This window comes from Mytilus californianus, unplaced genomic scaffold (genome assembly GCF_021869535.1).
Source record: "Mytilus californianus isolate M0D057914Y unplaced genomic scaffold, xbMytCali1.0.p SCAF_7, whole genome shotgun sequence".
Taxonomy (NCBI): Eukaryota; Metazoa; Mollusca; class Bivalvia; order Mytilida; family Mytilidae; genus Mytilus; species Mytilus californianus.
The window spans coordinates 66,084,838-66,229,016 of NW_026262723.1; the positions used below are offsets into that span (position 1 = coordinate 66,084,838).

The 144,179-nt window shown below is 31.8% G+C and overlaps 3 protein-coding genes and 1 long non-coding RNA gene across 6 annotated transcripts; 1 reads left to right on the plus strand and 3 right to left on the minus strand.

Annotated features, from left to right (window-relative positions):
* The first annotated feature begins 8,028 nt into the window (after window positions 1-8,028).
* LOC127708049 (uncharacterized) lies at window positions 8,029-19,540 on the plus strand. The gene is made up of 2 exons (XM_052212846.1): window positions 8,029-8,102; window positions 18,374-19,540. The coding sequence occupies exon 2, from the start codon at window positions 18,380-18,382 to the stop codon at window positions 18,974-18,976; it is 597 nt and encodes a 198-aa protein (XP_052068806.1). The 5' UTR covers window positions 8,029-8,102; window positions 18,374-18,379; the 3' UTR covers window positions 18,977-19,540.
* A 21,041-nt stretch (window positions 19,541-40,581) lies between these two features.
* On the minus strand, window positions 40,582-108,879 carry LOC127708048 (uncharacterized). 3 transcript variants are annotated; one of them, XM_052212843.1, is made up of 10 exons: window positions 108,559-108,846; window positions 107,982-108,014; window positions 106,703-106,747; window positions 106,011-106,093; window positions 105,597-105,668; window positions 104,393-104,513; window positions 43,366-43,457; window positions 42,933-43,001; window positions 41,829-41,976; window positions 40,582-40,658 (listed from the first exon to the last, which is right to left on the minus strand). In XM_052212843.1, the coding sequence occupies exons 1-10, from the start codon at window positions 108,584-108,586 to the stop codon at window positions 40,624-40,626; spliced, it is 726 nt and encodes a 241-aa protein (XP_052068803.1). In that variant the 5' UTR covers window positions 108,587-108,846; the 3' UTR covers window positions 40,582-40,623. The 3 variants fall into 3 exon arrangements, with proteins under 3 accessions (XP_052068803.1, XP_052068805.1, XP_052068802.1); XM_052212845.1 differs by lacking the exons at window positions 40,582-40,658; window positions 41,829-41,976; window positions 42,933-43,001; window positions 43,366-43,457; window positions 108,559-108,846 and adding exons at window positions 99,825-99,936; window positions 101,070-101,217; window positions 102,181-102,249; window positions 102,657-102,748; window positions 108,862-108,879; XM_052212842.1 differs by lacking the exons at window positions 40,582-40,658; window positions 41,829-41,976; window positions 42,933-43,001; window positions 43,366-43,457 and adding exons at window positions 99,825-99,936; window positions 101,070-101,217; window positions 102,181-102,249; window positions 102,657-102,748 and having other exon boundaries at window positions 108,559-108,805.
* On the minus strand, window positions 67,039-71,813 carry LOC127708050 (uncharacterized). Its single transcript, XR_007985134.1, has 5 exons — window positions 71,706-71,813; window positions 69,701-69,792; window positions 69,209-69,277; window positions 68,171-68,318; window positions 67,039-67,125 (listed from the first exon to the last, which is right to left on the minus strand). It is a non-coding gene; the product is annotated as an uncharacterized LOC127708050 (long non-coding RNA).
* A 17,867-nt stretch (window positions 108,880-126,746) lies between the features above and the next one.
* LOC127709083 (uncharacterized) lies at window positions 126,747-140,776 on the minus strand. Its single transcript, XM_052214433.1, has 9 exons — window positions 140,732-140,776; window positions 138,456-138,500; window positions 137,513-137,595; window positions 135,758-135,829; window positions 135,110-135,251; window positions 131,295-131,386; window positions 130,157-130,225; window positions 128,881-129,034; window positions 126,747-127,028 (listed from the first exon to the last, which is right to left on the minus strand). Exons 1-9 carry the CDS (start codon window positions 140,748-140,750, stop codon window positions 126,994-126,996), a joined length of 711 nt encoding a protein of 236 aa, XP_052070393.1. The 5' UTR covers window positions 140,751-140,776; the 3' UTR covers window positions 126,747-126,993.
* Window positions 140,777-144,179: the final 3,403 nt, after the last annotated feature.

Here is a 144,179-nt window from a genome sequence, read left to right on the forward strand (position 1 = left end):
TTTTATATTTATCTATTTTTAACTCTGATAATAACCTATTGATATTTTTATAAAAATAAGATGTGATTGCCAATGAGACAACTATCCACCAATTTGAAAGTTCAAATAAAGTGGATGTAAGCAATTATAGGCAACCGTACGACCTTCAACACTGAGAAAAACCCATACCGTATAGTCGGCTATAAAAGGACACGACATGAAAAATATGAAACAATTCAATTGAGGAAACTAACGGCCTAATTTATAAGAAAACAGTTTACGAAAAACAAATATGACAGACATGAACTAACGACAACAACTGAACTACTGGCTCCTGACTTGGGACAAGCATTTAAAAGAATGTTGCGGGGTTAAACATGTTTGTGAGCGCTCAACCCTCCCCTAACCTTGGACAGTGGTGAAACAGCACAACATAAGAACAAAAATCAGTTGAAAAAGACCGTTGGTTTTCCCGTTTGAATGGTTTTACACAAGTAACTTTTGGGGCGCTTTATAGTTTGCTGTTTGGTGTGAGCCAAGAACACTGTTCGGGACAAATTTGCCATTCCAGAATTGGCAAATCTGACTTTGTCGGTTCACAAGATATCAAAATTATTTTTGGCCCAAGTGATAGATAATCAAAAAAATTAAATTTCCCCATATGTCCCAACATGTCACCGTTGTCACTGTTGTCACCACAGCTGATTAAAAGTACATTTCCCATGGGAAATTTAAAAATTCCCATGGGAATATTCGAAGTTCCCATGGGAAAAGTTAAAGTTCCCATCGGAAAAAGTACCATGGGAACATTAGAAGATAGTTTCTTCCCATAGGAAATTCTAAATTTCCCAAGGGAATTTTTTGTTCCCAAGGGAACTAATTTTTCTTCCCATGGGAACACCTTTTTCCCTTGGGAACATTTATTCTTCCCATGGGAACTAAAATTCTTCCCATGGGAACTAAAATTCTTCCCATGGGAAGATATATTTTTCACATGGGAACATTATTTTTTATTTTTTATTTTTTTTCCAGACTTTGTAAAAGGGCTATGAAATATCGCAATGGACTGACAGTTACTATTAACCATGACTGGAACAGTTTAACAAGCATTCCATTTGATAAAAAAAATGTAATTTCAATAAATTAAAAGTATTTCTATCATACTTTTACACTCACAAGTCTTTTATTACCGTTGCATGATTGATAGAAATTCTACCGTCCAGCGGCTGATTTTACAGTTTGAATCTCTCACCTTTATTTTCGATCAATAGCATCGTGCATTTCATGTAATAGTGTTCGCTGAACTGTCAAGTATCAGAGCCATGCCTTTGTATTTCAGAATTTAATTTAAGAAAAAAAATTATAAATCTGTTTTAATCTATATACATGGGGAATCACGAATCGTGTTTAAGATTGTTTTCTAATTATAATCCTATAATTTCATGAAATTGACTTCATAATTATTATTAATGTACCCCGGTACTTATTCTTTTTCGTCGACGTAACTCGATATGCGTGGTTTTTGCCACTAGAAAGATGTGCACTTACTTTTTTAAAGTTTATTTCATTCATTTGGTCAAATTTCCTAATCATACTAATGCAATATTGTTACTCGTCTACACAAAAATCTGTTATTTCAATTCATTTTTGGCAAACATCTTTGAAAGTCTTGTTAGATTTGTCTTTTATGATCTCTCAGGTAAATAACAAAGAGAATCTAGAGTTTTGCGTTTACAAGGACGGATGAGGATTTAATATATCCACTTGTACTTTACCGGTAGGCTGTCTTCGTGTAATTTATGGTTTAAAGGAATACGAATACTTTATTTCTCATAAAACTTCAATTACTAGTTATCGAGAACATACATAAACATAACTATAAGGCAAAATTATTACATGCATGTGTAAACGATACAATTAAATTAACTTGGAGGACTAACTTTCACATTTATAACTTTTACATAGTTTTTCTAATATTACAATATTTGAGGAGTTAAACTGTTGATCAACTTTAAAGATATTAGTAGTTCCGTAAAAATTTCCTTCTTTCTATAGTTTAAATGTTCTACAATTCATAATGTAATGGTACTCGTCACCAATGTTGTTTGTGTCACAGAGACGGCAGATTATGTTTTCTCTCTATAAATCCTGCCACCTTCCAGACTCAATCGGCAAGTGGTGACTACCACATCTATATTTGCATAATATATAAATGAATTTAGTAAGGTAAAAATGAAAAGTATTTTTTCAAATTGTTAATTCTTTTTAAAAATACGATAACATTAAGTTTTATGCGATTCTGCAATAAAAGCAAAGCATTCTTGTTGAAACTGGTCTTTGGGTTTTTGTTTAATACATTTTGACACCCATTTATCACAAACTGTGCATTATAATATTGGACATAATCATATCGCAGATCATACCGTAATTATCAAAAATATTTTTCATATATGATATCCACTTAGTTTCTATTCCGTTATTAGCATAATAAAAAAACACAAGTTTGTATAATTCAACACAAATTTTACTTTCTTTTCCATTAAGAAGTATACTCTAGAAATGTATCATTCGCAACTTTAGTTTAAACATATTTTATTTGCTAAATATCAGCAAAATGGATGAGACACAAGTAAATCATACTTATGAAGTCTTCTCCATATTACATTACAAGTATGTATACAATAATAACATTATGAGCATGCATGTAAAGCTAACAAATTCATTAAATATTATACGAACTATAAATAAAAAGAAAAAGAGAACAAAAAGAATGGAAAAGGAGGAAAAGAAAAAGAAAGCAAATTATATTTTCTGTGATGATGACTTAGGTTTGATGGTAATGATCATCCGTGCCGGTAGCAATAATATTTTATGAAGGTACTAGAAATCTGTTAGACCTTTTAATAAAATCTTGGACATGTTTGAAAATTAGGAGATTTTGTTCATTCGAAAGTTCAAGATCTCCGCAAGTTAATAGTTTAGTATCAATAATAAAGTTTTCAGTAAGCCAATTAAGATTGTTAAGTAAAATTTCTCTACATGTAGTGTATTTTGGGCAAACTAAAAGAAAATGATGAACATCCTCAATATCAGACCCACACTGACACGAAGGATCCAGTATAATGTTAGCTTTGAAAAGGTCAGAGTTCAAAAATGAAGCGGAACATCGCAATTGAGTTAAACTTAGTTTGGTCTTGCAATATGCATGAGATACTTGTCACTGAACGTTGAACAAACAGTAACTATCCACCAATCCATCTACAATTGCGATACCTCTGTTACATACCCGTCATTTTGTCACATGCTTGGTACTATTCTTTGAACAAATTCGTGTTGTAAGCCGATTTTGTCCTACATTTAAATTGTTCTTGTCAAGTTATACATTCCTTGAACAGGTTAAAATGTTAAACTAAATCCTATAAAATCAATTTGGTGCATTGGTTCTTTGAAACACAATTTTGTTAATTTGAGCGTGTCAACCCCTCGTCTAGTAGTGATTTCGGTTTGTATAATCATACAACAAAAGTCTATATTGGTATTAACCCGAATAATTCAGTCCCTCCCCGTGATCGACTCTCCCACTCGCGAGTTAATGTAGCCATCGTAGAGCAGTGGAATATAACGACTGAATTATTAAGGTTATATTGGTATACTAGTAGTAAGTTATTGTTTCATTTTATATGTTTACTATTGGTGACATCAAATAAAATGTTTTGCAGGTTGTACTAAGCCATACGAAATTTAAATATCATATTTATATGCAAACTGAAGGATCTAAAATTTAAATGATTTATGTAAAAACTATAATGAATACGGAGCGGGGGTATTGCACGAAGTCATCCAGACTAGCCGAATTATAAATCCTAGCCTCCGTACTTGTATGATCACTTGATCCAAAATTAAGCTTGTCAGATGGAAAAAAAACAACGCTTTTGGTTAAGGACTACAGTTGAAAAGTAACATTTGCTACCAATCCATGCAAAATAGTAAGATGTATGTTCCTGAGCGTATAATGCACAAAGAAAGGGTACGTTGTTATGTACTTTTGAACTTAGTAAGGTAGTATGATTACCATACGCCTTCCTGTTACAAATACGATCGACGTGCACTTCAGCAAAATTACGGTTTCAGTTGTTATAGTACACACACAAATTAATTGGGCTAATTTGAAATCTCCTGCATAGTTTATTTCATTGGCAATCATATTCAAGAAAAGTTGTAAATCTTGAATATTCTGTAATAATTATTATCTTTATGAAGCTTGATTGAGACGTAGATTCACTCAGATACCGATCAATGTTATCTTTTCTTCATTTACACAAATGAATGTCCGGGATTCGAAATATGGCAGTTATACATATATTCTCAGTTTATATTTAGTTTGAAGTATATCGAACTAATATTTAATACGACTTTCATCTTTAAAATTTACTTTGCATTAAATATCTAAATGAGATTACATAGGAATAACTTGTGACGTATTCATGTATATGTAATAAAAAAAAAGAAAAGAAACCAACAGCAATATTTGACGAAGACGAAATTAATGATGGAATTTTAACGTCCAGTGACATATATTACAATGCATGTCGAAACAGAACTTGAAATTGACAATATGTATTAATAGAACCGTCGCTTTTCCAAAGAATTCACGCTTAGTTGGGATTTCACGTGCTATTTCACAAGGTTCGCATTATAGTTATACATGTACAAAATAACTAACAACTGTAATGATTTCTTTAACTGTTCTAGAACGTTCTAGTTGAAATATAAATCTGTGATTTTTCTATATTCGTACTTTCGACGAAGCAAAGTAAGTTCTATATAGATCTGGACATTTATGCATAAAACAATATCCAATCATAGCATACATTTATTGGAGACTGACATGTAGAAAAATCCGTCCGTTCGGGTCAAATCTTAACTTAAGTACCATTATGCATATACGGACCCTGGATTTATATCAGATCTGTTCTGACGGTTTTTGTCTTTTTTTCAAAATACATATTTTTAATTGTGACTATCTTTAGTTCCGAATCTTTCTATCTTTCTAAACCAACGATCGGCAAGTGCGTTCATTTTTGTGAATTAATATTTAAATGTTTTGAAATATCCATTATTATTGACAAGTAGTACAAACTTACATTTTTCAAATTTAACCGATGGAAAATATCTCAATAAATTGTTAATTCCTCAAATCTTTGGTTGGAATTAAATATCATTCATTGCACGAGAACTGTATTTCATAAACAACTGGTAGTAAAATTGACTACACGTATGAGTTTAGTAACTTCAAATATATAGTATATCAATGTACACATGATGTATATTATATCAGATGATTTTTTAAAATAAAGTTCCAAATTACCGTCCGCGCGTACACTGCTCAGCAGGCGGTGCGGTGCGTAAACCTGTATTACGTGTAATAAGAGTTTTTAAGCCCGACAGGAAATCGCTTGATCGAATACCTGGAAGTGTCACCTCACAGTACCTCTGGCAATAATTTCTTTAGCCATGCTGATGGTCAAGTTAAGGAATTAAATAAAGGTATTATATAAATACTGGGACATAAACAGATTTCATAAATGTATATTAGTCCCAGATAAAAAAAATATTGGAAACAATTTTACACGGAACACCGCTAGTTAATTAGGGTTTCTAACTATATATGAGAGAATCCATAAAAGAAATTGCTCTCAATTAATTCCCCTATATTTACTTGAAAACTTGAGATATGCATTATAAAGAAATGAACTTGATCGTATAAACTTAACCTTTATGGCATGTAGAAAGGTGATACATGTACAATTCAGGATATACCTGTTTTCTTTGAAGTTAAACTTAAGGTAAAATATTTAGAAAGCTGTGAAAATTGAAAAATTTGGTTGAACAAATGGGATTTTTAATTGGTGGTCTGACACCTCGAAATAGGCCGGAAATTGCTAGCAGACAGAAGAAAGTCAAGAAAGCTCATTGTGTTATATTCTTTACATAAAGAGACTGCCCTTGATTATCTCTGCGATTTAATGCTCCCAATCAGTATTGGTCAAATTCAAATTATGATTTACGAATTAGTAACAACTATGTAGTACCCCGCGTCATAGACTAGAAATAACCAAAACATCTTTTTTTCCCATCTACTTCTATTGAATGGAATTTTAAACCCCGACATATGTACTTTCTTAAAACAAAAAACAGCCACCCTTCTTCTTTAGTTGTGGTGTTAGATAACTTAATATCATTCATGGTTCAGAAGTATGTGACGCTCCTTAAATGCAGATCTGTGTTAATATTAAACTAAATCCCGCATGCAGCTGTAGCCATGCTGTTGAGGATTGTATTTACAATTTTTTCGAGTGCCCATTTCACAATAAAGCAAGAGAAATATTGTTTTTGATTTTAAAACGATATGTTATACCAATTGAGCTTATATTGGCTGTTCACGGTGAACTTTATACATTTCAGCAAAGTAAAGCAATTTTTGAATCTGTGCAATCTTATATCAGAATTACACAAAGATTCAGAACTTCGCATACAATTAAAATTCTGAATTCCTACTTTTCACGCCAGTTCATATTACAAAAATATTATATTGCATTTTCGTTTTTGTTTATAGTTTGTATTACATGTATTTCTATTTTGTTTTTCGTTATTATCTTATGTATTTTGTGTTCAATCCCATATGCTACTTTTGAAAATAAAATGTGTTTAAACTATTGATCGTCATCTGTGTGTAATCGATCGAAATTCATGTTCATTCAACCAGAACCCGTTTATTACGCACGTGTATACAGATTGTAAATGAATATATTATCTCAGCATGTTATCATGGTTATAGTGTTTTTGTTTTATGGGTCTTGTATTTTGCAAAATAAAAAATTTTAAATGGGGTATTTCTAAGCACCGGAAAAAAGTTGTTTAACATTTATTATCTATTTTCCAATAAGTTCAATAATAGGAATTTGTATTCACAACACACACGCACAACTTATTAAAAAACTTACTTGCCATTGCTTCATATTTAAGTAGATAATCAGAGTTTTTATGGAAGTTGCATGTTGAGAGCAGCTTTAGATATGAAACCATATTGACATTTTGTAGAAAACCTGCATACTGCAATAATTTAACATAAATCCTGCATTTTCAACAAATTTTTATTTTTCTAGGAGAAAAATAATCAAACGGAAAACATGTTCCATACATAAAATATCTGTTTCAATGAGAAGAAAAATTGTTCCCATAGGTAGACAAATTTTCCGATGGAAAGAAAAATTGTTCCCATGGGAAGGAAAATTGTTCCCATGGGAAGAAAAATTGTTCCCATTAGAAGATAAACTGTTCCCATCGGAAAAGTTAAATTCCCATGGGAACTCTCTGTATTCTTCTTTTCCCATGGGAACTTTTAAGTTCCGATGGGAACTTTAAAATTCCCATGGGAAAAGTACTTTTTCCGATGGGAACTTCGAATATTCCCTTGGGAATTTTTAAATTTCCCATGGGAAATGTACTTTTAATCAGCTGTGGTGACAACAGTGACAACGGTGACATGTTGGGACATATGGGAAAATTTAATTTATTTGATTATCTATCACTTGGGCAAAAAATATTTTTGATATCTTGTAAACCGACAAAGTCAGATTTGCCAATTCTGGAATTGCAAATTTGTCCCGCACAGTGTTCAAGGCTCCGTGTTGAAGACCGTACTTTGACCTATAATGGTTTACTTTTATAAATTTTGACTTGGATGGAGAGTTGTCTCATTGGCACTCATACCACATCTTCTTATATCTTATTCTATTAACTCGTCAGATCGATACAAAGCAGAAAAACATCAAACTAAAACATAGACCGGACGTGGCAGGGTATTTATCAATCCCTCATCCCTAACAACAAAAATGTGCCCTGTAAGATAGACACAAAAGTAAGAGAAGTGAATTTATTTCCGTAGAAATGATCTTATTATTGTACAGCTGTGTATAAAATATCGAACTATCCAAAGTGGTGCGTTTCTTGTGATGGTTAGTATAATTATAACGTACTAAACTGAGTTACATAATGGTTTTTACCGATATAATCCCTTGTTTCAGCTTGTGTACACGCAGAGTGTGCGAGACTAAAGAAAGGTAGGTACATGTTAAAAATAATTATGGTTTTGAAAGTAAACTAAACAGCCAGGTCAGAAGGTAATCAACTTTTCATGTTTAAAAAAAATGTTTGGGTATTTGAGTTTTAGATTGTATAACCACATAATTTTAAACATCTAAAACTTATTCAAAGAAAGGTATGCGATTTAATTCATTGAAGGTTAAATTGCAGATTATAGGTGTGTAATAAAGTATTGTGTAAAGCAAGACGTGATGTTTCAAAGTATAATGTATTTAAATATAATTTGTGTATAAGAAGATCAGTATTTGATATTCGAATTTTCGCTGATAACAACAGATCACAATGTATGAAGATGACAGTTGTTTACAGTCGTGCCGTTGGTTGATATAGTCGGAGGTTTGAATGTGTCATGTTTTATTGACTTCCCCTTTTTGAATTTACCTTGGAGTACGGTATTTTTGTTAATAAATTTGTGTCTCTCTTCAGAGCAACGGTTGCAGTCCTATGAAAACCATGTTAGACAAAATGATCCATCTGGGGAAAAAATGTTAGTCCAGAAGGGGCTGAAGACATTATGTCCCTTGTAAAAATTCTTTCAAGACTTGAAACAAAATTTTAATATAGGACATTATAATTGCTATTTTAAAGAAACTTGAAATAAAATGAAAATGAGGTTAAAAAATTGTAACATAAATTAGAGACTATACTTAAAATTGGCGAAATGCAACAAAGCTAAATGAGATTGAAAATATAAAATAATATATATAATTCATGTTTAAATATTACGAACGAAAAGCATATGCTACACACATGCGATCACAAATTAATTGATATGAAAAAGGTGAAATCCACAAACATTTATTTTAAGTTTTGAACAAAGAGAAAAAGTGGCGAGAAAAACTATAATGGTATAAAATAAAAGCCGAAAATGGCATATAGAATATAAACGAAATCTGAGGCGAAGCAATTTATTATTATGAGAACATTTGTACCTCAGGGGATTTGAACCTAGAGGCTGGGGGGGGGGGGGGAGCGGGATTACGCAAGAAGTACACTCTACTGTAATACAAGCAATCGTTTTAAGTCAGCAGCTTTCTTTTTTCTTTCTGTCCTATTTGCTTTTTTTGTTGCCATGCCAATGTGTGACTCCTTCCTTTATTTTCTATAACTGTCGCTATATTATGTTTGTGTTTGCTGTCATCATATATGTGTATTGTATATGTAAGGAGAGGACTTAATATAAGTTGTAATAACTTGTGTCCAATCCTATTGCTTGGTTAATGCAATAAAATATTACTAAATTAAAAATTAAAAACAAGCAATCTTGATGTAGATGCATATAAACTGTATATCCGTAAAGCTGATATGCATATACAATATACATAGTATTATGTGAAAATGTATGCATATAAACTGTATATCCGTAAAGCTGATATGCATATACAATATACATAGTATTATGTGAAAATGTATGCATATAAACTGTATATCCGTAAAGCTGATATGCATATACAATATACATAGTATTATGTGAAAATGTATGCATATAAACTGTATATCCGTAAAGCTGATATGCATATACAATATACATAGTATTAATATGTGAAAATGTATATAAACTGTATATCCGTAAAGCTGATATGCATATACAATATACATAGTATTATGTGAAAATGTATATGAACTGTACATATGCATAGATAATATACATGTTTATCTTTACAAATGTACAGGCAATATGGACCTTGAAAAATCTACATCTACATATTAACCGATGAACAGTCACTTTATATGCACCAAAGCAGATGTACATCAAGATTGCTAGTACTAAAGTAGCTGTGTATTATATGGTTTACATGTTTATTAGACGATAATGGGCGTCTGAGACGGTGTTCTGATATGTTGAAAATGAATATCAGACTGAGTATTATCCCATATTTTCATGATTTTGTGACGGAAACGAGAAGGGCTATATATAGTCTTGGTTTATGTTTTTTTTATTGTTTTGTTTGTTGTGTTTGTCGTTACTTTCTATTGAGCGACTTACTGGTACTTTGGGCAGATTGCGGTGTTGTTCAATACTTGCAGTGATTTAAAAGATATATATCTGTCAGAAAAAGAAAAAATGAACCAACATCGTTTTGACGGAGTTCCAAATAGAAGTCTTATCCGTTTTATATTGCGTCAATGGTTATGTTTATACGTGTATTATAACGCTTAATGAGTGATTAAAGATGAACTGGTTTAAACTATCTTTACCATATATGGTTACGTTTATAATAAAGGAATCACAGTAGCACTCTTTATTTCATCACGATACATATCTTTTAAGGAGACTAATTAAGAAAACAATATAAAGCTAACTGAACTAAAGAAGTAAAAGCGAATGGAAACACAATAAAATCGATTCTTTTTTTTAAATAGAATTGCCAATTATAAAATGTAAAAATACCACAAAATATCTTCTTTACATTGTTATAAAATGTCTACTTATTTTTATTGACAAACCTTGTACAATGAAGGTAACTGAAGGTATGAGTATCAATCGTTTCCCCATGTTTAATTCACTGGGAGACGTTAAAGGATAGAAGTGATTGAGTAAACCTGACAGAGATTTATTGATTGAGTAGGTAAACGAGAGAGAGACATGGACTAAACTATACGAATGCGAGCCATGAGCGAAAGTGAGTGAAAGTGAATAGGTGAGAGTGTAACTGTGAGTGTGAGTGAACGAGAGAGAGTGAATGAGTAAACGAGGAAAAGAGTGTGTGTGTGAGTTAGTGAACGAGATGAAGTGTGTGTGTGAGTGACTCAACAGACTAAGCTAACAAGTGAGTGGGCGAGGGAGTTAGCAAAGAAGTAAGTGTCTGTGAATAAACTAGAGAAAGTACGGGAAAGAGAGAGTGAGTGAGTGAGTGAGTGAGTGTACGAAAGAGTGAGCGTACGAGCTAGTGATGGGACGAGAGAATGAGTAAAACAAAGTGTGTGCGAGTGAATTAGAGAATTTACACAAGAGTGATCAAACGAGTAAGCGAGTATACGAGAGAGTGAGCGAACGAGTGCGCGAGTGTACAAGAGAGTGCGCAAACGAGTGTGTGGGCGGTCGAGAGAGTGAGCGAACAAGTGAGTTTACGGACGAGAGAGTGATCGAAGAAAAAAAAGTATTGTGAGTGAACTAGAGAATGTACGAGAGGGTGTGTGAGTGAGTGATTAAGAGAGTGAGCAAAAGAGTTGGTGAGCGTGCGAGAGAGTGAGCGAATGGGCGAAAAAGGAAAGTGTGTGAGTAAACTTAATAAAATTGAGTATGGAAATAGGGAATGTGTCAAAGAGACAACAACCCGACCAAATAGCAGAAAACAGCCGAAGGCCACCAATGGGTCTTCAACACAGCGAGAAAGTATGGCACACGGAGGCGGGCTTCAGCTGGCCCCCAAACAAAAATGTGTACTAGTTCAATGAAAATGGACGAGAGAGAGACATGGACTAAACTATACGAATGCGAGCCATGAACGAAAGTGAGTGAAAGTGAATAGGTGAGAGTGTAACTGTGAGTGTGAGTGAACGAGAGAGAGTGAATGAGTAAACGAGTAAAGGGTGTGTGTGAGTGAGTGAAGGAGAGGAAGTGTGTGTGAGTGACTCAACAGACTAAGCTAACAAGTGAGTGGGCGAGGGAGTGAGCGAAGAAGTAAGTGTCTGTGAATAAACTAGAGAAAGTACGGGAAAGAGAGAGAGTGAGTGAGTGAGTGTACGAGAGAGTGAGCGTACGAGTTAGTGATGGGACGAGAGAATGAGCGAAACAAAGTGTGTGCGAGTGAACTAGAGAATTTACACAAGAGTGATCAAACGAGTAAGCGAGTATACGAGAGAGTGAGCGAACGAGTAAGCGAATGTACTAGAGAGTGCGCAAACGAGTGTGTGGGCGGTCGAGAGAGTGAGCGAACAAGTGAGTTTACGGACGAGAGAGTGATCGAAGAAAACAAAGTATTGTGAGTGAACTAAATAATGTACGAGAGGGTGTGTCAGTGAGTGATTAAGAGAGTGAGCAAAAGAGTTGGTGAGCGTGCGAGAGAGTGAGCGAATGGGCTAAAAGAAAAGTGTGTGAGTAAACTTAATAAAATTGAGAATGGAAATGGGGAATGTGTCAAAGAGACAACAACCCGGCCAAATAGCAGAAAACAGCCGAAGGCCACCAATGGGTCTTCAACACAGCGAGAAAGTATGGCACACGGAGGCGGGCTTCAGCTGGCCCCCAAAACAAAAATGTGTACTAGTTCAATGAAAATGGACGTCACACTAAACTCCAAAACATATAAATGAACTAAAATTAAAAACAAAAAAGACTAACAAAGGCCAGAGGCTCTTTACTTGGGACAGGAATGTATGTGAGTGAACGAGAGAGATGAACGCCCACAACGCCAGTCCAGTAGGGGTCAAATTCGTGATATTTATTCTTCATCCTCATGTTGTTATAATATATATACTACATGGCTTGCATAGTAAAGTTTCATTATTTCGAGTAAAGATACAGTATTTTCGGCCTAAATTGACGTATGTTTTTACATAATCACTCATTTATTTAATCATTATCATATTGTAATGTTAGCTCTTTTTGAAAAAGGGAAATTATGTAGATTATAATATTTGATTCCGATTGTAGGCTTCACCACAAAATCCAGTAATATTCTAAGACAAAAACATTCATAAGCCATTTAAACCATGCAAAACCATTCATAAGGAGCCCCAACGATCGTCTCATGTTGCCTGTAAATAAATACATTACAATAATTCTATCCATGCCCGCACAACACATAGTATAGGCATAATAACGAGCTAGTTATGTCGTATATATTTCTAACCATATCTTCACAACACATACTGTATGCTTTACGGTAACGAGTTGTTGTTGTTGTTCGCTTTCGCCCACATGGAATATAATGATCCCGTATCACTACCACACTGTGTAACGAATATATCTAACCGATTATCGATATATGGGAATTTGAGATATAGTGGTAAACAGAAATATTTGTATTTGTTATAGAGATCAATATGAGTCATTTATGAAATATTTGGTGGTTGATTGACTATACCAATACTCAGGTCTTCAATATTTTATTTAAAAGAACTACTGGAACTGGTGTATACACAAACAAACGCCAACAATAACAATTTGATATCACAATTTTAAAACAACATAAACCAGAACTTTCAATTATTAACAATGAGAAAGTTAGCGTCAGTAACACATATTTTTGTCTAAAAAGACTTGAAAAAATTATAATTATGTATGCTTACAATGCATGTTCGGCCGTGTTCATATTGAGCTAAACTCGGTGTGGTGTAAGTGTACTCAACACTTAATGTTTAGGTTAAGTTTACATAAAACTAGATATTAAAAACAAAGATTCTATTATGAATATTTAAAGTAGTTACATAAATTGAATAAAAATGATTATAATGATTTTATTATGAATTAAGTTGTTTACCTATTTTTATGACAAAAACTAAAAAAAAAATTGTTTAGTTAAAAACATGATTAAATTTGTCTTGGACCATTTGATTTTCAGTGGGAAGGGGATTTTTTGATAATGGAATATTCATTTTACACCTTTTGATAGTATGGCTCTTTAAGCGCGAAAATTATTTTCACCTTTTGTTCCTAACTATTTCTTGCAAAGTCCTGCATTTTGTAGGCCAAAATATTCATTTTCACCCTCAGGCTGTCTTGGACAAGGTTATTTTATACAGTTATTACCAGTCCAGGATATTTATCTCTTGAATAAGCCCACTAGTGACTGTGGAATAGAAATATCCCGATAGGCAGTAAAGCCCTTGCCATAGTGGGCGTCCGTTTGGTTGTGCGGGAAATACAAGTACTCAGCCACGTCTGGTCAGAATGGGAACATTAGATCCGATTCCTCGTGTAGAAAAAGCGTCACCTTCTCTGCACGTTAAGAACCCTTACAACAACTCTTTGAGGGCCCGTATGTACCCAATTGCAAGGCAAAATGTCTATCCATATTTAATTTACTCTCGTTTTCTAATTGCGGTCCAAATTCCCCTATCGTCATCCCGGACGTCCTCTATTACAGGACCTACATAGTGTATTTATTTTGAATTTGTTCTCGTCCTGAACGTGCAAGAAATATTCGCACTGGACGTTAAGCAACCAACAATAAATAAATCAATTATTTTCAAAATCTTTTTTTCGCCTATTGTTATGCTATTTTAGCCTACGTAATTGTGACATCTTTAGAACTCTCGAAGTACTCCAGATCAGTAAAACGATCTAATTTCTGAAGGCATCGACCATTCGTCGAACAAACCATTTTTTTTTTATTAATTTAATAAAAAACTAATTTTTTTTTTTCAATAACATACAGGAACATTTTCAAAACTCCATGTTGAATCCCCTCGACCTTCATTTTTAATGGAATCACTTCCCGCCTGAAATAAATATTGTCTTCTTAAAAAAAATTGGAATTTAAACATATATATGCATCTCAACAAATGTATACTAGAAGTGTATATCCATTTTACAAATGTACAGTTTATATTATGCATTTTAAAATTTGTACATCAAGATTGCTTGAACTAAGGTAGCATTGTAAATAAAACTCTCTATCAAGCGGATCAAAACGTATATGTGATAGTGAATATTCGAAAGATGAAATCTGTAAAACTATTAAAATGATTAAAAAGGGATAAACTACCAGGAGGGAGAGAAAACTTTTCACAGGACCCCTGGTGTTTGTACAAAGTATATTATATTAAGGTGTTTATCCGCACTACATAAGTTTTACAGTCTTCACCACCGATACGATATGTCTGTGCCTCAACTCATTAGTCCAAATTCCCCTATCGTCATCCCGGACGTCCTCTATTAAAGGACCTACATAGTGTATTTATTTTGAATTTGTTCTCGTCCTGAACGTGCATGAAATATTCGCACTGGACGTTAAGCAACCAACAATAAATAAATCAATTATTTTCAAAATCTTTTTTTCGCCTATTGTTACGATATTTTAGCCTACGTAATTGTGACATCTTTAGAACTCTCAAAGTACTCCAGATCAGTAAAACGATTTAATTTCTGAAGGCATCGACCATTCGTCGAACAAACCATTTTTTTTTTATTAATTTAATAAAAAACTAAAATTTTTTTTCAATAACATACAGGAACATTTTCAAAACTCCATGTTGAATCCCCTCGACCTTCATTTTTAATGGAATCACTTCCCGCCTGAAATAAATATTGTCTTCTTAAAAAAATTGGAATTTAAACATATATATGCATCTCAACAAATGTATACTAGAAGTGTATATCCATTTTACAAATGTACAGTTTATATTATGCATTTTAAAATTTGTACATCAAGATTGCTTGAACTGAGGTAGCATTGTAAATAAAACTCTCTATCAAGCGGATCAAAACGTATATGTGATAGTGAATATTCGAAAGATGAAATCTGTAAAACTGTTAAAATGATTAAAAAGGGTTAAACTACCAGGAGGAAGAGAAAACTTTTCACAGGACCCCTGGTGTTTGTACAAAGTATATTATATTAAGGTGTTTATCCGCACTACATAAGTTTTACAGTCTTCACCACCGATACGATATGTCTGTGCCTCAACTCATTAGTCCAAATTCCCCTATCGTCATCCCGGACGTCCTCTATTAAAGGAACTACATAGTGTATTTATTTTGAATTTGTTCTCGTCCTGAACGTGCATGAAATATTCGCACTGGACGTTAAGCAACCAACAATAAATAAATCAATTATTTTCAAAATCTTTTTTTCGCCTATTGTTACGATATTTTAGCCTACGTAATTGTGACATCTTTAGAACTCTCAAAGTACTCCAGATCAGTAAAACGATTTAATTTCTGAAGGCATCGACTATTCGTCGAACAAACCAATTTTTTTTTTATTAATTTAATAAAAAACTAAATTTTTTTTTCAATAACATACAGGAATATTTTCAAAACTCCATGTTGAATCCCCTCGACCTTCATTTTTAATGGAATCACTTCCCGCCTGAAATAAATATTGTCTTCTTAAAAAAAATTGAAATTTAGACAAATAAGGGTGAATGAAACAATGAGGGAATCGCATACACTCTCGAAGGAGCGAGATCGGATACGACCACAAGGTAAGTATCCTGCTTTACATGCGTTACCTGCCATTAAAATCCACACTTGGTCTTATATATATGCATCTCAACAAATGTATACTAGAAGTGCATATCCATTTTACAAATGTTCAGTTTATATTATGCATTTTAAAATTTGTACATCAAGATTGCTTGAACTAAGGTAGCATTGTAAATAAAACTCTCTATCAAGCGGATCAAAAACGTATATGTGATAGTGAATATTCGAAAGATGAAATCTGTAAAACTATTAAAATGATTAAAAAGGGATAAAATACCAGGAGGAAGAGAAAACTTTTCACAGGACCACTTGTGTTTGTACAAAGTATATTATATTAAGGTGTTTTTCCGCACTACATAAGTTTTACAGTCTTCACCACCGATACGATATGTCTGTGCCTCAACTCATTAGCCACATGTTTTCGCAGTCTTAGATCTTTAGATCACAGAATAGTCGTCTAACCTGTAATTTTACCGATTGTGTCATATTCCCGATTTTGAAGTTTTGACCAAGTGTGGATTTTAATGGCAGGTAACGCATGTAAAGCAGGATACTTACCTTGTGGTCGTATCCGATCTCGCTCCTTCGAGAGTGTATGCGATTCCCTCATTGTTTCATTCACCCTTATTTGTCTTCTTAATCGATTGATGAGATTTGAACATCGGTAAACTACTGCTGTCTTCATGAAGCAGTGTAAAGATTATGTTCTCTCACCAGATAATTCAAAATGTGGTGACTATTGAACGCATCTATCCCATCGAACTTGAGATAAATGATACAACAGATACAGTAAGTCTCACTGTCTTATATCCTGACTGACATCTAAAAATTGACAATGATTGTCGGTTGAAAACAAAAATAAACTTTACAACAAAAGAGATGATATCAGCTTCCCAATTGTGCACTTTCTATTTCTATGTAGTAATATTCCAGCAGCGCCTGCATACAGAATATATCTCTCAGATGATACGATATTCCAGGGTTGTATTTTCTATCAGAATCTGCTTACCCTTCCGGTTGTGTTTTGCGTACTGTTGTTTGTCTTTCGGTCGTTTTCTTTTTTAGCCATGGCGTTGTCAGTTTATTTTTCGACTAATGAGTTTGAATGTCTCTTTGGTATCTTTCGCTTCTCTTAATTGTCACCATAAAAAATGTGTCTGTGCCTCTGGTCACCATGAACATTTTTTCGCGAATTTTTGGATTGTAAATGTTAAAGCTTCAGTATCAAACAAATACATACATGTAGCAACTCTAACAACATCACATCTTAGATCTCAAGACACTAAAATTTTAGGTTTGTCTATTCAAAATGGATAGTGAGTTTTTAACACCTTTAATCTTGGAAGTATCCCTCATATTTATATCATTGCCGTATATTGTTACAAAAATTAAGCCATTCTTGAAATCGAAAAAGAATAGCAAAATGAAGTTAATGAATAGCTATCAGCATGAAAAATCATTAATCAAACTGTATTATTCTATTCCTGTATGGCGACTTTGAATTTTATATAGGCAGCCCCATTTTAATTTTGTTTCAATTTATACTTTAAATGTGGGCAGCAAACATAGTTTTCAAAACACAGAGGTTTAACATGTTGATGTCTTGGTTAAGCGCTTAGTCCAATAATCATTATCTTCAACAAATTAAACTGCTGAATATTTAAAATTTTACAATTTAAAAATTTGGGTCGCCAATTTGCTTCAGGACTTGTAAACAAAACTGTAAACACTATTAGTAAAGGATACTCCATTGTACAGATGAAAGCTTCTTTGAGGCATCACAAGGAATCACACGTACATAGCTTAAAAGGTTAAATGTAATTTTCTATTGGAACGACTAAAAATACAACTTTCAATTGAAAATTTAAATGAACTCCTTTACACATAAAAGTGACTAAAAAAACATTTCTGAAAATGAAGAAAGGATTTTATACAAGCTTAACATGAAAAAAAGATTTTTTAAAGACAATTTTCTTCCTTGTAATTTTGTTATTGCATTTACTTGCATGATATATGATTCAAATGAAGAGATGATTAGCGTTTGCTGCAATTTAATTATCTAACAATCCAAATATAAAACACACATACATATACACTGACAATTGTTATTAAAACATCTCAATTGATTTTTAGGATAAAATGGCGTATGTAATTAAAACCAAGAAATCAGAAGTAGAGCTTCCTTACCTTCCTAAAAATGGTATACTCAAGAACGGAATAGCGGTGACCCTTGACTGGTATAAGGAAGCAGACGAGAGAGAATTATTTGAAATTCTGAGATACATCGTTCATGAAGAAGGCGATAGTTACCCCCAAGATGAGATGTCTACTTTAGAGGATTTCCGGTCATACTACTTATCCCATGATGTTTTTGTATGTAAAATCATAACGACTGGAGAACTCATTGGAGGGTTTTATGTAAAGCCAAACTTTCCTGGACGATGCTCACATATCTGTAACGCTGGATTTATAGTTAAAGCATCATCAAGGGGTTATGGAGCTGGAACATTTATGGCAGAAGCATATTTACAAATAGCACGTGATTTAGGATACCTTGGGTCGTTTTTCAACCTTGTATTTGTTTCTAATGAATCATCGGTTAAGTTATGGCGAAAACTAGGATTTACTGAAATTGGACGAGTCCCGAAGGCTGGAAAATTAAAAGGAAGGGACATGACGGACGCTCTTCAATTTTATTATGACTTAACTACGTTACCGAAATTGATAATGGAATAATCGTGATGAATAACATAAATTACAAAAATTACCATATAAGTTAATTGACATATTGTAAAATAAATGAAGGAGTGTTTGAAAATACACCACAATATTCATGGGAAGGTGCATATATCAGAACAAATATTTGGAATTGCATCACAATATTCACTTGAAGGTGCATGTATCAGAAATGCATTATTATCGATTCCGAAATGCTAATCCATAAATTCTTGGTCTTTCTTATTTAAAACATTACAAAATATTTCAAAATAACCAATCACATTATATTGAACAATAATTAAAGTTCCTCACATGTACATACATGACAGTATACTGTTATAAAAGTTTGTCTTTTATATTGTCAATGAAATTTTGAATATATTTATATGTAATTGGGATTTTCGTGTAATTGCATAACTATATGAACAACCCGTAAAACGCAAATGTCACGTTTGGCCCTACCAAGTTTCTAAAGAGGATCAAGTTCCTGAGTTTCATCATCTCAGTATTAAATGTTTGTAATAAATAATGGAAAACAATAACACGTAAAAACTTTACATTAAACTGTGTATATATTTTAAAGACTTTGTTTTCTCGAAAAACCAATTGCTAAAATGTTTTACAGAATGCAGTTTAAATTCACCTATTCAAACCGATCAACCGGTAAAGCGTTTTATTTCATGACTTAAGTGCCCTTGCTTCATACTAACAATATTGCACTGAAGCAATGAGCTAAACTGCTTACCATTTTAAAATAACAAGGTGTAGAAGTGCAATCAAACTGCAATTGGATAAAACATTATATTAATGGATATTGTGAAAGGACAAATCCTGTTGAAAAAAAGAGGCGAAAGAAACCTAGGATACAATCCCAACTTGTAAGTCAAAGAGAAACTGACAACGCCATGGCAAAAAACGAAAGATAACAAAAACACAAACAAATCCATAAAACACTACATGGAAAACAAACAACTAAACAACACGAACTTAACTATACATTTGGTTGATTACAGGTATTCCGGAAGGGTAAATACATCCTGATCCACTGGCGTTACCCTTCATGAGTGTACAAAGTAATTATCTAAACAATATATGTAGACTATATGTTTATTGTTCATTTGAGAGAAAAAAGTATTTAAAAAAACTCCAAGGTCAATTAAAAAAAGGGGGAATTTATAAAACCTGACAAAATCAAACGCTTGACTAACCAACAAAACGAATGGACAACAACTCATATTTCTTACTTGGTACAACCATATTAATGTGTGTGCCTTTGGGATGTTGGCTCAATGCCACCAGCCAACACCTTCAAAAGGCTTTAATTTATTTCATTCAGTATTAAGGTGATTTGACTTTTATAAAATAACGTTTAAATTTTGTTTTATACATGTTGTATACGTAATCTATTAAAATCATACCCTTTAAAGAAACTGACATACAATTGCTCCTCAGTAGTATAATGATGTGGTATTCTAAAATTATCACTGATGACAATCTCATGAATGTACAAGGCATAATCAATATTCATTTTATGTGTACATATGCCACATGTGGAGCAGGATCTGCTACACTTCCGGCGGTACCTGATATCACTTTCGGTATTTTGTTGGTTTCGTGTTGCTCAGTCTTTAGTTTTCTATGCTGTGTTTTGTAAACTGTTCTTTTTCTTTTGACCTTTTATTTTTTTTTTTATACATGGTGTTGTCAGTTTATTTTCGACTTATGAGTTTGAATGTTCCTTGCATATCTTTTGACTCTCTCTTATGCACTCGAAATAAGAGTTATGATTATGGTTTACATAAATATAAAAAGGAGAATTGCTATCATCCGATATTAAATTCTCACGAATGTCTAATATATTTTTGTTATGGTTAACATCATATTTTTGTAAAAAAAAAAAAAAAAAAAAACAAGAACAGTGTGTGAAACATTGTTACTGTATTTTGTACAAAATAATGCAGGATAAAGATACATGGTCAGGATTTTGAAGAATGGATATTTCTATAACAAGAATGACTTCACTCGTTTCACAATACATAATGGAAAGATACAGTATTCGTGTGATGTTCGTTGCATTTGAAATCTTTGTATTTGCATTTGATACGCTTTTGGCAGTTTGGAACATTAAACATGCAATGACGTCTTTACACTAAATCCATTTGGTGTTGGATATGGACTGATTGATGTTTTATTATTAGATACATGATTTTTTTATTAGTTGTTGTTGGCTTTGAACTAGCTCTCATATCTGTACTTTGTTCCTTTTGTGTTGTGGTGTATGTATAAATACCCTGCCACGTCCGGTCTGTGTTTTTGATAGGTTTTTTTTCTTTGCTTTGATTCGATCTGATGATTTAAACCCTTTTCAACTGATTTTGTATAGTTTGTTCTTATGTTGTACTGTTACACAACTGTCTCAGGGTAGGAGATGTAGTTCAGTGGTTGTCGTTGGTTCATGTCTGTCATATTTGTTTTTTCGTAAATTTTTTTGTTATAAATTAGGCCGTTAGTTTTCTCACTTGAATTGTTTCATATTTTTCATATCGGGGTTATTTATAGCCGACTATACGGTATGGGTTTTTCTCATTGTTGAAGGCCGTTCGGTTGCCTATATTTGCTTATATCCGCTTCATTTAATCTTTGGTTGATCATGTTGACAGTTTTCTCATTTTCAATCATACCACATCTCCCTATTTTTATCAATTACTTTTGCTGTTTGGCAATTCAACTAACATACAAATAAATAGTTTTTATAAGATGTCTTTCCATGAAGAATGAATTAGTATTAATATATATGATATTTCAGATGTGTTAATACAGGTATTTTAATTTTTGTTAGTGTGATCAAAAATTAATAATAAGGATGGGAGTATGTTTTTAATCCCTTTCGTTAGTTACTCTATATAACTCTGCTTGTATTGCTTTCTTCTTCCTCAAATATGCAGTCAGAAGTTGGAGCAAAGAATATTTTAAGATGAATGACAAATTGTCAAAGTTGGTTCTTTGTAAGTTAGCATGACTTGATTCGCCGTTGCCGTTGCACTATATCTCTTACACAAATGATCACGGACATGTTCCCGTTTTTCATTAGATGTTCATGTTAAGTCATTGGTTTTTTTTTACTTGTCATAAGCAACACATTGGGTGGCATCATTTTCAATCACGTAAGATCTTTTAGGTGAAGGCTGTTTTTTTAGGTACGCAAAGGTCATTCTTCTGTGTAACGTTTTGTCAATCATAAAAGTTTGCCTTTAAGATTTTTTCTTCCTCTAACAATAATATTATATGTCCTTTTATTGATATTTGATTACTTTCATAGTATATCCTTTTTTTATTTTGAAATTGTGGTTCCAAATGTTTTAAATACCTACAAAATGTAAGAATGAAATTCAAAACTCTTTTATTATACAGTGTTGAACTGAAGCAGTATGTTTGTGTTATCAATCCTTCCTTGTGTTTCTTAACCACAAATAGTTGAGTTGTGACATGTCTGAGCTATAAAAGAAAACACATCAGATATGATTAAAAAGATATGAAACTTTCCAAAAAAATTGTTAAAAATATTTTTTTCATAAACACGTGCTACACCCCTGGTAATCATTTCATTCGTGTTTGTGCTACCATTGGATTAGGTTTATCAATCTTAGAAGAAGAACCATTTGCCAAGTAGTCAATGCTTCGGTCTTTTCATATTTTGAATGATAGTTTTGTATGTATATTTCAATTTAGAAATATTATTTAATTGTGCATAAGCTAAAATTAAACTTCCTGAAGAAAACTTGGACTTGGACGGTAATGGCTTTTCTATTAAGACCTTTTTGAATTTAACTTCTCAAACAATATATTTAATTCTTAGCTCTCATAAAGGCGTGTTTAAAAATAATAATACAATGAAAACGTAATTGTATACATTTGTTTTCTACAATTTACGTAATGAATATATGTAAGAATCAAATAAGACTTATTTCTTATATGCAAATAAGTCACAAATGTCAAAATGAATTCACAATATGCATTTCGAGAGTAACCGTAAATATCAAGTGCAGCATTGCACATTCGAGGATTGAATCAAATATCTTATTTATTATAGGATTGTTTTTTTTATCTTGCTTTAATCCTCATCAATGCTTTAAACAATTACATTTTGTGGGAATATTGAAACATTATGTTCTGTAATTTTATTTGTTTATATATGTATGTAAAGAATTTAAACATTACATCATCATCTGATAAAATATAAATTTTATAGATACATTAATGTTTAAACGAAGAATGCAATCTAACAAAATATTCTATATCCAAACAAAAAAGTTGTTATTTTGGTGCATCTATACATTTTTAATCCAAGAAATGCCTAAAAGTAGAAACAAAAGAAGAAAAGAAACTGTACTAAATATACTAATTTCGTCATGGTTTGCTTTTATGGTAAGTCATCAAATTTGAAATATGTTTTTATTTCTTGAACACGTATTACCATAGTCATGTAAAGGCTGATTTAATATCATTTATTATAAGTTTAAAATATGCTCTAAATTTGAGTCTTACCAACCATACCCCTTTTAACATATTTGCTTCTCCTGGAGTTATTCCATTTTGTTCAGACCTATCTATTTTTTTTAATAGTTCAAAACTGTTTGCTCTTTTAGTGATTACCATCTAACTTTTAATAACTTCAGAGCCTTTCTTTTTGTTGCAACTTAAAGTATCACAACAGGCAGAGCATAGCGTAAGATCTCCGTGATCAGCTCTTCTACCTGTAGACACTGTAGTATGAGTACTTCTTTATTCTTTCAAATTCTATCACATATCTGCAAAGATATATACTTTCTGATATTGATTTGGAGGGTAAAACATAGTTGCAAAATGCAATAGTTCATGAATATCAACATATATAACGATATATTAAGTATATGCATCCAAACACGAAAAAAACAAGTTCATTTTATTGAATAGTTCACAAAAAATTGACTACACAAGTTTAATTGTCTTTCAATTGGTTGCTGAGGGCCGTCGAAAATTGAATGTTGAACTTAGAATCTTAATTTCAAATTAAGATACAATATATTTAATTTTTTTATCTCAAACCTAAATATTTTACTATAAAATTCGAGATTTAGTATTCAATATTAGAAATCTAAAGCTTACATAATTCAAACTATATTACAATAAACTACCCGAGCCTGAAAATCTTTGAAACGAACAGTAAAATTATATAACGTGTAATTTTGGTCTCTACTTGAAAAAAAACCAGTTAAATACAGGTATAAATACAAGAATCTGATGTTTAGTAGTTGTCGTTTGTTGATGTGGTTCATAAGTGTTTCTCGTTTCTCGTTTTTTTAGAAAGATTAGATCGTTGGATTTCCCGTTTGAATGGTTTTACACTAGTAATTTATGGGGCCCTTTATAGCTTGCTGTATTATGTGAGCCAAGGCTCCGTGTTGAAGACCGTACTTTGACCTATAATGGTTTACTTTTATAAATTGTGACTTGGATGGAGAGTTGTCTCATTGGCACTCATACCACATCTTCTTATATCTATATAAATCTTAGTGCGTGACGTGTGTTTCCGAAATCAGACACTTATCAGTCACCACATGTACACTCGATACCAAATTACTCCTCTTCTTAATATGTATCAAAAAGATTGACGCTGAAGAAGGCAATTGATTTGTTGTGCCTAAATATTGGTTATTACAAAATCGCTTTATCTCACTTAAACATAACAATCTTTAATCAATATCGTTGCACAAATCTATAGACTTATATAATTATTTCCTGTTTTGTGCAATATTGTCAATTTTAAACGATCGCATACCTATTCAATTTGCTGGACGACTGTTTTCCTAAAAATCTAAATACACATTTATTTATTTATTTAAAAGGCATTTATCAGTAACGTATGATGGCCTATATAGTGCGAAGTGTAACATTCTCTAACGTTTTAAAACAAATTTCAGCTTGTCTTCTACCTAAATACAAAAACGTACAGTTTTGAGCTCACATCCAAGTTCATACTTTAAAACACCACCAGTAAAGAGGGTATTGACCTTGCAAACCTATAATATATATATATTACGACAAACAATTTAACTGTATATAAACAAAAAAGATTGGAAATAATATTAATAGATTATATTCTATTTCCTTTAGAAGTATTGCTGTGTACCTTTTTTTAAAATAATTTTATGTTTTAAACTTAATGAAATATCCTGAATTTATCTGACGATTCCATAAAAACTACTTGCTTTAAAAATTTTATTCGATTTTTCAACTTGTAATTACCGATTTTGAAATACTGAATTATATGAAATTGATACATTATTTTTGTTATTTTGTTATCAGTGTGTAATTTTAAAGTGTAAACAATGAATATAACTCATTTAAAAAAATATAGGACAAATGTTTGTCTACGTATACACTGGAATCCATAAATACCTCGTTTGGTTGGCACTGTTGGTCAACAGAGCAATCGTTTGGATCACTGACTCTGTCACACACCCCACAGGTTGCTCCTGCTGGTTTAGGATCTATAAATGTGGTTAAACAATGATGGATTATAAAAATCTAAATTTAATTGTTTAAGTGAGTTCCGTTGAAAAATGATAATATGCCACCATTGAAGGGGCATAGGCTAAGAATTATTTTAAAAAAATTAAGATGCTTTTTCAAAAATAATTTTTATACAGCGAAAACGATGGGGGAGGTTAATCTAGGTATAAATTCAGGTTAAACCCACACCTTTATTCAGCAAATGCCTGTACCAAGTCGGAAGTATGGGAGTTGTTTACCATTCGTTCCGTCAGTTGATACAATCGAGCTTTTGATTGTGGTTTTTTTTTTTTTTTTTTGCTTTTCCTTTTTGAGTTTACCTTGCAGTTCGGTATGTTTGCTAATACTTTTTTACATACAGCAATAACATGAAATCAAACAGACCCAGAAAAATAGTTTGTATACGATTGCTTTTGCTTGTCTGTCTGTCTATTTACGTTTATGTCTATATCTGATTATATGTCATTGGATATTTAGATGGTGGCTGGTATAAATACGTACGAAATGCTGAATCATTATAACGAGTCCACGCACTGATATATATATATATATATTTTTTTTTTTGATGATTTGTAATTTTAATAGGATTTTGTATGTTATAAATCAAATATAAGAATTTAAGTCACATCGATGAAAATGAATTTGACAGCTTTTGTACCTTTAAGTATCCTTAGACGAATTAAATATTCGAGCATTTTATTGAATCACAACTAAAATAATTTGTAATATTTTCTTTTCAAAGCTTCCATTCTGGCGACAGATTTCAAACAAGTTGTTACCTATATTTATGTAAAGCCAGTTTATAGGTAAGGAACTATTTTTAATGTTATATTAATAAGAAATTCGCGAGTACACTCATTACTCTGTATATTTCCTCTAGAGAATAAAAGCCCGACTTTATTGACTATTTGTTGTATGTGTCTATTTGTCTTTGTGTGACTGTTTGTTGTTGTGTGACTATTGTCTCCATGTAATTATTTGTCATAACATTGCTATTTGTCTTAATGTGACTATTTATTTTTATGTTACTATTGTCTTTATTTGACTATTGTCTTTATGTGACTATTGTCTTTATGTGACTATTGTCTTTATGTGACTATTTGTCTTTATTTGACTATTGTCTTTATGTGACTATTTGTCTTTTTTTGACTATTTGTCTTTATGTGACTATTTGTCTTTATGTTACTAATTATCCTTACGTGACTTCTTGTCTTATGTATATACAAATAAGGAGATGTTGTATGATTGTTATTGAGACAACTATCCACCAAAGTTAAGAAGAATTGGATGTAAGCAATTATAGGCAACCATAAGGCCTTCAACAGTGAGAAAATCCCAAACCGTATAGTCGGCTGAAAAATGACCGTTTGTCTCCATGTAATTATTTGTCTTGATTGTGTCTTGACTGTTTGTCTCCATATGACTATTTTTCTTTATGCTATTTTTGTCTTTATGTGACTGTCTGTAAGTAAGTGTTTGTCTTTATGTGTTTATTTGTCTTCCTGTAGATTCTAGTATCTATGTAACTAACTGTCTTTATGTAACCAGTTGTTTTTTATGTAATAATGTTGTTTGTTTTTTATTTTTGTCTTCATGTGGCTATTTGTCGTTATAAGATGAACGGTTCCTAATTTTGCTGCAGAGGATGAACATTTTGACCTTGAATTTCCAAAAATAAGACTTTCTGTGACTGTCTGTGGCTTTTTGTCTTAATGTGAATTTGTCTTTATGTGACTTTTTCTATTCATGTGGCAATTTATCTTTATTTGGACGTTTGCTTTTGTGTGACTTTGTCTTTAATTTATAAGACGACTTACAAAATACATATGTCACATATCAGTACATTTTGAAGTATAAAAGTAAGGAACATTCATTTATCAAAAAATTATAAAACAAAACTCAGAAAAAAGATTTGTCAGATTTTTTTAAGCAGTATTTGTATTTTAAACAATTACAATTTAGATATGAATAAGAAGAGATGTTAGGTAAACCGGAATGGGACAGAAGATCCCCCTTCCTCTAAAAACAATTTAATGTCAACATTCAGGTTTTAACAATACACAGGTACTGTTATATTGACTTATGCTCCATAGTTGTATAAAGTTGAAATAGAATACCTCCCCATTAAAGAAAGAACAAAAGATTATAGAATATGCATGGTCAATCAGGTTAGAAAAATGTTATTATATTTTTCAATTGCTTTAAATGCCCATAAATAATACAAATTACATCTATGGCCACAATAAAACAATAACATAAAAAAAGTAACTGGATGACACCTTGTAAACTTTGTTATCTGTTTAAAATTAACTTAAACGTCAATTTGAATATGTGTACTAAAGCTGCAACGCCCAATTACTTTTCGGATTTCCTGCATGTTTGGAAGTAACATACAAATTTATCTGTGAGACGCACTGTTTCTTTTCATACTTGCATCGTTTTAAATTAATTTTGATTTTCCATGAATCAAAACTAAGGGTTAAAATATGATATCTTATTGCATGCATCTCATTTTACTTGGAAACATCAGAAATAATCACAGCTAACAATTCTTTCTTGATAATTCAAACCTACATGTACATCCTCTAAAACAACAAGGAATCTATTTGGTGTTTTTTAGGCTTTATGTGCTATCTTTCAAAATATGTTTTATAATACTTTCTTGATGGAATATGGTGCTTTTGAAAATTTAACACTTGGACATTACTTTCATTGATTTCTGGGGTTTTCTTGATTTATCATCATCAAGAACCAACAGGAATGATTGAGGATTGAGAGCTTGCGGCCATGTTTAAAACGTAATTTTTTTTATTAGTCTGTACGAAGTCAGGAGTCTGCAATTCAGCTATTGTCTTTGGTTTTTGCCTCCTAAATTTCTTGTTATTGTTCAAGCATAAACTAGGGCGTTGGGTTTCTTGTTTGAATCATTTCTCGTGTTTTCTTTTTGAGGACTTTTATAGCGTAATTGACGGTGTGTGTTTTTTTTCATTTTTTAAGGTTGAATGTTGACCTATAGTTGCTACCTTCAACGAACTTTGGTTTCTAGTGGATAGTTGTCTCGTCGGCAATCAATGTTATCTCCTCGTTTTATTTTTCTTGTAATAAGGAATTCAACAAACGGTTTTCTTAATTAGTTTTACAGATTGTTTTATGTATAGTAGCATAGATAAACAAGCACAATTAGTTATAGCGTCACTGGATGGTCTTGTGTGGACGTGACGCACGTCTGGCGTATTGAATTTTAAGCCTAGTACCTTTTGTTACCTATTATTCGTGTGTTTCTTTGTCCTATATGTTCTCCCATTTATTTGTATTGTGGTACTGTCATGTGATGTTGTCGTTTTGGTGTTGTATTTGACGTTGCCATTAAAGCGGGAGGTTTGGCATGCCACAAAACCAGGTTCAACCCACCATTTTTTTTTTTCTTAAAATGTCCTGTACCAAGTCAGGAAAATGGCCAGTGTTACATTTTTAATGTTGTGTTTTTGTTGTGTCGTTGTTCTCCTGTTATAGTTGATGCGTTTCCCTCAGTTTTAGTTTGTAACCCGGATTTGTGTTTATCTCTATCGATTTATGAGTTTCGAACAGCGGTATACTACTGTTGCCTTTATTTATATAGATATCACAAAAACTTGCTTTCAAGTCAGTGTTTTTAATTTAACTTGTCTGAAATTCAACTATACATCCTATGTATAAATTATTGATTTTTTGCTAGTATTTTAAAAGAATATATTTACTCTGTTCGCATAGGTAACCGTTGCATGGGATTAATGTTGAGTTGTTAATTGTAGTATTACAGCACTGTGCACAAGCCACACTAGATCTTTTTCCAACTGCACCGGCTATCAAATTGCACACCTGTCCAAAAAAACATTCAAACTGAAATTTGTATTTTGTCAATCTTAATATTATCAGTTTCATTAGACATTTGTTTTACGATGGAAAAATGTTAAAGTCTCCTCATAGCTGAAATTTTCAAATCAGCGTTTGCTTTCTATATATTTTCCAGAGAAACACATATTCAAGAGGTAAACCAATTTGGAATTTACATTTGCCAACTGATTACGTTTGATACATGAAATCAGGGAAGCCTTTTGATTAAAATGCAAGATATATCAAAGCTGTGGTGTAATTATTGTCATTTAAATAATAGATGCATAATCCTATCTGAAAGCAGCTAGCCGCCTATATTACGAGGCAAGTGTTTGAAGGGTCTTTTCATTTTACGATCGTCGTCATACAAGATTTTATTGTTATTGATTCAACTTTTTGTATATACAAATCTGACTATATAACTATTTGTATAATGTTTTTGATATTTACAGGGTCAACTTGATGTGTCAATGGAATCTGGCGAATTGTGATGCATATATAGCACTAGTCGGAAAATCTTGCACTAGTTACCCAATTTTGATCTGAAGCGATCATTTTGTTCCTAACAGCTCTTAAAAGACAGAACAATAAATAATAACGTCATTTTCAGTCTTTTGGTCAATTTTCAGACTGAAATTCAGTACTGGTCAGACAATTCAATTGCAGTCAATTAAGATCTGTTCAGTCTATGTTGGGACTGTTCAGTAGTTTCTATTTATCTGTTCACATCAATAACATACAGAATTGTCTGAAATACTACTGAACAGTACTGAATTGACAGCAGTCGAATTGTTTGAACAGTACTGAAATTACTGCAGTCGAATTGTTTGAACAGTACCGAATTTACTGCAGTGGATGATTCTGACAATTTACAAAAAACTGAACCTGATTTAACATTGTTCAGACTCAGGCAATTAAGCTCAAAATGACCGCGCAAAACTAAAAAAGTTGTTCAACTTAAAAACATGCATGCTTTCATAAGTTATGAAATAAAGTTTCGCAAATTTGTACTTGAATACATGATATTATATGCTTTACAATGATAATGGAATCATAAACTGTTTCAAAGTCATTTCGAGATCTAAACTGTTTGATTACCAATAGGATGATACCTACCTGTGTAGATCTGCATCCAGCTGAAAATACAGAGGCTAGATCAGGAAGAATAGTCTTGTCGAGGAAACATTGCTGAAAAAATGCCCGTGTTGTTAATGCGTGTGGTTACTTATGAACCGTGCCTACATAATGTTTATAAAATTAACGAACTTGGTCTTCAATGCTATTAGATATTTTACATACTTCAAACTAATATATTTGACTTCTTGTATAATGCAGCCCAAAACAAACCAAATATATATATATATATTCGTGTTACAAATTTTGTCATGTCAGGGGCTTTGACAGCTGACTTTGTGATATGGGTTTCACTCGATATTGAATGCCGTATGAAATTAGCGGCAATAAAATCATGTCATTATCGTGTACAAAATAATCTCAACCGTAAATATTAAAACTTGTCATAGATGAGACTGTACTGCTTTTATTGTGATTAGTTGAAAAATTGCATATGTTCAGTTAGTAAAAAAAGTACAGTCATTGAGAGAAATTGTTACTTTTCTTTGGCTTAACATGTACAAACACCATTACTGTACATGGCTGTACAGCAAAGCAGTGTTCAAATAAAAAAAAATAATAAATAAATAAAAATAAAAACATCATTTGAAAAATGTCATCGCACTCAAACCAGACAAACATGCAATTAAACAAAAGAACCAACAAAATTTGAATACAAAATCGTAATTGTTCTATATTGTATTATTTTCTGTTTCCATTATATTTCGTAAAATGTATTAATATACGGCGTTCTTTTTTTTTTTTTTTAATTGTCTTCTCAGTCTCATTGTTAACATTGTACAAGTGAAGTATCTTTTTTGTATTGTCTGAAAATGCTTAGATCAATGCATTACCTCCACGTTGTCTTTGCATGAAGCTTTTTGTGTAAGACAGTCTGTGATATAAACAGCTCTATATTCCGGACAGAGAGAACAGGGTTCACTGGGGATGGAATCGGGATTCAGCGGGAGGGAGGATCCCTTCGTACATCTGTATTTGTCAAATAAAAATCATTGTCGGATATAAAACTATGTCACTTTACAACAAATATATTTAGTTGATAATAATGACCACGTTATAAAATGACTCCTTTTGACATCGATGTATTTTCATTAAGCTTTGAAAAGCATTTTGTTCTGAATTCAAACAGTGGGAAATCTAGTGACAAAATATTACCTCCCCTGTAAAGATTGAAAAATTGATGTTCTCAATGTTTGCCCCATTTTAGCAAGGACTCTATCAACTATGGATTCACGGGAAAACGTTCTGGTAAATAGTTAAAATAAAAATAAGTTGAAATAAAAACTTCCATTCAATGTTATCATTTCCCTCCTTAAGTAGCAAACGACGAGTCCAGCAGGCTATAGACGCTTGATGTAAAATTGGTTTAAAATGTTGCTATGCGAATAAATTCCTGGAGTACCAACTTCAATTCATTTTTCTACTGGCTGTATACCTTTCTGGAACGTACTTATTATCCGAATATATATGCAGCTAGATCAGAGAAAGTCAGGACAAAAAATTCCAAAGGAATCGATTGATATGCAGCAAAGATTGGCACTTTTGAAATTAAGTTACTAAGCAAACTCAAACTGACCTTATCTCGATGTAAACATTGAATGTGAATAGATCGAGAAGACCGCAAATACATCATGTACATTAACAAAAATCGAGACGACCTTTTCTTAAAATTGTATAAAAAAAATAATAAAAAAATACCTACTTTATAAAAATAGTTATCTTTAATTTCTTAACCTGCAGAGACAGACTTTTAAATTTTTATATTCACAAAAGGTCAATATTTCTCTATTGAAGTACATGTGACAAGAGCAGACCGGTGTGCTCGATAACTTAGGTGTGAAAAATAAGTATACTTTTGGAACTTGTAACATGCTAAGAAGTTTGTGGAACACTCCGAAATTTGGTGACCTGAAAGATCTTTAGATTTTGTATGTTTATGATTTTTTCCAATTTTTTTATCAATATGCAGCAAAGATTGGCAGTTTTTAGATTTCAGTTTCACAAGCTTCTAATGCAATTATCTCGATAAATACTGAAAATAAAACATCGTGTATTTGCATGTATATTAATAATAACACAGTTTAACAATTAATTTATTTAAAATGAACAATTATTATTTGGAAATATCTTTTGATCAGTATCGTCACCGGCATTGTTTTATGATTGACTTTCTCGACTCTATCGTAAGAAGAGTGAATTTTCTTTTGTTTTCGTTCACTGGATATCCCACTGCAAAGGAATGACTGCAATCTTTCTAACGTTTGTTAGAAATATTCAGTGAGACTGCAACACAAACGTCAAATACATCAAAGACAAAATGAGTCTTCTTGCCGACTTGTTCCTTTATTCATATGAAGCTGACTTCTTAAAAGAACTTCTTAGGAAGAAGAAAAGATGTTAGCAGTTTCTTTTAACTTTACTTTCTGCTATATAGATGATGTTCTCTCACTAGATAATTCAAAATTTGGTGATTATGTTGAACGCATCTATTATATTATTACTTCAGATAAAGCATACAACAGATACATATAAGTCTGCCTCATATCTTGACTTACATCTAGAAATTGACAATGAGGGTCGGTTGAAAAAAAAAACAAAAGAGATTATTTAAGCTTCCCAATTGTGAACCTTTAATGTCTATTTAGCAACATTCCAGCAGGACTGCATACGGAGTATATATTTTCCAGTTGAAAATATCCCAGGGCTTGTATTTCCTATCATGATTTCCGTGATAGAGGGTTGTCGCTTACAAGGAAGCTATTAAACCAAGAGTTCCAAAGGTGAAGTTGAAACCATCCTTTCGTAAATTTTACGGACGCCATCTCGAGTACTTTAACCGTTATGGAATATCCGTTTCACAGATGAAAGCGGATATGTTCCAAATGTCGTAACTACAATCACGTCCCCTTTTCCCCGAATGTGACCTACCGAATAAGACTTATTACCGGGTTTGTACTAACATGAGCATCACGACGGGTGCCACATGTGGAGCAGGATCTGCTTACCCTTCCGGAACACCTGACATATCCCCCAGTTTTTGGTGGGTTTCGTGTTTCTAAGTCTTCAGTTTTCTATGTTGTGTTTTGTATGCTGTTGTTTGTCTGTTTGGCTTTTTATTTTTTGTCCATGGTGTTGTCGGTTTAATTTCGGCTTGTGAGTTTGAAAGTCTCTTTAGTATCTTTCGCCTCTCTTTTATAATATATACGCGTTTGAATTGAAATGGAATTGGAAATACGTAGATAGGATCTGTTAGAAATTTCTTGGCAATTGCTTTCGTTTGTAAATTTTACTGATCTATGAATATATGTTAACAATGAGAGCTGAAATTATCCTTCACAGATTAATCTTTGGAAAAAGTTTGACCATAATTGCTTTATTTTTTGATAGCAATAAAGGATTGGCTATTAGAAATGCACAAATGGTACTCATTTGGAATATCCGTTACTTATCATTTTGTTCGGTAGACATTTAAAAATATGTTTTTATATTCATCAACTGAAATGCTGCTTTTGTTATGACTAATACTAATAATCAATTCAATAAAGTCGAATTCGGAAAAATGAATGTTTACCGGATACACTGTGCAGTGTAAGAAAATCAAATACTTTTGGTGCTCATAAGAAATTAAAACAGGGAGAAAATATCAATCGGGTAAAAAAAACACAATAAGTCGAAAAAAATAGACACCATAGCAAAAACAAAACAAAACCACAAAAAGGCTTACAAAAGTTTACTGACAGTACACAGAAACTAAAGATTGAGTTACATGAACAAGACCAAACCGATGATTAAGTCGGGTATACTCCAGAAGGGTAATCAGATCATGTCCCACTACTGAAACTAGTCATGTTACTCATTGCGAGTAAAATCTAAGTGATAAGCTGCATTCGGTTATTTCGTAAACTAGAAAAACAACGAGATTGTGGCTACTACAAGTGGAAAATATTCAAGGTCATCTGTGACAGAGATATTCTAGAACGAATACGATTGCGTCTGTTAAACATTCAAAGGGATGACTTTAATTTTATCATTTCGAATCCTTCGTTTTATAGCGTCTTGTAACATGTGTAACCATATATAAAGAAATTCATGATAGGAAATGCAAGCCCCGGAATGTCATATCAACAGCAAGATAACACTATATATGCAAGCGGTGCTTGAATGTTGCTTCACAGAAGATACGCAATGGGAAGATTTTAATCATTTCTTCTGTTGTAGTTTTTCGTAGCCTCCTTGTCGATTCCTTGATGTTAGAAATGGTATCAAAAGAAATAACTGTATATGATTTATCTGTTATTTCAAGTTCTATGGAATGAATGCCATCAAAATAGTCACCAAACTTTGATGTGTTCAATTGAATGACATCTGATATATCTCGGAGCGAAAGTCAAAGATGACTGCCAGGTTCTTTTTATTTTCTTGAGAACACGTTGACACGAAGAGGTTCCTCATTGAATGCCAATTGTCTTTTAAAAAAAACACAAAACAAATATGTTAAAATTCAAGCATATTACAAATGTCAGTTACAGAGAACTGTTTTGCTTGATTCAGTGTGGATTTTTTAATAAGCGGGATTTGTCCGTCCTAAAACGCAATATATTTATATCGGCATTTGCAATTCTCTGTTTGAATCTTTTTATTTGAAACAAATGGTACACGCATATATATAACATCATTTTTTTTTCTTCAGAAATATGCATCTTTAAGATCTGTAAGATGCGATGTACTTGAGTTAGTATAACATTAAAGGTAACTCACCATTAACACTTGAAAGATAAACTAAACCAACAATGGCTACTAATCCTGTAAAGCAAAATACTGAGTGTTATGGTCATGCATACGAATATCATCATGAATTACGTTAAGGCACATTTAAGAACTTACATTGTTTTATCATTGAAAACGGGGTTATGGGCAGAACAAGTTTAGAACTTATTATATTTTTCAACAATATCAATATGTTGATGAAACCTATTGTAAACCGTTGGTACCTTTTTACTGATAGTTACGCTTTTGCTAAATCTGGATGTTAGATGACACATTTTAGACTGGAAATTTGGAAGTTTAAAAACCTGCAACTGGAAGAGAGGTATTGTTTTGATTGTTTTAATATTGTTGAAGATAAAAATCATGTTTTTTTTACGTTGTCCTCATTATTAAATCGATGCTCATTTTAGTAATTGTACAGGGTGTCAGAAAATGTTTTTTATATTTGCAAATCGAGATGTTTTAAGATTAAGTGTCAAAACTAGTAATGTTATTCTGGAAAGACGCCGAGATGTTTTATATTATAAATAATAATACAATTATCTTATATATTTTTCATAATTCATGTATAATCTGTAGAGCACAATATATACATGTTGTGTTCGTTTCTATCGTCTCTCAATTATCTGCACAGATTAGATTGACTAATGTACAAGCGAACAAATGTATTTTTTGTGATTGTATTGTATATTTATATGCATACACGAGACATAAATAATATTGAATGGAATTGACAATAATCAAAGATCTGACGACAGCTTTAAATTGATAACCTTTAAGAAAATGTTATATTTGCTGATCTTTATGTGGCTTAACTTAAGGCTTTATTTCATAGATATTTAAATATATCTATATACGTAAATACTTAAATGTGAAGAATTTCATGAAGTTTGTTTTTCTAGCAATGATGTACTTAGCTGTAAATGTGTTTCCCCTTTTCTGATCAACTATTATATAACACGTTGAGCTTAGTCATTATATTATGTTAATTAGTTTCATCACATTGCAATGTACAGTTTTCATTTCAAATATCTAATATTCATAATTATTATTATTATTATTATTATTATTATTATTGGATGCATTTATATCTTATTCTTTAATTTCGATTTGGTTTATTTCTATATACTTAAAGGCCACAGCAATGCGCAGCGGCGAGTACACCCTAGTCGTAGATGCCGGATATTTCCAATACTCATCCCCGGACAATAAATGATAAAATCGTCAGATTAAGATAATCCTAAATTCTCCAACGATATATTTTAATGTATATATCTTCCTGCACTGTTACTGAATAAATCTTTAGTATATAAAATTAGTCCTTTTGTAATTATGGAAATTCAATCATTGTCCAATACATAATTTAGGTTATCTTTCCTCGCATATAACACGCATTTTACAAAAAAGTATCCAAGCCTTAATACAACTATAGCTAAAATCCATCTGAGGTAAACCTTGCCTGAGAGACTTAAAATACTTGTTTCTTAAACAAAAGGAAAGTATCAATGGAAAATTTAACATCGGGTATACTACACAGTGCAGGCGGTGTTGTCTCGATATCCCAATAGCATGAATTCGAATCCCGGCGAGGGGAGAACAAAAATTGGCTTCCGCAAATTTGCAGATTTAACATTGTTGTGCTGATATTTAGAGTAATTATGAATATAATACGTGTTATCAATCGTGTATCACCTTCACTGGTGATCCAATGGATGGATCTGTCCTAGAGTTGTCGCTTGTTTAGACGTACTTATCAAAATAATTATTCCTGTGACTGCATCATACGATCCTTTAGCATGTTTAGTACAGACAACTTAGCTAATCTGCAATCAATTCCATCTTCATGCCAAATATATCATGTACTGTGTTACAACTCTAAATTCTACTGACGAGGAAAGGTAACACTAGGCCACCGAAAGTTGAATTTTTAGTTCAGTCTATGTGACCGAGTGGTCTAGAGCGCTGGACACAGTGCAGGCGGTGTTGTCTCGATATCCAATAGCATGAGTTCGAATCCCGGCGAGGGAAGAACAAAAATTTGCTTCCGCAAATTTGCAGATTTAACATTGTTGTGCCGATATTTAGAGTAATTATGTATATTATATATATATATATATATATATATATATTTATAGCTAGTCATTTGCGATATTTCAATTAACCTCTACTAAATTCACAAAATAATCTTTGACAAGCATTTACAGTGTTACTTTCATCATGAGCATCAGCAGCATCAAATATTACATCTGGACTTTGATTTTATCTAAAAGGATGAAGACATGTAGAATTTACAAACCTTACCAGTAATTAAGGCGTGTCTTCCGGTCATTTTAACTGTAAAAAAGAAAGTAAACATAACACAGGGTTGAATTTGTGTGTATCCTCGCTTACTAATTCATTCCACAAAAAAGGACATATAATCCTTCTTATATATATTTACATTTTTGCTTTTCAGGTTGCTCTCATATTCAATACACAGTAATTGTTTTATTCGTATTATATTCTTGGAAAAAAGGAAATGAAAGGTTACACACTATTTGCGCTTAAACACTGAATGTTATTGTTATTACAAACAATTATATGCAATAAATGACAACGAATGAATTAATTTGATAGTGTCCCTATATTCTAATAAGAATATTTCAAATCATGTTCATGCTGGTAAAAAAATAGAAAAAGTTAATTTATGGACACTTTCGTCTAATTTGAACAACAATAGATGATGCAAATGTAGAGAATGCAAAAAACAAATACATCTCATATTTTTCCAAACCTTGTAATTTATGTGTTAGCATAAGCTGAGTAACATTTGTACAGCAGTATTGAAATGGCTTACAAAATATGAAAAAAACTTTTGTAGATGGTATTTCAACCAATTCTTGTATCGTTTACATGCAACAGAAAAACAAATACGAACATGAATAAGTGTCACTAACCTTAAGGTTGGATCGTGAAATGTAAAGTTCTAAACTTTTAATCATGCTTTGTCTTATATAATAAGCCTTATCTTACTCCAGTTGCGTCATTTATCTTTCTAAATGTATTTCAAAAGGAAACAACCAACTTGACAAAGAAACACGTTCCTATATGCGTTTAGGAAAAGTTAGGTGTTTCATTGTTTCTGTTGTAATTTCAATAATAATAGGGGAGGCTAGATTATTTGATAGATTGTAAGTGTTTAACGCTGCCTCCTGTACTCTTGGGTATATCGTAGCGGCCAGTTTTTTAATTGGTAGAGGAAGCTCCAGTACAGGAGAGAACCACTGTCAAGCTGTCTCAGAGAGGTTGCATTCACATTGTGTTATTTTGGTCAATAGCCCAAAATAATCGTCAAAATCTATATCTCCTACAAAAATTGTCATCTCAAGATCACTCTTAAGTATAGTCAATTAAACATTATGACAGAAAAATCCTGTCATACATGAACATTTTCTGGCGTAGAGTCTTAAAGGAATGAGGAAAGGTTTCCAAAGAGGTTATTGTATTAAGAGTCCGATAACTCCTGAAAATATTATTAAATCAGAATGACGATAAAGTACGGTCATGAAAATATTCTGACAAATAATCCTACACTTTTACTGTGTACCCATCGGCGCGCGCAACGAGGGACAATAAAAAAGAAAAAAAGAAAGAGTAACAGAGGTTGTAGATCGCACAACTTTGTTAACCTCTTGGTATCTTTTGTATTTTTTTTTTAAATTGAACGGAAAATTGTAAATGGAGAGAAAACACTTAGATAACCGCCTCCCCTTTTAAAAGTAAAAAAAGGCTCGACCTAAAAAATCACACGCATGTAAAAAGGTAAGTTGAATATCACGAATTATGAAATGGACTTCCCTATTTTTAATTTGCCTTGGAGTTCGGTAGTTTTTTATACGTTTTTATAACTACGGATCAGCTTAGTATCCGTTGTAATGCATTTTCCAAACATACTTGCAAAACACCTAAGTAAATATTAACTTGTATACTGACACTCTAATATGAGGATATCCTGATACCAAACACAGTTACAGGAGTATAATAGGACATCAGAGATATGTATGCTACGTATGTTACGATTATTTGGAGTATAACCTGTAACATGATCGCTACCTGGATATCTACGCATACCCTTCATGAAAGCACTGCCAACGGCGCTCTTATATGTACTATTGCTTACCGGTCTGTTTTTTTGTTAGTTTTTTTTTTTTTTTTTAGGTTTTTTGGCTTTGTTCCGATCTGATTAGTTAAATCCTTTTCAGCTGATTTTTATAGTTTGTTCATATGTTGTACTGTTACACAAACTGTCTCAGGTTAGGTGATAATTGGCGCCTTCAAACATATTTAACCCCGCAATATTCTTTAAGTGCCTGTCTCAAGTCGAAACATGCAGTTCTGTAGTTGTCATGGGTTCATGTCTTGTCATATTTGTTTTTTCGTAAATTGTTTTGTTATAAATGAGGACGTTAGGTTTCTCAATTGAATGTTTCATATTTTTCATATCGGTGCCTGTTATTGCCGACTATACAGTGTGGGTTTTTCTCATCGTTCGGTTGCCTATATTTGCTTACAACCACTGTATTTGAACTTTGGTGGATAGTTGTCTCATTGGTAATCATACCACATCTCCATATTTTTATAAATAACTTTTGATGGTTGGCTATTCAACTAACATACAAATAAATAATTTTAATAAGATGTCTTTTCAAGGAGGAGGAATTAGTGTTAATAGATATGATATTTCAGATGTGTTAATGCAGGTCTTATAATTTTTTTTAGTGCGATATAGAATTCATGATAATGATGGATGTATGTTTTAATACCTTTCGTCAGTTAGTCTAAATTACTCTGCTTCTACTGATTTTTCTTCTTCATAAAATTATAATATCAGAAGTTCGAGCAAAGAATGTTGGTTCTCTGTAAGTTAGCATGACTTGATTCACCGTTACACTATATCTTTTACACAAATGATCAAAGAGATGTTCCTGTTTTTCATTCTGTGTTCAAGTTTTGTCATTGATTTCTATTACTTATCATAAGCAACACATTTGGTGGCAGCATCTTAAATCACGTAAGATCTTTTAAGTGGAGGCTTGTTTTTTGGGTTACGCATAGGTCATTCTTCTGTGTAACAATTTGTCAATCATAATAGTTTGCATTTGTCTTCCTCCAACGATAGTGGTATCTGTCGTTTTTATTATATTTGATTGCTGTCATAGTATATCCTTTTTTTATTTTGAAATTGTGGTTCCAAATTTTTTAGATGCCTACAAAATGTAAGAACGAAATTCAAAAGTCTTTTATTATACAATGTTGAACTCAAGCAGTATGTTTGTGTAATCAATCCTTCCTTGTGTTTCTTAACCACAAATACTTGAATTGTGACATGTCTGAGCTATAAAAGAAAAAAACATCAGATATGATTAAAAAGATATGTTATTTTCAAACAAACTTTATTAAAAATATGTTTTTCATAAACATGTGCTACACCCACGGTAATCATTTCATACGCGTTTGTGCTACCAAAGGATTATGTTTATCAAACTTAGAACAACCATTTGCCAAGTAGTTAGTGCTTCGTTATTTGAATATTTTGAATGATAGTTTTGAATATATATTTTCATTTTGAAATATAATATAATTGTGCAGAAGCTAAAGTTAAACTCCCTAAAGGAAATTGGACTTGGACGGTAAAGGCTTTTCTATTAAAACCTTTTTGAAATGTAATTCTCTAACAATGTATTATACTTTTGGCTTTCAAAAAGGCGTAGCTAATAATAGTATTACAATAAAAACGTAATTGTATACATTCGTTTTCTACAATTTACGTAATGAATATATGTTAGAAGCCAATTAAGACTTAATTTTCATATGCAAATAAGTCACAATGGTCAGAATGAATTCGAAATATGTTTTTCGAGAGCAACCGTAAATTTTAAGTGCAGCATTGCACATCCGAGGACTGAATCAAATATCTCATTTATTATAGATTTTTTTTATCATGCTTTTATCTTGATCAATGCTTTAAACAATAACATTTTGGGAGAATATTGAAACAATGTGTTCTCTAAGTATATCTGTTTAAATTTTGTATGTAAAGAAGTTAAAAACGACATCATAATATTTTATAGATAATGTTTAAACGAAGAATGCAATCTAACGAAAGATTGCATATCCAAACATTAAAGTTGTTATTTTGGTGTATCTATACATTTTTAATCCAAGATATGCTTAAAAGTCGAAAAAAAAAGAAGAAAAGAACTTGTACAAAATATTATAATTTCGTCATGGCTTACTGTTATGGTAACTCATCAAATTTGAAATATGTTTTTATTTCTTGAACACGTATTATCATAGTCATGTAAAAGATGATTTAAGATCATTTATTATAAGTTTAAAATTTGCTCTAAATTTGGGTCTTAACAACCATACTCTTTAACATGAACATGTTTGCTTCTCCAGGAGTAATTCCATTTTGTTCATTCCTATATTTTTTTTTGATTTTTTTTTTTTTTTTTTTTGAATAGTTTAAAAATGTTTGCACTTTTAGAGATAACCATCTTACTTTTAATAACTTCAGAGCATTGGTCTTTGTTACAACTTAAAGTATCACAACAGGCAGAGCATAGCGTAAGATCTCCGTGGTCAGCTCTTCTACCTATAAACACTGTAGTATGAGTGCTTCTATATTCTTTCAAAATTGTATCACATATCTGCAAAATCATAAAACTTTCTGATATTGATCGAATAGTTCGCAAAACAAATGTATTACAGGAAGTTTTATTGTCTTTTAATTGGTTGCTGAAGGCCGTCAAATGTTGAATGTCGAACTTGGTATCTTAATTTCAAATAAAGATACAATGAATTTGAATTTTAATCTCAAACCTTAATATTTTACGTATAAAATTCGAGTTTTTATATTCAATATTAAAAATCTAAGGCTTACATTATTCAAACTGTATTGCAATAATTTACCCGAGCCTGAATATCTTTGAAACGAACTGTAAAATTACATAACTTGTAAATTTGGTCTTTACTTGAAAAATAGTAAAATACATGTATAAATCTTAGTGCATGACGTGTGTTTCCAAAATAAGACACTAATCAGTCACTCGAGACCAAACGTTTGAAAACGACTTCTTACCAATATTTATCCTCTATTTTCAAAATGTTTCTTCAATGAGATTGACGCCGAAGAGGACAATTAATTTGTTGTGCCTAAATGTTTGTTATTACGAAATCACTTTATCTCACTTAAACATAACTATCTATAATCAATATCGTTACACAAATCATATAGCTCTTCAACTGTTTTGGTTCTTATACATCCTTGGCTTTCAAATATTCGGATTTGAGCGTTCCTGATGAAGGTAAATCCAGAAAAGCGCTTCGGACGCATTTAATATATAGCGTGTTGTTTTCATTTTTCTATAGACTTATATAATTATTTGTTGTTTTGTGCAACTTTAGACGATCTCATACCTATTCAAATTGCTGGATGACTGTTTTCCTAAAAATCTGAATACATATTTATTTATTTATTTAAAAAGTATATATCACAAAACTTATGATGGCCTATATAGTCTGAGGGATTTGATACGAAGTGATACATTCTCTAACGTTTTAAAACAAATTTCAGCTTGTCTTCTACCTAAATACAAAAACTTACAGTTTTAAGCTCACATCCAAGTTCATACTTTAAACCACCACCAGTAAAGAGGGTATTGACCTTGCAAACCTATAATATATATATATTACGACAAACAATTCGACTGTATATAAACATAAGATTGGAAATGATATTAATATACTTATATTCTATTTTCTTTAGAAATAATGCTGCGTACCTTTTTTATTTAATAGTTTTATGTTTTGAACTTAATGTAATATCCTGAATTTATTTGACGATTCCTTAGAAACTACTTGTTTTAAAAATTTTATTTAATTTTTCAAATTGTAATTACCGATTTTGAAAAACTGAATTGACTGAAATTGATACATTATTTTTGTTATTTTGTTATTGTGTAATTTTAAAGGGTAAAAAATGAACAAATGGACAAATGTTTGTGTGCGATTAACTGGAATCAATAAATATTGCTTACCTCATTTGGTTGGCACTGTTGGTCAACAGAGCAATCTTTTGGATTACTGACTCTGTCACACACCCCACAGGTTGATCCTGCTGGTTGAGGATCTATAAATGTGGTAAAACAATGCTAGATTTTTAAAATCAAAATGTAGTTGTTTAAGTGAGTTCCGTTAAAAAAATAATAATATGCCAACATTGAAGGGGCGTTAACTACGAATTAGATAACAAAAATAAGATTTTTCAAAATAATTTTTATACAGCTAAAACGATGTGGAAGGTTAAGCTAGCTATTAATCCAGGTTAAACCCACTCTGATATTTAGCAAATGCCTGTACCAAGTCGGAAATATGGGAGTTGTTTACCATTCGTTCCTTCAGTTGTGTCATTTTTGAATTTAACTTGCAGTTCGGTATTTTTGTTTATACGTTTTTTTACATACATCAATAACATGAATCAATAAGAACTAGACAAATCGTCAGTATACGACTGCACGTGCCTGTCTGTCTGTCTGTCTATTTACATTGATGTTTATATCTGATTATATGTCTTTCGACTGTTTTCGGAGGTCATCTCGATTGATTATTAGATTTATATGGTGTCTGGTATAAAATTAAGGCAACAGTAGTATACCGCTGTTCAAAAGTCATAAATCGATTGAGAGAAAACATATCCGGGTTACAAACTAAAACCGTACGAAATGCTGAATCATTATAACGAGTTCTTGCACTGTTATTTTTTTGTTTTTTCTTGTTGACTTTTTGTAATTCTAATATAGGTTTTTGTATGTTATAAATCAATTATAAGAATTTGAGTCAAATCGATAAACATGGACTTGACAAATTATGCCCCTTTAAGTATCGTTAGACGAATTAAATATTCGAGCATTTTGTTGAACCACAACTAAAATAAATTGGAAATATTTTCTTTTCAAAGCTTTCATCCTGGCGACGGATTTCAAACATGTTGTTACCTATATAAATGTAAAGCCAGTTTACATGTAAGGATCTTACTTTAATTTTATATTAATAAGAGATTCGCGTATACACTCATTATTATGTATATTTCCTCTTGACATGCTAGAGAGTAAAAGCCCGACCAGTGAACTTTATTGACCATTTGTTTTTATGTGACTATTTGTCTTTATGTGACTGTTTGTTGTTATGTGACTATTGTCTCAATGTAATTATTTGTCATAATATTGTGTTATTTGCTTTTATGTGACTATTTGTAGTATATGTGAGTATTGTCTTTATGTGTCTATATGTGACTATTTGTCTTTATGTGACTATTTGTAGTTGTGTGACCATTGTCTTTATGTGACTATTTGTCTGTATGTGACTATTTTTCTTTATGTGTGTATTTGTCTTTATGTGACTATTTGTCTTTATGTTACTAATTATCCTTACGTGACTATTCGTCTTAGGTATATAAAAATAAGGAGATGTGGTATGATTGCCATTGAGACAACTATCCACCAAAATTCAGAAGAAGTATTTGTAAGCAATTATAGGCAACCGTACTGACTTCAACAATGAGAAAAAACCTAAATCGTATAGTCGGCTATAAAATTGATTGTTTGTCTCCATGTGACTATTTGTCTTGATTGTGTCTTGACTGTTTGTCTCCATATGACTATTTGTCTTTATACTATTTTTTGTTATGCCAACATGATTGCTCTATTGACCAACAGTGCCAACCAAATGAGGTAGGCATAACAAAAACACATATTTATGTGACTGTATGTATGCTAGTGTTTGTCTTTATGTGTTTATTGTCTTCTTGTGGATTCTAGTATTTATGTAACTAACTGTCTTTGTGTAACGAGTTGTTTTTAAGTTATAATGTGTCTTTTTATGAATTTTTGTCTTTATGTAGCTATTTGTCTCTTTAAGATGAGCGGTTCCTAATTTTACTGCAAAAGATGATCACTATGACAACTAATTTCCATACATTTGTCTTTTTGTGACTGTCTGTGTCTTTTTGTCTTAATGTGAATTTGTCTTTATGTGGCTATTTCTATTTATGTGGCAATTTGTCTTTATATGGACGTTTGTTTTTGTGTGACTTTGTCTTTAATTTATACGATGCCTTACAAAATACATATATAACATACCAGTACATGTTGAAGTATACAAGTAAGTAAAATTTATTTATCATAAAATAATAAAAAAAAAAACTCAGGAAAAAGATTTTGTCAAATTTCTGTTAAGCAGTATTGGTATTTAAAACAAAACAAATTTAGATATGAATAATAGATGTTAGGTAAACCGGAATGGGACAAAAGACCCCCATCCCCCCAAAACAATCTAGATGTCAACATACAGGCTTCAACAATACACAGGTTACTATTATATTGACTTATGTTTCACAGTTGTAAAAGTTGAATTACAATAAAAGAAAAAAAAACAAAGAACTACAGAATATACATGGTTTTACCCATAAGGTCAAACAAGTTAGAAATGTTATTATATTTTTCAATTACTTTAAAAGCCTACAAATTACATCTATGCCCACAATAAAACAGTAAAATAAAAAAGTAGCTGAATGACACCTAGTAAACTTTGTTATCTTTTTAAAATTATGTCAATGCATCAATTTGATAATGTACTAAAGCTGCAACGCCAAATTACTTTTCGGATTTCCTGCATATTTGGAAGTAACATACAAATTTATCTCTGAGACGCACTGTTTCTTTTCATACTTGCACCGTTTTAAATTAGTTTTGATTAAAACTAAGGGTTGAAATATGATATCTTATTGCATGCATCTCATTTTACTTGGAAAAATCAGAAATAATCACAGCTATTAATTTTTTCTTGATAATTAAAACCTACGTGTACATCCTCTAAAACAACTTAGGAATCTATTTGGTGATTATTTTGCTTTATGTCATATCTTTCAAAATATGTTTATAATACTTTCTTGTATGAATATGGTGTTTTTTGAAAATTTAACACTTGGACATTATTTACATTGATTTCTGGGGTTTTCTTGATTTATCATCATCAAGAACCAACAGGAATGATTGAGGGATGAGAGCTTACAGCCATGTTCAACACGCATTATTCTGTATGTGTCTGTACAAAGTCAGGAGTCTGTAATTCAGCTATTGTCGTTGGTTTCTACCTCCTCAATTTGTTCTTATTGTTCAAGCATAAATTAGGGCGTTGGTTTTCTTGTTTGAATCATTTCTTATATTTTCTTTTTGAGGACTTTTATAGCGTAATTGACGGTATGGGTTTTGTTCATTTTTTAAGACTGGACGTTGACTTATAGTTGCTATCTTCAACGAACTTTGGTTTCTGGTGGATTGTTGTCTCGTCGACAATCAATGCAAATCTCCTCGTTTTATATAGATATCACAAAAACTTGCTTCCAAGTCTGTGTTCTTAATTTATCTTGTCTGAAATTCAACCACTCATCGTATGTATAAATTTTTTTTTTTAAAGAATATATTTACTCTGATTGCATAGGTAACCGTTGCATGGGATTAATGTTGTACTGTTAATTGGATCATCACAGCACTGTGCACAAGCCACATTATCTCTTTTTCCAACTGCACTGGCTATCAAATCGCACACCTGAACAAAAAACAATCAAACTGAAATATGTATTTTGTCAATCTTAATATTATCATTTTCATTAGATATTTGTTCTGCGATGGAAAAATGTTAATCGTCTCCTCATATGTGAAATTGCAGTGTTCACTTTCTTTTTATTTTCCAGAGAAACACATATTCAAGAGGTAAACCAATTTGGAATTTATACTGTGCCAACTGATTACGTTTGATACATGAAATCAAGGGAAGCGTTTCGATTAAAATGCAAGATATGTCAGACCTTGGTGTAACTATTATCATTTCAATAATACATAATCCTATCTGAAAACAGCTAGCCGCCTATATTAAGAGGCAAGTGTTTGAAGGGTCTCTTCATTCTACGATCGTCATCATAAAAGATTCTATTGTCATTGATTCAATATTTTGTTTTTATATAAATCTGACTATATAACCATTTGTATCATGTTCTTGATTTTTACAGGTTCATCTGGATGTGTCAACGGAATCTACGAATGATGATGCATATATAGCACCAGTCGACAAATCTTGCACTAGTACCCCAATTATGATCTGAAACGATCATTTGGATCCTAACAGCTCATAAAAGACGGAACAATAAATTATTATTTCATTTTTAGTTTTAATACCAAAATTTATGATAAAAGAGATGATTTTTCATTTCCTATTGTTAATTATCCATTTTTAAATTGTGACGTTCCCTTGTCACCATCTTATGGTGTTTATATATCTCAACTTGTTCGATTCGCTCGTGTATGTAACAACGTATTTGATTTTAACGAAAGAAATCTCTGTATTACTGAAAAATTATTTCACCAGGGTTTTCGATATCCCAAACAAGTCAAAACATTTACTAAATTTTATCATCGGTACAAGGACATTATTCGTAAATATAAATCAACATACAGACATCTTATACGTTCAGGTATTTCACATCCAATCTTTTATGGTGATTACAAAGCACAAAAATGTCGACATTCACCTAAAAAGCTAACCAAACCTTTAAACAGACTTATTCAGAAGGGATATAATTACGATACTGTTGTCAGGTCATTGAAGATGGCATATTTTGGTATTAATATTGATTCATTCATAGGGTCTTTGCATTGGAAATAAACTTATTTGTTCTAAAACCAGTTGTTGGCATGATACGGGTTATGTTCTTCTCATATATTTTATGATGGTATGATACTAAACCCCTAACGGGAGGGATTGTACTTGATTTTCATATGATGAAGACATAATCTTTCAATCACTTTAATTGAAGTCTGGAGCTGGCATGTCAGTAACTGCTAGTAGTCCTTTGTTAATTTATGTATCATTGTCATTTTGCTTAGTTTCTTTTGTTACCTATTCTGACATCGGACTCGGACTTCTTTTAAACTGAGTTTTACTGTGCGTATTGCTGTGTGTTTGTTTATTCTACATTGGCTAGAGGTAAAGGGGAGGGTTGAGATCTCACAAAACATGTTTAACCCCGCCGCATTTTTGCGCCTGTCCCAAGTCAGGAGCCTCTCGCCTCTGTTAGTCTTGTATGTTTTTATAATTTTAGTTCATTTTTATGTTTTGGAGTTTAGTATGACGTCCATTTTCACTGAAATAGTACACATTTTTATTTAGGGGCCAGCTGAAGCTCGCCACCGGGTGCGGAATTATCTCGCTGTGTTGAAGACCTATTGGTGACCTTCGGCTGTCTTCTGTTTTTTGGCTGGATTGTTGTCTCTTTGACATATTCCTTATTTCCGTTCTCAATTTTATTTAGGTCAATTTTCAGACTTAAATTCAGTACTGTTCAGACAATTTAATTGCAGTCAATTAAGATCTGTTCAGTAGTTGCTATTTACCTGTACACATCAATAACATACTCAATTGTCTGAAAAACTACTGAACATTACTGAATTGACAGCAGTCGAATTGTCTGAACAGTACTGAAATTACTGCAGTGGATGATTCTGACAATTGACAAAAAATGAACCTGATTTAGTATTGTTCAGACTTTGCAGAGGCAATTAAGCTCAAAATGACTGATTAAGACTAAAATTCATCTACTAGTGTTTTCTTACTCCGTTTTGGAGATCATCATTTTTTGTAAAATAAGTTGTTTAACTTAAAAACATGCATGCTTCCTTCATAAGTTATGAAATCCAAACTGTTTAAAGTCATTTCGAGATCTACCAACAGGATAATTCCTACCTGTTTAGATCTGCATCCAGCTGAAAATACAGAGGTTAGATCAGGGAGAATAGTCTTGACGAGGAAACATTGCTGAAAAATGCACTTATTGTTAATTCATGTGGTTACTTATGAACCGTGAATACATAATGTATATAAAATGTAACGAAATTGGTCTTCAATGCTATTAGATATTTTACATACTTCAAATTACTATATTTGAGTTCTTGTATAATGCAGCCTAAAATAAATCAAATATATATATATATATATATATATATGTTACAAATTTTGTCATGTCAGGGGCTTTTACAGCTGACTTTGCGATATGGGTTTCACTGATTATTGAAGGCCGTATGAAAATAGCGGCAGTATAGTCATGTCATTATCGTGTTCAAAATCATTTCAACCGTAAATATAAAAACTTGTCATAGATCAAACAGTTCTGCTTTTGTCGTGTTTAGTTATAAAAGCAAGCGGATATCGAAAATTAATATTTTATGTTCAGTAAGTAAAACAAATATAGTCTTTGTGATAAATCGTTCATTTTCTTTGGTTTAACATGTACAAAAACCATTAAAGTACATCGCTGTACATCTAAGCATTGTTCAAATATGAAATAGAAATAAATAAATAAAAATAAAAACAATCATTTAAAAAGTGTCATCAAACTCAAACCAGACATACATGCAATTAAACCAAAGAACCAATAAAATCTGAATATAAAATCTTAATTGTAGTTTATGATTTTATTTCTTTTTCAATCATATTTCGTAAAATATATTAATATTCGGCGCTTTTTTTTGTATTTTTGTTTAATTGTCTTCTCAGTCTCATTGTTATTATTGTACAAGTGAAGTATCTTTTTTGTATTGTATAAAATGCTTTGATCAATGCATTACCTCAGCGTTGTCTTTGCATGACGCTTTTTGTGTAAGACAGTCTGTGATATTAACAGCTCTATCGCAAAACAAACATGTTAATCCTAAAAAATAAAAATATAATCAGATTTTCAAATTTAGTTATTTCTAATACAAAATTGCATACTTGTATTATTTGTTTTGTTTTTTTTTCCTAAAATACTAAGTAATTAATCAAAACTTCAAGTTACCAATATCTATAACACGTCTGGATCTGCTCAGTAGCTAGAACAAAACATTATTTTTTCAGACTATGTAAGTTTATTGTTTTAAACCGTTCAACATTGACGATTATATGTCAATTTTGTAACCTTCCGAGTCTTTACAGAAATCGACATTGTATAGATGCGACTTGCAAACAGTACACCCAAATGAACTGTGGCTCAAACAGTAACATGAAGGTAATTGTTGACTCACAATAAATGGGGACACCAGGAGACGATATAATTATACGTAAATCCCTTTGGAGTGGTCAGATTGATTCCGGAATATTCTAGTGAGGAAACTGGGATTCGTTTAGGTCCGGAATATTCCGTAAAGAGAGAACGGGGTTCACTGGGGATGGAATCGGGATTCAGCGAGAGGGTAGATCGCTTCGTACATCTGTATTTGTAAAATAAAAATCATTGTAGGATATTGAGTTGTCTTGTACAACAAATATATTTAGTTGATAATAATGATCACGATATAAAATGACTTCATTTTGACATCGATGTATTTTCATTAAGCTTTGCAAAGCATTTTGATCTGAATTCAAAGGAATGACTGCAATCTTTCTAACGTTTGTGAGAATTATTCAGTAAGACTGCAACATAACCGTCAAATACATCAGGGACAAAATGAGTGTTATAATATATACGCGTTTGATTGAAATAGAATTGGAAATTGGATCTGTTAGAGATTTCTTGGGAAATGTTTTCGTTTGTAAATTTTACTGATCTATGAATATATGTTAAAAAGTTAAATCACAAAAATACTGAACTCCGAGGAAAATTCAAAACGGAAAGTCCCTAATCAAATGGCAAAATCAAAAGCACAAACACATCAAACGAATGGACAACAACTGTCATATGCCTGACTTGGTACAGGCATTTTCTTATGTAGAAAATGGTGGATTGAACCTGGTTTAATAGCGCTTAACCTCTCACTTGTGTGACAGTCGCATCAAATTCCATTATATTGACAACGATGCGTGAATAAAACAAACAGACTGAGAGCTGAAATTATCCATCACAGATAGATCTTTATAAAAAGTTTGACCATAGTTTATTTCTTTTTATAGCAATAAAGGATTGGCTATTAGAAATGCACAAATAATACACATTGGAATATCCAGTACTTATCATTTTGTTCGCTATACATTTGACATGATAAAATGGGACCCTGTCAAATCACTCTTTGATCAATCCATAAAGTCGTATTCGGAACAATGAATGTTTACCAGATAAACTGTAGAGTGTAAGGAAATTAGATACTTTGAAACAAAAATAGGGAGACGATAGCAAGCGGGTAAACAAACATAATAAGTCGGAAAAAATAGACACCATAGCAAAAACAAAACAAAACAAAACGTTAAAAAAGGCAAACGATAGTTTACTAAACACTACACAGAAACTAACGATTGAGTTACATAAACAAGACCAAAACCGATGATAAAGTCAGGTATGCTCCAGAAGGGTAATCAGATCATGTCCCACTATTGACATTAATCATGTTAGTAAAAACAGGGAGATATGCCATCAAAATAGTCACCAAACATTGAAGTGTTCAATTGAATGACATCAGATATATCGCGGAGGGTAAAGTCAAGAATGACTGCCAGGTTCTTTTTATTTTCTTTAGAACACGTTGACGCGAAGAGGTTCCTCATTGAATGCCAATTGTCTTTAAAAAAAAAACACAAAACAAGTGTATTAAAATTCAAGCATCTTAAAAGAGGGGCGAAAGATACAAAAGGGACATTCAAACTCATAAGAAGAAAATAAACTGACAACGCCATTACTAAAAAAGAAAAAGACAAACAGGCAAACAAAATTACACAAAACACAACATAGAAAACTAAGGACTGAGCAACAGGAACCCCACCAAAAACTGGGGGTGATCTCAGGTGCTCCGGAAGGGTAAGCAGATCCTGCTCCACATGTGGCACCCGTCATGTTGCTCATGTTAGTACAAACCCGGGAATAAGTCTAATTTGGTGATCACATTCGGGAAAAGGGAACGGGATTGTAGTTACGACATTAGGCACATAACCGCTATCATCTGTGAAACGGATATTCGGTAACGGCCAACCAACTCGTGATGGCGTCCGTAAAATTTACGAAGGGATGATTTCAAAATGTCAGTTTCAGAGAACTGTTTTGCTTGACATGCTTGATCCAGAGTGGGTTTTTTGATGAGCGCGACTTGTCCCTTCCTAAAAGGAAATTTTTATATCGGGTATTTGCAATTCCCTTTTCGAATCTTTTTATTTGACGCAAATGGTACACACATATATATAACATCATTTTTTTTCTCAGAAATGTGTATCTGTAAAATATGTAAGATGCGATGTACTATAGTTAATATAACATTAAAGGTAACTCACCATTAACACTTGAAAGATAAAATAAACTAACAATGGCTACTAATCCTGTAATGCAGAATATTGAGTGTTATGTTCATGCATACGAATATCATCATGAATTACGTTCAGGCACATTTAAGAACTTACAATGTTTTATCATTGAAATCATCACATGAATAAACAGTTAAAAATTATTAATTATAACCACACGCCGTAATACAACTTGCTGTTCTGATTTTACTTTGATTTCACCTTCAAAAATTGTATCTCAACAACTCTAATTATTTGATTTACCTTTAGCCTATTAGAAAGAAGCATGTTTTGACTCTCTTATTTGTAGAATGAGTTGAACTAATATAAATAAATGTAAAGCACTATATAAAAATGTATATATCATGATTGAAAAACAGTTCACTGAACTTAATATGTTTTTTTTTTTAACCAACACTTGTGTAAAGAAAATAATTTGGTTGATACAGTCATGTCACAAATGTTTGATAAAACATATTGATGAATGGAAAAGTATAACTTATGCATCTTCTTCCGCACGGGGTTATGGGCAGAACAAGTTGAGAACTTAGCTGACTATACGGTATGGGTATTACTCATTGTTGAAGGCCATACGGTGACCTATAGTTGTTAATTTCTGTGTCATTTGGTCACTTGTGGAGAGTTGTCTCATTGGAAATGATACCACATCTTCTTATTTTTATATTATAATATTTTTTAAACAATATCAATATGTTGATGAAACCTAATGTAAATCGTTGGAACCCTTTTACGGATTTTTTGCTTTTGCTAAATCTGGATGTGGGATGATACCTTTTAGACTGGAAATTGGGAAGTTTAAAAACTTGCAACTGGAAGAGAGGTGTTGTTTTGATTGTTTTAATATTGTTGAAGATATAAATCATGTTGGTTTTTTTTTACGTTATCCTCATTATTAAATCGATGCACATTTTAGTAGTTGAACAGGCTGTCAAAAAATGTTTTTTTTATTTGTAAATCGAGATATTTTAAGATTAAGTGTCAAAAATAGTAATTTTATTTTGAAAAGACGCCGAGATATAACAATACAATTATGCTATATATTTTCATACTTCATGTATAATCTTTATTGCACAATATATACATGTTGTGTTAGATTCTATCGTCTCTCAATTATCTGTACAGACTAGATTGACAAATGTATAAGCAAGCAAATGTATCTTTTTTGATTGTATTGTATATCTATATGCATAAGTGCGACGTAAATAAAATATTGAATTAAGTTGACAATAATCAAAGATCTTACGACAGCGATAAATTGATAACCTTTAAGAAAAGGTTATATTTGCTGATCTTTATGTATCTTAACTTAAGGCTTTATTTTATAGATATTTAAATATATCTATATATGTAAATACTTAAATGTAAAGGATTTCATGAAGTTTGTTTTTCTAGCAATGATGTACTTAGCTGTAAATGTGTTTCTCCTTTTTCTGATCAACTATTATATAAAACGTTGAGCTTAGTCATTATATTATGTTAATTTTTTTCATCACATGGCAATGCACAGATTTCATTTCAAATATATAATACTCATTATTGTATTATTATTATTATTATTATTATTATTATTATTATTATTATTATTATTATTTGATGCATTTAAATCTTATTGTTTAATTTCGATTTGGTTTATTTTTTCTATATACTTAAAGGCCACGATTTAGCACAGCGGCGAGTACACCTTAGTCGTAGATGCTGGATTTCCGATACTCATCCCCTGACAATTAGTGATAAAATCGTCAGATTAAGAGAATCCTAAGTTCTCCAACAATATATGTTAATGCATATCTTCCTACACTGTTACTGGGCAGATCTTTAGTATAAGAAATTATTCCTTTCCGTGGTTATGGGAATTTAAACATTGTCAAATGATTAATTTAGGCTATCATTCTTCGCATATAACACGCATTTTACAGAAAGTATCCAATAGATAATATAATATAATCCAAGCCTTAACACAACTATATCTGAAATCCACCTGAGGTAAATCTTACCTGAGAGACTTGGAACCCTTGTTTCTTAATAAAAGAAAATAATCAGCGGGAAATTTAACATCGGGTATACTATAAAGTAACTAGAAGTGTTTATTTCCTTGCAGCTGCCATTTGTTACTCTATCTCTTATTTTTGTCTTATTTAGGTTCCACTTAGTAAATACAGCTGTTTCACAAACCACGCCTCTTTTGGGTATATATATAATATTCATAGATAAATTATTTTGTTTACGTACTGGTTCCCAGTTATGATCTCTATGTTTCATCTCATAGAGACATAACTTGGGAATGTTACCTGTATAAATAAAAACAATTAGCGACAGCCTTGAATTCTAAGTTAGACCAAAAGTGGGATAGGGGTAGAACAGAATTTAAGTACAAGTTTAAACTCTTAGAAGTTCGGGGCATATAAATGTTGAAAAAATGCCGCACAGCCCTATATTTTGACCTTTGAAAAAAATAGTACTGCATATGAGCTTTCCATTCTAGGATATTTTTTTTTCGAAACTTCATAGTAAAAGTGGTACAGTTTAAGCCGTAAAAGGAGTTCCTATGGGAAATTTCATTGTCTATATTTACAGAAATGCAACCTTTATTGATTGCCAATTGTTTAACCGCAGTGTTTTGATAGTCTACTTTATTTGATAAATCAGGCGTGTCAATCTTGAGGTCACTCCTCCCCAACATCGTCTATAATTATCAGAAAGTTTGTTTTTATGTAGCAGTTATAATTTTGTATAGGCAATAGATATACATGTTTTTTTTGTAACAATTTTATTTGTTTTTATTGAAATATTTCAACTACATGTTACCATCATTTAGAAATGGACTTATTACACGCAGAGAGATTAACTTTGTTGATTTGGCACGCTTGTTTCAAATGTTTATATTTTTACACAACATTTTAACTGGAACTTATGCAGATGTATACGAGCTGTACATCAATTCTTATTTAAGATTATATTACAATTTTGTTCATTGTAAGATTGCTGAATATGTTGTGGATATGACAGTTGGCGTTAACATTCTCATATATTCACTGCTGGACATGTCTAACAAGTACCTTAATTAATACTTAGTATAGTGAAATGGATAGCTTGTGCGTTGTTATTCATATTAGCTCCAGTTCAATTATAGTCGTTTACAATGTTTTCATTTAATGAATAAACAATGTGTACTAGTATATGTAATATACAAGAACAGTTCGTCATTAAACATAACTTATATGGATAATATGGGATCGATCTTCGGTCATAGTTGATTTATTGGTCGGCTCATCGACTTTTGCTGCGGAACAGGTGGATACGCTTTCGAAGATATGGGTGGAGGCATACAATAGTTTTGGACAGTTCTATGGTTAAACTGTAGAAAATGAAAGGATATGGAGTAAATGTACATGGGACAAAATCGCACACAATACATAGAAAACATAGAAAACTATCAATGAACAGGGCTTTCATTCCTGTTCTTCATCTTGACAGTTGATGTAGGGTCTTCAACAATGAATGAATCATTCATACCCTACAACAAGGTCAAGACGGCCCCAAGCGTCGACTTAAGCGGTACTATTGATGAAAATAAACCACAGTTCTCCTTCTTGCTCCCCACCCGCCTCGGAGTGCCAACTTGTGTGATGTTTGTGTACGATGGTTCTCCAGTCGAAAGCACCAGGGATACAAGAAAAGTGCAGTGGTATACGTTAATTTTTTCAAGACAGGTCGGTTTATTGTACATTTTTAATTTTCTGAGGGCAATCTGAATGTCGTTCATATTACTTGCCTATTTGAATAGTTACTAAATAAATGCTCATCTTCATTAGTTGATTTTCGAAACATACAATTTCATTATTGATTTTACAAGAAACAGTTTATACAGTTTCAATGCTATTGATGAGGGTAACATATTTGGATAATCATATTCAATAATTTCGAAATTTATTATTCTCTCGTTTTATTTTTGTTGGTATGCACCTTAAAAATGATTTACTGTTGACCAATTATATCTTAATCTATTCAGTACTATTCTAGCCTTTATTGTTAGGGACGTACACATATCTACAATTTGAGTAAGAGACTAAACTCACTACAATTACTGAATACATTCGTAATATATCATCTCGGTATATCATACATATACATATTGAAATGTTAATAGGATATTCTGTCTTATCATTTACATGTTTACTGTAATCCCATGGCATAGAAGTGGCATACATTATTTAGATTTTATATACGATGTAAGATATGAAACTATGAAACGGAGAAGTTGCATCAGGTTGTATAATATAGTTTTGTTCCACGTTCCTTAAAATTTCTATACTATATGGGAACTTCTTGACAAAACTTTTTCGGAATAAGTACGTTCTGTAGTCATCCACTGTTGGAGCATTTACATTATTCACGTATTTGCTGGCGTATCTATATCGACGTATCGTATAACACGTATTTGAGGAAAGGATAAATTAAGTCAAGTTGGTCCCGATGAAGATATTTTATAATGCATTTAATTTTAATTGAGGTCGGGGCTAAATTATTATTTTATACAAATCTGCCCGATAGGTATACGTCGATCTGTGCACTTATCCCGATGCGTGAATAATGCAAATGTTCTAATTACATGCATTTACCCTTTACGTTTAATAAGTTCGTAACATGCTATGACTTGGAGTAACACTCCACAACATATGTTTGGATCTTAGCTACTAGTTAATATAAACTCAATTTCACATATACATTTTAATTATGTAAAGCTCATTTTATATATCTTTTTTTATGATTCATGGTTCATATACGCATGCCCATTCACAATTATTTTTTATACTTTCTTTTCCATGTAAACATTCCGTCGCCTGCAGACTTTCTCACACACAACAATATTGACCTCAAAACATCACAACTATAGAGACCGTTATAATACACAGATATAAGTATATAATAATACTTCTGCAATGAGGAGTGATAAAAGATTAACGCAGCTGCAGCATAACCATTTCCAAAGTATACCTCAGTTCATTAAATAATATACCTAGAATGATTTCTCAACACAGTTGACCTTATCCATTTAATATTGTCTTGGACAATTAATAATGTCTTACAGATGAGGAAAGGTTAAGGAGTACAGATCTACGATGAATAAATACGTTGAATAAATTGAGGATATTTCTAGCTTATGAAAATCAACTTTATCGTCTCTCTATGTTGTCTCCAATTAGAACAATGACTATATAGAAAAGAAGGTGTTATGGATAGTATGGTACCACAACGCAAATTGATATGATCGTCCCAGTCATACAATAAATAAATATATAGATCACGTTTTATAGATTTATTGATATATGTAATTTTTACTTTGTTTTGAGCATTATTTTATTTATTTTCATATTTCGAATACGAAGAAAAACATTGAGTGATCACACAACATACCGGATCTGCGATACTAATGACGAGTATACTTGAGTGCAAAGAACCACCACCAATTGAACATGTTTAGACACAAAGATACTATAAAAGAAACAGATCGAATGAAATCGACATATTTCCTGATAATACATTATACATCACAGTTTATTTACACAACATGACAATGTTGAAAGGTTGTTGCTTCACGAAATTGGTAACATAAACAGTTGTACATTGTTTTCTATTACCTTTATCAACACAGTATGACATGCATTATATCCTAGTGAGATCTGTTTATTCATCTAGCAAAATAGTATGACATGCGTTAACCAACTTAAATGTGCTATGATAGATGTATTAACTTTTACAGAGAGGTATTTTCGATCCGCACTTATATTACATTAAACTGCAGTTATAATGGGATTTTTTAGGATACCTGCGTTATTCCGAATATACAGGCAAAACTAACCTAATCATTAAAAAATTCCCGAGGCACATAAGGATAACGGGAATTGATTGTCTTCTTGCGCATGTGTAATACATGTAAGTGTAGGCGTAGGAATTTTTGGCGCCAAAAATTTAGTTTGTAAAGCGACGGTTTTATATAGTTAATTCTAGCCTGTACTTCGTACTGTGAACATCGTATTTTGTGAGTGCCGTTCACCGTCACGATATGGATGACTTTGAAAATAATGTTAAACGTACCGTTAGCGAAGAAGTAAATAGATCGTAGAATGAATTTTTATCAAAGTTGGACAGTTTATTTATTTCTAAATTTCAAGTATATGATCAACAACAGAAAGAACGTTCAGACGCATAGTTCAACCGTATACATAATGATCTTTTATCAACAGACAGTTATAAATTCCAGAGGAATATTTGTGAAGATCAGTATAAGTTTAACCAGAAAGTGTCCGTTGCTTTGAAAGAATCAGAAGCTGTTATAGAGCCAATAGATCCATCTTCCGCGAGGGCTAAACAGAAGATATCTGAAGGTATTGAACTTTTGAATTATCGGCAAAAATTAGTAATGATGGCAGATTCTTCAGAATGTGGGTGGAAATTGGTGCAGGAGTATACTGCAAATCCTTAGGCGGATGGTTCCGAGGACGACAGAAAGATATTTCGGGCACAAAACAGAGCTGAAAGGAAGATCAAAGCAGACAGAGTAAAGAGGACATCCCGCGCTGACCCTTATGTAAAACCAGCGAGTTCCATTGGAAGCAGAGATCGACAGACGGTATCAAGGAAGCCTGGTGTGTGCTACAATTGTTACAAGCCTGTTCATTGGCAGAATGAGTGTCCTGAAAAGAAATGACCAAAGTTAAGTTAAATGTTTAATAACTGTTGTAATTAAGCTTGGGATTTAAGCTACACATCAAATTTTGATTTAGAAGGGGGAAGTCGTTTAATGAATTCTGTTCACAAAGAGGTAAACGAAAAAATGGTCAATTGTGTTAACTGTTCAGTCAGGTATGACGAAGGTAATGAGCAGACGTCTGGTCATTTAAATTTACAGGTGAATGTTTTGACACCAGTAGGTAAATTAAATAAAGCAATTCACAAATGAAAGGAGTCGGGTACAAGTGAGTACATTTTAAAAGTAATCGAGGAAGGTTATGGTATACCATTTAAAACCCTTCCAGATAGCTGTGTTCTCAGAAATAATAAATCATCTTTAGATAATTCTGTTTTTGTAAATGCTGAAATTTCTAAATTTTTAGACAAGAAGTGTATTTCAGAAGTACAAGAAATACCGTATGTGGTAAATTCATTAACGGTGGCATATAACAGATCAGCAAAACCTAGATTGGTTCTTGATTGCAGACACATCAATGAGTGCATACATCAGTTTAAATTTAAGTTTGAGGATGGGTCAGTTGCAAAGCAACTATTTAATAAAGGAAATTATCTGTTTCGTTTTGATTTAAAAAGCGCCTATCATCATATAGAAATATTTCCAGACCACAGAAAGTATTTAGGTTTTAGTTGGCATTTTGAAGGGACAACCAGATATTTTGTATTTAATGTTCTTCCTTTTGGAATTGCTAGTGCTGGTCATATATTCACAAAACTTACAAAAGAAGTTGTTAAGTATTGGAGGAGTCAAGGTTTGAGAATCATAATGTATTTAGATAATGGTTTGGGTGGAGACAGTAATTTCGATTGCGCACAACGTGTTAGCACTTTTATAAGACAAAGTTTGACAGAGTTTGGTTTTTTAATAGCAGAAGAGAAATGTATATGGTTGCCTGTACAGAATATTACTTGGATAGGGTTATTTTGGGAAATGAAATTTGGAAAATTGAGTATTACCGAGGAGAGAGTCGAAAGACGTCTTTCGGTTATTGCCAAAACATTTAAAAATATAGGTAAAGGCAATCTTTTGTACAATGCTAGATTTGTGGCTGGTATTGTTGGGCAAATAATATCAATGATGACTGTAATGGGAAACGTTTGTCGACTTAGAAATAGAGAACTTTACAATTGTCTTATAATGAGAGCAAGTTGGAACTCACTTGTAGTATTGAATTCTGTTGCTATTGAAGAGCTATATTTTTGGTTTGAGAACTTACGAAAGTTCAATAGAAAGGGTTTTAATCTGCATGAGTCAGATTTTTGTGATTTTATGGCGTATACTGACGCTTCAGGTGTCGGCTTTGGGAGATATGTAGTCCCAGCTGATACAGAGTCTGTCTGTGACTCTGATTGTATTATGAAAATGACTGATTGTGGTCTAGAAGTTCCCAATAACAGTTTGATAACTGTGACTAGTAACTGGTCGGTATCTGAAAGTGTTAAAAGCTCTACATGGAGAGAGCTTGAAGCAGTAAGTAGAGTAGTAAAAAGTTCTGTTACGATGCTAAAAAATCACACAGTTCAACTGAATATTGATAATAAAAACGTTACAAGCATAATAAAGAACGGTAGTAGAAAGTCTGAGCTTCAAGAGATTGCTTGCGATTTAAATGAATTGTGCACAGAAAACAATATAAGTACTTAGTATTAAGACACAACAGGTTCCTCGGAAACAAAACAAACAAGCTGATAATTTAAGTAGATATTCAGATTGTGATGATTTGGGAATTCATTTTGAAGTGTTTGCAATGCTTGATGAGCTTTGGGGAAAACATTCTATAGATAGATTTGCTACTGATTATAACAGTAAATGTTTTAGGTTTAATTCAAAATGTTGGTGCAAAGGTACTGAAGCTATTGACGCTTTCACTCAAAATTGGCAAGGGGAAAATAACTGGCTGGTACCACCACCAAATTTGATATCCAAGGTCATTAGAAAAGTATGAGCAGGTAGCGCTGACAGTACTCTTGTTGTTCCATTTTGGAAATCAGCTCCATTCTGGGCATTATAACACAATTCGAATTGTACTTTTGTTGAGAGCAAGAAGGTGCGTTTAACAAATGAACATTTAATTGTAAGAGGGAGAGGCAATAATGGTATTTTCGGAGTATATCCTTTGAATTTTACACTGATTGCTTTTAAAATCAGATTTTGATTGTAGTATTTCTTTTGCACAGGAATAAAGCAAGAACAGTATGTACGTGACGCCGTGGTACACAGTGGAATTGACGAAACTCATCCTTTACACAGTTTGGTTGCCAGCTTATCTACACATTTATTGGAATCAAGAAGTGACAGTACTGTGGAAAAATATTACTATGGTTTTTTAAAGTGGGAAAAAATTGCTACTAAAAATTGCTTAATTTCGATGCCTGCCTCGCCTATACATATTGCTTTGTATTTGTCTAATTTGTTTGATTCCGGATTTACTTACAGTACAGTATCGTCTGCTGTTTAATCAATTAAGTGGGCACATAAAATGTGTGGTCAAATTGACCCTACAAATAATTCTTTTGTTGAAAGTTTAGTTGAATCAGCTAAAAGAATTGCTAAACCTGTTGTAAATAAGAAAGATCCAGTCACTACTGATATCTTAATTCGGTTATGTTCTATGTTTCAATTTTCTACAGATTTACTGGTGGTTAGGGATCTTTTGATGACTGTGCTAGGTTTCAGTGGTTTTTTACGTTTTAACGAGTTAAGTCAACTTAGATGTAACGATATTATTGTAAAAGATGATCATTTAGTTATCAAAATTAGGAGGAGTAAGACTGATCAGTACAGATCAAGTGACGAGATTTTAATTTGCAAAGGGCATACTTTGGCTTGTCCTTATGCTATGTTTTTTAGATATGTTAGTTTAGCCGAATTAGCTTTGGATACTGATATGTTTTTATTTCGATCATTATACAGAAGTAAGAAAAAATATGCTTTAATTAGTATTGACAAACCTATTAGTTACACTACTGCTAGGGAGTGCGTTATTAAGAGATTAAAACTAGTTGCACCTGAATTGAATCTAGGGTTGCATTCGCTTAGGTCTGGTGGTGCCACTATGGCGGCAAATTCAGGTGTAAAAGAAAGGTACTGGAAGCGCCATGGTAGATGGAAGAGCGACTCAAGCAAAGACGGCTATGTAGCCGACTCCGTAGAAAGTAGGTTAGCCGTATCAAAGACTTTAGGCTTGCAGTTTTAGTTTCATATTTATTATCTTTGTTGCTCTATGCAGTACACGAGCTAGTCAACAAACATAAGTTTGTGTTGTGTTTTTCTTTAAATAGTTGAGTATAAATGTATTTAGTGGAAAGAAGACTAAAAAATTCCCGAGGCACTTAAATATAACGGGAATTGATTGTCTTCTTGCGCATGTGCAATACATGTAAGTGTAGGCGTAGGAAATTTTGGCACCAAAAAATTAGGTTGTAAAGCGACGGTTTTATATAGTTAATTCTAGCCTGTACTTAGTACTGTGAATATCGTATTTTTAAGGGTTTTTAAGGAAAAAAGATTTGCATAATTTTGTATTTTGATAAATATATTGATTTTTATGTAGGTGGAATGGCTATACAAACGTAATCGTATTTCGACTTTTGTACCAAATATTTTATAGCCGCTGAGTCCTAACGACTCAATTTCTTTTCTATTTTCAATATTTACAAACAAAATATATATATATATAGCATTTACAGTGTTACTTTCATCATGAGCATCAGCAGCATCAAATATTACATCCTGATTTTGATTCTATCGAAAAGGATGAAGACGTGTAGAAATTACAAAACTTACCAGTAATTAAAACGTGTCTTCCGGCCATTTTAACTGTTAAAAAAGAAATTAAACATAACACAGGGTTGAATATGTGTGTATCCTCTCACGAAATTGTTCCACAAAGAAGAACATATAATCCTTCTTATATATATTTTACATTTTTGTTTTTCAGGTTGCTCTCTGAGACTTAATATTTTTTTTTATCTTTTTAGTCCTTTTTACCATGTGGTTTTCCATAAGACAATTTAGATAAAATTTGTCAGAATATTCCTGCAATCTGGGAAACCACATCAGGTGTTTACTCTCCCTGTTTAATATGTTCCTACAAGTGTGGTGACCACTTATAGGACCAACTACAAAATCTGTGTGAGACCCCCTTTCCAAATTAGCTATATATATGACCAATACTTGTAAAGCATATAATTAATAATTCATGCACAAGGAATCGATTCGACTACGCAACACAAAGTCTCTGATTTGATGAACTTTCTCCCCCACCCTTGATTTTCATTCTGTGGTGAACCCTGTCTCATATTCAATACACAGTAATTGTTTTATTCATATTTCTACTCTTGAAAAAAAAAGAAATAAAAGTTTACCTACTACTTGCGTTTTTATAAGCAATTGTATGCAATAAATGACAACGAATAAATTAATTGTATATTGTCCCTATATTCTTACAAGAATATTTGTTATCATGTTCATCCAGGTAAAAAATAGATAAAGTTAATCTATGGACACTTTTGTCTAATTTTCAAAATTTTAATCCTGGTATCTAGGACAAGTTTATTTACAACCACTGGGTCGATGCCACTGCTGGTGGAGGTTTCGGATTTTCGTCATAATTACAAATTTACTGTTAATAAAACTTTGAAAGTTTCGAAATTATCAGGATTTTTTACCCCAGGAATAAGTCACGAAACGCTCGTCTGGCGTTCAAAATTCTAATCTCGCTAATAATGATGATATAATTTATTTAACCAAAACAAACTTATGGCTATTTATGTTTATGACAACAATAGATAATGCAAATTTAGAGAACGCAAAAAAATACATCTCATATTTTACCAAATCTTGTAATTTATGTATTTGCATAAGCTGAGTTTGTACAGTAGTATTGACTTCGATTCTGTCAAAATGGCTTACAAAATATGAAAAAGACTTGTTTAGATGATATTTCCCCCAATTCTTGATTCTTTTACATTAAACAGAAAAATAATACAAATATGAATAAGTGTAACTAACCTTAAGGTTGGATCGTGAATTGTAAAGTGTTTATCATACTTTGTCTTATATTAGCCTTATCTTACTCAAGTTGCGTCATTTATTTCAGAGAAATTTGCATGAATTTCTGATAGCATATATGAAGAAGAAAAATCAGTAGAAGCAGAGTAATTTAGAGTAACTGACTAAAGGTTTCAAAAACATACACCCATCATTATAATAAATTCTACATCACACTAACAAAAATATAAAACCTGTATTACGTAACACATCTGAAATATCATATCTATTAACACTAATTCCTCCTTCTTGAAAAGACATCTTATTAAAATTATTTATTTGTATGTTAGTAGAATAGCCAACCATCAAACTTATTTATAAAAACAATGAGGTGTGGTATGATTTCCAATGAGACAACTATCCACCAAAGTTCAAATCAAGTGGTTGTAAGAAATATAGGCAACCGAACGATGAGAAAAACCCATACTGTATAGTCGGCAATAACAGACTCGATATGAAAAATATGAAACATTCAATTGAGAAACCTAACGTCCTAATCTATAACAAAACAATTTACGAAACAAAAAATTGACGGACATGAACCAACGACAACCACAGAACTACATACTTCGACTTGGAACAGGCACTTAAATAATGTGGCGGGGTTAAATATGTTTTAAGGCGCCAACTATCCCTTAACCTGAGACAGTTTGTGTAATAGTACAATATAAGAACAAACTATAAAAATCAGTTGAAAAGTGCTTCTTACATCTTCTTATTTATATTAACTCATCACATCGAAACAAAGCAAAGAAAAACAAACTTTTTATTTTACCACAATAGCTTTATTCTGATTTGAAAATCTTATCAAATTTGAAAAATTTATACGGCGTTAGTCCTAAAAGTATTATTGAAGATTTGCTTTCGTGTCACACAAGACAAAATTAATAAGACAAATCAATATTATACGTAATAAGGACAGACAAAATCAAGATGGTAAAGAGACAAATAGACAAAAGAGTTCCCAACATGCAAACATTGAGAAATAAGCATCTCCCAAAACGTTACAGTGGTCCTGAAGGGTATGAGTAGATATCCAGGCAGCGACTATGTTATACGTTATAACCAAATAATCGTAATACGTTGCATACATATCTCTGATGTCATATTATACTCCTGTAACTGTGTTTGGTATCAGGATATCCTCATATTAGAGTGTGAATATACAAATAAATATTTACTTAGGTGTTTTGCAAGTATCTTTGGAAAATGCATAACAACGGATACTAAGCTGATCCGTTGTTATAAAAACGTATAACAAAACTACCGAACTCCAAGGCAAATTCAAAATAGGGACGTCCATATAACCTCGTCCTTTCATAATTCGGTGATATTCACCTTGCCTTTTTATATGTTTTTACATGTATGTGATTTCTTGTGTTTTTTTTACTTTTAAAAGGGTAGGTGGTTATCTAAGTGTTTTCTCTCCATTTACAATTTTCCGTTCAATTTGAAGAAAATACAAAACATGCCAAGAGGTTAACAAAGTTGTGCAATCTACAACCTCTGTTACTCTATCATTCTTTCCCTTTTTTTGTCCCTCGTTGCACGGGCCGACGGATACACAGTAATAGTGTAAGATTATTTGTCAGAATATTTTTCTGACCGTATTTTATCGTCATTTTAATTTAATAATATTTTCAGGAGTTATCGGACTCTTAATACAGTAACCTCTTTGGAAACCTTTCATCACCCCTTTTAGACTCTACGCCTGCAAAATGTTCATATATGATAGGATTTTTTGTCATAATGTTTAACTGACTATACTTGAGTGATCTTGAGATGACAATTATTGTAGGAGATATAAATTTTGACGATATTTTGGACTATTGACCAGAATAGCACATTGCAACCCCTCTGAGACAGCTTGACAGTGGTTCTCTGCTGCACACGAGCTTCCTCTACCAATAAATATTGGCCGCTACAATATACCAAGAGTGCAGGAAGCGGCGTTAAACACTAACAATCAAATAATCTAGCCTCCCCTATTCTTATTGAAACTACAACAGAAGCACTGAAACATCTTAACTTTTCCTAAACGCATATAGGAATGTTTTTCTTTGACAAGTTGGTTGTTTCCTTTTGTAATACATTTAGAAAGATAAATGACGCAACTTGAGTAAGATAAGGCTAATATAAGACAAAGTATGATAAACACTTTACAATTCACGATCCATATATGCTATCAGAAATTCATGCAAAGAATATTTCAAGATTAATGACATATTGTCAAAGTTGGTTTTTTGTAAGTTAGCATGACTTGATTCACCGTTACACTATATCTTTTACCAAATTGACCAAGGACATGTTCCCGTTTTTCATTCTGTGTTCAAGTTTTGTCATTGATTTCTTTTTACTTGTCATAAGCAACACATTTGGTGGCAGCATCTTAAATCGCGTAAGATTTTTTAGGTGGAGGCTTGTTTTTTGGGGTACTCTTCTGTGTAACGTTTTTTCAATCATAATAGTTTGCCTTAAATTTTTATGTTATTTGATTGCTTTCATATTATATGTTTTTTTTATTTTGAAATTGTGGTTCCAAATGTTTTAGATGCCTAGAAAATGTAAGAATGAAATTCAAAAACATTTTATTATACAGTGTTAAACTATTGCAGTATGTTTGTGTAATCAATCCTTCCTTGTGTTTCTTAACCACAAATAGTTGAGTTGTGACATGTCTGAGCTATAAAAAAAAAACACATCAGATATGATTAAAAAGATATGTTACTTTCAAATAACTTTACATAAAATCTGTTTTTCATAAACACGTGCTGCACAAACGGCATTCATTTCATACGGGTTTGTGCTAATACTTGATTACGTTGATCAAACTTAGAAGAACCATTTGCCAAGTAGTTAGTGCTTCGTTGTTTAAATATTTTGAATGATAGTTTTGTTTGTATATTTCAAATTTTAAAATATTATATAATTGTGCATAAGCTAAAGTTCAACTCCATGAAGGAAAATTGAACTTGGACGGTAATGGGTTTTCTATTAGAACTTTTTTGAATTTAACTTCTCAAACAAAGTATTATACTTTTGGCTTTCAAAAACGCGTACCTAATTATAGTAATACAATAAAAACGTAATTGTATATATTTATTTTCTACACTTTTCGTAATGACTATATGTCAGAATCTAAAGAATACTTAATTCTATATGCAAAAACGTCACAATGGTCAGAATGAATTCAAAATATGCATTTCGAGAGTTACAGTAAATCTTAAGTGCAGCATTGCACTTTCGAGGACCTCATTTACTATAAGATTTTTTTATATTGCTTTAATCTTGATCAATGCTTTAAACAATTGCATTTTTTGGGGAATATTGAAATATTATGTTCTGTAATTATATCCGTTTAAATTTTGTATGTAAAGAAGTTAAAATCGACATCATCATCTGATGAAATGTAAATGTTATAGATAAACGAAGAATGCAATTTAATAATATATTGTATATCCATACATTAAAAATGTTATTTTGGTGCATCTATACATTTTCAATTATAGTTATGCTAAAAAGTTGAAACATAAGACGAAAAGAAATTCTACAAAATATAATGCTGATTAAAGATCATTTATTTTATTTTTGAAATTTGCTGTAAATTTGGGTCTTGCATGTACAAACCCTACCCCTTTAACATGTTTACTTCTCCCGAGTTATTCCATTTTGTTCAGCTTTTTTTAATGGTTTAAAACTGTTTGCCCTTTTGGAAATTACCATCTTACTTTTAATAACGTCAGAGCATTGCTCTTTGTTACAACTTAAAGTATCACAGCAGGCAGAGCATAGCGTAAGATCTCCGTGGTCGGCTCTTCTACCTGTAGCCACTGTAGTATGAGTGCTTCTATATTCTTTTAAAATTTTATCACATATCTGCAAAATCATAAAACATTCTTGTATTGATTTTGAGGATAACATATAATTGTAAAAAGCAATAGTTCATGCATATATATATATATATATATAATGATATTATTAAGTATATGCAAGTCAGCACAAAATAATGTATATATAATTTGAATGAAGCTAATTTTATCGAATAGCTCACAAAAATAAAACTGACTACAGAAAGTTTTATTGTCTTTCAATTGGTTGCTGAAGCCCGTCAAATATTGAATTTCGAACTATGTATCTTAATTTCAAATTAAGACACAATATATTTAAATTGAATCTCAAACCTAAACATTTTACCTATAAAATGCGAGAATTAATATTCAATATTAGAAATTAAAGGCTTACATTATCAAAACTATATTACAATAAACTACCCGAGCTTTAAATCTTTGAAACAAACTGTAAAATTATTTAATTTGTAAATTTGGTCATTACTTGAAAAAAAGTGAAATACATGTATGATTTTTAGTGCACATGTACACTCAAGACCAAACGTTTGAAAAGTACTCCTCTTTCAAATAATTATCTTCTATTTTTTAAAATGTTTCTTCAATTGTGTCTAAATATAATCACTTTATCTCACTCAAACATAAATATCTTTTATCAATATCGTTGCACAAATATATAGACTTATATGATTGTTTCCTGTTTTGTGCTATATCGTCAATTTGAGACGACCCAATACCTATTCAATTTCCTTGTTTTCCTAAACATCTAAACATCTTAATACATATTCATTTATTTATTTAAAACGCATAAATCACAAAAATTATGATGGCCTATATCCGAGATAATCGATACAAAGTGATACATTTTCTGACGTTTTAAAACAGATCTCAGCTTGTCTTCTACCTAAATACAAAACTTACAGTTTTAAGCTCACACCCAAGTTCATACTTTAAAGCACCACCAGTAAAGAGGGTATTGACCTTGCAAACCTATAAATTATATTTATTATGAAAACTAGTTAATTGTATATAAACATAAGATTGGAAATAATATTAATATATATATTTAAATTCTATTTCCTTTAGAAATATTGCTGTGTTTCTTTTTTATTAAATGATGTTATGTTTTAAAATCAATGTTATATCCCGAACTTATTTGACGATCCCTTTTAAGAAACTTATGGTTTTTAAAACTTTTATTCAATTTTTAAATTGTAATTACCGATTTTGGTAATATTGAATTGACTAAAATTAATACATTATTATTTTTATTTTGTTGTTGTGTAATTTTAAAGGGTAAAACAATGAACAGAACATCCTTTGAAAAAATATAGTAGGAATGGTCTGATAGTTTCTTTGAAAATGGACATATGTTTATGTACGTATACACTTGAATCCATAAATATTGCCTACCTCATTTGGTTGGCATTGTTGGTCAACAGAGCAATCTTTTGGATCACTGACCCTGTCACACACCCCACAAGTTGATCCTGCTGGTTTAGGATCTATAAATGTTGGAAAAACAATGCTATATTTTTAAAAGCAATATTTAGTTGTTTATAAGTGAGCTCGATTTAAAAATAATAATATATCAGCAAGCATTAAAGGGGCATTAGCTACGAATTAGACAAAAAATAAAATAGGCTTTCTATACAAGTAAAACGATGTGGGAAGTTATCCAAGCTAAAATCAAGGTTTAACCCACACTTTAAATTCAGAAAATGCCTTAACAAATATAACACATACGCATTCACTTAATCACATATTTGAAAAATGTCATATGATAGATGTATGTTTGATAATTGTCCGCTCTCTGTCAACTGTTTTTATGTGATTATTTGTCTTTTTGTGGGTGTTTGTCGTTATGTGACTAATGTCTCCATGTAATTATTTGTCATTATATTGCTATGAGTCTTTATGTGACTTTATGTCTTTATGTAACTATTTGTCGTTATGTGACCGTTTGCCTTCATGTGACTACATGTCTTTATGTATTTTTTGTTTCCATGTAACTGTTTTTCTTTATATGACTTTTTGTCTGTATGTTACTTTTTTGTCTTCATGTGTCTATTTGTCTTCCTGTAGATTATAGCATTTATATAACTAGTTGTCTTCATGTAAAAATGTTTCTTCGTGTTGCCTTTTATTCTTACGTAAATATTTTTCTGTATGTGACAATTTGTCTTTATGTGATTACATATTTGTATGTGACTATTTGTCTTCATGTGATTAAATATTTGTATGTGACTATTTGTCTTTATGTGACTATTTGTCTTTATATGATTATTTGTCTCTACGTGATTATGAATCTGTGTGTGGTGTTTTGCCTTTATTTGACTTTGTGTCTTTATAAGATGAACGGTACTAATCTAACATGTCTAACTGCACCAGATACACATTTTTACGATAGAGTTTAGCCAAATTTTATATTTTCAACAATCTGGTTTAATTCAATCAAATATTTGTGTGGGTGTTGCACTGTTTAGCTCATCGCCATAGATATGGCTCTCACATGGAATTTAAATTTTGGAATTCCCGTAGCTGGCACTTATTAATTTGTTGTCGACAACGAAGCAGGTGCTGCAGGAAATAGTTTATTTAACTAAAACCCGACCAACCTCCCAAATGAGAAAAGTTGCTGCTGTTTTTGTTTTATATCTTCAACCACCAGTTTGCTGTATTTGGTTGTTATATTATGGTCACCAGTATCCAAGCAGTTCCTCCATGGTATTGGACCAATACAGGATAGTTTGGAGTAAATTTGCGTTTCTTAATGTGAAACTGTCTTTATGAGGATATTTGTATTTATGTAGCAATTTTTCTTTATAGGGACATTTGTATTTAAATGACTTTGTCTTTGATTTATAACATGTCTTACATAATACATGTATAACATATCAGTACATTTTGAAGTATAAAACTTAGTTTAATTTATGTATCAAAAAATGATTAACAACACCAGAAAAAAGAAGTTTTCTTTTCTTTAAAGCAGTATTGGTATTTAAAACAAATCGAATTAAGATATGAATAAAATGATATCTTATTAATAAATTTCGATTTTAACATACTGGCTTTAACAATACACAGGTATTGTTATATTTACCTATGTTTCATAGTAGTGAAAAAGAAATACACCTAAGCATTAGATAACAAATACATTACTTTTGTAACGGTATGGTTTTGTTTGTTTGTGAAGGTTGTACGTAGACCTATAATTGTTATCTTCAACAACATTTGGGTTTTGGTGGATAGTTTTCTCTTCAGCAAGCAATGCCCATCTCCTCGATTTATATGGATATCACAAAAACATGCTTTAAAATCTGTGTTCTTAATTTAACTTGTCTGAAATTCAGCTAAATGTGTATGTGTAAACTGTTGGGTTTTTATTTTTGCTAGTATTTTTTAAAAATGTATTTACTCTGATTGCATAGGTAACCGTTGCATGGGATCAATGTTGAGTTCTTAATTGGATCAGAACAACACTGTGCACAAGCCACAGAATCTCTTTTTCCAACTGCACTTGCTATCAAAAGGCACACCTGTACAAAACAAAATCAAACTGAAATATGCATTTCTTCAAGCTTAATATTATCAATTTCATTAATCATTTGTTTTACGATGGCAAAATGTTAATCGTCTCCATATAACTGAAGTAGATATAAGAAGATGTGGTATGTGTGCCAATGAGACAACTCTCCATCCAAGTCAAAATTTATAAAAGTAAACCATTATAGGTCAAAGTATGGCCTTCAACACGGAGCATTGGCTCACATCAAACAGCAAGCCATAAAGGGCATAAAAATTACTAGTGTAAAACCATTTAAACGGGAAAACCAACGGTCTAATCTATATAAAAAACGAGAAACGAGAAACACTTATGAACGATATCAACAAACGACAACTACTTAACATCAGATTCCTGACTTAGGACAGGTGCAAACAATTGCAGCGGGTTTAAACGTTTTAATGGTACCAAACCCAAACCTTCACCCTTTTTCTGAAACAATAGTGTAACATCACAACATAGAAAGACACACTATAAAATATCAAGTGAAATGGCTTAACGCAATCAAAGGACATATTAACACCAATGAACATACACTAAACAAATAGATTTGACCTATGATGCAATGTAAATACAAAATAAATAAACTAAGGGAAGAATAATAAAAGTAACATGTTATACCGCTATGAAATGTTAAACAATTTAAGAAAAACAATACGCTCGAACAAAAATATCAGCCATTTGCAATTACTTCGTACCAATCAGAACTCGTACAACTCCAAACTCGTACCATTAAAAATATATTCAAAAATACGAATGTCTTATGATTTTTATTTTGGTAAACTAAATAAAAAAAGTTGAATTACTTGAATTTCATACTAGATTTTAATGAAAACTTAGACAAAAATATGAACGTTTTATGATTATTTTTTTTAAGCTTGATACAAAAAATTAAAATATCTTTGAATTTTATACCAGATTTTAATGAAAACTTCGACAAAATACGAATGTAATTTCTTAATTACCATGCTAATTAATATATTAAATTCCTTTGATTGTGTGATTATTGGTTGATTATTAGCTAATCAACTTGTTTGATCATATTAGTATGGTCATATTCTGCTCATATGTGCTGAATATTGTATAAAAATAAATTTCATACTTTCTAACTGTTGGTCATAAATAATTTTAAACCTTTAAAACACAATAAATAAATTCTTTCATTAAATAAAATTCCTTTTAGAAACAATAGAAAAATACCCAAATTTATTCAATGTTACTGATTTGGAATGATTAAAAATTAAATCAAATAGTTGTCAGTAAAAGTTTAAAAAAGAGTATTCAAGGGAGACAACAAGTTTACAATGGTTCGAGATAACTATAATTCCTTTAAACACAGGTAAATGAAAATAATTTTGTTGTTAGGTATACGTGTACAGTTCAAATAGAGAAAGGAAATATTTTTACAAAATAAATATTTTTAATGTTCATAGTACGAAGTGAAAATTTATAGTAATACCAAACACTTATCAAAGCTGGTATATAGACCAGATATAACCCTGAATAACATTAAATAACAACAAAAAAACATTACAATAAGTATCAACAGGTCAAATAAACAAGAAAGTACGATTTGAGAGTACTCGCAGTTACTGACAGCCAGTTAAAAGCCAAAAACAATTAATAATAAAAAATCATACATCAGAGACTAAAATCAACTAAATAAAATCCCAGGGATTTAGTATTTTAACGTCATGGACAGTCAAAGATGACATGACTTGTGCAAAGCCAAAAATAAAAGTATCGACAGGCAGTAGGATAGTTAGTTTAACCTCTTTATAGATCAAAATGAACGTGGGTGTCTCTTTATACATCCCGTTTTAAAAGAATACAAATTTAGTTATGTTTTAATTTGCTGATGACAAAATCGATATTAGTGCCAATGTAAACTATATTCAAAGATCTAATTACAACATTGGTAAGATAACCTTTACTAATAAGTTTGTTTAAAGGTTCGATGAGTTTACACGGATCACATAGTGATTTCCACGCTTTAAGTACAATATTACCGTAAAATTTAGGATGTAAAATATCGTTTTATCAGTTTTGTTTGCTTCCTATATATTTAACACATAAACATATATGCAAGAGGTAGCCCAATTTGGACTTCTCCATTTATGCGCGTATACACGTACCAACTGATTACGCTTGAAACATGAAATTTAAGGCGAGCGTTTGGAAATTACCAAGATCTTTGATCTTTCAGTAGGTCAAGTTACAGATCATCAAGGACAGAAACACTTCTTTATTATACATTTCAAATCAGTTTTCAACTTTATTTATAGTGAAATAAAGTAGATTTAAATAATAAAACATTGAACATTCTCGTTCTATGCAATTAATTACTCAGTTGATACAATGCAAAACATTGTTATTTCAATAATAGATGAATAATCCTATCCGAAAGCAGCTAGCCGCCTATATTTCGAGGCAAGTGTTTGAAGTGGTCTTCTAACTATTGTCATTGATTCAACATTTCTGTTATATAAATCTGACTTTATAACCATTTGTATCATAGTCATGATTTTAACAGGTTCCACTGGATGTTTCAACGGAATTTGGAAAATAACAATGATTATATAGCACCAGTCGGCAAACCTTGCACTAGTAACCCAATTTTGATCTTAAACAGCTCTAAAAAAGACAGGACTATAAATCATTACGTCATTTTCAGTCTTTCCGCCAATTTTTAGACTTAAATTCAGTACTGTTCAGACAATCCGGTAATAGTCAATCATGATCAGTTCAGTCTATTTTCAAACTGTTCATTAGTTGTTATTAACCTGTAAACATCAACAAAATCTTGAATTGCCTGAAAAACAACTGAACGGTACTGAATTGACAGCAGTCGAATTGTCTGAAACTGAACCTAATTTAATATTGTTCTGACTTTTCAGAGGATGTTAAGCTAAAAATGACCGTTTAAGACTAAAAATCATCTACTGTTTTTTTCCGTTTTGAGTTCCATTTGCTCTTCAGTTTTTTTGAAAAATAAATTGTAAATCTTAAAAACATGCATGCTTAAATTAGTAAGGCCAAACCAACTATCTAGTTCTTCGGACAACTAACTGTTCCAAAAGATTTGGGGCGAGCAAGGAAATGTTTTTGTTTTTAATTTTTTTCTTGCAAATTAGTGTTTAAGGCCAGTGCTCTACAAGTAAAGCGAGCGGTATATATACTTTTATAAATTGTGCGATTTTGAAGTTGTACAATTTATGAACATGTTATAACTGGGTTACTTCATTGAATAACGAGGAGGACAACAGATGCTCTAATGCATATATATTTGTAGACTGACTTATTGGTGTCTGTACCATACCAGACTTTCTTGTCTCACTGTGGTTTAGTTAATTTTGGTTATTTTCTTCAAGTAATCCTTGCGGGCTAAATATTCATTTAAATCTATATATATATATACATATATAAGGAAGCATAGCAACCACAGTGACTGCAATCTTTTTTGTATCTAATAAAACATTTTGTCATGCATATCTATTTATGGTACTCTTCTTTATGGTGAAGGTTTAATGAAAGAGATTCAAGGGTTTTACAAGAGGAATCATGTTAATTAGGTAAATGACACTTGTTGAATAAAATTAAAATATGTGTATGTATCTAAACAAATGTTCCTGAAATAGATTAGATTGAAGTTGTTTTCATTATATGTTAATGATTGTTTATTGGTTGGCTGCTTGAGATCCAGTTTGATCTAATCATCCATACTCAGGATCAAGATAATGAACGAATATTTCTTTCTTTGTAATAAAGCAACATGCCGAGCAAGATAGTTATATTGCTATAAACGTAAATTTCAAGGTATTAAAATGTTCCCTTCAATTGCTTGTCACCCAATTCAGATACATTATTCTGACTGACCAAAATACTATTTCCTTTTGCTCTTAAAAGCAGCTATCCGTTTAAAACTTTTTAACTTGACTAAAAAATGTTGAATCGATCACAAATCCCTAAGCATGATGCGCATGCCAATCATAATACCATCACCTTGGTTTCGTTGGTTCTCTTTAAATTTCTCATAACAAATGAAGACTTTTGAATGCATGCCAAAAGACTAACAGCATATATGAGGTTTCATCAAAATCAAATACTTCTGCGATTTTTAAAAACTTTCATGGGAATTTACAATTAATTTCATCCAAGACAGATAGGCATATGCCTGTTGAAACAAGGATCGGGAATGACGATGGTTCTCACAAATATTGATGTGTTTCTTGTCATTTAACGAAAATTTATAATGTTTGCATCCCAGAAAAGATCTACAAAGGTAAAAAAGAAGGATATCGGATCATGTGTTTTCAATAACTTCTTGTCCACGGAAATGAGCTGACATAACTTCATGTTGGCATCCCGATTTTTGACTTTTTATATACAAATCGATTTTACATATGTGCGTTTAAAACGTTCGGCGATAATATTCAATACAAAAGCGTCTATGTGAAAAAAAGCAGGAGCGGGAAAATCCAAAGAACTAGGAATCAAATTGGTGTAGCCTAATCATATTAAGTTTCTCACATTCCTACTTAAATACATGACATGATATGCTATACAATGATAATGACAATTCCAACTGTTTCAAAGTAATTTCGAGATCTAATCTGTTTAAATACCAATAGAATATTACCTACCTGTTGTGATCTGCATCCAGCTGAAAAAACAGCGCTTAGATCAGGAAGAATAGTCTTGTCGAGGAAACATTGCTGAAAAAATGCACTTACTATTAATTCGTGTGGTTACTTACCAACCATGACTACATAATGTAAATAAAATTTACGAACTTGGTCTTCAATGATATAATATAATTATCTAACTACTTCAAAAAGATATTTTTAACTTATTGTAGAATGCAATCTGGAAAAACAAATATAAATATATATGTCACACATTTTGTCCTGCAAGGGGCTTTTACATCTTCTATGTTCAGTAAATAAAACATATACAGGGATAAATCGTTCCTTTTTTTTTTACTTGTCGCACAAAAAAAAACATTAAAGTACATCTTTTTATATCTAAGCAGTGATCAAAAAAGAAATTAAGGAATAAAAATATAAAAAAATCATTAACAATTATCATCAAACTTTAACCAGAACAAACATTCAATCAAACCAAAGAACCAACAAAATTTCAATAAAATTAAAATTGCAGTTTTTTCAATCATGTTTCGCCAAATATATTTTTAATAGACGGGTTTTTTTTTTTTAAAAAGAGTCTTCTGAGTATCATTGTCAACATTGTACAAGTGAATTATCTTTTTTGTATTGTCTGAAAATGCTAAGACTAATTCATTACCTCATCGTTGTCTTTGCATGAAGCTTTTTGTGTTAGACAGTCTGTGATATTAACAGCTCTATCGCAAAACAAACATGTCAATCCTGAAAAATAAAAATAAAATCGGAATTTCATAATAAGTCATTTCTAATATAAAGCTGCATACATGTATTATTTGTTTTGTCTTTTCTTAAAATACTAAGTAGTTAGACAAAGCTTTAAGTTAACAAATTTTGTATAAAAGCAACAGTAGTATAGCGCTGTTTAATAGTCATAATTCGATTGAACAAAGACAAATCCGGGTAACGAACTAAAACCGAGGGAAACACATCAACTATTAGAGGAAAACAACGGAACAACAGAAACATTGAATTACAACAAAAGCAAACGCCAACATACATAGAAACGGACTGTAGAAAAGAACTGCCATATTCCTGACTTGGTACAGGACATTCTAAGAAAAAATGTTGGGTTGAACCTGGTTTTATGGCTAGCCAAACCTCCCGTTTAGATGGCAATGTCACATGAATGGATCAACGTCAAAAAATGTGACGTATTTTTTGCGACGTTTATATTATCACAGATAAATTTCTAAAAATAAAATAGATAACACGCCTTGATCTGCTCAGTAGCTAGAACAAAACATTATTTTTAAAATATGCAAGTTTATTGTTTTTATCCGACAGTTTAACATTGATGATTAAATGTTCGCTTTTTTTAACCTTCCGAGTCTCTACAGAAATCGACATTGTAAAGATGCGATTTGCAAACAGTACACCAAAATAAACTGTTAGTCAAACAGTAACATGAAAGTAACCGTTAGCTCACAATAGATGAGGACACCGTAAAACGATATGTATGCGTAAATCCCTTCGAAGGAATTACTCAAAAATGCAATCTTTCTAACGTTTGTGAGAATTATTCAGTAAGACTGCAACATAACCGTCAAATACATCAAAGACAAAATGAGTGTTATAATATATACGAGCTTGAATTGAAGTGGAATTGAAAATACGATCAGTGAGAGATTTCTTGGTAAATGTTTTTGTTTGCAAATTTTACTGATCTATGAATATATGTTAATATTGAGAGTTGAAATTGTCCATTATAGATGAATATTTATAAAAAGTTTGGCCATAATGTTTTCTCTATTTATAGCAATAAAGGATTGGCTATTAGATATAACACAAATAGTACTCACAGGAATAACCAGTACTTTTCATATTGTTCGTTAGATATTAGATATAGATTTTAACATGTTCTTGGATTAATTTGCACTTCTCATGAGTGCAAATTGGAACCACACTTTTTTTAACGGTAGAATCATCAAATTTGGCAATAATGTACCCCTGGGGATAGGTAACACAATACAAAAATAAAATTTGGTGTGGCTCGCCTGGTTCGGCAACTCGAGTGAAAACAGTGACAAAATCCTGTAGGATATTATTTTCTCCCATAGGATTTTAAAAAATTTTGATTTTGAGTTATCCTATAGGATAAAGTCATAATCCCGTAGGATATTTTAATATCCTTCAGGATATTTAAGTCCTACGGGATTTATAATCCCTTAGGAGAATAAAAATATCCTACAGGATATATTTTCTCCCTTAGGACTAAAACAATCCCTTAGGAGAAATAAAAGCATTTCCTTTCGGTAAATTCTTATCGTGAAAGAATACGTCGGGTACACTTTGTTACATTCAGGCGTGCTTATATTGCAATCATACAACATCTCCACTGTTTATATTTAAAAAAAAACCCAGCACCAACAAAAGATGAATGGTCGGTTTTTTCTTATTGAACTTACAAAATTTCACCCTGACAATAAATAAGACAACAGTCGTTAGTATTATAACGATATATGAATGTATTTAGGATAATATGGTTGAAAGAAACCTTTTTGTCTTTAAAAACACAAAGTCAAATAGAGGTACGCAACGACGACTTCTGAACGAAATTAACGGCATGTATTTTATAATATTTGATAAGTAGTTTATTTTGTATATGTGTAAGCCGGTAAAGCTTTGATACAGCCAAAATATATTCACTTGATATTATCTAAACAATGATTAATTTTATCTTTAAATTACAATATATTGCAAGACGCCGTACAGATAAAAGTTGTTATTTTGCAATTCGCCGTTCAACGTCCTGCAATTCGCCGTACAATAAACAAACAATGTTTTGGTCCATATTCTTTAAAAACATCTTTATGACAACAAATTTCAGTTGTGTCTCACTATCATAATCTAAAAACGTGTCTGGAAAAATAATGAAAAACAGTTGAATATCTTGCCAATGGGGCGACAGAGGACAATCGACCTCGAAATTTTCAGGTACTAAGTGGCAAGCTTTGGAGTATAACACAAAATCTTGTCTTAATTTTGTACTTATCGGCCTAATAATTTAAAGAATTATATATCAGAATATAATTTCTTAAGCGGTATCCTCATCAAATCAGTAAAAATGCTTTAAATTGAATGAATTCTTACCTTGTTTACTTTTTTTCCCCCATTTCTCTCCGCTTCGTTAGTACCCAATTTCCGGTGGCGATGATACACAGTGATTTTTTGCAAAATCCAATCTTTCATTTGCGCCACAAGGTTATATAATATTTGCGCCAAAAAAATAAAAACTTCATTTGCGCAATTTTATAGGTAACATTTAACTGAAAAGTTTAAAATATAATTCATGATTGCTACATCGTGAATGGTTTTATTAAGGGCATACGATACAGTTACAGCGGAGGTAATGACGTTGCTAACGTAAATTGTTATTTTCACGACATCAAACTGCGACTTATCGGGAAAAGATGCAGTTTTCGACTGTTTGTTATCATTGAAACTGATTTATCTTGAAAACGAGTTCATGGACCCCTCTTTTTTAAAATCACATTTGGTTTGATATTGTATGAAGACTATGTGTACCAATTTTCATGAAAAAGTCAATAATACAATTTCTTTAAATTTGATAAATATACAGCAAAAAATGACGTTATTTTTCTACATTCATGAACATTTGATAAATATGAGTTATTAATAAAAATAAAATGCATATAGGACATTTATATAAAACAGAATTTACAAATAATTTAACAAAAAACAGCTTGTGTTTATCTTTTAAAACAAAAAAGTTATGAATTTCTGTCGAAAGACAAAATACGTCCACAAATCCGAATTTTGAGCAAATATCTGAAATTTCGACCTCAATTTACTCAAAAAGTAGCACATGAAGGTATATTTTTTATTACATATTTGATTAAATCAGGTAAAAAATAGCCTATATGCAAATTAAAATTTCATTATGGGATCAAAACTGTATCGTATGCCCTTAAGTATTCCCCCTAGTTAACCTAGATTTAATTTTTGTGCTGTAAACAAAAATAAATTGAAACGAAAAACGATAAATATTGACAATTATATCTCATGAATGTAAAAAGTAGCATGTCTGACTGTTCATTTTATTTTCTAATAGCCTGAGATCTTGGGCTGATATGCATAAAACCACTTAAGTTAAGTTATCCAATTGTAGTACTAATCTATCGTAGGACATGTAGAAAAATCCGTCCGTTCGGAACAAATCTTAACTTAAGTAGTTTTATGCATATCAGCCCTGGCTCACTGCTCGACAGTAGACGAAGTATTATATTCGGTCAGGATGCCAAGCTAATATTCCTACTATCGGATGGTAATTAGTTATCAAAATTAATCATCGGCGCGCTTATAATTATGTTAAAATACGATTAAAGACCAAGGGCCTGTTTATCGATCGGCCCTAAGAATTTCTTAGAACAGATATTAGGATAAAGTTAGGACCGACTTAAAAGATGTCTCAGCATGCACATCGAAGCTATCTTAGAATTATCTTAGCTAGGATGTCCTAACCTAAGACTTTAAATAATTGTACTTTAAATACAGCCATGCAATACCGGGCCCCAGTTTCACAAAGCTGTTATAGGACATAGCTTAGTCACAGATATATATATATATATAGAGACCACTGTGGATAGTAGACTTGGAATTGATAGTAAATACAAGTTATTTGTAGTATTTTTATGTTCTTATAATACAGAAAAACGCAAAATTAATTGAAATTGATAGAAAACAAAAAATATGCGGATTTTGGAAAAAGGGGGATCCTCAGGGCCAAAAACAATTGTCCTGTCGCAAAGTACTTGGTTTCAGCTAGGAGTTTGAAGGCTTAAGTCACTTTACCCGAGATGGAAATCAACATTATTTGGGACAACAGTAAAGGACCAAGGACGTATATTACTAGCTATACATATGCTATATATCAATGATATTTCAGGACCTTATGAATGCTACAAATGTAGGCAGTTGTTGCATGATGTGATGCTTAAATATGAAGATAAGAACAAGGATCCGGAAATCTAGTTCACAATGTTACTTTAACTTAGTTATTTTCAGGGGACATTCCTGATCAACAAAAGTTAAACCAGGAATCACAGTATAAAGGAGCGACTATTTAACTTCAAAGGGAACGGGATGGGGTTTTGTTTTCTTCCTAAAAAATATATTCTGACCCCCAATTTAATACAAAAAATATTGTGGCCAGGAGGTGAAAAAAAATATTCTGAATTCAGATTTTCCCCATAACTTACAGTGATAAATTTTGAAAAATAGTTTAATCGATAGCATGAAAAAACTAAAATAATCTCAATCAGACAAAACAATCATGATCCCCTCCCAATCTTTGAAGTTAAAAAGTTGCTCTCTTAATGAAATTGTAACGACTATATCTCTGCATAATCATTATCCCGATTAAATCGATATTTGGAATTGATTTTTATAAACTTGGAACGATTCAGTAAAATGACAGTATATTTAAATTTATCAAGAATAGATTACGTTTTCTTTCGATTTTTAAACGAAATGAAATCAGGAAGTGACAAGAGGATAACAACTTTAGAATGAATCCAAATTCATATACAGATTGGTGTTTAACAAAAAGGCGGGAAATTATCAGTTTTCAAATTAAGTTGCTCAGTAAGAAATATATATGTGTCTCTCGTTTAATTTTATACTAAATGATTTCGTATTTTACTTTGCGTAGAACATGATAAAGAAATCACCTGTTTGACTCGTGAAAATATTTTTAAACGTTTTAAAGTTTCATCTTTGTGATCGAAATTGTTGAAAGATTCTGATGAAAAAATATATAAAATGTGACGCAAATACAAGGGACCAGATGAATTATATAATTGGCACAAAGGACATGAAATATAGAAGTAGACTATTTTACAATAAATAATTCAACATTTATAACTACATCTTTAAAAATTACGAATTTATTTAATGGTTTATCGACACGTGCCACATTAAATATTGATTGCCGCCTGTGTAATCGATTGAAATTCATTATCATTCAACCAGGAACAGTTTATTACGCACGTGTATACATACAGTTTGAGCATGTATATGTTATTTCAGCATGTTCTAGTTGTTTTTTTTCACGTGTTTTGTATTTGGTTTATAAAATATAATTAAGGATAAGGTCAAACGAAAATTAAACAAATACTCTATTTATCATAAAAAGCTTCACAAATTCCACAAAAGGTTTGACAAACTTTTGACTTTATACTTTTCTTAATAATGTTAATTTAGACTGTGAAAAAAAACTGAATCCATTTATCGGTTAAATACAGACAAACGAAGTTGTAAAAATATCAATGATCTTTGAAATTTATTAATACATATATTGACTCTAGTTTAAAAATCAAAAGCGATCCCCTAAAACAGCAGTATTTGTAATTCAAACTAGTTTGATGTCACATAAACCCTCCCCTAACCCTGGATAGTGGTGTAACAGTATAACCTAAGAACAAACTATAAAAATCTGTTGAAAAGGGCTCCACTCATCATGCATGCCTATTTGCAAAGATACAAAAAGATTTAACACTATGAACATATAATATAAAGCTGTTTTAGAAACTGATAATTACGTTGAGTAAACTTGAGCGGTCATACTTAGCCCTATTTAGACTAGAAGGTATTCAAACGTGAATGTAGGACAGAAAGTCACAGGACAAAAAGTCACAGACAAAAAGTCACGGACAAAAAGTCACAGGACAAAAAGTCACAATTCAGTTTTGAGATTATTTTTCTTTGAACAAGAAAACCTAATTTTAAAAATACTTTTTTTGTTTTTTCTAGAACTATTATATTTGAAGCAACTTTGTAATTAAATTTATTCAATAAATATCAATAATGATCAAATAATTGTTATGAAAACAGAATGTCAAAGTGGCATGGTACTTAAAGGCTTCATTGTGCCAAGAAATATACCCTTTGCATGATTAAAATTTAATAAGTTTTCATTTTCAAGGCTAATGAACAATTTCCTAAACTTAAAAATGAATATATGTAATAAAAAGAAAATATTTCAAGATCTTTCTCTTATATTTTCAAATAATTGTCAACAAATTATTTGTGACTTTTTGTCCTGTGACTTTTTGTCCTATCAAATTTGTGACTTTATGTACTGTGACTTTTTGACCTGTAACTTTCTGTCCGTTTACCGTGTGACCTTCAAACATAAAAGACTATGATATTTTATTTATAACAGTTGAAAAAAAAAACTGAATTGAGCTCCATTTCATCTTTGACTGCCCTCTATATATTGACTGTCGAATTAACAAATTAGCAAAATATATAGTTCGCACGTGTCATATAAGACGTCAGTTGCTGTATGACCCATAACTCTTAAATTATTTCCATATTCAATCAAAATATTTGAGAATTTATTTCAATTTTGAATCGAATGAGATATATTATGTATGTGGAGCGGGATCTGCTTACCCTTCCCTAGCACCTGAGAGCACCCCTAGTTTTTGGTGGGGTTCGTGTTGCTTCGTCTTTATTTTTCTATGTTGTAGTTTGTGTACTATTGTTTGTCTGTTTGTCTTTTTTCTTTTTAGCCATGGCGTTGTCTGAGTATAATAGTCCCAGATAAGATTCACTGAACACGAAGATTTGGAATTTGTAATCTATCGTGTGTCACGTGCCGGTTGGCACGCGCTGATTAAAAAGTAATTTAACTTCAAAATCAAAATATCTATTGATACTAAATTTCATATTCATTGTTTATATGCTTATATCTTCTTTTATCCATATTATTTGTGCTTCTTAAACACCGTTCAAGTTACCTTAGTGCAAAAACTTTGTTCTTAATGCTACACACTGCTATACGGAGTCGTTCTTTTTTTTTAAAGATATTTAGTCAAACAAAATAATTTTTGGTAAAAATAAGTTCCTGTAAAAAAATGACGGTCTTTTAATTATTTCACTTGTCACATCTTAGCTGACACTTTGTTATTTACAACAAAAGATTATAAAGAACACCTGTGGTTGGTGTAGGTAAATTCAAGCTAATGCCACATTCAAGATGTTTTTTTCTAACGATTCATTAAAAAAAGGGTATGGATGGGGTTTGCAGGATAGAGAATAATGGGTAAAAAGTGCCGAATAGAGGCGAATAAATAATGATTACAGAAAAATCGAAAAAAATAATGAATAGAGAACGATGAAGTGCTAATATATAAAGAATAAAGAAAAAGCCTGAAAAAATAATAGAATACAGTGTTGAAGGACCCCCATACAGACCCTCATAAAATTGACACAAATTTCTTACATCTATTTCATGTTCACACCTAACAGTTTCGGTTTACTCCTGGTTTGCCCACTTTTAATTATATCAATTATCTTTTAGTAAAGAAAACAAAAAAAGATAAAAGGTTTAATGAGCATACAATTGTATAGTCTGTTCCAACTTAGGTATATAGTTTATCAGTGTTTCTTTCTATATTCAGGTATTTCTTTGCTAAAAAATAATAAATAAATCAAATATTTTTTCTCTCAATAATTTGATATCAATTCAATCTATTCCTTTAATATACATGTACGACTAAAGACGAAACAATGACATTCATTTATTAAAGTGTCTTTTAACAAATCATTAGTTTCTGAATGATTTTCATGAAATAAATACTCCAATACAATTTCTCTTTTATTGCAAACATAATTTATACAATAAACTTATATAAATTAAGTTTATTAATTCATTGCACAAGGAAATTTAGAGCACTACGGTAAAATAAATAATACGGGGCACTGTATAGGAAATAGAACATTATATATATATATTTCAAAAGTCACAAAACATTTTATCTACAAAGTCACAAATTGCAGTATTGCACTAAAATGTTCAATTGAAATGAAGACAATCCGATGCTATGTCAGAGTAGTCTATCACGCTAATGAGCCCATGTCAGGATCTGTCTTTCAATAGTTGGAATCTGGTGACTATGTATCTTCGTCTTTTTGGTGGACAGGCTCATCCTGTTGCATACTGGATAATATAACATTCAGTTAATATCTTATAAAGTTTTAAGCACTCCTCAACAAGTAGGGATGGACCAAGAGGTAACACTGTTGCTCGTCTTTTTAATCGAGTGATGTCTTCATTTTCTTTATAAAAAGACTGTTGTCCACATTTTTGTGCCTTTCGCCCAATACATTTGGTAAAGTGGAAGAAGCAGCCTTTCGCGCTTACCCCTGGGAATACTGTCTGTGCTGCGTTGTTGGTTGCGGTCTCGTAATCAACAAAAACTGTTTCTGGGTGAAGTTGTTACTGAAGTTGTTGAACGATGTATCTTTTATTAACTTTTTTCAGAATGTAACAACAATTAAAACTATTCGTTGATAAGTTGTAAAAATAATAAACATTTTTGTACACATTTTTGTCTTTTTTTTTTTTCTATTTGTCAAATTCAATACATTTTCCTACATAAATTATATCAAATAAAAAATATCTTTGCACATATTTCATTGATTTAATAGCAGAATGAAGTATCTTCATAAAAAAATTACAGGTTTGTCAAAATTAATACATATTCCTGCCAAAAACTATATCAAATATAAAAAAAATTTTGCAAATTTTCCTTGATTTAACAGCAGAATATTGTATCATTTTTAAATTTTTACAGGTAAAATATAGGTGAAAAATATGACTATAATTCAGATATAAACTATAATTGTTAAAACAACAATCACCCCTATGTTTACATATGCATGTAATTAAGAGTGGGCAAACCAGGATGACACCACAGTTTCTGGGTATATACACATGATTGGGTTTGAAAATTTTAATCTGGTAATTGAGATTAAATATAAATAAAAATATGAAGACGTTAAAAAAATATTTAAACCCTTTTCATGGACTTTTTCCCAATGTGTACAATTGGATGATATTTTCTAACATATTTGTGACTTTTATCCTCTTAATATCAAATATGTGTGGCTTTTCCCGCATCATAAATGTAAATCATGTATAGAAATATTACTGGACAAGAACGATTTAATTTTAGATGGGGGAATAAATCTTACCAGAGACATATACATGTATACACATATATGTGTATATATGTCTCTGATCTTACTAAATGAAATTTGAAATTAGATCGTACGATTTTTTTTTTCACAAATAAGCTATCGCTATAAAGATAAAAGCTTTAAAAAATAATTATTTCAGAATTCCACTCGTTCAAGAAATGTTTTACTGGACAAAAATGAGTTTTAATGGCGCAATATTTTTTTTAAAAATAAAATTTGCATATGTAAGCTGTCTACTAATAATGTTCAACTCAATCAGGAGTTTCAAGAAATTTAGGCGAAAAAAAACGATTTAAGTCTATGCAAAAAACTAAGTTGCGAAGCCTACTTTGATATTCTATATATTAACAAAAATAGTGATTCTTTTTGTAGATTTAGATCTTTGAACACAAACATTTCTATTGAAACTTGTAGATGGCGAATTAATCAGAGAACATTTTATTTGTACTTTATGTAATTCCGGTGATATTGGCTACGAGTTTCATGATGTTTTTGAATGTTCGGCAATAGGCAAAAGTAGACAAAAGCTGTAAAAACGGGGCTTTAATCTTTAAGAACGCCACATTTTATATTTATAATGATTTCGATCTATATTTTTTAACCTTTTCAAATGAAATAAATTGAATGGAACATTTTCCGACTTTGTGAAGATTTCTCAATTGGCTTCAATTATTACAAACAAAACGATAAGTTTATTTAACATTTTTGCAAAAACAGTATATATGTTTATTACTTTTCAAAGGAACCCTTTTTAATGGTTTACCAAGTTTACTTGTATGTGTTAATTAACATCACTTATCACAGTGAGGGCATTCATCTACGTTGAAAAAAGGGATAAGTTGGGGTGGTAATAGCTTACCGTAAGATTTTAATCATGGTTCAACTTTATTCTAGTGACTTTTATCCTTGCCAAAGATGAATCTTATTCAAAACGGACGTAATTTTTCAGCAAGGTTAACTGTCGAGCGGGAAAAGTCAAGAGAGGACAATATTTCTATACTCAAGTCAACTCTTTGGATTCAAATAAAAGGGGATAAGGGTGAATATTGATGAGACAACAACCCAACGACACAGACAATCAAGAAATTTAGAGTCAAAATGCAGTATTTTATAATAGAGAGATTCCTATACAAAATAATAAGCTAAAAACCGCCATGTATAAATAAAGCAAGGAGGTAACTAAATATTACCTATCACTAAAGATATCCCAACAGGCACAGAAATGTTTTGTGTGGATGAAAAGTTTAACCATCCCATTTTTTAATCTCAATCAGTGGAAATCAAAACAGGTACATGAAATAAAAAATCAGTACAAGAAAAATACTTCACTATATATATATTAACGGTAGAGTAGATGATGAACGTGGATGATGGCTTTATGTCCAGCGGCAAGTTAAATGCATGAATGATCTAAACGAGATTGACCCGGCCGGGGCTGGAACCCACGACTTCCCGCACTAGAGGCAAAAATACTACCACGAGAAATCCGAAGCTGTCAGAAAAATAGAATATCATACCAAAAAACTAAAGTGCAATAAATAATCCAATCTCAAAGCACTCTCCCTTTTACTTAAGTCAGCTAAAAGTATTTAACCAACTGATATCATTGAAAACGTCATTTGAATATCAATGGTTGACTTCAGAGTAGATTTCATGCACGAACGCTTTCTGCACATTAGGTACTCTTGCAGCAATTATTTGAGGGATCCGTGTGTGGCCAGCTGTTGCAAGGCTAAATTTCTTTTTTTTATTCCAATATACCCTCATTTTTTAGTGGCACTCCAAGTTTCATGTCCATCCTCACAGTCGACCTTTTATTTTTTGCTATGAAGAGCCTACTTATTATATTTATAATTAATGTGTTCTCGTTATGAACATATATGAAATATTTGCCACAAGACGTAGAACAAACAACATTTATCAAACAACTTCATAAATAATTCCTTGTAAACAGTATACGAAGGCAAGATATTGCGCAATGCTATAAAGTAATATTTCCATGTATATGTTTCGATAATTATGGAAAATTTAACGGCTTTTTTCAGTTATCTCCTTGAAAACCACTACACGAATGAACAGTAATATCTATTTCTTTTTTAATTTTTTTTCTTTCGTTCTTAGATCTACTGTTCACGGTCTATCATATAAGATTATGTTAATTTATTATGGAACTAAGACATGTAAGAATAGATTTTCAAGGGGCGATTTCTTAGTTAAGACGTGTGAAGGAAATGACGGAAGACTAAAATAAAAGTGTTCATTTTCATGTAATACATTGTATTTCAATTTAAGAACGATTGTCAATCTTGCCAAAATATCTCATCTATACCAGTTTTGATCGAGCCACTCAAACCTACATTACTAGATTCTACATATATCACATTTAGGCCTTTTTAATACGATTTTATTCGTTGAAGTTAACAGGCACAGTTTTGAATTAAAACAAACAAACAAAACACTATTTATTAATCAATTGGACTGGACAGAGAACATTTATTACTTTTTGCATTTGCTTGTCACGTAGTGCAGGCAAACAACATAATTAAAACCACACTGAACATTTATCTGAATATTCTCAAGGACCCTGTGCATCTAGGTCTTTTTGATAAGAAGTTGTGTTACAATCTGTTTAAATCTTTAATTGTTGGAGGAGATTTACTTAACTGTTTTCGTATGGTATGGTCTTTATAAGATTTCAAGGTCGTCAATAACATGCATGAAATATTTGCCACTAAACGTTCAGCAAATATCAATGAAAAAAATCCATGAACGAAACGGAAATAACCGAAAATAGCCATTGGATATATTGCATTAACGACAACTTTATATGATATTGAAATGTCATTCATTTTGTTTAGTACGATTCACCAATAAGAATGAAAAAATAATGATTTGATAAAAGTAAATCATTTCGGAATCGCTGTGATATACACGAGACTGCAATCCAACAATACAAACTAAACAGTTTTTATTGTCTTAATATCTTTCCTATTGATTTATGATGCTCCTTAGTCTGGACCACACAAATTATTTGCATTGACAATCATAACAGTATTGTAAACGTTTGTAAAATACCAACAAAACTGACAAAACCATCTTAGATGACAAAACGTATCCAAATTTTATCCTATCGGAGAAAAAAATAATCCTATAGGACAAAGTTTATCCTAAGGGAGAACAAAGTATCCTACACGACAAAATTTATCCTAAGGGAGAGAATAAAATCCGGTAGGAGAAAAATTATCCTATGGGGAAAAAAAACATCCCACAGGACAAAATAAATCCCTTAGGAGAAAAAATAATCCTAAGGGACATTTGTTTCTGAGAAATAGTGTTTCATGATAATCCTATAGGATAAAAAAAATCCCATCGGATTTAATACTTTTTTTGAAAATCCTACAGGATTTTAAATCCCGTAGGATATTAATTTTAATCTATAGGAGATAAATTTTTCTATAGGATAAATAAATCCGATAGGATTTAAATATCCCATAGGATATTGAAATATCCTACAGGATTATGACTTTATCCCATAGGATTTCTCAAAATCCTGTAGGATTTTTAAAAATCCTATGGGAGAAAATAATATACTACAGGATTTTGTCACTGTTTTCATTCCAATTGCCGAACCAGGCGAGCCACACAATTTTTTTTTTTTGTATTGTGTTACATATCCCCAGGGGTACATTATTGCCAAATTTGATGATTCTACCGTTAAAAAAAGTGTGGTTCCAATTTGCACTCATGAGAAGTGCAAATTAATCCAAGAACATGTTTTTTATATATTTTGTATTTATGAACTGAAATGTTGGTTTTGTTATGACAGCTTATATTAAAGTACTGAACTCATTTTCATGGATGTTAACAAATAGGACAATGTCATATTAATCTTTGGTCGATTCAATAAAGTCGTATTTGGAACAATGAATGTTTACTAAATACAATTTAGAGTGTTAGGAAATCAAATACGTTGGGTTTTCGAAAGAAACAAACACAGAGAAAAGATAGCGAGCGGGTAAATAAATACCATAGGTAAAAAAAAAAACAAAAAAAAACAGACAACACCATAGCAAAATCAAAAGAAAACAAAAACACAAAATGACAAACAATAGTTCACAGAATACACTACACAGAAACTAAAGATATAGTTACACGAACCATACAAAAATTGGTGATTATCTCATGAGAGCGGAAGGGTAATCAGTCCATGTCCCACTAATGACACCATCGTGCTACTCATGGCGATATTACACTTATCTATCTATATATGCAAGCGCTGTTTGATTGTTGCTACACAGTAAGGTACGCAATAGGAAGATTTAAAACATCTCTTTTGTCGTAAACTTGTGTACCTCGTTGTCGACTCTTTGATGTTAAAAAGGGTATCAAGTGGACTAGATTTTATCTGGTGTATTTTTTATTTCATGTTCTATGGAATGGATGCTATCAAAATAGTCACCCAACTTTGAATTGTTCAGATTGAATGTCATCAGATGTATCGCAGAATATCAGTCAAGAATTACTGCAAGGTTCTTTTTATTTACCTTATAACACGCTGACAAGAAGAGATTCCACAATGTAGGCAATTGTCTTTAAAACACAAAACAAATATTTTGAAAATTCAAGCATCTTAAAAATGTCAGTTTCTGAGACCTTTTTTTCTTAAATCAGAGTGGATTTCTTAATAAGCGGGATTTGTCCTCTCCTAAAATGAAATGTTTGAATCGTCATTTGCAATTCTCTTTTCGAATCTTTCTATTGGAAACAAAATTGTACACTCATATATATAAGATCATTTTTATTTAAAAAAAATGTATCTCTAAAATTGTGATGGACTACAGTAAGAATAACATTAAAGGTAACTCACCATTAACGCTGGAAAGACAAAATAAACCAACAATGGCTACTAGTCCTGTAATGCAGAATATTGAGTGTTATGTTTATGCATAAGAATATCATCATGGATGAAGTTAATGCACATTTAAGAACTTACATATGTGTTATCATTTAAATTATCACATGAATTAACAGTTAAAACAATATTAGATAATGATCAATTAAGAGAAATACATTCTGTTTTATTTGCTGATTTGTTAATGATATAGTGGGCTTTCAAAGTTTATTAGTTAGTTCTATATGTATTTCTTGTATTAATTTAGTATAACATGTTTAATGTTGTATTGTTTATAATTCATCGATTGAACGACAACAATGATAATAATGTAATAATAATAATATTAATTATAACCGCATGTCACGATGATATATATTTGCTGTTCTGTTTTAAGTTTATCGTCACCTTAAATAATTGTATCTCCGCAACTTTGATGATTGATTTACCTTTAGCCTATAAGAAAGAGGCATGTTTTGACTCTCTTATTTGTAAAATATATTGAAAAGATAGAAAGAAATGTAAAGCAATATAATATATATATATATATTTCATGGTTAAAAACAGTTTACTGAATTTAATTTGGTTTACTTATGAAAAACTAGCGCACTGGTATTAAAAAAAAACTATCTGGTTGAAACCTATTGAAAATTGTTTTGGCCTATTAGTGATAGTCGTGCTTTTGCCAAATCTAAATGTGAGATGGCATCTGTTAGACTCGAAACTGTGAGATTTTAAAACTCCCAACTGGAAGAGAGGTGTTGTTTTGATTGTTTTGATATTGTTGAAGATGAAAATCATGAAATTTTATGTTGTCCGCTTTATAAAATTTTACAGGCTCTCAGAAAATGGTATTTTTTTGCATTTAATATTAGGTGTCAAAACCAGTAATTTTTATTCTGAAAAAAAAACGAACTTTATATTGTAAATAATACTACAATTGTGCTATATAATTAAAAATTCATGAATTATCTTAAGTGTACAATATACATGTTGTTTTTGTTTCTATCGTCTCTCATAAATCTGTACAGATTAGATTGTTTCTTGTAAAAGCAAATGTATCTCTGGCGATTGTATATTTGTATGCATGGTTGAGCAGACGTAAGTAAAATATTCAATTGACAGTAATCAAAGATCTTACTACAGTATTAAATTGATAACATTTAGAAAAAGTTACATGTGATGGTCGTTCGGTGGTTCCTACTTAAGGCTATATTTTATGCATATTTAAATTTATTTATATACGTTATACTTATATGTAAGTAATTTCATCAAGCTTATTTTTCTAGCAATGATATATCTAGCTGTAAATGTGTTTATCCTATATCTGATCATCTATTTCATAAAAAGTTGAATTAGTCATAATGTCATGTTTTGTTATTGTTAATATTATTATTGTTATTATTATTGGAAGCAATTTTATCTTATTGGTTAGTTTCAATTCTGGTTATTTTGTTCTATTTACTTATATGTTAATACCTATCTTTCCGCACTGTTACTAAATAGATCTTTAGTATATGAAATTATTTCTTTCTGTAATTATGGCAATTCAAATATGTAATTTAGTCTTTCTTTTATCGCATAAAACACGCATTCAAAAGAATTATCCAATAGATAAACTATAGTCAAAAAAAATATCTGAACTTTTGATGATGATGAAAATAACACTTTATAAATTTGGTCATTAGGAACAATTAACGTTAACAATTTGAAAGCGGAAATGTGTCAAGAACTCGAAACGTGTGAAGCTAAATGACCAAAGGGAAGTCTAAACACAGTGGCTTAAATCCATCTAAGGTAAACCTTGCCTGAGAGATTTGGAACCCTTGTTTTTTGATAAATAAAAGTATCAACTTTGCAACATATTAATCAACCTCTACAAAATTCTCTAAATAATTCTCTGAATAACGTTTACTGTTCTACTTTCATCATGAACATCAGCAGCATCAAATATTTCATGTGGATTTTAATTTTATCGGAAAAGATGATGACGTGTAGAATTTACAAAACTTACCAGTAAATAAGGCGTGTCCTCCGGCCATTTTAACTGTAAAAAAGAAGTTAAACATAACACAGGGTTGAATTTGTGTTTATCCTCTCTTACGCTGTTCCGATATACCGTGTTCAGTCCGTTCAGTCATGTCAAGATAAAAAAGACAGATTGTTCTAGCGTTCGATTAAGACTTGATCAGACCACGTTCAGATCAAATCAGACCAAAGGAAAAAATGCTGTTTAGATTTGTAAGATCGTGTTCAGTCGTGTTAAGGTTTTAAATATTCAAATGCAAAACGGGCGACCCTTTCGTAATGTTTATCGGGGGTTGCTCCCCCTTGATGTGGTCTTTTAATGCAATATTGTATGTCTATTTAATTAAATAACGTATGCAAACTTACAATTCATTTTTTTTTTCTGATAGAATTTTTAACATTTAATTAGTTATATAAGGAAAGTATAATTGTTGTAACCCGAAAAGTGTGCAAGTCAAAAAAACTTTCAGTCGTGCTTTCTGGCATTAAGTAATAATGTATTTATTCATTCCGTCTGTAAAGATATAATGATTAGTAATATATCTCAAAAATGTTCTTAGACATTTTCGTCTGTAATGTAAAATAATTGTTCTTAGCCATATACATATTTGTCAGGGAAAATATATTCTGAGTATCTGATTTACTTTTTTTTTTAATTTTTGACAGATGACAGATGTTTGGTAAAAGTTATTTACATTTCAATAAACGGATTATCTGAGCAGTCAACCGAAACGGATTGTCACACACTATCTATATAATCATAAATGAATTGTGACTTTTTGTCCTGTGACTTTTTGTCCGTGACTTTTTGTCTGTGACTTTTTGTCCTGTGACTTTCTCTTATATATTCAAACATTTGTCAACAAATTATTTTGTGACTTTTTGTCCTGTGACTTTTTGTCCTATCAAATTTGTGACTTTCTATCCTGTAACTTTTTGTCCTGTGACTTTCTGTCCGTTTGCCGTTAAAAAGGGACCTCCCGCACTCAGGGAGATTGGTTGATTGTTGGTTGCTTAGCGTCCAGTGGCAATATTTCATGTATGTTCAGGACGAGAACAAATGAACAATAAATACAATAGGTAGGTTCAGTAATAGAGGTCAACTGGGTTGCAGGTCGGCAAAATTGGACTACCACGGGAAAATTTAGCCTTGCAACAGGCCACCCACGGACCCCTCAAAGAGTTCTTGCAAGGGTTCTTAACGTGAAGAGAGCGTGACACGCTCTCTACACGAGGCATCGGATTTAACGTCCCCATTCTGACCGGACTTGGCTGCCTACTTGATACATTCCGCAAAGCCAAACGGACGCCCCACTTTTGCAATGGTTTTACTGCCGGTCGGAAGAAGACCTGTAGTGACCGTATTTCTATTCCCCAGTCACCCTTGGGGATCACTCAGGGAGAGAAAGCTGCCGATACTATCAATGCTAATTGTTAGATAGAATGATGATTACATAAGTCATTCTCAATTTTATATTTATATAATCAAAATATGCATGCTGGTGCTTAAAAAAACTGTTTTAAATGTTGAATTTAAGAAATGCTCTGATTTCAAAAATTAAATCTTTCTCTTTTGCTTTCGATTGATATCATCCTGCATATCATGTATATTGTTCGCTGAACATTCAACGATCATACCCAAGCATCTATAGACAAAAATAAATAAACCTGTTTTAAATTATGTACATTGGAAATCATGAATCGTGTGTCGTGTTCGACCGGTAATCCTTTAATCTATAAAATAGTCGTAAATTACTATTAATATAAATATTCTTTTGCATCTAAGTAACTCTATGTGCGTGTTTGTGCCACATTTCTTAGAAAGATGTGCATACATTTTAATTTTATTTCAACAAAATTTCCTTATTCAATTTGCTACTCGTCTACAAAAAGAAACATTTATTGTTTCATTTTTGCCATCGAAGTTCTTGTTATGTCTTTTATGATCTCTCAGGTAAAATATCAAGAAGAATCCAGAGTTTTGCATGTACATGGACGGTTGTGAATTAATGATCAGTTTTACTTTATGGAAAGCTCATTTCACTAGATGGTAGTACACACTTGTATTTTATCCTTAGTCTGTCTTGTAATAATTTATAGTTTAAGGAGCATTCTAATATTTTGCTAATAGATAAAGAATAATGAAAAATTGTTAACGATTGCATTCAGGCAGAGAGAAACATATATTTTGTTTGATTTCAAATAATTGCAGAAGGTTTTTAGTACGGACATACAACTTTTCTTAATCTTTCCCAATTTGCAAATATAATTTGGTGTTTTTTTTCTGCACACGGTAGATGAGAATTGTATGATCTAACTTTTTTCAGAGGTCTGTCAAATCTTGACAATATGATGTTCCCGGGAAACACACGTTGCTATATAGAATTCTTGCTAAATTCAGAAACTTTCAGTACGGTCATATTTTATATTTCGCCGTTTAAAAAGAAAGTGTAAAAATAAGAAGGCGAAAACGGGAAAGGGGGAGGGTTGTTACACGACGTTGATGTTAAACGAATAGAAATTATCTACAGAGACGTATGCTATCTAACTTTTTTTCTTCAAATATCGAATACACAATCAAATCTCTAACTTTACCATGTTTGCAGTATTTTTTTTATTGACAGGTTTCTGAATGCATTTGATTGTACACAAGTTTAATGTAGGCGTGGCGATCTATCACTTTTATTCAATCAGCTCTCTTATAAAACAAACCTGTATGCGATGATGCTTGAACACTGTCGACATAGTTTTTTTTCAATGAATTGATCATCAAAAGGTCATTGCTACTGTGGGCTTGTCATATAAGAAATAGACAACATTTATAAATATATATATTAAGAATAAAAAAAGTAATGAAAAAGAAATATTATTAAACATTTGATGGAAATTTAGACTAATTCATCAGCATGTGATATACAGATGAAGAAATAACGCCTAATTTAGAGAGGGTAAAACAAATTTGATGATAAAATTATATATTTTCCAATCAAAGGGGAAGCGTACGCGCTGTTTGCTACCTTAATCCGCCACTGACCTAGCAATTACGACATAGTTAATCCATTAACAACTTTGTAAACAAAAACATAGATAGAAAGCTCAATTTAGAATCACCAAATAATTGAAATCGGATTTTGGATTAGTTTTGAGCTCAATGGAATTTATTTAGACTTTTTTTAATATTTATCCTTTATGGTGACTATTTTTTTAGATCGAATTTAATGAGGTTTATATCAAGTATGTGCCAAAACCGGAAAAAAATATAAGTTGCAAATCAACCAGACTTCGTTTGGATGTGACATATCTTTAAATTTAATACTGTTGAAATATTGTGGGAGGAGGGGAGAAGTTAAAGACTGCAAAGGAAAACTTTTTTCTGTTAACTATGTACTATGAATTTAGGTACATCTATCAACGAGTAATCTTCCTCTGAATCATGGCTTGAGGGAAAGAAAAGCAATGAATCAATATTCAATAACCCTTTAAGTTATGATTTGTCATAAACTGATTTAAAAGTAATCAAACGGAACTCAAACTGTAGGAGATGTGGGTTATACGTCAATATGACAGCAATCAATTAAATCAACTGTTTACAAAACTTTGAATTTTTCGAAAAACTAAGGATTTTCAACCCCAGGAATAGATTACCTTTGGTTGCATTTGGCAACACCTTTCAGAATTTGTGGTCGTCAATGCGCTTCAGCTTCGTACTTTATTTTGCCTTTTTCTATCTTTGGATTTAAATAAAAATACATATCATACTACACCAAAACTTTATTTATTTATTTATTGCATAAACTGAATTACATTTGTACATTAGTATTGACTTGGATGATGTCAAGATAGCTTACAAAATCTAAAAAAAAAAATTTATGTAGATGATATTTCAACCAAATAGTTTACCGGATTTGTTTTCTCTCAATCGATTTATGACTTTTGAACACCTGTATATTACTGTTGCCTTTATTTACATTTAACAGAAAAACAAATATGAACATGAATAAGTGTAACTAACCTTAAGGTTGGATCGTGAAATGTAAACTTCTTATAACACTTTGTCTTATATAATCCTTATCTTACTCCAGTTGCGTCATTTATCTTTTTAAATGTTTAACGAAAGGAATCAAATTGAATTGAGAAACACGTTCTTATATACGTTTAGGAAAAAATAGATGTTTCAATGCTTCTGTTGTAATTTCAATAAGAATAGGGGAGGCTAGATTATTTGATAGTTTGGTCAAATATGAACATTTTTTGGCGTAGAGTCTAAAAGAAATGAGGACAGTTTTCCCAAGAGGTTATTGTATTAAGAATCCGTTTACCCCTGAACATATTATTAAATTAAAATGACGCTTCAGTACGATTCGGAAATTTTCTGACAAATAATCCTACACCATTACTGATTACCCATCAGCACGCGCGACGAGAGACAAAACAAAAGACAGAGGAAGAAAGAATAAGAGAGGTATTAGATTGCACATCTTTGCTAACCTCTTGGTATCTTCTGTATTGTTACTGTTTTGACTAAATGGAAAGTTGTAAATGGAGAGAAAACACTTAAATGACCGCTTCACACTTTAAAAACAAAATGACATAACACAAGGAATCACATGCATCTAAAAAGGTAAGTTGAATATCACGAACTATGAAAGGACGAGGTTATATTGACTTTCTTTTTTTGAATTTGTCTTTGAGTTTGGAAATTTTATTATACGTTTTTATAACTACGGATCAGCTAAGTATCCGTTGATAATTCTTTTCCAAAGATACTTGCAAACACCTAATATTTCCTTCTATTCTGATACTCTAATATGAGGATATCCTGATAACAAATACAGTTACAGGTGTACAATATGACATCAGAGATCTGTATGCTACGTATTACAATTATTTGGGGTATAATGTATAACATGGTCGATACTTGGATATCTACGCATACCCTTCAGGACCACTGGCATTCATGTGAAGTTTAGGATGGTGCTTATTTCTCAATGTTTGCATGTTTTCGGAACTCTTTTGTCTATTTTTCTTTTTACCGTCTTGATTTTGTCTGTCCTATCTATCTATGATATTGATGTGTTTTCTTAATTTTGTCTTGTGTGACGATAAAGCAAATCTTCACTAATACTTTTAGGACTAACGTCGTATAAAGTTTTCAAATTGTGATAAGATTTTCAAATCAGAATAAAATAAAGCTAGTGTGGTAAAAATTGATACGAACAATGAAACTAGAAACATATCTATAGAATTTTTTTTTTTTTTTTTTTTTTTTTTTCCTTTGATTCGATATGATGAGTTAAGCACTTTTCAACTGATTTAAATAGTTTGTTCTTATGTTGTACTGTTACACAAACTGTCTTAAGTTAGGGGATAGTTGGTGTCTTCAAACATGTTTAATCCCGTCACATTCTTTAATTTCCTGTCCCAAGTCGAAGTATGTAGTTCTGTGGTTGTCGTTGCTTCATGTCTGTCATATTTGTTTTTTCGTAAATTGTTTTGTTATAAATTAGGACGTTAGGTTTCTCAATTGAATGTTTCATATTTTTCATATCGGGGCCTGTTATTGCCAACTATACAGTATGGGTTTTTCTCATAGTTCGGTTGCCTATATTTGCTTACAACCACTTTCATTTGAACTTTGGTGGATAGTTGTCTCATTGGCAATCATACCAAACCTCATTAATTTTATAAATAAGTTTTGATGGTTGGCTATTCAACTAACATACAAATAAATAATTTTAATAAGATGTCTTTTCAAGAAGGAGGAATTAGTGTTAATAGCTATGATACTTCAGATGTGTTAATACAGGCTTTATATTTTTTCTTAGTGTGATATAGAAATTATGATAATGATGGGTGTATGTTTTTAATACCTTTCGTCAGTTACTCTAAATTACTCTCCTTGTACTGAATTTTTCTTCTTCAAATATGCAATCAGAAGTTAAAACAAAGAATATTTTAAGATGAATGACATATTGTCAAAGTTGGTTCTTTATAAGTTAGCATGACTTGATTCACCGTTACACTATATCTTTTACACAAATGATCACAGACATGTTCCCGTTTTTCATTCTGTGTTCAAGTTTTGTCATTGATTTCTTTTTACTTGTCATATGCAACACATTTGGTGGCAGCCTCTTAAATCACGTAAGATCTTTCAGATGGAGGCTTGTTTTTTGGGGTACGCAAAGGTCATTCTTCTGTTTAACGTTTTGTCAATCATAATAGTTTGCCTTAAATTTGATTCTTCATTTAACAATTATAGTGTTATCCGTCCTTATTATGGTATTTTATTGCTTTCATATCATTTCTTATTTTGAAATTGTAGTACCATATGTTTTAGATGCCTAGAAAATGTAAGAATGAAATTCAAAACCATTTTATTATACAATGTTGAACTGAAGCAGTATGTTTGTGTAATCAATCCTTCCTTGTGTTTCTTAACCACAAATAGTTGAGTTGTGACATATCTGAGCTATAAAAGAAAACACATTAAATATGATTAAAAAATATGTTACTTTCAAATAACTTTACATAAAATATGTTTTTCATAAACACATGCTGCACCACGGTTTTCATTTCATACGTGTTTGTGCTAAAACTGGATTAGGTTTATCAAACTTAGAAGAACCATTTGCCAAGTAGCCAGTGCTTCGTTGTTTAAATATTTTGAATGATAGTTTTGTATGTATATTTCAAAATTTAAAATATTATATAATTGTGCATATACTAAAGTTTAACTCCCTGGAGGAAAATTAGACTTGGACGGTAATGGCTTTTCTATAAAGGCCTTTTTGAATTTAACTTCTCAAACAATGTATTATACTTTTGGCTTTCATAAAGGCGTACATAATAATAGTTATACAATAAAAACGTAATTGAATACATTTGTTTTCTACAATTTACGTAATGAATATATGTTAGAATCAAATACAAATTAATTTTATATGCAAAAAAGTCAAAATGGATTCAAAATATGCATTTCGAGAGTAACCGTAATTTCTGAGTGCAGCATTGCACATTCGAGGACCTCATTTATTATAGGATTTTTTAATTTTGCTTTAATCTTGATCAATGCTTTAAACAATTACATTTTGGGGGAATATTGAAGCATTATGTTCTGTAATTATATCTGTTTACATTTTGTATGTAAAGAAGTTAAAAACGACATCATCATCTGTTAAAATATAAATTGTATAGATAATGTTTAAAGGAAGAATGCAATCTATTAACAGATGGTATATCCAAACATTAAAGTTGTGATTTTGGTGCATTTATACATTTTTAATCCAAGATATGCTTAAAAGTTACAACAAAAGAAGAAAAAAAATTGTACAAAATATACTAATTTCATCATGGTTTGTTGTTATGGTACAAAATGTAACTCATTAAATTTGAAATATGTTTTTTTTTCTTGAATACGTATCACCATAGGCATGTAAAGGCTGATTTAAGATCATTTATTATTAGTTTAAAATTTGCTCTAAATTTGGGTCTTGACAACCCTACCCCTTTAAAATGTTTGCTCCTCCTGAGTTATTCCATTTTGTTCAGTTATTTTCTTTTATAGTTTAAAACTGTTTGCCCTTTAAGAAATTACCATCTTACTTTTAATTACTTCCGAGCATTGGTCTTTGTTACAACTTAAAGTATCACAGCAGGCAGAGCATAGCGTAATATCTCCGTGGTCGGCTCTTCTACCTGTAGACACTGTAGTATGAGTGCTTTTATATTCTTTCAAAGTTTTATCACATATCTGCAAAATCATACAACATTCTTATATTGATTTGGAGGATAACATATAATTGTAAAATACAAAATTTCATGCATATCAATATATATAATGATATTATCAAGTATATGTATGTCAGCACGAAACGATGTATATTTAATTTGAATCAAGTTTATTTTATCGAATAGTTAACAAAAATAAAATTTACTACGGGAAGTTTTATTGTCTTTTAATTGGTTGCTGAAGGCCTTCGAATATTGAATTTCGAACTTAGTATCATAATTTCAAATTAAGATACAACATATTTAATTTTAATCTCAAACCTAAATATTTTACGTATAAAAATTCGACAATTAATATTCAATATTAGAAATTTAAGGCTTACATTATTAAAAGTATATTAAAATAAAATACCCGAGGCTGAAATCTATAAAACCAACTGTAAAATGATATAATACGTAAATTTGGTCTTTACTTGAAAAACAGTAAAATACATGTATGATTTCTAGTGCGTGACCTGTGTTTCTGTAATAATACTCCAATCAGTCACCACATGTACACTCGAGACCAAACGTTTGAAAATTATCCTCTTCCCAATATTTATCCTTTTTCAAAATGTTTCTTCAAAAAGATTGACGCTGACGAAGACAATTAATTTGTTGTGCCTTAATATTTGTTATTACGAAATCACTTCATCTCACTCAAACATAAATATTTTTTTATCAATATCGTTGCACAAATCTATAGACTTATTTAATTGTTTCCTGTTTTGTGCAATATCGTCATTTGAGACGACCCCATACCTATTCAATTTGATGGATGTCTGTTTTCCTAAAAATCTGAATACATATTTATTTATTTATCTAAAACGCATATATCTAAAAACTTATGATGGCCTATATCCAAGATAATTGATACGAAGTGATACATTCTCTGACGTTTTAAAACAAATCTCAGCTTGTCTTATACCTTAATACAAAAACTTACAGTTTTGAGCTCACATCCAAGTTCATACTTTAAACCACCACCAGTATAGAGGGTATTGACCTTGCAAACCTATACAATATATTTATTAGAAAATAACAAGTTAATTATATATAAACATAAGATTGGAAATAATATTAATATACTGATATTCTGTTTCCTTTAGAAATATTGCTGTGTGTCTTTTTTATAAAATGATTTTATGTTTTAAAATTGATATAATATCCCGATCTTTTTTGACGATTCTATATTAGAAACTGTTAGTTTTTAAAATCTTATTCCAATTTTCAAGTTGTGATTACCGATTTTGGAAATATTGAATTGACTGAAATTGATACATTATTATTGTTATTTTGTTATTGTGTAATTCTAAAGGGTAAAACAATGAATAGAACTCATTTGAAGAAATATAGTAGGAATGGTCTAATAGTTTCTTTGAAAAAGGAACGTATACACTTGAATCCATAAATATTGCCTACCTCATTTGGTTGGCATTGTTGATCAACAGAGCAATCTTTTGGATCACTGACCCTGTCACACACTCCACAAGTTGATCCTGCTGGTTGAGGATCTATAAATGTTGAAAAAAGATTTTTAAAAGCAATATGTCGTTGTTTTAGTGAGCTCGGTTAAAAATAATAATATGCCAGCGCTTTAAAAGGACATTAGCTACGAATTAAACAAAATATAAATTGGCTTTTAGATACAGGTAAAACGATTTAGGAAGTTATCCAAGCTATAAATCAAGGTTTAACCAACACTTTTATGCAGAAAATGCCTGTGCCAAGACTGAAATATGAGAGTTGTTTACTATTTGTTTCGTTGGTTGATATAATCGAGCTTTTAATTTTGGTTTGTTTTTGGAAGGGGGCTTTCTCCTTTTGAATTTACCTTGTATTTTTTTTTGCATACTTTTTTACATACAAATATACAATGTTTATTAATTTTCGATGCCTAAATTCCTTTTGTATATGCAAACGCATTACAAATAAAACACATACGCGTTCACTTTATCACTTTTTTGAAAAATGTCATATGATGGATGTATGCTGAATAATTGTCCCTCTCTGTCAATTGTTTTTATGTGACTATTTGGCTTTTTGTGACTTTTTATCGGTATGTGACTATTGTCTCCATGTAAATATTTGTCATAATGTTGCTATGAGTCTTTATGTGACTATTTGTCTTTATGTAACTATTTGTCTTTATATGACCGTTTGTCTTCATGTGACTATACATCTTTATGTGATTTTTTGTTTCCATGTGAATATTTGTCTTTATGTGACTTCTTGTCTGTAAGTGACTATTTGTTTTCATATGTCTATTTGTCCTCGTGTGGATTATAATATTTATGAAACTAGTTGTCTTCATGTAAAAATGTGTCTTTGTGTTGCTATTTGTTCTTTTATAAACATTTTTCTGTTTGTGACTATTTGTCTTTATGTGACTACTTATCTCTATGTGATTATGTATCTGTATGTGATGTTTTGCCTTTAAGTGACTTTGTGTCTTTATAAGATGAACGGTACTTATCTAACAGCACCAGATACACATTTTTACAATAAATGTCCAAGAATTTTGATAAAACAATGAATGTCTGTGGCGTTTCTCAATGTGAAAATGTCTTTATGAGGATATTAGTATTTATGTTATTTTTTTAAAATGCAGGTAAAAAATCAATTTGATTATTTGTTCTGAAACTACAACGCCCAATTGTTTTTTTCGGAAGTAACATACAGATTTATCTATGAAACGCACTGTTTATTTGTTTTGTTTTTCATACTTACACCATTTTAAAGGAATTTTGATTTTCCATTAATAAAACTTAGGGTTAATATATGATATCTTATTGCAATCATCTCCTTTATTCCACATCTAACATGAGTGAGTGAAGATGAGCCCTGTCAACCAGGTTTAACACGCAACATTCGTTATGTGTCTGTAAAAAGTCAGGAGTCTGTAATTCAGCTGATGTCGTTGGTGTTTGCCTCCTTTATTTGTTGTAATTGTTCAAGCATAAAATAGGGCGCTGGTTTTCTCGTCTGAGTCATTTTTCATGTTATCTTGCCGATTACTTTGTAACGGTATGGTTTTGTTTGTTTGTGAAGGTTGGACGCTGACCTATAATTGTTATCGTCGATGACATTAGGGTTTTGGTGGATTTGTAAATTGTTGGGTTTTTAATTTTGCTAGTATTTTTTAAGAATATATTTACTCTGATTGCATAGGTAGCCGTTGCATGGAATTAATGTTGCGTTGTTAGTTGGACCAGAACAACACTGTGCACAAGCCACAGAATCTCTTTTTCCAACTGCACTGGCTATCAATTTGCACACCTGTACAAAACAAAATCAAACTGAATATGCATTTCTTTAAGCTTAATATTATCAGTTTCATTAATCATTTGTTTTACGATGGCAAAATGTTAATCGTTTCCATATAACTGAAGTGTTTGCTTTCTATATATTTACCAGAGAAACATATATTCAAGAGGTAAACCAATTTGGACTTTTTCATGTATGAGTGTATGCACGTGCCAACTAATTACACTTGAAACATGCGATTTAAGGCAAGCGTTTCGAAATTACCAAAATATTTGATCTTTCAGTAGGTCAAGTAACAGTACATCAAGGACAGAAACACTTCTACATTAGACATTTTTAAACTTTAAATAATCCATTAAAATAAATTAGATTTAAATAATAAAACATTAAACATTTTTGTGTATCCTTTTCATATATCAAATCCGAAAATGTTCCTCGTTTTATGCAATTAATTACTCATAATCTGACTATATAACCATTTGTATCATATTCCTGATTTTCACAGGTTCCACTGGATGTGTCAACGGAATTTGGCCAATAAAGATGAATATATAGCACCAATCGGCAAACCTTACACTAGTAACACAATTTTGATCTGAAACAATCATTTTGATCTTAAACAGCTCTCAAAAGACAGAGCAATAAATCATTACGTCATTTCCAGTTTTTCCGCCAATTTTCCGACTTCAATACAGTACTGTTCAGAGAATCCGGTTACAGTCAATTAAGATCAGTTCAGTCTATGTTCAGACTGTTCAGTAGTTTCTTATTTACCTGTAAACATTAACAACATCCTGAATTGTCTGAAAAACAACTGAACTTAATTTCATATTGTCCTGACTTTTCAAAGGATGTTAAGCTCAAAATGACCGTTTAAGACTGAAATTCATCTACTGGTGTTGTCTTTCTCATTTTGAGTTTTATTCGCTCTTCAATGTTTGTAAAATAAATAGTTAAACTTGAAAACATGCATGTTTTCATAAGTTTATATCATATAAAGTTTCTTCTATTCCTACTTAGATACATGACATGATATGCTATACAATGAAAATAAAATCTCAACTGTTTCAAAGTCATTTCGAGAATATTACCTACTTGTTGAGATCTGCATCCAGCTGAAAATACAGAGGTTAGATCAGGAAGAATAGTCTTGTCGAGGAAACATTGCTGAAAAAATGCATTATTATTAATTCGTGTGGTTACTTATGAACCGTGACTACATAATGTATATAAGATTAACGAACTTGGTCTTCAATGCCATTATATATTGAAATACTTCAAATAAATATTTATAACTTTTTGTACAATTCAGCTTGGTCAAACCAAATAACCAATAAAATTTGAATAGAATCTTAATTGCAGTTCTTTTCAATCATATTTCGTTAAATATGTTAATAAACTGGTTTTTTTCAACAAAAACAAGAGTCTTCTCAGTCTCGTTGTTGACATTATTGTACAAGTGAATTATCCGTTTTGTATTGTCTGAAAATGCTAAAACAAATGCATTACCTCATCGTTGTCTTTGCATGAAGCTTTTTGTGTAAGACAGTCTGTGATATTAACAGCTCTATCGCAAAACAAACATGTTAATCCTAAAAAATAAAAATACAATCAGAATTTCATAATAAGTCATTTCTAATATAAAGATGCATACTTGTATTTGTCTTGTCGTTTCTTAAAATAGTAGCTTGTGTAGCCTCCTTGTCGATTCCTTGATGTTAAAAAGGGTATCAAGCGAACTAAATTTTATCTGGTGTATCTTTTATGTCCAGGTCAATGGAATGAATGCAATCAAAATAGTCATCCAACTTTGAACTGTTCAATTGAATGACATCATATGTATCGCGGAACGTAAAGTCAAGGAGAACTGCAAGGTTCTTTTTATTTTCTTGAGAACACGATGACAAGAAGAGATTCCTCAATGAAGGCAATTGTCTTTAAAACACAAAACAAATATTTTAAAAATTCAAGCATCTTAAAAATGTCAGTTTCAGAAAACTTTTTGTGCTTTAATCAGCGTAGATTTTTTAATAAGCGGGATTTGTCTTTTCCTAAAATGAAATGTTTGTATCGTCATTTCCGAATCTCTTTTCGAATTCTTCTATTTGAAACAAAATTGTACACTCATACATATATAAGATCATTTTTATTTGACAATTGTGATGTACTGTACAGAAAGAATAACATTAAAGGTAACTTACCATTAACACTTGATAGATAAAATAAACCAACAATGGCTACTAATCCTGTAAAGCAGAATATTGAGTGTTATGTTTAAGCATACGAATATCATCATGAATGAAGTTAAGGCACATTCAAGAACTTAAATATATGTTATCATTGAAATCATTACATGAATTAACAGTTAAAACAATATTAGATAATGATCAATTAAGAGAAATACATGCTTTTTTATTTGCTGATAGTTTGTAAATGATATAGTGGGCTTTCGGAGTTTATAAGTTATTTCTATACGTATTTCTTGTATTTACTTAGTATAACATGTAAAATGTTTTATAGTTTATAATTCATCCATTGGACGACAACAATGATAATAATGTAATAATAATAATATTAATTATAACCGCATGTCGTGATGAAATATATTTGCTGTTCTGTTTTTAGTTTAATGTCACTTTAAATAATTGTACCTCAACAACTTTAATGATTGATTTACCTTAAGCCTATTAGAAAGAGGCAAGTTTTGACTCTCTTATTTGTAGAATAAATTGAATAAATAGAAATAAATGTAAAACAATATAAAAAACATTATTAATTTAATTTCAATTTACTTATAGGCCACGATTAAGCACAGCGGTGAGTAAACCCTAGTCGTAGATCATGTAGATGCAAGGCTTTTTCGATTGTCATTCCCGGACAATAAGTGATAAAATTCTAAGATTAAGAGTATCATAAGTTCTACAACGATATATGTTAATGCCTATCTTCCCGCACTGTTACTGAACATATCTTTTGTATCTGAAATTATTCCTTTCTGTTAAAATGGGAATTCAAATATATAATTTAGTCTTTCTTTCATCGCAGATATCACGCATTTTAGAGAAGTATCCAATAGATAATATATTCCAAAAAAAAACTAAATATCTGAACTCTTGATGATGATAAAAATAACACTTTATAAATTTGTCATCATGAACAATTAACACAAAAATTTAAAAGCCATATTGTTTTAAGATCTCGAATACGTGTGAAGCTACATGACTTAAGGGAAGCCTAAACACAATAGCTTAAATCCATCTAAGGTCAAATTTGCCTGAGGGATTTGGAATCCTTGTTTCTTAATAAAAGAAAGTATCAACTTTGCAATATTTTAATCAACCTCTACAAAATTCCCCTAATAAATCTTTGAATAACGTTTACTGTATTACTTTCATCATGAACATCAGCAGCATCAAATATTTCATGTGGATTTTGATTTTATCGAAAAAGATGATGACGTGTAGAATTTACAAAACTTACCAGTAATGAAGGCGTGTCGTCCGGCCATTTTAACTGTAAAAAAAAGTTAAACATAACACAGGACTACATTTGTGTGTATCCTCTCTTACAAATACCTTCCAAAAAGAAGAACATATAATCCGTCTTCTATATATTTCCATTTTTACTTTTCAGGTTGCTCTCATATTTATTACTGTAATTGATTTATTCATATTTCTACTATTGGGAATAAAGGAAATGAAAGGTTACATACTACTTGCGTTTAAAGACTGAATGAGTTGATAATAAATTATATGCAATAATGCTGCGCTATAAGTAAATAATGAATCAATTGGATATTGTCCTTATATTTTTATAAGAACAATATTTTAAGTATGTTCATCCAGGTTAAAAAAAAAAGATAAGATTAATTTGTGGGCACTTTATTCTTATTTTCAAAATTTTGATCGAGGTATCTATGGTAAGTTTATTTACAACCACTGGGTCGATGCTACTGCTGGTGGAGGTTTCTGATTTTTGTCATAATTATAAATCAACTGTTTACAAAACTATGAATTTTTCGAAATAATAAGGATTTTCAATCCCAGGAAAAGATTACCTGTGTTGCATTTGGAAACACCTTTCATAATTCGTGGTCGTCAATGCGCTTCAACTTCGTACTTTATTTTGCCTTCTTCTATTTTTTGGATTTGAATAAAATACATATCTTATTTCACCAAAACTTGTAATTTATGTATTTGCATAAGCTGAATTACATGTGTACATTAGTATTGACTTGGCTTATGTCAAGATAGCTTACAAAATCTAAAAAAAAAACTTATGTAGATGACAATTCAACCCATCGTTGTATAGTTTAAATTTAACAGAAAAACAAACACGAACATGCATAAGTGTAACTAACCTTAAGGTTGGATCGTGAATTGTGAACTTCGACTTATCATACTTTGTCTTATATTAGCCTTATCTTACTCCAGTTGCGTCATTTATCTTTCTTAGTGTATAACAATCAGGAATCAACTTGAATTGAGAAACACGTTCTTCTATACGTTTAGGAAAATTAAGATGTTTCAATGTTTCTGTTGTAATTTCATTAAGAATAGGGGAGGCTAAATTATTTGATAGATTGTTGGTGTTCAACGCCAATTCCTGCACTCTTGACTATATCGTAGCAGCCAGTTTTTTATTGATAGAGAAAGCTGGAGTGCCGGAGAGAACCACTGTAAAGCTGTCTCAGATGGGTTGCGTTCACATTGTGTTATTTTGGTCAATAGTCCAAAAAATCGTCAAAATTTATATCTCCTACGAAAATTGTCATCTCAAGATCACTCTTCAGTATGGCGAATTACACATTATGACAAACAAATCCAGTCATATATGAAATTTTTTTGGCGTAGTGTCTAAAAGGAGTAAAGAAAGTTTTCCCAAGAGGTTATTATATTAAGAGTCCGATAATTCCTGAAAATATTATTGAATTAAAATGACGTTATAGTTCGGTCATGATTTTTTTCTGACAAAAATTAAGTTTACACTATTACTGTGTACAAATTAGCGCGCTCGACGAGAGACAAAACAATAGAGAAAAGAAATAGAGTAACAGATGTTGTAGATTGCACAACTTTGCTAACCTCATGGTATCTTCTGTATTTTTTTTTTTTTTTTTTACTGAATGGAAAATTATAAATGGAGAGAAAACGCTTTGATAACCCCCTCGCTCTTTCAAAATAAAAAAGACATAACACAAGAAATCACATGCATGTAAAAAGGAAAGTTGAATATCACGAATTATGAAAGGACGAGGTTATATGGATTTCCTTATTTTGAATTTTCTGTGGAGTTCAGTACTTTTGTTAAACTTTTTAAATAACTACGGATCAGCTAAGTATTCGTTGACATGTATTTTCCAAAGATTCTTGCAAACGCCTAAGTAAATATTTCCTTGTATTCTGATACTCTGAAATCAGGATATCCTGATAACAAACACAGTTACAGGAGTTTAATATGACATCAGAGATATGTATGCTACGTATTACGATTATTTGGGGTATAACGTATAACATGGTAGCTACTTGGATATCTACGCATACCCTTCAGGAACACTGTCGTTCATGTATAGTTTCGGGAGGTGCTTATTTCTCAATGTTTGCATGTTTTTGGAACTCTTTTGTCTTTTTTTCTTTTGCCATCATGTTGTCCTTCCCACCTATGATGTTGACGTGTCTTCTAAGTTTGTCTTGTGTGATAATTAATCGAATCTTCAATAATACTTTTAGGACAAACGCCATATAAAGTTTTCAAATTGTGATAAGATATTCAAATCAAATTAAAGCTGTTGTAGTAAAATTTGATACGAACAATGAAACTAAAACCATATCTATAGAAATTAATAAATACGTACATCCCAGCTAAATTAATCTTTTGACCTCGATATAAATGAATTAATTGAAGCACTGTTACCGCTCTTATATGTACTGTTGCTTATCGATCGTTGGAAAAATGCGTCAGCAATATGTTCATTAATAGTAAACAATCAACATGTGTAGGACTGAGTTTGAAGTGCATAAGGTAATGAAGTACAACACCAATTGACCTGTAAAATATATAAGTAAACTGAATATTTTCGACAGTAAATTTTAACATAAGGTCAAAAACAATTACCCCTAAAGGCAAACTTCTAAATTAAAACCCCAAGAGTTAATTGGTGTATAGAAGTTTAGTCATCCTATGACTTCTCCCTACCATTAGTGAAAAGTTTGCCTAGCTTAAGTTGGGCGTCTGTTTTGCTGTGCGGGATGTATATATATGCAGCCACTTTAGGTCGCATTGAGAACGTTAAATCCAATACCTAGTATAGGGTGAGTGTCATGCTCTCGCATTAAAAAAACCTTCATAAACTTCTCTGATGCGCCCGTAAATGACAATATCTAACATAACCCCCTCACCATCACCACCACCACCTTTTCCAAAAACAAGAACAAAGCTAAAACAAAGCAAAAAATAAACGAAAACAGATAAAGAATAACACAGAAAAATAAACAAGATAATCAACACATTCAGATTGTAAAATATATAACTTCGAGCACCACAGAAAGGAACTGAAGTTCAATTCCAATAGAGTTCTAGGTATTTTAAAAATTCAGGAAAATGTTCGTATTATTATTCCTCGTCTTGATATTGAGTTATTTTTTGTCTCTAATATTTTTAACTGACAATCAAACAATGCGTACTAATTTCCGAATTCTGTTTAAAAATATGATTTTAACAAACAAAACCGCAAGTGTTTCCGACGATAAATTAAGAAATTGTAGGAACTATTGTTCCAACTGTCCCTTAGATGGGTTTGGCTATAATTTATCAATAGTCATTGGAATCCCTTTTGATCTCAAAGCTCCTAATGTTTCCACGTTTTTATACATCCCTGGCTTTCAACTTTTTACACATGTAAGTTTGAGTGTTCCTAATGAAGGAAAATCAAGATAAGTGGTTTGGACGCAAGAGATTTATAAAGTGTTATTTTCATCATAAAAAATTATATTGCTTGACAAAAATATGGCGATAATTCTAATTTGATTGTTATGTATTTAGAGCTTCGCTTATTAATCGATACATTTTTGCAAGTTAACTAACTTAATTGTTCACATCTTTGTCGTTTTATCTATGGATATGTGTCTAGTTTGCAATCATACCACTACTTCTTTTTTCATAACTTCATTTTTAACTGAAAATAGAGGACGAAAAATTTTAATAAAATGCTTTTAGAAATTCCACTTGCTAATTTTGCAGTTGTTCCACACATAATAAAAGTCTGCCAAACTTACTGTCAGTGTAAAACTTTGAAAGCAAGGGGAATATAATAAATAGCTGCGTCATGAGCAAATGATACGACCGTCGCTTTTTCGACGAATAAAGTTCCATAACACCTCAATGTCATATCAGAAATTTATAAAAAAAAAAGGGGAAAGGGATTTTTTTTTTATAGAATATAAACCATTTACCAAAGTATCATGAAAACTGCTCAAAGCATTTTTTGATGTACTGTCCGGAAACTGGAAAATCCCCCCATTTTACGAATAAAGTCCTAATACTCCAAAATGTAATGCATAAATCTTTAAAAAATTCAAAAGGGAACTTATGTTAATATAAATAAACAATTTACTAAAGTTTCATGAAAATTGTTCAAAGCATTTTTAGTTATTGTCAGAAAACTGGAAAATATCCCATAACTCGGAAAGGCAAAATCTAAAATTAATAAAAATCGAAGGGGAGCTTACATCAATAGGTTTGAATAATCCACCAAAGTTTCATTAAAATTGGTAAACGAGTTTTTGAGTTATTATCCAACATGTTGCCGACGAACGGACGGACAACGGTATACCACAATACGTCCCGTAAATGGGGGTATTAAAAGTTTTGTGGCCAAAAGGGACACCAAAGACTATTGATAAATGCTCTTCAACTTTGTACTTGTTTTGGCTTTCGAACTTTTTTTTATCTGAGCGTCACTGATGGGTCTTATGTAGACGAAACGCGCGTCTGGCGTATTAAATTATAAGCCTGGTACATTTTGATAGCTATTATTTGTGTGTGTCTCTGTCCTGTATGTTCTCCCATTTATTTGTATTGTAGTCCTGTCATGTAGTCTTGTCATTTTAATGTTATATTTAACATTGCCATAAAAGCGGGAGGTTTGGCTAGCCACAAAACCAGGTTCAACCCACCAATTTTTTCTTAAAAATTTCCTGTACCAAGTCAGGAAAATGGCCATTGTTATATTATAGTTCGTTTCTGTGTGTGTTGCATTTTAGTGTTGTGTTTCTGTTGTGTTGTTGTTCTCCTCTTGTATTTGATGTGTTTCCCTCAGTTTTAGTTTGTAACCCGGATTTGGTTTTTTTTTTCTCAATCGATTTATGAATTTCGAATAGCGGTATACTACTGTTGCCTTTATTTATAAACAATCCTACTAAGGTCAAATTTGTTTGATGGAGTTGGAACCTTAGGTTTTTAACATTACGTTTCTTAATTTAGAATTAGGAAAATTTAGAACATTTGTTAAAACTCATGTCAGTACAAAAGCACCGACCACTAAGCTGATTATACCCGTTGGAACTTGCTATGAAATCCTAAATGATTCGTAAAACGGTATGCCTTAAAGTATACATTTGTTGTATGTAATTATATGTATTATTATTATATGTATTAAATTTGTAGTAAACAACTCTCTGATGTTATGATTTTTGTTATGAATTTTAAACAATCTAACGGGAGTTAATCTTAGACACGTGATGGAATCTTTTGAATAGTTTATTAGACACGTGATGGAATCTGTTGAATAGTTTATTATATAACAATCTTCAGAAACTGTACCTCTTATCAGAAAAAAAATAAATGACTTTGAAGTAACATATGAATAGTTGAATATGAATGTATATTGATTTAAATGACTGTTTTATTAAGTTGCAAAAAGTAAAGGAACTTCATATACCAAAACGTGAATATCTGGATGTTTACATCTTTCATAATTAATATTGTTTCGTATGGTTAACTCTTCGATAACAATATAACCTGATTTTCGAACCGTCGTAGACATGTATTTGGTTTCATAACTCAAAGGTCGATGTTGATAAGACAGACACATACATGACATATTAGAACTGTCACGAGCTTACCTAATATATCTCAGTGCGTAACCTTATTAAAACTAATGCAAGGTAAAGTATTACAGTTTAATCATAAGTTATCACAAAAGTACGCTCAACAAATTTGCTGACAAAATAAACAAGTTTTTTGCTAACATTTAATAATATATATATATATATATATATATTACTTCATGTATTGTTCTGGAAGATAATAACACAAATGAGTACACTGTAACAATTTGTTACAGCATTTCCAAACTTACGATACCTTGGAAAGGAATTGGTCAACACAGAACTTTAGGGTTATTTACAATACAAAGTCTAGTTGAAACACACAGTACGACGGATTAACTGCTAAATTAATACATTTGTTCTTATGAACGGTCAGCATGAAATATCCCTTTAAAATGCTGTACTGAATTACTTTTTATATTTTGATATACTTGATGGTTGAATAAGTTTCCTTTTTTTTAGTTTGCAGAGAGAAGAGCAACAGCAGAAAATTATGATTTTTTCTATAACCCTGACTTTCGTAGAAACAATGGACTGTCAGGCTGGGTAAAGTTTTTATAAAGACTGTTTATTACTATTGTGATCATAAGCATTTAAACAGTGATTATGTGGGGCATCGTTTTGTCATTGTCGGGCAAAACCAAGCAATAAAGGATCAGTCCACAAAAAGAAATCCAATAGGAGGCAGTAAAATTATGAATCTCGTGACTACGTACGCGTATATCGAAGTATCTTTTGAATTTTCTTTGAAAACAGGTACCTGTCGTTGTATCAATATATATTTCACAGACAGTCAGTGACCTAATTTGGCAAATACACACTCAGTAAATTTTATATTACGAATAAATCTAGAATAACAATAGCATGTAAAACACTCGATCTTGTCTGACTTTTTAAAATTCAATGAGGAATCTGAAGACTGAAAAACGGTTATTTTTATCTTTAAGATTTTCTACACCTATATAATTCTAAGTGACACCTTTTGATCCTAGACTGTCATTCAGTATATTGGTGCTGGTTCTTCCATTCAGCATGCTGTTAAGCTGGTACAATTCTCGTGGACTGCTCTTCACCAGTACAGATGCTGCCAGAAATAAATTAGAATATGCCGTAGCTTTATAGTTTTATCATGCTTAAATCTCGAAAATCAAACAAGAATATAACAATCATAAACTGTTATCACAGAGATATGTCTCGCCTTTTTCTAATTTTGATAATGCAAATGTCGAAATTAAAATAGCAATACTTTAACATGTAAGTTATGCAAATATTCAAAGACGATGAACCATGACTGAAGGTACATGGCTAAACAATCTCCATGAAATGAGATGTGCCAATGCTAATACAACTGCATACCAAATACCATTTACTTATTATAAGTCTTTCCCTTTAAACAAACCTAAACACAAACATTAACTTGTAAACTATGTAAAAGTTTCAAAGTCAATGAACTATGATAAGGGGTGGGGCTATATAATCTCCATGGAAACTATACTTGCAAATGCCAATAAATTTGCATACCAAATATCATTGACTTAACATTAGCAGTTCATCTTAAACTGATCTAATCACAAACTAATACATGTAAACTAAGCAAAAGTTTCAAAGTAAATAGACCATGATTGAGGGGGCGGGGCCAAATATTCTACATGGAAATGAGATGTGCTAATGCTTATACAACTGAACACCAATTAACATTGGCCTACCACTAATGGTTCCCCTTGAACTGACCTAATCACAAACTAATACATGTTAACTTAGCAAAATTTTCACAGTGTATAGACCATGACTAAGGGGGCGGAGCAAAATAATCTCCATGGAAATGAATTATGCCAATGCTTATACAACTGCATAACTAATATCATTGACCTACCACTAGTGGTTCACCATGAACTAAACCTAATCACAAACTTATACCTTGTTGACGCCGACGCCGGAAACAGCATACCTATGTCTCGCTTTTTGACTCCGTCAAGGCGAGACAAAAACCAAAAAAGAAAATATAAAAAGAAATGCATGTACTCAAAAGGAGCGAGACTATATGCGTTGACTTGTCTAAGAAAGTTTAAATTGATTTGATTACATCCTTTTCACAGTGTTGGATTCATCAAAGAGTAAAGTGAAACCGTTTTGAGTGGAACTAATACAGAAAAAATATCATACCACTTTTAAGAACTTGATAGAAAAACCTGACATAGCTGTCATATGCAGATGGAATTTACAAATTATCATAAATCCCTCAATCATGAAATATAGTATGTCTCATTCGAATGAATACACAATCCTCCAGACTCTTCCCAGCGACCAATTCCTAGCAACCATTCTACATGTAGCTAGCGACCAATTCTAACGAACACTAAAGACCACAATGAGAATCAAACAGTTAAAGAGTCATTTGGTGGTAATCGTGAAAACCAAAAAATAACATTTCGCAACAACTTTCTGTTAAAAAGAAATTAAAGCTATCAATACGGTATATATTATTTTTTTTTAGTGTTCAATTGATCAGAGATGTCAGCATTTTAAGTAAAAGGTAGACACTACAACAGCAATGACGTCTGCAGCTGAATGCACTAACTAGCTTGCTGGCTAAATGCCAGTATATTGATATCAATCAGTAAAGAAATACATAGACAGTGACTATAAAAAAAAACGTGCCAGCAAATTAAAAATAACCAAAATTTTAAATAAAGCCTGCGTCAGATGTAAGATAAAATTCTATATATGTCTATTAATAAGACCATCTTTGTTAACAAACCATTTATTCCGCTTCTTTCCAACACACCCTATACATGATCATCAATGTATTTATATACCATCGGTAAAGGGACAAATGGGGAAAAAATCGTAATTTGACGTCTTCTTTGCGTTTTCCATTTTTTTTCAAAAGTCTTAACCGATACTGTAAACTTGTATCAATTATTGTAAATAATATCAAAGACGGTGTGTCTATCCCCTTAGCACATAATGGCCATATGATAGCATATGGCGGTTTAGAAATGAGAATAAAAGGTAAACAATGGCTATATGATAGCATATGACGGTTTAGAAATGAGAATAAAAAGTAAACAAATTTAATAAAAAAAAAGCAAGAATAATTGTCTATGATGATTCGCTCGCACACTCATTCTCCATATTCAGTGAACCGTGAAAAATGTTAATTATGGCATGCAATTAAGGAAAGTTTATATTATAATGAACATGTATACAAAGTTTCAAGTTGATCTGTTTACAACTTCTTCTAAACTACCTTCACCAACAGTAATCTAATCCAGTACAAACGAACAGACGAACGGACAAAGAAATGAATGAACGAACAACACACAGACCAGAGAATATCAGGCACTTTTATGTCGTACGCGGAGCATGAAAATAAAAATTTAATGTGAGACGACTTTATCTTATTCATTAGTATAATCATTTACACTGCAACTAGTTGTGTTTATTTCCTTTTTATAGTAACAAAGCTATATCTTGTGCAATGTCAATTTCATCATGGTACACTATATCCACAATCAGGGGTTCATTTAAGGATGAAAATGAGTTTGAAATTTGCGCTACAATTTAGATAGCTATCGATGTATTAATTTAAGTTGCAGTATAAAAACAATATTAGGTCAATGTCAGAAAACTTTTTTTGTATTCGGCAATCGGCACAAAATTAGGGAAGGGCTCGGTAAAACCTCGCCCTTCCACAGTTTCTCAGCCTCATACGAAAAAGTTTATATTTTTCTGACATTGACCTAATATTGTTTATGTATATGTTTTCAAATAAACGATAAGAAAGATACTATGCGCGATAGAATGATTATATACTAGCTTTCCATACATTTGGCATACTAAAATATTTTAAAAAGGTACTTTAAAAGGGCATAAGCTATGAGATATGAAAAAAAAATAGAATATCATTTTTCTTTTGGCTCAATCATTAATGAAAGTGAAATAGTGAAATGATAATTCGCTTTTAGCAGCCAGTTTAGTTCAATTTTATCAAAATAAGCTAAAAACATCGCTGATGACTTGCAAGTGAATAATTCGACCTCATTAAATTCGTATGCATGTGACCTTCAATTTAGCCCCTTAGCTAGAGATTGGTTACGCGAGTACTAGGTGTGTACAGCCATTAAAAAGAAAATAATTTCAACATTGAAAGTGAAACAAAGGAGAACCATTTCGTTGACTGATTCGATCCACAAACAAAATCATTTTTATACAGGTAAAAACGATGATTAACTTATTTTTTTAACCTATAACATGAAATCAAACAGACATAGAAAAGTCCAACTGCACGTGGTCGCTATCTATTTATATTTATGTTTATGTTTATATCTGGTTATGTGTCCGTCGGCAGTCTTCGGTCATCTCGATTGTTCATTAGATGGCGTCTAGACTAAAATACACACAATTGCTATGGTCGCTATCATAAATTGTGTTTATTGTTCGCTGTATCAAAAATAATGTTGTCGTTTTAACCAGAAACCACGATCGAGTAGAACCTTGTATATTCAATCAGCCAATCGACCAATCTTTAATTAGGTTTTCTGTTTTAAATTCTCATAACTCAGTGTTCAATGCAAAATGTGTAAGGCCAGTGAGGAAATTATTTCCAATATTGGACTATTTTTGTAGCTATAGATTTATTTCTATATGTGTAAGTGCATGTAGTCTGTGGACATCTGTAGTGTGTAATACTTACTACCGCAATCAGTTCTACAATAGATAACTATGTTGTTGATGTCATAAATTGCGCTAAGATCAACCGCCCACCGTGTCGGTTGATCTGCAATATATGTATGTGTACAATATTCAAATGAGTTGGCCATCCACTGTGTGTAATCCCCATCTACAGCTAAGCGGGAAAGACTGGCATCCTTATAAAAATTGGTTGACTGTTTATAATTAGTTGATTTGTATCTAGCAACTTTCAATGCAGCTACAAAGATTCACAGATAACAAATTAAGCATAAGTCGGAAGAGTTGGTTGTTGGTTTGGATTGTTGTACAGTCCATCATTATTTTGGGGGGAAAGGGAGAGGGGAGGTGATTCCTGTTATACTCTTTATGTATCATCAACATAGAAATACGTTTTAAGACGTTTTTATTTGAACAGCCCAATTTTATTTAAAAGCTGAAAAAGATAAAACAAAAAAAGAAGAAAGAAAAAAAAGAAATCACACTTGTAACAAAAACAAATATGTGCGACGAACGAAAATAAGTATGTGTATATTAGTTAGGTTGGCTCATATAAATGTATCAATATTAAGACTTTATATTCAAATGTCTGTGTTGAATGCAAAATAAGAAATTGAAATTTAAATATCAATTGTTTTTAAAGTTTTTAACATATTCTATATCAATATGCAAAATCTGTTTTTTTGCAATATGATTTTTTTTTCCTTCAAGCTGAAGTTTCTCTTTTATTCTGGAGACATTTTAAAACTCCTAGGAACTTAATGTGTTCACCAATCGTATCATCACCTGATTTATTAAAAGTGTTTGGTAATTTTTTTTTTTTTTTTTGGCTGAAATCATATTATGATATAGTTATTATAATGAATTTTCATAGAAAAAACCTTCATGCAGGTCAACATACAGGGATATTAGACATAACTTTAACATAAACGTCTAAAGAAGGATTATTCAGATTGAGTATGTTTTTAATTAGATTAGAATCTTCTAAAGGTTTAAAAAAAAAAAACAATACCTTCTTTAAGCTGAAAATCTAAAGATTAAATGACACGATACCTCCTCCTGTGTATGGTAACTTCAAACACAAACTTCGAAACAGCGGTGACGTTGCTTTGCTAAACTCAACGTAGCGTAGCAAGGAAGACGTTACTAATCATTCGGAGTTTGCTTCAAACATGCTCTTCATTTCACGGGCAAATGCTAATTCTAACTGCACAACTATACACTGATGGTAGACTGCTTTGGGTTGAAACAATAGTTTTATGGGAGGAGATGAAAAAAGTCGCTGCATTTTTTTCATTTGATAATCTTTATCAACATAAATTCAACGGTAGCGGACATAGTTGACAGATTTCTACGGAGCCCTTTAAGTGCCAAAGATGAAATTAAAATATTTGTGCGCGCGACTTTAAATCTTGTGCGCACAACTTTTAAACTTGTGCGCTCAACTTAAAAACTTGTGCGCACAACTTTTAATCTTGTGCGCACAACTTTTTTAAACTTGTGCGCACAAATATTTTAAATTTGTGCGCACAATTTTTTTAATCTTGTGCGCACAACTTTTAAACACGTGCGCACAACTTTTAATCTTCCGCACACAACTTTAAATCTTTAATGTTTTAATTGCACCAGACTGAGTTATATTTGGAGAAGCAATGTTTGGTGAGCTAAAATCGGATATTATGGATATCTTTTCAGTACCTGTCTCCATGTGAGAATGAAGCTGTGTTATGTGCTTTGGAAAACTTTGCAGAGGTCAACAAAATAAACCTTTCAGATTTTCTAGATAGCCACTCTTGTAAAAAGTGGAAAACCTCACAATTTCAGCAACCAAAGTTCATTGTCCGGACCTTGATCGATCCAACGAAATAACAACAGCTTTACAATACTTTACAATCTACTGTTAGAAACGTTTTGGGGAGCCTTATCTTTCTTTAAAACCTTTCTTCTGCTGATAGAGATGCCATGCAGTACTTGAGAAAATGCATTAAAGAAAAGATGAGGCCAAATTGAATTTGATTATGCTTTTGTACAGCGTCTGACTTAATGTTGAAAGACCAGGCAGATATTTCCATTCAGTTTGTTTCACAAAATGGTCCGGCTCTACGATTTATTGCCCACACATTGAGTGGGAGACTTTTGGAAGTACCATAGAGTTACGAAAATTATCCCTCATTTAGAACAGAACTTAGCTTTTTCTTATTGATGATATTTGGGCAATGGACATCATTTAATTACCAAATTGAAGTTTTGATAGATACATGTGTGTCTGCAGATCAAAAAGATTTATTTTTTTTTTTGGAATTTTAATGTAAACACTGTTGTTAAGAGCTACAAAAGTGCACTTATGACTAAATTGTACATACAGTAGAAGATTTGATCTTTCACAACTGGTGGAAACTAGATTGTTTTTGTACATGGAATTAGCAATGAACATGTGTCTTTTTATTTTATTTAACATGATACAAGTGAACTGTATTGCAGTAATGGAACATACAGTAGAAGATTTGATCGCTCACAATTGGTGAAACCTTAATTTTTTTGTACATTGGATTGGCATTACCCCGTGTTTTTTTTTCTCCATTAAATACAATAAAGGTGAACTGTATTGAAGTGATCGAAGATTTATAAAGTCATGAAAGTGTGTAAGAAAAATTTATGTTGATCATGATTGACTCTTTTTTTTATTCATAGCCTAGTTAACGTATACCAGAAACACAAATTTCCCTAATGTCTATACTGATGCAAATATTGATTTATTATAATGTATAGGTCTGTCGTCGTCTGTTAACAATAATTGTTTGATTAATAAGAAACAATGAATATGGTGTATAAATTCATGACACAAAATTTCTGCATACACTTGACAAAACCCAACGCAAAGGAACAGCAGTTTTATTGCTGTTCTTCATCTCAAAGTCACAGTGAGGCTTTCAACAGTCTCACCGCAATGCAAGTTCAAGACGGAATTCGTTGCTGTATGTCTATAACGATACGGGACTATGTTAGGGTTTTTTATTACATAATTACCAGGGCATTTTGAGGCTGATTATTTGATCAAAATGTGTTATTTTTAATGATTAGTTGGTTGCGTTATTTCATTATTGTGATAATTTTATTACTGAAGGAAATGGTTTAATGATTATCGAAAATAACAGTTCATTTTTATGTGATTACGAAAGCACAATAACGAGTGATTACATGATTACTGGCACCCCAACCACCCCAAACAGAGACTCGACAAATCTACATCTATGTAAAGTAGTAGGGGCGATTTATTCTGGTCCAAACATAAAAACATACCATCGAAGTATAAAGCACAGGCACACAACAACTAAATATTTTAACATGTTAGTTATGATTCCCCAATACACATTTCTTTTAAATATGAAGTTGTATTTCTTGTGCGCTCGATGTTTACCAGATCAAAATATGTCCAACAGTGAAGTTAAAGCAGGCAAAAATTGAATTTGTATCTGATTCCTCCATTTAAATGTTTAGTTATAGTCATGATTCTTCAAGACATCTACATAATTATGTCCTTTTCATGATAACTGATGTTTAAGCCCGGTCAATATCTCTTTAGCACCTTGGAAAGATGAGCTTCAAATGTTTGTAAAATGCTGGGACGAAAAAGGCCCTGTAATGCCCCTAACCTTTTGAAGTTTCAGTGGATTGATTTATTTGATGTTTAGGAAAGTGTTACCAGTACCAAATGCAGATCAGATTTTGCTATGGGTTGGTTCCCTTCCGTACTGGAAATAGGGGTACTAAAAAGGGTCGAAAGTCAACATTGTTAAAAGCAGGTTCTTACTTTTCGGTTCGAAGTTGTTGAACGTACATGTCAAACTTATTTAAGACATCCCCTATCTGCCACCTGATGACGTGCTGGTTAGCTTTGTGAGCTGAGAAGGGCGCGTAGCTATATTCCGACAGTCCACAATATATAGATATAAGAAGATGTGGTATGAGTGCCAATGAGACAACTCTCCATCCAAGTCAAAATTTAAAAAAGTAATCCATTATAGGTCAAAGTACGGTCTGCAACACGGAGCCTTGGCTTACACCGAACAGTAAGCTATAAAGGGCCCCAAAAATTACTAGTGTAAAATCATTCAAACGGGAAAACCAACGGTCTAATCTATATAAAAAACGAGAAACGAGAAACACTTATGAACAACATCAACAAACGACAACTACTGAACATCAGATTCCTGACTTAGGACAGGTGCAAACAAATGCAGCGGGTTTAAACGTTTTAATGGTACCAAACCTTCACCCTTTTTATGAAACAACAGTGCAATATCACAACAAAGAAAGACACACTATAAAATATCAACTGAAATAGCTTAACTCAATCAAAGGACATATTAACACCAATAAACATACACTGAACAAATAAATTTGACCTATGATACAATGTCTACTTTTCCGACACCCCGTTTAGTTGACCAAAAAGACTGTTCTTGGCTCTTTAAACCCTTTTTCCAGAAATTTGTTGTCGACAGGTAAAAAATATGTCTTTTTCATTTTTATCTTTAAATGAAAACGAAAAAGAAGGAGTATGTAGTAATGTCAATAGAGACAATATTCATCCCCTAAGTAACTAGACATCTGGAGTTCACACTTGATCTCCAATAAAGTTGGAAACCAATTACCATGTGACGTGCCTTAGAATATCTCCAGCAAAATAACCAAGTGGAAGAATCGGCCGACACAACACTTTATCTTCAAATATGTCGAGGAACTACAACATTTTTATAAAGAGACAATCACATGTCAATGACCACAAATTTCTGACTTGGGACAAAAGAAAATTATTTGCGGTAGAGTAAAAATAGTTTTGTTCGAGGGTTTCATGTAAAAACAACACACACACACACACACACACACACACACAAACATAAACAGTAGAAATTAACCGGAATGTACCGGTATTCAATTCGTTCAAAAGTACTTAAACTTCAACTGACAGTACCGAAGGACAAGCAAACCAAATATTAACGATGAATGCTAGAAGTTCAGGACGCAAATACTGATGAAGTACTGCAAATTCAGAAATTGTTGCGATGATTTTATTAATGCGAATAATGCAACAGGATGTTCGTCGCATTAATAAAAACTCTCATTTTGTTTTATCAGTAACTATATTATATAACATTTATTGAAATCGCAATAAAAATATTAAACTCAAATTTTTGTCAGTTATCAAGGAATCGCAAAAATAAATGCACGCATTGATTTCTGAATTTCAGTACATATCAAGCCGACATAATAATTGTATCAGTAGCAAAACTTTCTTATTTATTTCGTATTTCAGCATCGTAGATGATAATGTTCACTTACTGGCCTTCTTCATACAATACCCCGTATATGCCAGTAAGAGAACGTCACAGACATTTCATGCTTATTATTTATTCTTACATATGTAATATAAAAATTAAGGACTTTTATCTCGACCAAAACGTTGTTATATGGACCTGCTGAACCAAAATATCAACCTCGGACTACGTTCTTTGTCGATATAGCTTCAACAGGTTCGTATAACAACGAATTGACCTCGTCAAAAGTCCATAATTAATAAGTAATTGATGGCATTAATATTTCAGGTCGAGGTCGAAGGCTTTTGATCATTATAAAATATTTTGATTAAATCAGTTTCGATAAATTATTATTTTACAACTTCAAAGGTAAAGAAATGGCACTGGCTGTGATGCTTAATGCAAAATATAACTGCCATGTCATTGCTGGTTCTAGAGAGGATTTTAATAGCTTTTTTTCCAATAAGAGCTTATTTCAATCTTCGGACTTCCACTGCTCGGATCCCAGACCTTCAATGCCAGAAAATGCAGTATATCCTTATGATTTATTCCCAAATGAAATACGTAAAAGTCAGGTCCATCCTTGTTTGATTAACTGGCAAATGCAAGCAAGTTTATAGACATATATGACTGACAGTTCTGTGGACAGTTTACAAAGTCGTACGTTCAAGTTAACAAAAGTTGTGCGTACAAGTTTGAAAAAGTTGTGCGCACAAGATTAAAAGTTGTGCGCATAAGTTTAAAATTTGTGAACACAAGTTTAAAAGTGGTGCGCACAAGATTAAAAGTTGTGCGCACAAGTTTAAAATAATTGTGCGCACAAGTTTAAAAAAGTTGTGCGCACAAAATTTAAAGTTGTGCGCACAAGATTTAAAGTCGCGCGCACAAATATTTTAAATTTCATCTTTGGCACTTAAGGGGCTCCGTAGATTTCCGGTCATAACCTTTATTTCTGATGGAGAACAGTTTGACAATAAGTTTACACAAAATCGTCTTTGAATTTTGAATGGTGTATCAGTTTTTCATTTCATCTGATTTTCAGCACATAATAATGTATATCAGAAATTGTTGCCATTGTTGTTTGCCAGTACGAACATGCTGGGAAACGTTAGTTATTCTCTCAGAAAATACATTACGTTAAGTCAACACTTCGATTATTTATATCCATTACTTCGGAATGATTATTAACAACAACATACGACCACTATTTTTCACATATTGTAACAGATTACCACACCAGCAGCCAAAATTAAATATTCAAAAAACTAAACTCTCTATAAATTATTGAGACCAAAAGTTTATTTCTGCAGTGGTTTCAAATGAGAAAATATTTTTGAAGGATTCTGAATGTTCCTTTTTAGGTCAATATAAAAGCCAAAGTTCCCCGACAGCAGCTAATTTTGACAAGTGACAGGCTATTTTTCTATTTTTCTGAAAGAAATTAGAAATAAGACTATTTCATAACTATATTGGAATGTATTGGCTTTTAATGGATGTATGGATAGATGGCTATTGAACGTTTAATGGCAAATTAAATGCAGTAACAGGACGAGAGCAGATTGATGCGACATGAATATGAAACCTGTTTTGGACCAACACGCTGAGCAAGATTTGTAAAGTTTTAGTTCACAATGTAACAAACAGTTCAGAGGAGACACCCTGCCCGGGCACATTATTCTGGTTTCGAACCAGCCAGTCTTTGTTCCTGTTGCTTAATGCCGTGTGTTTAGCGGGGAAGCAGCAAATACCAATTTTAAAGTCTTTTGACATGTATGACTCAACCGCGGATCTATCAAAAAAAGTGTTTTTTGGTCAACAGGATATTATTTTGTTGACTTTTAGAATTATTGAGTATTAAATGCACTTGACCTCTATGTTTTATGTTCAATAAAATCGGCAATGTTATTGGATCGACGGGTATAATCATGAATACTACAAATTTTAAAAATTCAGTTTCGGACATTTGTGCCAAAAATCAGAGATAAAAAATTATATTGTCTTATGCTAAGTATTTTGCTTTCGAACTCAGAACCCAATATCAACATATTTCGTAATTTTTACCAAACGTTACTTTCTTTAGATTAAAGTTGACTTGAATAAATCAGATGTTGCCATTATTGAACGTTATATATGTATATAGATTTTATTTCGTAATTTTTACAAAACATTACTCTCTTAAGTTAACTTAGATGATGTTGGCAATTTTTACTAAACCTTCCTATCTATGCAACTCTTTGTATATAACACTCTTTTCCGCTATCTAACTTTTGCCTGAATGCATACCGGACTGCTGATAGAAGACCATCCATTATTTTGAATTTAAATTTTATTTTTTTTTATATTTCTGGTTAAGAGGGAACAAGAATACAATTATTTTTGGATACTTTACAGCGCCTATACTTCAGTTTGAACAAACAACAAAAGAAGTTAAGTTGCTTGAATGCACGGTGGACTATGAGATTACTACCTACTGAAAAATCAAGAATGTTATTGACAGATTAAATCATAAGGGGGGCCTTGGTGGCCGAGAGGTAAAAGTAGTTCAACAACTGTATCACTAGCCTGTCAACATTGAGGTTTTGAGTCCAAGGCCCGCACGTGGCAGGTCTTTTTTCTTCTTTTTTTTTCTTTTTTTTTTTTTGTTTGCCATGGTTGTCAGTTTGAAGGTACCTGTGGTATCTTTCGGCTTCTATTTTTATCGAATATGATTGTCAGTTTTCCTGAATAAGGTAGGTGGTTCTCTCCGGGCACTCCGGCATCCTAAACCAATAAAAACTGGCCGCCACGAAATGGCTAACAGAGTTGAAAGTGGCGTTAAACACCAATCAAGTAATCAATCAATCAAATCATGAGAAAGTAAAACCCGTTTGACCAATTGTTTTTTTTTTTTTTTTTTTGTTTGTTTTTTGTTTTTTTTTTGGTGGGGGGGGGGGGGGGGTCTTTTTATAAAATTTTGACAGCTAATGAAAAATTCAGGGTTCAACTGACAAACAACCTAAGTTTAACTTTAGTTTTCTGCATGAAGTACACACACAAACAAGTAGATCAGACGTAACAGCGATTTTCAACAGTATTCATATTTATACAAAGGTCGTCGCAACCCTCTAATCTAAGAATCAAGACTAATAATTAGAGCAAGATTTAATAACGTCGAAAAGAAAAACAATTCTTTAGCTTAAGGATTATAGTATTTCATTGCAATTATACAATAAATGCTAGAAACTAATCCCCCTTATAAAAGTAATACAAACTGAAATTTGATTTCAATTTTTGTTTTGTGTGGTATACCTATAAATTATATGTGTTCATGTAAAATTGCTTTATTTGAGAAAATTGATGAACATTTTGGTAAAATGTGTAGAGTGACGCTGTTATTCAACCACATACTGTTGTATTGTAGCATGGCTGTTCTAAAAAAAAAAGAGAATAACAAACAATGAATATTTGAAATTTACAAATATGCCTACTAGTATGTAATTTAGATTCATATTCTTAAAACACCGAGTTCAAATCTACATGTATGATCGTTATTTTTTTTTAATCACAATCTTGTCCGTTTATATAACTGCGATTGTAACACAATTCGAACAAGCATTTTCAAAGACCTCTAGGGTTGGTATCATCAGAAAATTATGCTTCAAAACAAGTGCAGAAAATACTGGGTTCCATACCCGGGTGTTCAAACCAAATATTTACTGTTCTTCACTAAACACACGAAATTAAGAAGTAAAGACAACCACTTGTCGACTGGGAGTTACAATAATGTCTCCAGATAGTTGACATATCCCTCTTTGGACTCCTGTCTTGTGAACCATTTTTTCCTGGATAACATCTTTGTATGTTTAGGCAATACATTTTATTGAAATGTTGTGGGTAGTCCTAAGGACACAAATTGTGCCACTTTAATAGCAAACTTGTTCCTGTATTATCATGAAAAACAGTTTATGGCCAAACTCAAACCAGTAAAGATCCAGCTTAATTTCATTTAATAAAAAGTTCAATAACACTTACCGTTACCTTGATGATATAAAATAATTCAAGTAACTTGCTTTTATTAAATTCATCATTAATAGCAATGATTGTTTTTTCTTGATTTGGGAATTTTCGCACGTGAAACTCTACATAAAAATTTAAAACAAAGGAGGAGCTTTTTTCGCTCTTTATTTGTAATTTCTATTTTTTGAAAAGGGATTATACAAATATTTTCAACCCGGGAGCACCTCAAGTTTTGAAGTTTTTAGTGTTGGAACGGCCCTCGACCAGGTCACATCAAAGACTTGCAAAAGATAGGCGAAATATCAAAGGAACGTTCAAACTCATAAGTCGAAAATAAACTGACAACGCCATGACGAAAAAGAAAAGTTTTATTTACTGTTTCTCTTCTAAACTTGTTGCATTTAGAGGTGAGAGTAAGTACTGATCGGCTCGGCGTCAAAATGATACCCCTTGCCCTAGTGTGACTTGTCTTCCTGTGGGCTGTAACCTTATGAACTTCACATTGAAATCAGGCAAACGTTTCTGTATGGTGCAAACCAGGGTTCATATTCGTGTTACAATCTAACATTTTCTCGTCCTGATATGCATATAATATTTGCCACTGGACGTTATCATCATCATCATCATCATCATCGTTGGGATTTATGATATATTGCCTTCCTTTATTTTGTGCACCTTTACTTTTCATATATTTGGTGTTAACAGTTGTATACTATTGCACAGGTCATTTTGTTTTCGTTTTATGTTGGTTTTATTGTTGTTGTGGTAATATTCAGGTTGTTATTTCATGATTTACATTTCTATGACCATTAAAGCATTTCTTCTTGCTTTAAAGTATTACATGAACTCCGACATAATGAATACCTCTTAGCAAATATCCACCCTTCTTATCTTCCTTTCAGCAATTCCTGACAAAGATAGTTTAGGTCGAATACTGCTTTAAGTTGTTTAGTGTATTTAAATTTTGAAGTTCAACCTTCTATTCTTAATAGTTATACCATTGATTTGCCATGGGATTTTCAGTTTGTTTTCGACTTAGGAGTTTGATTATCCGTTTGGTATCTCTCGCCTCTCTTTGATCCTTTCATTTACTTTTGTATTCTCAACACTTTTCATGCAAGATGCACTTTAAACCAAATTATTAAAAATTATACAAAACTGGTGTTTAGAGTTTCATGTACTTCGTCATCTTAAACTAAATATAATGAACTATGTTTACATATTTCCAAAAACGTAAATTTAATGCGACAATAACTTTACACTTACTGTTAATTAATGATTTACAATTTGCCATATTACAGGTACGTGTATCGCAACACGAAGAACAAATTACTATTTCCCCATCTACTCTTTTACGGTTAGGACCAATATATTTTCCAGGATTTGACTTCTTGTAACCTTTCAGGGTGAGATCGCATACCTACAACATGCTTCAATTATAAATATGCACTTTTCGCTTACTACACGTGACGTGAATCTATCAAAAAGTCATAACATATAATATATATGTATAGATAAAAATAGCCAATGATGCTAAAATAAGTCTTCTAATCAATAACTAATTCATACGAATAAACATCTGAAATTTCATCGACGTCTTGTATATATAAATAAGATATAAAAACAAATTCAACACAATTTACAACATCATTAACGTCAAAAATCAGCGGGATAAACTTGTAATATTGTTCTTGACTTATAATGATATTTAAGGAATGACTGTAATATTTTTTCTGTCTATGAAGAAATAACATTAAAAATGTGGTGCACACTGAATAACTCGCGTAGCGGGTTATTTAAAGTGTGCACCACATTTTTTATGTTATTTCGAATAGACAGAAAAAAAATATTACAGTCATTCCTTATAATTTAATTCTAAAAAGGAGTAAATCATGATAAAAAACGTTGATGACGTCACGGTCACATGACAAAATTATGTCTATGAGCTGATAGACAAAACACTTTCAGCCAATCAGAAGACGTGTTACATCCAAAATTAAATTATAAAAGAATAAAGGAGCCTTGCAAATGTGTTGAGTTGGCATCTCGTCCATTGCACATTTGCCCATAGTTTCATTGTACACTCTGCAAGTCATTGTACAACTAATTATGTTATTTCTTTGTCAGTTGTGTCATTAAACATTATTTCACGATTAGCGGCAAACGTTTATTATCTTTTTGAATATTTTACGAGTAGCAGCATACAGAATTTACAGTTGTTTCATACGATATAAGACTTACTATCCTTTGAATTACTTAAAAATACAATATGTTGAAGAATAGTATGTACAATTTATGGGAATTAAAACTACTTTTTTTCTTCTAGAATTTGTATGTACAATGTTCCATCACGTCCGGTAATTCTTTCTTCCGGTAAGTCCTCACCTGTATTTCATTAAATAACGTCAAATGAACAGGCTTCTGGGAAAACGAACTTACGGTACCACCCAGCATCGTATATTCCACATTTGACATCAGATATTCATATTGTTGATAAGCTTAGTTTAATTGTGTAGGTAAACAAGAAGAAAATCAACCTTACTTCTTTTCTCTCACATCCAAGTCTGTTCAAAAGTTTACCATTGGCAAAAATTAATTCTGAGGCGCAAACCTGCAAGAGTGATAAACATCTATGGTAGGGATAACGTGATACAACTGCTGCCCAATGATGATATTATTTTATTTTTATTTTTTGGGGTGAAGGGGGGGTTAACATTCTGTGATATGTCGGCACAGAAGGACTATCGTAAATGCGTGTAAGAGTAATCATCATTCGATAAGTAATTTGGTTATTAAAAGGAAAATACATGGATCATTTGAGATTAATGTCATCTCGTTGTCTTTTATACAAAGAGAGTCACCTTTTTCTAAACATTTTCATTAGACGTATTTTTTTCGTGTTTCAGATATTTGTCTGTTTAAGTTCTTCTTCTTACTATATATGTTCACATAATGACGGTTACCAAATGTGGAGAAGGGTTTGGTTTCAATTCCGAGGCACCTGATTTTACCTAAGGGTTTTGGTGGGGCTGGTTATGTTCTGTCTTTTAAATTATCTTTTATGTAGCTTTTCGTAAACTGTTGTTTGTGTTGTCTTTTACGTCTTTTTCATTGTTTTGCCCTGACATTGTCAATCCGTCTTCGACTTATGAGTTTTGATTCTTCATATGAAGGTATCTTATGTCTTTAATTTAAAGATTTATACAAACAAAATACAAAATCAATATCTGTATCGATGATATACCCCTACACCGTTTTTTTTTTTTTTTGTTTTTTTTTTTTTTGTCTTCTTAATCTTTTTTAACATGAAGGTGGCAAACCTTATAACATTGTCGACTATAAATATTTCTTTTAGGTAAATTTGCGTTTTTTGATTCTGTCTATAATATGCTTCGCTAGCAACATTTTTTTTTTCGTGTTTTTACTTATATGCAAAATGTAATAGCTTTTTTCAAAAGTTAATATAATGAACAATTCTAATGTATCTTATGATTGAGAATTTTCTACACTGCATCTTCAATATAGTCTACAAATTGTACTGTAATCAGTGTTTTCTTAATGACAATTTGACCTAAGCCTCTGTTTTGAAGAACATCTCTTAAAATCGAAACAGGTGTGACCTGCAAAATACATATTTACCATGATACATTATGAACGTCAAATTAGTTCAGAATTCTTACTTCATTTGGTGGACAGTCTTTTATAATGGAACACGTTGTTGGGTCCTCAATTCTTTCGCATACACCACAAGTATGTCCAACAGTTTTTGGTTCTATAAAATTAAACAATACGTGCTTAATTATATAGGAACAAACTTAACCTCAATGTTGCTTAGCAAATGTATTGTTCTCGTCTATAAAATGGGATACCCTCTTGATTAATGTTCGATAATAATATTAACGGTACCAATTTATTGCACCAGATGCGCATTTCGACAAGCAATGTCTCTTCATTGACGCCCGTATATACAAACATGTAGCCAAAACTATTTTTCTGGTTGTGGTTTTCAAATAAGTATGTCCATTTAGAGGATGCAAGACAAAGCAAACAGGAAATGACTTTAGGTAAATAAGAAAAATTACTACACATGTTAAAATAATAATCTAGCTGTTGTTTACCAAAAGAGAAATGATTGGCACCCTTTAAATGTGAAAAATCTGACAATGTACAAATCATCAGACGGATGAAAGTTCCAATACTCAAGACTTTTTTTTTTTTTTGGGGGGGGGGGGAATTTGATATCAAGTACATGTATTTATTTCCATCTATTTACAAAACTACAGTTTCACATCTTCAATGCAAACCTATAGTTCCATTCAGTGAGACATGCTGTAACATTCCCCGAGATATGCGATTCCAATATGTTCAATAGTTTCCAATGAGTTCAAACGATGATGGACACGTGTCCAAGTTCATTCCTCAAATACTTTACAGGCGATATATATAGATTGGCAATCCTGGCTATGGAAAAACACCAATGTGATTATTTTTTTAAAACGTCTATGCGTCTAGTAATGCCAACTTGACACCTGGCTTAGAAACCGTATACTATGGAGTCCAGATTCACGTTAAGGCCGTCTGGCGTCTCGGCCAAATATTCATAGTGGTTAGATCGTCCAGGTTCCATGAGGTGTGTACTTATGGTTATGATTTTACCGAATACTGCTACCTTGACGATGTGATTTTTAGCTCAACTGGCCCGAAGGGCCAAGTGAGCTTTTCTCATTACTTGGCGTCCGTCGTCCGCCGTCGTCGTCGTCCGTTGTCGTCGTCGTCCGTTGTCGTCGTCGTCGTTAACTTTTTATATTTTGAAATTCTTCTAGAGAACCACTGAATGGAATGAAATAAAACATAGTATGAATGTTCTTTATGAGGTGCTGACCAAGTGTTGTTCCATCATCCAAGATGGCGGCCAGCGGGGGACTTCGTTTAACATACATGTAGGACCCTATGGACAATACATACAAATGTTTTCTCTTAGAGAACCAATGAATGGAGTTATATAAAACATGGCATGAATGTCCTTATGAGGTGCTGACCAAGTGTTGTAACTTTGTAGCCGATCAATCATCCAAGATGGCCGCCAGCGGGGGACTTCGTTTAACATAGGACCATATGGACAATACATACATTGTACTCATGTCTTTTTTTAGAGAACCACTAAATGGAATGAAACCAAACATGGCATGAATGTTCCTTATGAGGTATTGACTAAGTGTTGTTACTTTGAAGCCGATCCATCATCCAAGATGGCCGTCAGAGAGGGACTTAGTTTAACATAGGACCCTATGGGAAATACATACAAATGTCTTCTTTTAGAGAACCACAGAATGGAATGAAATAAAACATGGCATGAATGTTCCTTATGAGATGCTGACCATGTGTTGTAACTTTGTAGACGATCCATCATCCAAGATGGCCGCCAGCGGGGGAGGGGGACTTCGTTCAACATAGGACCCTATGGACAATACATACAAATGTCTTCATTTAGAGAACCACTGAATGGAATGAAAGCAAACATGGCATGAATGTTCCTTATGAGGTGCTGACCAAGTGTTGTTACTTTGAAGCCAATCAATAATCCAAGATGGCTGCCAGCGGGGAACTTAGTTTAACAAAGGACCCTATGTGAAATACATACAAATGTCTTATTTTGAAGAACCACTGAATGGAATGAAACCAAACATGGCATGAATGTTCCTTTTGAGGTGCTGACCCATTGTTGTTACTTTGTAGCAAATCCATCAACCAAGATGGCTGCTAACGGGGGATTTAGTTTAACAAATGACCGTATGGGAAATATATACAAATGTCTTCTACTAAAAAAAAAGCTTAATGGATTGAAACCAAACATAGTATGAATGTTTCTTTTTAGGTGCTGACCAAGTGTTGTTACTTTGTAGCTTATATGTCATCCAAGATGGCTGCCTGCAGGGGGAATAAGTTCAATATAGGACCCAATGGGAAATACATACAAATGTTTTCTTCTAGAGAACCACTGAATAGAATGAAACCAAACATGGCTTGAATGTTCCTAATGAGGTGCTGACTAAGTGTTGTTGTGGCTACAAAGCCGAACCATCATCCAAGATGGCCACCAGCAGGGGACTTAGTTTAACATAAGACCCTATGGGAAATATATACAAATGCTTCTTCTATGAATAGAATGAAACCAAACATGGCTTAAATGTTCCTTATGATGTGCTGATGAAGACCTTAATACATGTATCTTTATAGATTGAGATATACTGTAAACTGCAAAAATATCAAGAAAAGAAGATCTGCACATAAGTCAACATTAGCAAAATTGTCAATTGACATCTTGTTGGAGTTATTGTCCTTATAAAGTCATTTTCTATAAATTCAATAGTAATTTCTGTAAACTTTACAAAAGCTTTCTGCTTTTGATTAAATTACGGGGTCAATTTTAAACCAAATTTGGCCTCAATCATTATTAGGGTATCTGTTATCTTTTTAATCTATTTTTACATGATTTCCAAAACCAAAGTAGAATCAGGTGAGCGACACAGGCTCTTGTGAGCCTCTAGTTTCATAAAGATGTTAATTTATAAAAAATATCTTATGGGATAATGCTGTTGCTCATATCTATTTTGTCCAAAAGTAGTCAAATATGTTCATTTCAACATGTTTATGACATCATAGTGACATCACGATTGACCTTTCTGCACTGAAGTGTTCTTTAATTATAGCAACCTGCATATGTATCAATAGAATTTTGAAAGGCTTGAAAATATTTACTTTTTGCAATTCAAGGGCGAAAAAAATGGATCTCATCATGTCTCGTCCTTACCTTGCGTGAGACGTCCATGAAATACTTACTTTACAAAAACACAACATCGTTTGCCACCTTATCAGATGGTATAACGTATAAAGGTATATACGTGTATTTTATAATCTCAATATCTTAGTTTTGAACGTGGCAGGTACACTCGACTCCAACCATAATTGACTAACTTTTTTGTCAGTTTTCCTACCGAAGGTCGGTGATTCTCTCTGGGCACTCCGACTTCCTCCCCCAATAAAAACTGCATAGTATAATAGTGCTAAAAGTGCCGTTAAACACCAACCAATCAATCAATCAATCTTTTAGTTTTGATCTTATTTAAGGTTCAGTGAGCTTCGATTTTTAAACTTTACAATGTTATCTCTGAAGTATAATAATTTTATACGTTTGTCAACATAGTTCATCACTTTATTTTTTTATTATTTATTACACCACTTAGTACAATAATCTGAAATAGAGTCAAAGTAATTCCGACAGCGTTCCAATTATTATAGCATCTTGACAACGTTTGTGTCCTTTGATTTATTTCTATGGTGCTTTGTTGACATTTATTTTACATAGCGATCTCGCTGTACGCAAATCTAGGTAAACGAGTTGAATAAATCGTGTGTCAACATTATCAAAATAAATATGAATGCATAAATAAGTATATAGACTATATACTTATTTAGTTGAGATGCAAGTACGTACTTTGGTTACACAGATAGCCATTACACGGTATTCCTGTTGAATTATTTGAGCTTGTCGTACAGCACTGAGCGCAGGCAACATTTGTTCTCTTTGATCTTGACACTTCTCTTTTCCCTGTTGCGGCAGCAAATAAATCGCAAACCTATTTGCATAAATCATTTTTGAATACAATATATAAATTATTGAATACACAATGACATTATTACGTTTTCTTAGATTAACAAATTAGTTGATGAGTCAGTATATTACATTGTACTATATTATGCAGAAATTGCAGATGAGTATTTTTTTTATTTAATTTTTGGTGTTGAGGGGTGGGAGTTATTTTGTTATGCTTTTTTAATAAAGAATGCGAAAAGAATAACACTACAGTATCGTTGCACAAATCGTAAGTTGGCTATACTTTAGTTTGAATTAGTCCTTTTTGATTTTATATTGCTCTTCAGCGTTTCTATAAGTTTTGGTTTTTTTTTCAAATAAATTGTCATTGAGCATCACCGAAGAGACATTTTTTCATAATACATTTGAATATTATACAACAATGTTATACCATTTTTCGGTTTATGAATTGCTTTTTTGCAGGGGCAAAAGGTAAAAAATGAATTTGATTTCGTTCACAAATATGACATATTGCATCATGTACATTACCTTTTTAGATCTGCAACCGGCAGAAAACACAGCTTGGAGAGACGGAAGAATTGTTTTGTCAAGATAACACTCCTAGAATATACAAAATTTATCGACGGTCAGCCAAACTCTTGATATACAATTTTAAAAGTAATCTATATCGTCATTTTTACAGATTATTTTTTTTTTGTATCCTAACATAAAATTATATAAACATAAACATTTTCACATATACCGTTAAAAATTATGAATCAACGTTTTCAGAAAATGCCCTTCAATTGGTAAGTTGAATTAGAAAATCATGATCAAAACGACTGGTGCCACATGTGAAGCAGGATCTCCTTACCCTTCCGGAGCACCTGGGATAACCCCCAGTTTTTGTTGGGGTTCGTGTTGCTCAGTCTTTAGTTTTCTATGTTGTGTATTACATGTACTATTGTTTTTCTGGTTGTCTTTTTCTTTTTTAGCCATGGCGTTGTCAGTTTATTTTCCACTTATGAGTTTGAATATCCCTATGGTATCTTTTGCCTCTTTTTCAATATAAAACTAAACTTCCATTTTAAATTCCCGTAAAAAAACAAATCTGATGCTGTCTTTTGGTTCAATGTCATTTGGTGTATGTGCATTTTGATTTTCAGTTGATGGAAATTGAAACTTTCTCCATTTTAAACTGGCGAGTCTTACATAGACAGAACGCCTGTCTAAAGTACTTAATTGGTATTTTGAAGTTTCTTTTATGGAGTAGAGAACGAAACCACTTATGGATAAGTGAACCTATGAGGCAACACACCTGACAATTAAAACATATTTGCTTCATAAAATGTGCTGTAAAAAGCAGCTTTAATGAATGAACGCTTTTTGGTCATTAAAATTTTGTGTAGTAGTTATCTCTAAACCTTTCTGTCGCGGTCTTCAGGTTTACGTTCATCTTCTTTTCTTTTCTTTTTTTTTTAATAAACACAGATCATGGAAGTATTATATTGACTCATTTTACTTCCATGGACAGATGGACGACTTAAAACTAGGATCTATGACAAACTTGAGTATTTCAGATTTCCAATTGTCAGCAACAACATACGGCAATTACGATTCTTAAAAAAAACCGAACACACGTGCAAGTTCACATTGTGATGACTTCGCTTACATGTGTTTACGCCTGCCACAAAAAATGCTATAACAGGGTTATAAGACTGCATGTGTATCTCCTCGCAAGGGACACGTTTTCACGATCTTACTATGAAGTTTCAAAGATTCGTCTGCTGTGTTAATAAACTGATTGTGTCTTATTTCCTATATATTTTGTGATATTTTGGCTCAGTATGGATTCGCATGGCGATTAATGCATACATACAGTAAACAATCATGTGATTTTGAATGACAGTATACTGATACGATGATATTGTGATAACGCTAAACTGATTAAAAGAACTTCAAGGTTATTATCTTTTTTTCAAATGGATAATTATTTATTTTCCAACTGACGTCGTAGACTTTACTACAAGGGAGAAGTGAGCTTCTCGTGACACTAGGGGGAAATAGGGCTGATCCTGTCTCCCCCCCCCCCCCCCCAAGATTTCTTAAAAAGCACGGAACAAGTCTCTTACTTTTTCTTTTTACAAGAATTCTGGTAGCCGAGATCAGATTAGAACTTTTTTTGAAATAAGGTCCTAAATGGGATGGATATGAAAGAAACGAATGAAATCGTTTTAACTTTTTGTCTTAAATTGTGTTATCAAACTATATTGCTAATTACCACAGCATTACTAACATAGTTACCTCGTTACTATTTTGACATGTTGCGAGAGTCTGCAGACAGTCATTGATATCAGCAACACTATTGCACGACAGACAGGTTAATCCTGTGAACAAATTGTATTCAATTATTGAAACATGCCTGGACTCATGTAACTTAATCATTGACACATGGTTTATATAAATATGGCTGTAAATAGGAAATTCATAAGTATGTCCTGCTTTCCTTTGGTAATATTTTTTTAGTTATATGTCTGCTTATATTCATTCCCTTAACTTGTTTAAACTTCCAACTAATTATGTGACACAATGGGCATCTGGCTTACTAAATTATAAGTCTGTTGAATTTGATAACTTTTTTGCGAACTTTTTGTGTTTGATTAACCCCCTTTGGTATATTTTTCCCCCTTTTCTATCAGCAACTAATAAAATAATAAAGTTTAGTATTAACAAATTTTTAACCACAACCTAGAGAAGGAAAAAAATGAGAATCCCTGGATTATCAGTAAATTCATAACTGGAGTAACTGCGTAAGAAAACTATAAATTTGAATTATTATTTTTCTCAAGAAATCTTATGATTTTTTGGATGTGCAATGCGTTCAAATGTACAATAAAAATGTTTGTGACATGGCATATGTCGACCGATTAATTCATAACTCCAACATCTAAGTGGAAATGAGAAGTAAATGTCAATTACATGCTTCTTTTCAGCCTTCAAGTTGTATTTTGTACATTTCCTCTTTTTACAATTCTTATTTCGATATTCCGGCTGTGTTCTGCTCTTTGATCGGGTTGTTGTCTCTTTGACATATTCCATATTTCCATTCTCTATTCTAATAATCATTCTCATTTAATTACTTTCTACGGCATTCGTGTCATTTAGTGAAGATATTATCTTTTATTTTGTTGGGATTATAGAATAGTGTTTCATGTTCATAAGAATGCCAAACAGTTTGTAAACTTACCGTCTACACATGACAAATAAAACATTAACAGAATTGGAACGCCAACTGAAAAATAAAGACATCGGCTTATTTCCTTACTTCATTAACAACTTAATTGACATTAATCGGTACATATCAATCTATCTGTACAGTTTATTTACTTCTATAGAAAATACAAACATGCGTAGCAACAGTTGAACATGAATAGTCAATTCGTATAAAATCCTACTGCCCCGCCACCCTCCCCTCAGAATATCAAATGGTCGTCCCATAACCAGACACTGTAAACTGTCTTTAAACTCAATCCGTCGGATGTCTAGTGATTTATATTTCAGTTCAGGAAAACTATTCATTCTTATCAATTGTGATTGGCTTTGAAATAGTTGTTAGAAACTGTTAAGAAAAAATATTTGATTGGTAAATTAAGTCTTTAATTATTTTGTTAGTTGCATTGATGTTTTGTGCCTCGTATAAATCTGATGAGTCAAACCCTTTCCACATGATTTCGAAACTTTGGTCCTATGTTGTGCTTTCAATTTGCTGCTCCAAGTACGGGGAAATTTGAGCGCTTACAAACCAGCTTAATCCATCCACATCCTTAATGTGCCTGTCCCAACATGCCCAAGTTAACGTATGAAGCCTATACTCCAGTATTAATTTTGAATAGATCAGGCCATTGGTTTTCTCATTTCATTTGTTCACATTTTTTGCATGCCTTGGCATTTTATAGAGTGTTGTGCGAAATGGGTTTTGCTCTTTCTTGGACGTCGTACATTAGTTTACATTTACGTCATGTAGTCCTTGTCCAGATTTGGTTGTGATTTAGGTACTTTTTGATTGTATCGGCTTTTCAACGTTTGCATTAAGTTTTTGGGTTTCAAAATGTTTTGCCTCGAGCTACACTGTAAAATTTATTACTGTTGTCAATAATTTTGTTATTATTTGTTCAATTTCACCGTTAAGTGTGTTGATAGAAGAACAGAACTCCTAGATCTGGTCTGAATTTGGTGTGCATGCACAAAATGATATTCTTATACTGTGGGTGCACCCAGGTCTCCTTCCGTTTTGGAGATCATGCGATTCACTGAAGTTCTTTTTTTGTATTGTTTCATTTTATTTTTATATTCGTAATATATATTTTGATTACCGCTTAGAATGCTATGCTGACATTTTGTATATATAAATTCTCTAGATTCGCCTTCCGTGACAAGGTAACACTACGACTATTGAAGTTATATTTTTTTATATAGCGGATGTGGTCGAGTGGTCTAGAGCGCTGGACATGAGGCTAAGCGATTGGTGCTGTAGTGTATCAAAGGTGTGAGTTCGAATCCCGCTGAGGGACGGACAAAAATTTGTCAGCAGAAAAATCTAATTCTAACACTGTTGGGTGTAATTTTCAGACTTATATATATATATATATATATATATACATATGAATCTAAAATGATGTGTCGTATATTTGGGGTAACTATTCGCCATTACCTTAATTTTGGAAAAAAAACAAGTTTGTATTTCTGTGTGTTTGTTTATTCCACATTAGCTAGAAGTATTAGGGGAGGGGGGAGATCTCACAAGTATTGATGTGTGTTTGTTTGTTCCACATTGGCTAGAGATATAGGTGGAGGGTTCAGTTATCTCAAAACATGTTTAACCCCGCCTCATTTTGCGCCTGTCTCAAGTCAGGAACCTCTGGTCTTTGTTAGTCTTGTATGTTTCTTTTAATTCTGGTTCATTTATATGTTTCGGAGTTTAGTGCCGTTAGCTGAACTAGTATACATTATTGTTTAGGGGACAGCTGAAGCCCGCCTCCGGGTGTGGGATTTTCTCGCTGTGTTGAAGAGCCATTGGTGGCCTTCGGCTGTTTTCTGCTCATTGGTCGGGTTGTTGTCTCTTTGACGCATTCCCCGTTTCCATTCTCAATTTTATTTAATCTGTAGCGTTAACGTTAATCTAGCAAAATTATTTTAGTGTCGCAGACCCTTCATTTATATATGATAGGGTAGGGCATTTGAAAAGGGAATGGAACAGAAGTGGTATAAAATCGAATCACTTATGGTCAATATTCAAGTACCAAGTCAGGAATATGGCAGTTATTTTTCACTTGTTCCGTTGATCGATAGCGTTGGATTTTATAAAAATAAGGAGATGTGGTATGATTGCTAATGAGACAACTATCCACCAAAGTTCAAATGAAGTTTATTTTTATGGACTTCCTCTTACATATATGTATGTGATTTTGAGTATCAAAAGCAATTAATAAATTGATTCTAATTTACATAAGAAAAAAATCTTACCTGTAGACAGCATGGTCATTTTCTTCAAAATATCACTTTAAAACTGTAGTTTCAATAAAAAAATTAAAAAAAAAACAAATATTAATCTTCGAAGCATAATTTCGGAAAAATAAAAAAAAAATATCAAAACTACTATGGAACCGAACACAACAAATAATTTTATCTAATAATTTAAAAGTTTCTTTTTGCATTACGGAGATCAAGTACAGTTACATTATTTAAAAATTGAAAATTGTTCAATTTTGAAATCATGTCCGTACCTATAAATTTACTGGTTCTGGACAATTAAATTATTCGTTTCATGGCTTTGAATAGTCAGAATTATTTCACTCTTTCTTTACCAGTCTATCGTGTTAATATGTTCTCGACTGTTAAACGGATTGAAACATATTGTTAACATTGGATTTTTCAAAAAAAGAAATTATGAAGTTTTCCCCTTTTGGATGTTAATATAAACGCAAATGTATTCATATACTAGTACATGTATTTGCAAACTTTCAATATTAGACTTCTTTATATATTCTAATATTTAGACGGGTCTTTACTGAGTTTGGCCATAAACTGTGATTCATAACAGTACAGGAACAAGTCTGTTATTAAATGAGCACAATTGGTGCCCATAGGAATACCAACAATCTGTTGATAAACTTTATTGCCGAAACGAACATAAATGTTCTCAAGGAGAAAATTTACGGCTGTAATCATCTCATCACACCTCCAGTAAGTATATCTAGCATATTTACCTTTCTCGTTTGAGAAAAATGCTTTATGTGAGTTGCAGCAAATAAATTTGCTATTAGATTTATCGAACGAGTATTTGATCAAATAGGACAACTTTTCTTTGATAAGATTGTGTGAAAGTGTAGTGTAAAGATCGGAAAAGTCAAAACTGTCAACCGAATCAAAAGGACCATCAAAAGCACGTAATTCATCTAAAACATCCAAAGAATATTTTACACTCCAAAAATGGTTAATACCACTATTTTCATATGTTCTATTACAAAAATGAATGATCAGTTCTTTTATAGTAGTTACGGAACTCGTTAAAAGCACTGAAATTCTAGTAGTAGAACATTACTAGAGGCGGAGATGAAACGATATTTTACGGGTTTTTTGTGTAGTTAAGGTAACCAATACATAGTGGGGACCTTCAAATGTTCAGAAGAGACCTTATTTTATATATATCTCTCCGTAGAGCGTGCGGCCTTGAATGTAGTTGAATGTACAATTTCATTCTTAAGGACTTCCGTGTAGTATTTATGTCATACCACCACCACATTGTTGGCCGCTTTGTCGGCCGGTACGAACACAAAACGCTTTGTGAGTACTTGAATTTTATTTTTTAATCCTAGAAATGGGCGTATTGCTTATTCTTTTATTCATTTCTAAATTATTTTCGAAATGTGATATGCTAATATCAATAATATTCAGACATTTATTCCAATAGGAATTAAGTGACTTTTTGTCAGATTTCTCCCGTTTACACCATTTTTTACAAAAGGCTGAAAGAACATCTTTAATAACCTGACGACACTCTTCCCAAGTTATTTTCGACAGTGGGTGATATTTTGGTCCTTTTTTCAGAAAGTTAAGTTGAAAAGTTGGTCAACTTTGGGCGCAGTTTTTATACGTCATCATGATCCAAACAATTTATCATAAATTCAACTACTTATTTGATGTGTCTGCCCAAAGTAACGACTTTTAATCATTACTATCATCTGTCAGCGTCTTTTCTGTTTTACATTCATAATCATTGACTTAAATAATGTCGTTATTTATTTCCCATTATACTGTCTTAGGGACAACTACGACGCACCAAATCAGAAGACTATAGACACCATTTATTTACAGTAATATTTATGTATAATCACTATGATACATTTGTAACTGTTGCCCTTGGCTAAGATGCTAAGTTTACTTTACATCTAACTTGTTTTAGCGCTTGTTCACTCTTACTTCGTGTCTCTGTTTTGTAAAAAAATGTTGTCAACTAAGTTGTGATTGGTTGGTTGTCCTCAAAGATTAAGAAAAGTTGAAAATGAACACACAGATAGTTAAAATTCGGATAAATGTAAATTCAAGTTGTATGTTACGGTTCTACGTGACAATTTTCACTGGCATAGATTAAAAGCAGAGTATAAATATAATTCTTTGAATTGCAATTGGACATTTCAAATGAATGCTATATGTAAGCTTCAGTATCTTATTCAAACATATATTAACATTGAATAACCATTGGATCTTGACATTATTCTTTTATATTCCGGAGATTCAACAATCATTGAAGAAAATCAAAGAAAAGGAAATAAAACGTACATATAGTAAAATAACGAAACTCGTAGAAATGGTATATAAAATTGAGAATGGAAATGGGGAATGTGTCAAAGAGACAACAACCCGACCACAGAACAGACAACAGCAGAAGGCCACCAACAGGTCTTCAATGCAGCGAGAAATTCCCGCACCCGGAGGCGTCCTTCAGCTGGCCCCTAAACAAATATATATACTAGTTCAGTGATAATGAACGCCATACTAAACTCCAAATTGTACACAAGAAACTAAAATTAAAAATAATACAAGACTAACAAAGGCTAGAGGCTCCTGACTTGGGACAGGCGCAAAAATGCGGCGGGGTTAAACATGTTTATGAGATCTCAACCCTCCCCCTATACCTCTAGCCAATGCGCACATTAAAATTCAGTTCAAGAGAAGTCCGAGTCTGATGTCAGAAGATGTAACCAAAGAAAATAAACAAAATGACAATAATACATAAATAACAACAGACTACTAGCAGTTAACTGACATGCCAGCTCCAGACTTCAATTAAACTGATTGAAAGATTATGTCTTCATCATATGAATATCAGGCACAATCCTTCCCGTTAGGGGTTTAGTATCATACCATCATAACATATATGAGAAGAACATAACCCGTGTCATGCCAACAACTGGTTTTTAAATAAATGTGTTTAGTGCCGATGCAAAGACCCTATAAGTGAATCAATATTAACGCCAAAATATGCAATCTTTAATGACCTGACAACAGTATCGTAACTATATCCCTTCTTAATAAGTCTATTTAAAGGTTTTGTTAGTTTCAGAGGTGAATACTGACATTTTTGTGCTTTATAAAGAATATTTCCATAAAAAAATGGATGTGAAATATGTATGAAGTATAACTTTAAATTTAGAAAACAACAATACATACATGAACTAGATCGACCTTATCTTCAGTAATGAATTCGTTATCATGATATACAACTAAACTTACTATATGAACGCTTATCTTAAATTTGATTTTCACGAACAAGATGTGAAATCGTTCTTATTCCTTTATAAATTAAACAAAAATATTTAGTTTTAAAAAAGGCGAAAGATACCAAAGGCATTCTAAAGAAAATTCAGCAAATACAGATCATGAGTTTCAATCCATGAACAAGTTATTATAT

Bases quoted from the DNA above. Each gene is read 5' to 3' on its own strand.
- LOC127708048 (XM_052212843.1), bottom strand. From the start codon at position 108,586: ATGAAAGGTGTTTCCAAATGCAACACAG. The intron at 108,015-108,558 runs GTAATCTTTTCC...TTTTTTTTACAG, and splicing joins TGTTTCCAAATGCAACACAG to TTAAAATGGCCGGACGACAC. The intron at 43,458-104,392 runs GTAAATATATTC...CCACATTTATAG, and splicing joins CGGCTACCTATGCAATCAGA to ATCCTCAACCAGCAGGATCA.
- LOC127709083 (XM_052214433.1), bottom strand. The intron at 135,830-137,512 runs GTAACTATGTTA...TGTATATTCTAG, and splicing joins CATGTCAAAATAGTAACGAG to GAGTGTTATCTTGACAAAAC. The intron at 130,226-131,294 runs GTAAGAATTCTG...TCACTCTTGCAG, and splicing joins AAGACTGTCCACCAAATGAA to GTTTGCGCCTCAGAATTAAT.
- LOC127708049 (XM_052212846.1), top strand. From the start codon at position 18,380: ATGGCGTATGTAATTAAAACCAAGAAATCAGAAGTAGAGCTTCCTTAC.